This window comes from Alosa sapidissima, chromosome 23, assembly GCF_018492685.1.
Source record: "Alosa sapidissima isolate fAloSap1 chromosome 23, fAloSap1.pri, whole genome shotgun sequence".
Classification (NCBI taxonomy): Eukaryota; Metazoa; Chordata; class Actinopteri; order Clupeiformes; family Clupeidae; genus Alosa; species Alosa sapidissima.
The window spans coordinates 7,754,693-7,898,459 of record NC_055979.1 but is presented as its reverse complement, the minus strand read 5'-3'; the positions used below and the strand labels follow the sequence as shown (position 1 = coordinate 7,898,459).

At 41.8% G+C, this 143,767-nt stretch overlaps 8 protein-coding genes across 23 annotated transcripts in view; 3 read left to right on the top strand and 5 right to left on the bottom strand.

Moving 5' to 3' along the window:
- Positions 1–1,497: 1,497 nt before the first annotated feature.
- Positions 1,498–5,702, bottom strand: en1a (engrailed homeobox 1a). Of its 2 annotated transcripts, none has more exons than XM_042080766.1 (2): positions 4,916–5,702; positions 1,498–2,296 (listed from the first exon to the last, which is right to left on the bottom strand). In XM_042080766.1, exons 1-2 carry the CDS (start codon positions 5,424–5,426, stop codon positions 1,965–1,967), a joined length of 843 nt encoding a protein of 280 aa, XP_041936700.1. In that variant the 5' UTR covers positions 5,427–5,702; the 3' UTR covers positions 1,498–1,964. The 2 variants fall into 2 exon arrangements, with proteins under 2 accessions (XP_041936700.1, XP_041936701.1); XM_042080767.1 differs by having other exon boundaries at positions 1,498–2,284.
- A 30,640-nt stretch (positions 5,703–36,342) lies between these two features.
- On the bottom strand, positions 36,343–38,241 carry c1ql2 (complement component 1, q subcomponent-like 2). Its single transcript, XM_042080768.1, has 2 exons — positions 37,441–38,241; positions 36,343–36,931 (listed from the first exon to the last, which is right to left on the bottom strand). The coding sequence occupies exons 1-2, from the start codon at positions 38,020–38,022 to the stop codon at positions 36,752–36,754; spliced, it is 762 nt and encodes a 253-aa protein (XP_041936702.1). The 5' UTR covers positions 38,023–38,241; the 3' UTR covers positions 36,343–36,751.
- Positions 38,242–48,620: 10,379 nt separating this feature from the next.
- On the top strand, positions 48,621–63,024 carry steap3 (STEAP family member 3, metalloreductase). 5 transcript variants are annotated; one of them, XM_042079775.1, is made up of 5 exons: positions 48,621–48,796; positions 50,666–51,224; positions 51,487–52,014; positions 54,199–54,363; positions 60,544–63,024. In XM_042079775.1, exons 2-5 carry the CDS (start codon positions 50,739–50,741, stop codon positions 60,826–60,828), a joined length of 1,464 nt encoding a protein of 487 aa, XP_041935709.1. In that variant the 5' UTR covers positions 48,621–48,796; positions 50,666–50,738; the 3' UTR covers positions 60,829–63,024. The 5 variants fall into 5 exon arrangements, with proteins under 5 accessions (XP_041935709.1, XP_041935708.1, XP_041935707.1 ...); XM_042079774.1 differs by lacking the exon at positions 48,621–48,796 and adding an exon at positions 50,101–50,372 and having other exon boundaries at positions 50,693–51,224; XM_042079773.1 differs by lacking the exon at positions 48,621–48,796 and adding an exon at positions 50,102–50,372 and having other exon boundaries at positions 50,648–51,224.
- Positions 63,025–63,060: 36 nt separating this feature from the next.
- dbi (diazepam binding inhibitor (GABA receptor modulator, acyl-CoA binding protein)) lies at positions 63,061–66,597 on the top strand. The gene is made up of 4 exons (XM_042079780.1): positions 63,061–63,153; positions 63,547–63,664; positions 65,434–65,496; positions 65,597–66,597. Exons 1-4 carry the CDS (start codon positions 63,145–63,147, stop codon positions 65,674–65,676), a joined length of 270 nt encoding a protein of 89 aa, XP_041935714.1. The 5' UTR covers positions 63,061–63,144; the 3' UTR covers positions 65,677–66,597.
- Positions 66,392–76,542, bottom strand: LOC121698052 (secretin receptor). Of its 3 annotated transcripts, XM_042079778.1 has the most exons (14): positions 76,108–76,542; positions 75,915–76,011; positions 75,650–75,745; positions 74,994–75,100; positions 73,065–73,174; positions 72,813–72,945; positions 72,315–72,468; positions 72,086–72,146; positions 71,930–71,999; positions 71,709–71,800; positions 70,856–70,994; positions 70,725–70,766; positions 70,135–70,325; positions 66,392–67,249 (listed from the first exon to the last, which is right to left on the bottom strand). In XM_042079778.1, the coding sequence occupies exons 1-13, from the start codon at positions 76,153–76,155 to the stop codon at positions 70,161–70,163; spliced, it is 1,314 nt and encodes a 437-aa protein (XP_041935712.1). In that variant the 5' UTR covers positions 76,156–76,542; the 3' UTR covers positions 66,392–67,249; positions 70,135–70,160. The 3 variants fall into 3 exon arrangements, with proteins under 3 accessions (XP_041935712.1, XP_041935711.1, XP_041935713.1); XM_042079777.1 differs by lacking the exon at positions 66,392–67,249 and having other exon boundaries at positions 68,824–70,325; XM_042079779.1 differs by lacking the exon at positions 66,392–67,249 and having other exon boundaries at positions 70,192–70,590.
- Positions 76,543–76,623: 81 nt separating this feature from the next.
- On the top strand, positions 76,624–100,699 carry cfap221 (cilia and flagella associated protein 221). Of its 7 annotated transcripts, none has more exons than XM_042079770.1 (25): positions 76,624–76,667; positions 77,034–77,203; positions 77,340–77,440; positions 77,556–77,642; positions 77,767–77,862; positions 78,138–78,238; positions 79,251–79,354; positions 80,300–80,459; positions 82,397–82,508; positions 82,744–82,864; positions 83,109–83,217; positions 83,324–83,411; positions 84,105–84,194; positions 84,515–84,610; positions 84,978–85,074; positions 89,517–89,608; positions 89,767–89,825; positions 89,967–90,030; positions 95,124–95,414; positions 95,760–95,918; positions 96,702–96,802; positions 97,741–97,836; positions 98,182–98,283; positions 99,531–99,587; positions 100,318–100,699. In XM_042079770.1, the coding sequence occupies exons 2-25, from the start codon at positions 77,071–77,073 to the stop codon at positions 100,442–100,444; spliced, it is 2,643 nt and encodes an 880-aa protein (XP_041935704.1). In that variant the 5' UTR covers positions 76,624–76,667; positions 77,034–77,070; the 3' UTR covers positions 100,445–100,699. The 7 variants fall into 7 exon arrangements, with proteins under 7 accessions (XP_041935704.1, XP_041935702.1, XP_041935703.1 ...); XM_042079768.1 differs by having other exon boundaries at positions 89,967–90,069; XM_042079769.1 differs by having other exon boundaries at positions 89,767–89,847; positions 89,983–90,030.
- Positions 100,700–102,726: 2,027 nt separating this feature from the next.
- On the bottom strand, positions 102,727–106,480 carry LOC121698681 (GTPase IMAP family member 8-like). 2 transcript variants are annotated; one of them, XM_042080984.1, is made up of 5 exons: positions 106,322–106,480; positions 105,238–105,930; positions 104,553–104,872; positions 104,077–104,237; positions 102,727–103,291 (listed from the first exon to the last, which is right to left on the bottom strand). In XM_042080984.1, the coding sequence occupies exons 1-5, from the start codon at positions 106,350–106,352 to the stop codon at positions 103,027–103,029; spliced, it is 1,470 nt and encodes a 489-aa protein (XP_041936918.1). In that variant the 5' UTR covers positions 106,353–106,480; the 3' UTR covers positions 102,727–103,026. The 2 variants fall into 2 exon arrangements, with proteins under 2 accessions (XP_041936918.1, XP_041936919.1); XM_042080985.1 differs by having other exon boundaries at positions 105,238–105,927.
- An 18,462-nt stretch (positions 106,481–124,942) lies between these two features.
- LOC121698919 (gamma-aminobutyric acid receptor subunit gamma-3-like) overlaps positions 124,943–143,767 on the bottom strand; it is a 47,505-nt gene continuing 28,680 nt past the window's right edge. Inside the window, exons 5-9 of one of the 2 annotated variants that reach the window (XM_042081433.1) lie at positions 142,072–142,154; positions 135,612–135,749; positions 132,039–132,191; positions 127,697–127,938; positions 124,943–126,557 (exon numbers count right to left, since the gene is read on the bottom strand). In XM_042081433.1, the coding sequence (XP_041937367.1) occupies positions 126,267–126,557; positions 127,697–127,938; positions 132,039–132,191; positions 135,612–135,749; positions 142,072–142,154 (907 nt within the window). In that variant the 3' untranslated portion in view covers positions 124,943–126,266. The remainder of the gene's footprint in view (positions 126,558–127,696; positions 127,939–132,038; positions 132,192–135,611; positions 135,750–142,071; positions 142,155–143,767) is intronic. The other variant, XM_042081432.1, reaches the window with a different exon arrangement.

The following is a 143,767-nucleotide window of genomic DNA, read 5'->3' as shown; positions in this document are numbered from 1 at the left end:
TTCGACCGCATGCCTGGCCCTAGTCGAGTAGCGAGCACTTGTATATGACTAACAAATAAGGGACGGTTCATGCTCAATGCATAAGGTACCAGGAACCTGATTTTCAGAGACGATTAAGCACATGAAACATTGGCGGCAGATCACAGTGATATATAAAGTTCATACAATTGTCTTAGTTCCATCCATTTAGTTGCAATTTCTGCCAATAATGTCTGTACGATTTGTGGTGGTGTGTTCTGACCTGCCGTAGGCCCTGACAAAACCATGTGCAATTAAATCTCGCAAATGCCGAAAACAGCTTTAAAACATGTGTATGTGGGAAAATATCCTAAGTGATAGTTGTTGGATGCATGGCAGCAACATACAATACGAATTTTAATTCGTTCCATAAGAGACAGTTGACACAGGCCTTGTTCCTATTTGACACATTTGTTGAAACAAAAAACAAATAATTTCTTTTTAACTCCTGAGCAAGATAGAATCGTCTTTGTTTATTTTTAGCAATTGAAGTTGATAAAAAATATAAAAATTGCACGACGCCTGAGCGTGAACTTAAGTGAGCTTGTTAGAAAAAAATAAGTGTAAGATACATGAAGGTGTGTGTATGTGTATGTGTGTGTGTGTGTGTGTGTGTGTGTGTGTGTGTGTGTGTGTGTTGTCTATGATTGGTCAGCAGGTTACCAGGTTACCCACGTTTCCTGGACTAGAATAATTGGTTCAAACTCATATTAATTGCACACATTTCAGACTTGGCTAGAATTGACATCTACTTTGACAAGCGTCTACTTTCTCATTTCTCAAGTAATGTCTTTGCCGGTCTACTCTATTGCTCTTCAGTTGCAACTTCAGTGTAGGAATTATATTTTAAAGAAAAATCAAAATAGAGAAGTAGACAAAGTGGTTTCATCCCTTTCAAAATGTTTCCCTAAACAACAGACAACTAGTTATTACAGGTACACAATACTGCCTCTTACAGGTCAATAGCATTAACTTTCCATGGCTAATTATGTGGTTGCTATTCTCCCCAATGGCAAGCTTTAAAGTCATTTACGCAATGAAAAGATCAAAAGGGATAATAATAAGAAATAGCTATTTGACATTACCATTGCTTACGCATGCCGTGTAAGAGACTTAGCCTATGCTATAATTTAAACCCGAGACAAATTGACGATGATAGTGGATATTTTGACAACATTGCATAATATTTTTAATAGTCATTATTAAGTTTTTTCTGCTATTCAACTAATTGGCGTCCCAAGCCTAATTTGCGTTCTGGTTTTATGCAACGTCTATTAAATAAACAAGTAGAACTGTCTCGCAGCATGACTTTTGTTCATTTTAAAACACTGCTTTCTTATTTTTCGCACTACAGAATTAGGCCTACAACGTCCTGAATTTGGTAAGTGTTGCCCAGTCTTAAAAGCCAAACACGGAATGCCATAAACAATATCCCAGATATCTATAATAGTAATTAAATTGAAGAAAATGAATCCATGGCACATTCTACATTTTATTTCAGACTACATTTTCTCTGAACATATTAAAATCTTTGGCTTGAAGCGTTTCAGATTACGCAATCTGTGGAACTGTGAGATTGGGTGGGGACTTGGGTAGGAAAGATAGGCTATCACAAAAAAAAGTCTAGTGAGGAAGACATTTACTGAAACAATGAGCAACAACAAGGGGAAGGGGGAAACAAACAAAAAGATAAAAATCTCCAGCAAGAAGGGATCGAGACCCTTACCTGAAATTAAATATATACAACATCATATTGGTTGGTTATATATAAATCTTAGTAATGTTCGTATTTTATATACTTTTGTCCATATATTGTACGATAGACAAATCTTTTTTTTTCTTTTTTTTTCTTTAAATAGCATCTGTCCGACTCCGTTTGCATGTTTCCTCAATTCTTCATTTAAAAATCCAATCTTGTGGGTCTAGCGTACACAAAAGAGGCCTTATTACTCGCTATCATCCTTGTCCTCTTGGACCGTGGTCGTGGAATGGTTGTACAGTCCCTGCGCCATCAGTTGGAGGGCTAGGCCGTTCTTGTAGCCGGTGGCCTTTTTTATTTTCGCCCTCTTGTTTTGGAACCAGATTTTGATTTGCGACTCATTGAGATTCAGTTCTTGGGCCAGTGACTGTCTCCGTTGCTCAGTTATATAGCGATTAGCCTGAAACTCGGCTTTAAGTCTCTGCAGCTGTTCGGCAGTAAAGGCGGTTCTGGGTCGCTTGTCTTCCTTCTCGTTTTTCTTCTTTTTCAATTTTCGCGTCCTTGGGCCTAGTGTAGAAACAACAATAAGACGAAGACATAAATATCAGAGAGCCCTACACACCAGCATAATAAGTAAATAGCTAGACGACAGACTGTTGGACTATTGATGGCTGTCATTAGCCTGCGTCGCTTTTGAATCAAAGGTAGTGAGTGTATTACAATTATTGTATTATATGCTAGGCAGTTTGTGGACTAGAGAATATAGCCTAGTAATAGACCAACGCGGATGATATCTTAAAATGGAGTCGGCCATATTTCCTTTATTCGTATCCTCAACCTTGAGTCAATTTGCAGTTAAACTGTGAATTAATTTAACATTATCTCTTGTGCAACTGAATCAGTGTTGGTTTATGTTTCTTTCATAAAAGGCTAAGGCATATTACAAGATTGCTAACACTGACCTGCACATTTCATTTCTTGCCAAGATATTTTTCAAATATTCACATACAACTTTTCATGACTGCAACAAGCAAGTCTCAGTTCAAACATGTTTAGAAATAAACCAAAAAAAAAAAAACTAGCGCACTGTCATATAGACATAAGCATCTTAAACGTTCTCCAACAAGTTGAAATCAAAGCCCGATATCCACAAAGCGTTGTATCTAAACATTACGCTGCATATAGTGGTGTTCAACTTGTTATCACCTTAGTGTTGTTAAATTATATTATAAAATTGTTACAAGTGCACTAAACTACACTGCGGATTTATACACGTCTGGCTTACAACAAAGGATAACAACAACGCCATATCAAAACAGACGATGCGTAACATTCTACATTATGCGAGGCATTATCTCTTGCATTTTTTCAATGGCAGAATAAGGCCACAATTCGATAAAGATGCCGCTTCCTGCGTCAAAAGCTTACATGGCCTTTATATCTGTTTATTACTTGTGTCCTTTGAATATATCTTGCATGGTAAAAAAAATAGTCACTTTCTAACCTTGAACTCTTACGCTAGCATCTCCGACTTGGCTTATGTAGACGATTTGAACTGAGGCTTAATTGTATTTGTCACACAGAACCTTTAGGTCAAGTGCAGTAAAACTGAAAGCTATTTGGCTATTTGGTTACACAGGGGTATATTATAGCCATAACGACAGCAGACCTGTCTAGAGGCCAATTGCGTAAAATTGGTATTACACTGCCATTTTGTATAAAGCTATTAGATGTATGATATCTGTGCTCCTGGATAACCCTATAACCAATAGTGTAAGTGGCATCAAATAATTTATTTAGGCATGTAAAAATAATCTCAATTTAATATTGCTGACAGAGTCACTGACTGTTTTCATAAAGTATATGGGACATTTTAAAATCTGAATTAAAACATATCGTTTGAAATGAACTTTTCTTGACTTTTCTTTCAATGTGTAGACTAAACTAAATAAGATACTCTTGTAGTAATAGTGTATACAAGATGCTATAACGACAGATAGGCTACGACAATTTATATTCTGAACACACACTGCGAATTAATATGGCCGAATCGTGCGCACAGGACACAGGCAACTGATTATGGCCTTATTTCAGGCTCATCTCAAAACACCACAACGCTGCCCTATGAAAATCGAACAGCTGATGATTTGTCCAAGTTCAGGGGCTGATAGCTCAATCAGTCAGTCTATCAGTCTGATCAATCAATGCATCTTTTCTGACTGTTGTCAGACTCGCAACGTTCGCTTGCCATGAACAATAACAAAAACGGGCAAGATATTAATAGTGGGACCTACTACTTTTCTAACTAGGCCTATAGGCCCTAGACGATATTACAGTCATCTAAAGTTTTCAAAACACACTACTATAAATGTTTAAAATAGGAAATTCTTTTACATTATTTCAAAAAGCTTTCAAGGTTTCACTACAATGGATTTCTCTTGTAATTCAGCATAGCCTACCGTTAGAGGCCTACCATTACTAGTTTCTTATCAATCTTAACATTATAAGTTCCACAAGTTACCTACCTGTGTTTATAGTCCGTTTTAACGCTTTGATCATTTAATGTTTTAGGATTAGCCTATATATTAATACTATGTTTACAGAAACTACTTTTGTATTACACATCCTGAACATCACTCAAAGACTTTCTTTCTTTCTAGTGCTAGTTTTTTTTTATATACACAACTATATTTCCATGTCATATGGCAGATAACTTTTTGTGTGTAAGACGAAAAGCAATGTTTTCCCTAAAAAAGAACTGCATAATTGTGCCTAAAATGTGGTCTAAATTTGCGGCCTGTGGCAGTATTACTCTCGGAAAGGTTCATGGCTGGCATCCTTGTCTCACAATGCGTGTCAGTCAAACTGATCCTATAATTACTACTCTTATTTTTTTAATCTCTGAAGTGATGTTTATGGATTAATTGTTTTAATTGTGGTCGCAATGTATCACTCTCCTCCCTCTCTCTATACCTATCTGCCTGTGTGTGTGTGTGTGTGTGTGTGTGTGTGTGTGTGTGTGTGTGTGTGTGTGAGAGAGAGAGAGAAAGAGCGCGTGTAATTGCGTTGCGGTAACTAGTGCTTCTTTGACAGCAGGCACTGAGTAGGCTACTCGGCGCAAGCTTTTCTTTTAGCCTATTTCAACATTTGGTTCGAAAAGACCCAGCGTTTCATGAACAAGAACTTATAGTGCCTTACCAGATGACGGTCTGTCTGAATATCGTGTACAATACACCCATGCAGGCCACAGCAATGGCTGGCTTTCTTTGGTGGCCGCGGCGCCTCCATTACTCGCATTCACTGACGTTGGGTTTTCTCCGAATCTCTGCGTACTAGTTCCATTGGCCTCGACTGACTTTGATGACGACGTCTGCTTCGAAGTCGGCGACGAAGATGAAGAGGACGATGAAGAAGAAGTACTGTCGCTACTGCAGTTCGAATCCTGACAGAGGCTGCTGGCGTGCGATGGCCTTATGACCAACGGGTTGACGTTCTCTCTGCCCGAAGTCTGCGCCCGCTCACGGTTTCCAAGCTCCTTCTTGCAGCCGAAGTCCGGCCGCAGGATATTGTCAATAAAAAAGTTTGTGGTTCTGTGTACTTGCTGCGCAGCCTGGTGAGGCAAAATCGGTGGAGACGGTAGATTTGGCGAGAGAGAAACACTCTCACCCTCGGTCGAATCACGACTGTTTTGATCCTTTTGCTCTTCCATTGCTAGAATAAAAAGATTTCGGCAGGACCGTTGCCTACTCTCCACGCCAGATTCCACTTGTTGCTCGGTACCGTATCCAAATATCAACGACGATGTGATTATTGTCTATGTTATGTCAGTGGAAGGTATGTGAAATACCTTAACTGAATTAGACAATCACACCATCGGAATGCTTCCTGTGGCCGCAGCGTTCCAATTGTCAAAATAAGCCCGCTACACACTAGTGACAGTACATTGCGCGATGCTTCCTTGTCCCTGCCTTGCTCTCACGTATGTCAGCCCGAGCTTTCCAAACTCTCCCTAAAATCGCCTTGCCTTCCACAGACTTTTTTTTACATCTACCGGAAGCACGTGAGCTCACACACACGTGCAATGGGCCAATCCAACGAGGAGATCCTCACTGACACAAGTGACGGCATCCAATCGGCTTTTACGATCCTCCACAAATAAATAATAAACGGGCTTTAGAAACCAAACAAGCGATCACATCAGTGCCCTCTCCATCCATACAACAGCTTTTTGCAGGTTTTGCGCTAACTAAAAGGTGGCAAACCAACAGAGAAACCCTGCAAAGCATTTCCAGTAGCGCAATAGCCAATGTTCCATATTATTGACCATACAGGCCTAATTTATCGAGTTTAAAAGACAATAATGCAAAAGGTTAAAGCATTAGGATCAAGACTTTGAAGGGTAATGGTTGTATGGCTGACAGCGGTAAACAAATTGTGAAACAATGATTTGCGATTATTATTGGAGCTTACAATAAAGCGTAAAAGTCGGTCAACTCCACTTCCACTTGTGTAGCAATAATACTAATCATAATAATCATAATAATACGTAACATCTCACATCACATTATTATTATAATTATCAGCATCATATTGTTGTTATTGTTGAAGTAGCCTACCCTGTTATTCTGGAGATGTAATTAAGCTCATTACAAGCTAGACACAGCATTCATACACCAAGGGATACCCCTGCGAGAATAACTTCAAAGAAAGCAAGCAGATCCTTAGTAGTGAACATACATTATTCCGGTATCAGGTGGTATGGTGGGAAAGTAGGATACGTGGATTAAAAATCGAGAAATCCCATAAAACCTACAAAAAAAGTTATGAGCTGCATGTTGTGTGCTCTGTAGATAACATATTTGTTGTTATTACAGCTCTTCTGTTGAGAGGGAAGACATCGCCGTTTATTTGTTCATTGAAATGTCTAGCATGATATCGGATACCTCTGCTCTATATTAGCCTACAAAATGTATTCAAGTTATGCCCAGGTGACGAATAAATTAATGAATGATTTTATTTTACTCATGGATACAAGGATTAAATTGACATTAGTGAAAGTTACTTTTGTACATTTTTTTCTTCTGCAGGTTGAAAGTGGGTTGAATAAAACGATAATGGTTGCGTTATTGATTATTCATTAGTAATATAGCTGTACTGGACTAAGAAATGTAGCAGAAACCATAGTCATCTCAGACAGATAAATGCATACAGTTGCCTACATCGGCTACATACAGAGAATCGGTTTGTGATGGAGAGAGAGCGAGCGAGAGAGAGGGAGAGAGACGGAGAGAGAGAGAGGCAGAATCAATTACACTCCTCTCAGCCTAAGTCTAAGCAGTTTAAAATGACAGATGTGGCAAAACCAATATTACCTAGGCTACACATAACCACACAGTGTAGGTTCGGGCGCAGTCTCCTAGATCATGAAGTAACTTTGCCTTGCTCTTATCGCACGCAGCTTTGGAGGAATAGATCGGAGCAGACACATAAACAATCACAATTAGTTATGAAATAGGGCACTGTGCTCGAAACCGTGTAATATTTATTCTCATATAGCATGTTATAGGATTGAAATCTTTATTCCCCCAAAAGCTGGAGTGGGTACTTAATTAAATTCTAATTAGGACACTATCAATATGCTATTTAGCCAAGTAGCCATTGTGAAGTGCCGTCCTTTTAAGGCGGCAAATGAGGACTCCGGCTCTTATCTTGCCTCCAAGAGACGCCTTGAGAGGGGCTGCAAAAGATAATTTATAGCTTTTAATTACTCTTCATTCCGCCTGATCAGCTTGGCGTTCATCACAGGAGAGTGAATAAAACCCAGTCAAAAGCACTGTCACTATCCCCTGGCAAGACGCTTAATCAAAGCGAGCAGAGCTATATTACACGCAGCTCGAAGCGCCACGTAATTTCTAAGGTGCTGATAAAGGCCACTGAATAATGCGGGAGTCATCGGAGACACCATTTACAGAAATGACTTTATTGACGGCTTAACGTTGGTAATTCATTTTACCTTTCATGTATTGGACCTGGATTTGTTACAGTAATGGGATGATAAATGGGGCGACGGCCCGTGGCCCGTATTATTGAATATAACACTCACACCCTTCGCTAAATGTCCTCAGGATCACTTAGAAATCAATGTTGTAACTATTTTAATTCCATTATGGCCCCTGCTTGAAATATCGTCAATTTTCCCTCCGTGAAAACAGCTCTGCCAGATGGTGAGGAATCACAGTTTGTAAGAAATGTGTAATTGCAAAAGAGGCTAGTAGATGCTGTTTGCTTTGTGCTGCCGTTTCACTTGATCATGTCGGAAGAATCCGGGCTGTGAACGTATCGTCTAGTTTAGTGCTGAATAGGCCATTTGACTGGGAACACATGGGGCAAAATATACATGGTGAAACGAAGTCGCCTCTGTAGCAATTGCTTCAGAGGATGTTGGACGTTTTTGCAAAGGGCTTAAGGTGCCGTGTGTGTTCAAATGTAGCCTATGTTTGATTATGCTGAAGGTAGATAAGATCATGACCTTGTATAGGGACAGAAGTTGTTTCAACTCAATGCAGCAATTCCTCAAATAACCAATAGGCACATGTTTGTTCGAATTGAATGCGAATGGGATTTCTCAGAAAATACCCAGTTACAATTATGGGGCTGTAAGGTCATATTATATCCCCCCCACCCTGCCGCACACGCGTCCCTGAACAGTGAAGGAGAGCCTTGCGTAAAGCTCGTCGATGTACCTGCCCCTTGCCATTTCAATTACTGTAGAGGACATTTGGGTTTATTTGAATATCAGCGGTAGTGTCGGCTATAGTATTGTCAAATTGAAATTGCCTTGTGTTTTGATAGGCTGAAGAGATGGGGAGTAACGCAAGGGTAGACGAGCAGTCAAGAAAATATGTGACCTGGACGCTCTCTCTTTGTTTCTCAAGGTGTTTTTTGTGGACAGACCTATGAATTAATAACTGAGTTGATTAACTTATTTTCTTTTTTCTCTATTCAACTGGACAGAGAGTGCAGGTGGACCACGCTTAAGCGTAACGCTTAAGCTGGCCACAGGCGAAGACCCTGAGAATAAGTGTAGTATCAGGTGAAATGGCATACATCGCTCTTTGTCTAAAACATCAGCCTGCATAACAAAGTGCGCCGCGATGCTTCAACAAATACACAAAGTTACAATCGAATACATTTCACCTGGAGCAACTTTTATAGTTACCACCCCTCATTCGTAGTTTGTGAATACAGTATGCATGACAGAATACAACTTGCCATAGTTTTCACATATAGCATTTTTCATCTGCAAAACAAAGAAAAACATTTGGACTGTTTTTGTGTTTTCCGCCAGACGAATGTTAAACTTGGTGAATGATTAATTGATGTTAATTCCTATTATAAAGTAAGATAATTAAACTTTTACACAACATTGGACAATATTATATGATCATATATTTTACATTATATTTATATAAAAAAGTAGCATATAGTCTTTATAAACGAAAAATAATGCCAGAATCAAACATTTATTTATTTATTTATTTTAAATGCTGTTATGAACAATATATTCGCTGTAAAGAATAGTGAAAGTGTATAGTGTTTTCTACTCGTTCGGAAGGTAGGGTAGGATATACTATAGGCTATATCACTGGATACCTTACTTCATAGCCTACAGTGGCGAGATTATCTCTTATGGACATAGATGGCCATCGTATTCCATAGCATGAAATTTATTTAAGCTTTACTTCGTAAAGTATTTAATAACTAAAAGGCGAAATGCAATATTGGCTTCGCCACCATACTTACCATTTGGCATCCTATCCACTTGTTTGCAAACAAGTCGCGGGGAAGACCGATTTTAAAGATATAGTTGTCCGTTGAAGTCATATGGATTGGTAGAATGAAACGACATATAGAAGATTTGACATCGTCTTAATGTTTTGGAATTATGCTGCATCCCAGTGGCCGCGTTGGGAACTTGGCCGTCTAATGCAGAAATACATAAAATTCAAGTCACGTTCAAATCCATTTAAAGGGTTTCCTCCTCAAATTGTCATGCAAAAGACGCGTGGGGTCTTCCTGGAAAGAAGGAAAATGGAAAATACAGACGGAAACCGAAAAGTTCACTGAACGCTGAAAGTTCAACGGTGAAACACATTTTAAAGTTAAATGAATTTTCGTTAACATGTTTACATCTAAATATTTCTTAATCAACTCAGATGGAAAACAAAGGTGATTTTGCAAATATGCCATTATATTTTAGGCTTAGCCTACTCAACTGAGGTGTAGCCAATTAAATAGTTTGCTTTGGTGGACATAAACTAAAATGTCTCCTTTTATCCCATAAATTAATGATAAAAGAGTAGGTTGGAGGAAATTGATCTATACTACAACGACCTAGTAAAAACAGGCTGTGTCATCAGGTCCATTTACAGGTAGGCTGTGACTACAGTGACATCCTGCAACAATAACGAAAATTCCTATTCGAAATCACTTAATTAGAAATTAGTGGAGCCACCAAAAGGATGACCGCGTTGGCGTGACGTTTATCCTTCATCTGCAACACTTTGTGTATGGTTACCGAGAATAAAACACACAAGAAAATAAATCCTTAATCAAAATAAATCTTAAAACAAAAGTTATTATAATGCAAAATTAACACGACATATTAATATCCACTTGGGCCATCATCATCATCATTATAATTATTAATAATAGTATCAATAGTATTAGTAGTATTATATTGTTGTTGTTGTTGTTGTTGCTGTCGTGCTGTAGTGTTCCTAAAGGTTCAAATATTGTAAGTATCGTAAGGTTTTCGTCACGTTTCAAGGGCATTAAATAATAAGGATTATACTAGTCAAGAAAAAAACTACAGACTTATCTTTGTCATGACGACATGACCTAAATTGTGATAATGATGGTTTTTCGTAACTTTTTTTTATATGTAATATAGTCTTGTAATTTCTTTCCTTCTGTAAAGTCCCTCATACACTGATGCTAAGCAGAGGATGAAGCGTTTTGAGTAGGCAAGCATGGTCTTTGGACTATAGGTTTTATTTTTCCTTTCTGTTTTTTTTTAAGTCCCCGTAGAATGATGAAAGAGGTATTTGTTCGCCATCTTGTGGTGATAGCACAACGTTACTTTGAAAATAAATACCTAGTGGACAGTGCCCTCTAAAGGATAATAAAAATCACGACATTAGACCTACCACTGAGACCACAGGGACAGCCTAGCTCATGGTTTTCTTTTCTTTTGAGCCCTCACGCAGCCTAATACAATATCCGTAACAATAAAGTTGTTGTAGGAGCATAGGTCATGCACAAGATGATCTCACAAATAAGAGGTTATTATATGTTGGTTAAACAGGACGTTTGAAAATGGTAAGCAATGTTTAGCCAATGTGAAAATAAGATATTCAACCACAATTTGATGAGATCAGACCATGGATAAAATTCAGACATATGCAACAACAGGCATGGGATAACAATAATTAGACTGACACAAGTAAAAGTAATATGTTTCTGTGCAGTTATGAAGTAGATATTAGAAATGCAGGTCTTGCTTACCTAAGAACAGCAGTAAAGAAAACTGGTCGAAGAATAGCCTTACAACCTAACGATGTAACGATGAAAATGGCGTGCAAAACCTCGCAAACACCAATAGCAGCAGTGTTTGCATTAATAAAAGGTTTACCATAATGCTAATTCATTATTTGGCAAAATAGTTGTGAGATCTTGCAGTGAAAGCTTGTGTTGATTTATTTTGGAACACAGAACAGGCCTTGTGCGTAATGACAAGTCCACTGGTCTGCCACAATTGATTTGGAATACTATCATGACAAATGATTTGAAACTGGAAACAGTTAACGCATGCTTCGAAAACTGTTAGGTTGTTGCATTCTGTTTTTCTAAAATATCCTTTATCATACTACAAAGTGAGTACTACAAATAGTGTTTCTATTTTTCTGTCTGCCCAACCGTGTGCGTTGTTAACCTTGTGAGACCGCAACATAGAAATGGGGGCTGGCACAAATTTAGATTTTAAAAAGAATGTATTGCACAAACAAATAAAATATCGAAATCAAGTCAGGGGGTTTATTGACAGTGTAGGGAAAACAGGATAACCCGCCTAAATCGTGTTTGTGTGTGTGGAAAGATAGATAGATAGATACTTTATCGATCCCCAAGGGGAAATTCAAAAGAAAGAAAGGGTGTCAGAAGGTATGGGTAACTTCCTTTAGGAAACACTTACAGGTGTGACTAATTAACCAATTAGTGACCGATCCCTGCTACCACCACAGCCTCGGCAGTGCCACTGCAGTAGCCTACTAGTGGAAGCACGACGAGGTTGTTTCACTACCATGTAATTATGCCAATATAGGCCTACTTTAAATTTTAGGGTTTAGAGTAAAAATGTTTTACAATTTCAGTGTCAGACTCAATAAGAATTGAGATGGAATGCACATGTACACATAACAGTTTTACATGTTCACAACAGGCACATAGATGGTCTGAGTCAAATGCTTTAACTTCCTCCCACCACTAGGCGGAGCTGCAAGCAAACAGGAAGTAAAGTCACACCACACAGTCAGACTGCTGTGAATGTAAGTTTGTATGTGTATGCACAATCTTATGGCCATACCTGTATAGCTTTTCCTGCCTGCTTTGCCAGTAGATACTTCCTTGAATTCAAGATTTTGAACAGTGTAATGCATAATGCAATGATTATTGTGATCCCCTATGCATTGATTTGAAATGAAAAAACAGCCCCTTACTATGTGTGCAGATTTTCACTATGCACTTTTGAAAATGTAGGAGAAATCAATGTAAACATAGTAAGTGTAAGAAAAGATATAATCAATATTGATTTTGGAGCAGGTCTTGAAAGTGTTAACTGGGCTCCATACGCATACTGTACACACATGGATGCACACATACACAGACAAACACACACACACACAGTGACCCAAAGCACAGTGAGGGGTCATTAAGGAACCATGCAGGAGAGTTAAGAGTTCTTTTATTTTTCGCCTCTCTGTGGCCCAGCCTTCTACCTCATTGCACAGTCCATCAAAGAGGATGGCCCCTGTAGACCAAGAGCGGCCAATCAGATGACCCGAAAGCGAATGCCCTGCAGATACTCATCACAACCCTCCTCAACACAATTACCGCAACCAATTAGCTCACAGCATGAATGACATCACATCATGAATAAGTCAAAATCATTTTTATTTAAATGTTTTTTATTTTATCTGTAGTGTTCTTGCTATTTTGAATCTGAACAGTAGTGGGAAGGTATTCATTGTTCCATTCTTCTAGACGGACATTGGTGCCAGTGAGACTACAAGAAGACAGCCTAGGGATGAGGGAATGAACATCAGGACTCCTCAGGTACAGTGACAGGGGATCCTCACTGTTAAGTGGATTTATGTAAAGGCGGAGAAAGGTCCCATGATATAAGGTTGCCAGTGGAGAATTGGAATAAAATAATGCCCTTTAGTCATGCCCAGGGGAATGTGACATTCACACATGCACAGGATCACACACACACTCTCTCTCTCTATCTCTCTATCTCTCTCTCTCTCTCTCTCTCTCTCTCTCTCTCTCTCTCTCTCTCTCTCTCTCTCGCACACACACACAGTCATTTACTTATTCACACCAGCATGCACACACACACACACACACACACAAAGATAAACATACACACACACACTCATTTACTTATTCACACCAGCACGCAAAACGCTTACACACACACACACACACACACACACACACACACACACACAAAAACACACACACACACACACACACACACACACACACACACACACACACACACACAGACATCCCATTCTGCTATGGAAATGCATTTAAATGCATTATGTAGTCTCAACTTAACATCATTGTTAACATTCTCAGATGAGTACATTGCAGGAGTTTACATATTTTTGTATATTCAATATTCTGTCATGTTTGTCTACTGTAGGACAATAGAAACATTTTTAGATGCACACGTACAGAGAGAGAGAGAGAGAGAGAGAGAGAGAGAGAGAGAGAGAGAGAGAGAGAGAGCTATACAGTCAAATCTAAATGGTAGGTACAGAACCCTGGAGGGGTCGTTTTTGTAAAATGAGTGCACAATTTAGTAGCACAATTTTGTAAATTGAGCACAATCTAATAAAATAAAAGCACAATTTAGTAAAATGAGTGCACAATTTACTAAAATGTGCGCACATTCTCTCGAAATGCAATAATATCTTGCATTGACACTGCAATGGCTCCATAGAATGGAAATGAAGATACTAAAAAAATATATCTTATTCAGCATCTGATGTGGGGTGCATCTATTCTTAGTACAGCTTAGTATCAGTATGAGGCAATAGTATTTTCACACACTTGACATCACTTCAGTTTACATTTATGTTTCGTTGTGTGTGTGTGTACATGTCTGTGTACCATTTCAATGAATACATAGCTGACATCTGCATTTGCATGTGCACCAATCCTAACCCAATTTTGTTCCGTAGACACCCTGTAGTTGATAAATACCCACGGTCACCTCCTGTACAGTCTGACCGGTCATTTTTCTTCCTCAAACTTTCCGGTATTTCATCTGCACAATGGCAGGCAGCCAGAGCTGTCTTGTCTCCTGGCCCATCCTGTGTTATTGTTGTGGGCTGACCAGTGGAACTGATAAGAAAGAGCATTCGAAAGGCCACGGCCATAAAGGGGTCGTCAGAGAGAGATGGGCAGAGAGAGATAACTCATTTCTGGACATTTCGCTCCTTGCTGCCTGACATTACTCTCTTCTCTAGTGTTTTGTGTATCTGTTTCGTGACTCAAAATATGCTTTACTGATCTCTTCATAATGCAGTTAAGTGATTTCTCCACGGATCAATTATGAGACCATGGCTACAGATAATTTTGGTAGCGCAAGTAAATGCATCTGTCATGGTTTACCTTTCCAAAGTGGCACTCTTGTCAAGCACCTATTACCATGCCCACACCCTCTACAATCACAACCCTCCCTCTTTTATATGCATGGCTCATTGTGCAGTGTGTGTGTGTGTGTGTGTGTGTGTGTGTGTGTGTGTGTGTGTGTGTGTGTGTGTGTGTGACTGTGACTGTGAGTATGTGTGTGTGTGTGTGTGTGTGGGCGTGTGTGTGTGTGTGTGTGTGTGTGTGTGTGTGTGTGTGTGTGTGTGTGTGTGTGTGTGTGTGTGCATTTGCATACTAAACGGCAATTATCATTCATCAGCCGACTCCTCCCTTCCCTCTCCGGAGCGCCGGCTCTACCCCCACACCCCCTGGAAATAAAACATGAAGCAGGCCTCCTCGTGCCCCCCCACTTCATTTATTATTAGTCAGGGGGGGCAGGGGTCAGCACCAGACGATCCCTGGCCCCGTCCTTACCATGTATAATTGAGGAGTTAATGCCAATAAATAATTGAGGCATCGAGAGGTTCTTCGTTTGCGCAGAAGGAGCCATACAGAGTTGGCTTCTCCGCACTCATTAGATTCTGCAGGAGTCCTGCTCAGCGTATGCGGGCCAGTTCTGAGCCAGAACTGCTCCAGAGAGTGAACGCCTGGCTGGAGGGGGTTTGGCGTCTGTCAGACAGTGCCGTGTGAATTTGACTTTGTGTATTGTCTGATTAAGACACTTTTCTAAACAGGGCTATTCCATGGACACCAGGTGCCTTGAGGCTTGAGGATCTTCAACCTTGACTGCTTAAGATGAATTGAGTTTTGTAATTTTGATGAAACTGAAAACTTTGTCATATCATAAATTAAATAAAAGGGTAGCCATCAAAACAGTTAGTTTTGGTCAAAATATGGCCTTTTTTGCATTTGCATCTAAGTGTGTGTAGCCTGTGTATGTAGCTATACCTACCTACCTACCTACCCACCTACCTACGTGGTTTAGCCTTTGCCATGATTTAATTGAAAACTTTGCTTTCATTCTATCAGTAATATATGACCACTTAAATTCCTTACTTACAAAACGAGCTGAATGTGCTTTTTGACAGTATAAAATATAAATACCTCTGTGTGTCAAGAGATCAATGGTATTTAATCTCATTTTAGCTGACATTTAGCATATGATACCCTCGATAAAGCCTTGGCTTTACCTGCTGAATGTTGCAGTAGGCGGCGGATAATAACATTGAGTAGTCAAATGGACTGTTTAAAGTTTATGATGGCCTCAGTTGTACAACCAACATTGTGCTTTTATGTACATAAAAAGCAAAGGTCATGGTAGTGCGATTACAGTATGAATACATTTTACTTTGTAAGTGTACGAACAGTATAGTCTCAGTACGAAAGGAACTTAGAGCTGCTGAGAGGAAATGGCGTAAATCCAGAGATGGAAATGATCTTAGTAACTACCAGTCTTTGCTGTCATCCTTTTCATCCACTGTTACACTTGCAAAAAAGGCATTCTATCAAAGCAAGATTGAGAGCGCCACTGACAGTAGAAAACTTTTTTCTACTTTCAAATCTCTTCTCAATCCTCCACCACCACCATCAACTACTTCACTGTCAGCAAATGACTTTGCAACATTTTTCACTGAAAAAGTTGCTAAAATAAGTGCTCAGTTTGATGCTCCTATAAGGAGGGCTTTGCCTTGTGTTAGTATGACCGCATCATTTGACTCTTTCTCTCCTCTTGATGAGGAAGCAGTCTCTCAATTGCTTCAGCGATGTCGTCCAACAACATGCCCATTAGATCCTGTCCCGTCCACTCTTCTACAGTCTATCTCACCCGCTGTTCTACCAGCAGGCACACATGTATTTAATGCTTCACTCAGTTCTGGAATAGTTCCTTATTCTTTTAAACAGGCTAGGGTTACACCTCTGCTAAAGAAAAGTACACTTAATCCAACTGAGGTGAAGAACTACAGACCTGTCTCCCTTCTTCCTTTCTTGTCAAAGGTTTTGGAGAAAGTGGTCTTCAAGCAAGTTTGTGACGTTCTTCATCAGAATAATCTACTAGACCCTATGCAGTCTGGTTTCAAGAGTGGTCATTCTACTGAAACTGCTCTTCTGTCTGTGACTGAAGCATTGAGAGTAGCTAAGTCCTCTGTTCAGTCATCAGTATTAATTCTACTAGATTTATCTGCAGCCTTTGATACTGTTAACCATGACATTCTCCTATCTATACTATCTGAACTGGGAATTTCTCGAAAAGCTCTTGACTGGTTTGAATCTTACCTTAAAGGGCGTTCTTTCAACGTGTCTTGGCAGGGACAGGTATCTAAGTCTCATGACCTCACCACAGGTGTGCCTCAGGGATCAGTATTAGGACCCTTGCTTTTCTCTATTTACACCACTTCCTTAGGTGATACCATTCGCTCCCATGGATTTGACTATCACTGTTATGCAGACGACACTCAACTTTACCTGTCTTTCCCACCTGATGACTCTAGTGTTTCCCACCGGATTTCTGCATGCCTTAAGGATATTTCAGCCTGGATGAAAGATCGGCACCTTCAGCTTAATCTCTCAAAAACAGAGTTTTTGGTGTTTCCAGCTAAAACAGCTATTCCCCAACAGATTAACATCCAGCTTGACTCAACTTCACTGACCCCAACTAGATCGGCACGAAACTTGGGCGTTGTAATTGATGACCAACTTAACTTCTCTGAGCATATAGCTTCTATTGCAAAATCATGTCGGTTTATGCTTTACAACATTAGGAAGATCAGACCTTATCTGACACAAGATTCCACACAACTTCTTGTTCAGACCATGGTCATCTCTAAGCTGGACTATTGTAATTCACTATTAGCTGGTTTACCCGCTTGTGTAACAAGATCATTACAGCTGATTCAAAATGCTGGAGCACGCCTGGTCTTCAATCAGCCAAAGAGGACACATGTAACTCCTCTCCTAGTTACTCTCCATTGGCTCCCTATAGTAGCCAGAATTAAATTTAAATCTCTCACTTTGGCCTATAGGACACTAACTAGATCTGCTCCTAGTTATTTTAATTCAATAATCAAGCCTTACATCCCCAACCGCCCACTGCGGTCTTCTGGTGAGCGTATGTTGTGTCGACCAGTCATGAAAACTGGGTCTAATTCCAGACTCTTTTCTTCAGTGGTTCCATGTTGGTGGAATGAACTGCCCAGTGCTCTCCGTTCCTGTGGTAGTTTTGGGTCGTTTAAGAGGGGTCTAAAGACATTCCTATTCAACATATACTTAGTTGTTTAAGCGCTTATGTATTATGGTTTATATAATGTTGTTTTATTTTAATTGGGCTGTTAATTAATTTGACATTATTGTTTATTATTGATATTCTCCTTAATGTAGTCTTAGCATGTCATTGTTTTTATATTATTGATTGAATTGACATTATTGTTGTATTATTGCCTTTCCCCTTTTTTACATTGCTTTTTATTAGGCTATTGCTTGTATTGATATTATTGTGTACTACAACTATTCTCCTTACTATATTTGACCTACATTTTAATCTGTTCCCTGTTCAATTTTAAATATTATGTTGTTTTGTATTTATGTGTCGCTTTGGACAAAGGCGTCTGCTAAATCCATAACCATAACCATAACCATAACCATAAGTGGTTTATGTAAGTCAAATTGTATGTGATTGCAGTGGATATTGAAATTGATATATTTGGTTAATATTAATATTAATTTGACTTTGATTGATATTTAATTTGACATTTTAGAAAGGTCTGCACTGTGGCATAAACTCACAAGGCTCACAGATAAGATGATTATCAGATAAGATGCCAATGTGGAAATGAAGCAAAGCAGCACCTCACTGTCTCTAAGGTTACCTCTCTGTGTTTGGAGTGGGAATGACTAACCACCCCTTTGCTGCTCGCTATCAGATCCCATCCGTCACTCTCCCACCACGCCATGAGCTTGGGCACGTTTGTGGTGCCTCTCCCCTAACCTGGGGTGACAGCGTTTGACCTGGATTGAGCCGGGTCTTAGGCGCACCAATCATGGCATTGGCAGCGCTCCTCTCCGTCTCTCTCTCTCTCTCTCTCTCTTCTCTCTCTCTCTCTCTCTCTCTCTCTCTCTCTCTCTCTCTCTCTCTCTCTCTCTCTCTCTCTCTCTCTCTGTGTGTGGCAGGTTCGGGCTGGGCCACGCTTCTCTCTCCAGCTGCCTGCCCAGGGGCCCAGGTCTGTCAGGCCACTGTTATCTCCCTCTCGCCCCCATCACACCGAGCAAGCTGACCCTCTTCTGGACACTCCCCTGCCGGTGCTGTCTGCTTCCTCCCGAGAACCCTGACTGTTTTGCAAAAATCGGCACAGTAATGATCACCTATGGTGAGAGAAGCTATATGTTATCAACTGTTGTTGTATGCCCCTTTTTGACAGTGTTACAGTATATACGTATATTCAGTATAATGTTGTTTTAGATGAGGACATTGAATAGATAACACTTCAAACATGGTTCATAAAAATGTAGAATAGAATAGCCCTGAAAAATTAGTTCCTAAAGCACTATAAATATATTAAATATTAAAAGTGGCGGTCTCCACTGAGAGCTTATGCTGGTCAGTGGTCAGTGATTCCAGCGGAGAGGAGGAGAGGCTAAGTGGAGATTATTTAACTCTTTCCCTAAGCAGCTCTTTAGGAAAACAGGCACGGCTCTCTGTCAAGGTGCTGGCCAATATTAGTGTATTGCATTAGCGCTAATAAAAAGCAAAATCCTCTGTCCACAGATGCAGATGTCTGGCCTCAGCAAACAGTGGGAAAGGGAGGGTGGGGGGTGGCAAAGACAAAGGGACTGTTTGGACAGTGCAGTGGCCAAGCTTCTGTGGCTTAGCGGGGCCCAGTCTAGTATGCATTTGAGATGGTGGGGTGGATAAGCCGAAGGAGAGGGGAAGGGAAGAGAGGCTGGAACTGCATCATGTACCCTGGGGAGAGAGGATGAGAGGGACAGGGAAAGAGTGAGAGAGAGAGAGAGAGAAAAGAGAGAGATGGAGAGACAGAGACAGAGGGAGTTGTGATAGAGTGAAAGACAAAGCAGACCAGAGGAAAGGCGAAGAAAAGAAAGAAAAGACACAGAGAGAAAACCAGTGGGTGTGTGTGTGTGTGTGTGTGTGTGTGTGTGTGTGTGTGTGTGTGTGTGTGTGTGTGTGTGTGTGTGTCTGACAGGGAGAGAGAGAGAGATCGCGAGTAAGAGGGAGGGGGTGTCAGAAGGCACAGCTGGCAGATGAGAGGGTGAAGATATGAGCTCCCTCTTCTCTCTATTTCCTCTTTTTTCATTCTCTCCCTCTCACACAATTTAAAGCCATATTGCCAATATTGGATTATGCAGATACCCATATATAGGTCCACATATATACTGCAAAGCATAGATATCTCTCCTCTGTCCACTCTATCAGAGGGATGCTGCTTATCCATCCCCTTCTGAGCCTCTGGTGGGCTCAGTGGATGTCTGTCCCTGGAGGGTGGGCTGTCTAAAGTGCCAAAGGCCCCTGGAGGCTTGTCCACCCAGGGACTGCTCAGTGCAGTATGTGTGGACTGTCCACTCATTGTGTTTACAGAGTTTAGAGTGTTATTTACAGTTTGACCAGGCCTGCCGCCACAAGGCATTGTTTACTGCCATAGAGAGCATTTAAGTGTGTTGTTCATTATGAAGTACTGTAATACTGTCAGGGAGGAGCTCTTGTTTTCTGATAAACAACAAGAACAAAAACAGTGCAAATAAATAAACAGGGTTTGAGGTCAGGGTTTGTTTCTGTCCAGCAAATCTAAACTTGGTGATCAAATTAGTACATGGCTGCATATAACAGATAAGAGATTGCAAGATATTGAGAGGGATCAGAACAACCAAGAAATCAATGGAAGTTCTGCATGTCCTGGACATTATTACATAACGTGGCTGTTTGGAGAGGCCACTCAGAGGATTGAAGGTCATTTAGTGTCTGACTTTGTTAGCTCTGTGGCAAGAGCCAGAACATGATTTAGAGTGACAATTTGGCTGAATTCGCAACTCCATACGCCCATATTGAAAAAAAAAAAAAAACATGCTAGATTCATCTGTGTGCTAAAAGTAACTGGCGCCCTGAATTTTATCACGAACCTGGTCACATCTGTGGCTGTGGTAATTTGCACTGCCAGTGGGTTGGGGGAATTATTATTATTTATTTATTTTTTTAAGCTTGTGCTCAGTATGTTTATAAACAAAACATTAACAGCATTCCAGGCAGTGTCAATCAAATTGACCCAGTTGCTCTAGCCAGCAGTGAAGAAGCTGGGGTGTTTTGTTTGTGTGTTCTGTTGGGGCTTGATCATGCTGGTAGCCCCTTCAGCCCGCTTACATTCGTAACACTTACATGTTAAAATGTAGCAGATTGTTTACCACAAATGCCAGTGAAAGATTGTTTTTACACCCCTTTTTGTGCTTGGAAAATGTCATTTTCAGGTAGCTAATTATTAGAATTATAGAATATTCGATAAAGGCATGATCAGCATCAGGTTTTATCGGCTTTTTGAAGGACCTCTGACTTTCTGTCTCTCTCTCTCTCTCTCTTTCTCTCCCTCTCTCTCTCTTCCTCCTTCTCTCTCTCCCTCTCCTTTTCTCTCTCTCTCTCCCTCCCTCTCTCTTTCTCTCTCTGTCTCTCTCTCTGTCTCTCTCTCTCTCTCATTGCATCTCAGTGGTCATCTCCATTCAGGCGTGCAGCGTGAAAACTTGTGCTGCTGTAATTGGTTGCTTCTAATCAAACATATTTTGCTCTTTGCAGCTCTCCCCATTAGTGGCCGGGGGAGCAGGAAGGCTACTCATCTCCTATGCAGTGTGGAGTCACTAACCTTTTCCCTCTGCCCCCTCGGGATCAGGACCCTCATTTGTATACAAAGAGTGTCAATCGCAGTGTTAAAGGGCGGCTAAACACTATTTGTGTCGACGGGAGTTTTGGGCGAATAAAAAAAGAGGAGGGGTATTTCAAAACATACCTAGTGATTAAATTGATGTCAATCAAGTGATACATTACTGTGTATAGGATTCAAGTTGTGACTGAAGTCACTATGAATGTATCAACAATTTGAGTTGTGTCGGGAAAAGGCGTTTTGTAGTTTATGGTGGATGAGCTGGTTTTTGAGGATAGCTTCTAATCCAAATGTTTTTCACTTTTTTGTCTTTCATATGTCTCAAAAAGATGACAGATTGTCACATTTCCTGAAAATTAATTCTGTATTCTGTGATGTGCTCCATCTTCAGTATTTATGTATTGTGAAATGACACAGTTGTTGTGAAAAGAATGTTGTCATTGCTTATTTTAGACATCCCTCTCATTGTCTCTCTCTCTCTCTCTCTCTCTCTCTTTGTTTCCTCTCTCTCTCCCTCCCTCTCTCCCTCTCTTTCTCCATACCCTTCCCTCTGTCTGTCTATCTTGTTCTATTATAGTATAGCTGCCTTAAGGCATTGTCCTGCGCTATCCTCTGTGTCACACTTTTAGAAGCTTATTGTCCTGTGCTTTCATGTGTTAACCATCAGATCTTTCCTTTTTGGTAAATCATGTTCAAACATAGCCTGTGTAAAGATGCCTATATCTTCAAATACGCCTATACTGCCCTCCAGCATGCCCTGCTCTATTGTGACGACCTTCAAATGTCAATTTGTGTTTTCTTGTCTATGTCTGACAGCAGAGGCATAGTCCTAGATGTGGTGATTTGGCTGAATAGGTAATCAGTGTGACTAGAATGACTGCTTAGTCATAATCATCATTCTCCCATTGCATGGCAATCTAGGTTCACATTGCCCCTTGACTAATTATAGCAGCTTTCTTCTAGCAGGACCAGGCCAGACTCCTGACACTGGGTGAGAGACAAGGACCATCGTCATCATCTCCAGAAAAACTTGTGTTGGAGAGAGGCTTGAGTCAGAAGGGCCCGCAATGATTATGTGTCACAGGGAGTGTGAGAGATGCTAGAGAGAGAAATAGAGATGAAAAAGGTATTGCCACAATTTCATATATTTATTCTGTACAGTATATATATATATGTACTGTATATGTATATATACAGTACATATATATATATATTTATATATTTAGAGAGAGAGAGAGAGAGAGAGAGAGGGAGAAAAAAGCTAAGAGACAGATGGGAAGGAAGGACAGGTAAAGAGAGAGGGCATTCACACGAAAAATGCATACTGGACTGATAGCAGCTTCCTGATATCACCACAGGTGTGTGTGTGTGTGTGTGTGTGTGTGTGTGTTTGTGTGTGTGTGTGTGTGTGTGTGTGTGTGTGTGTGTGTGTGTGTGTGTGCATACTTTCTGGGAGGGGTGTTCGGCCTTCATGATGGATTAGTGCATCGCCTCTGAGTCGCTCATTATGCACGCCGCTCCCTGAATGGAGATGTAGCGCACTTCTGACAGGAGCGCTCGGGCCTCGGCCATTCCTGCGTCCGTGAATCACTTGATCACCATTCCAAATCGGGCCACGGCGCCCAGATATGAGGGCATAATTCAGCCGTGGGCGCACATCTCTGCCCCGCTGTCCGACTCGGGAAATGGAATTATTTCCCGGGCCGGAGTGTGACAGTAGGGTTTGATGAGTGTCCTGCATGTGAAGAGGTTCCCCTGGAATGCTAATGTACGGTGATGTGGAGGATAAGGGGGTGGGAATGGGGGCTTCTTCACTGGAAACAATGGGAACCCATGCCACGGTCCAGGGGCTTGGACATGGATGTGGTCAGGTTGAGAGGTCAGTGAGTCCAATGGCTCATCGCTGATTTAGTTTTTTTCCCTTTCTGTTTCTATATTCTTTCTTTTCTTTTTTGTGTTAGCGAGCAGCTGTCAGCATGTGGAATTACACACTGTCATGTTCCTGTACCATCTGAATACATTTTTCATTTGGTATTCAAATCAACAAGGATAGTCTTGTGTTCCCTCTTTCAGTTGAATTGTTTGTTTGTACAAATGCATAATAAATCACGCAGAAGTATTACTAGGAGAGCTTCTCCGCTTGTGTATTTATAGTTCATTGTTTTTAGGGTCAGATGCTTGATGTACATAGCTAAAAATGTTTCCAGGTCTAGATTAGTTGTGGAGTCAGCACTGGTACGACAGTCTACTCAGAACTCATTTCTCTTCACAGTCACATCCACGGTCATTTGTATTTCATTTAAGTGCATTGTCTTTGTTTAACAGCTACTGCAATTCTGTGTTCAATTTACAAGTGCCAACAAGTGAAATGGCTTTCTAAGTCTCGTCCTTTGAAGTCCTTCAAACAGTAACAGTATGGGTCTGCATGCTCAGATATGACAGGCAGACATCAGGCTGCATTTGAATGCCCGTCAGTGAGCCTGGGACTTGACTAGCATGACTTTTCAATCAGAGCACAAGCTTGCCTTGTGAAATGAGTGGAAAGGATGAAATGCTTTGTTACACTAAGAAAGGGTTGAACATGAAAATGAAAGAGACACTCATAGACTCAGAATGGATAGACACTGCAGCCCTAAAGAGGGATTCGATAATAGAGGTTTGAAACTGCCATTACCTGACTTTGAAAAGCATTAAATGTCAATAATGAATGAAGTTTTGCGACTCTGTGTGCCATTTATCAGGACACCGGGAGAGAAGGTAATAAAAAAGGTTGCCGATAAAGACCCTGCTCTACTTCGTTCAGTTCAGGTTGTTCAGGTGCGGAAATATTTATAGGAAAACCTGGGGCAAGATTTCATATTCTCCAAGATTGAGACCCCAGGCCCACAGGGTGCACTTTAGTTGAAAGTGAAATCTCCAACGTGTCCCCAGCATCTCCGTTTTGCCAAAAAGCATGTATTAAAAGTAAGTGGACAAGCATTTGAGGGGATTAAAACAGTCTAGAAAATGAATGTGGACTTACTGTCCATGGTTGGCATAATTCACACCCTACAAGCAAAGTCGCACACACCCCAAATGAAGGAAGTCTGTTTTAAGAATTTAGCAGTGGAATCCTCAGATGTAACCCCATTCGACACATCATCATGCATCAGTGCAGCAAAGCCTCTTGGTTGGCTGATGTCAAACTGTCATAGTGGACACAAGTCCTTCGGACATCAAAGACTATTTATCTTCAGAGCAAGTTGTTTGCAGCTCAGCAGGCAATTATCCATGACATGATTAGTGATGTTACTGTGAATGGTGCAATCCAATCAAGTCCAAGGCTAAACGAGGCTTACAGACTTCTGCCCATCATACAGACCAAGGAGTCATTTTTATATCAAGCCATCAAAATGTGATAAATCACATTCAACACAAGGCAACAGGTTACAAATTGACACTCTGATACAAAGCTTGTGAAGAGTACTCCTAAGAGCCCAAAAGATTCTGAAGGACTCTTCTCATCCTAACAATGGATTATTCCTACCGCTGAAATCAAGAAGACGCCTATGTAGTCACAAAGCCAGAACTGAGAGACTCAGGAGAAGTTTTTAACCCCAGGCCATCCGAACTCTGAACTCACACTATACTGACTTTGCACACATTCACTCTTCAGCACTCTCAAACATTTCCCAACTCTGAACTCACACTATACTGACTTTGTACTCATTCACTCCTCAGCACTCATGACCCCCCCCCCCCCCCCCCCCCACACACACACACACACACCTACAAGACTTTTAGCACTTTTACATCCCTCACCCTATGCTATAGACCTTTTATTATTTTCTTATTTCATCACACGTCAAAACACACACACACATACACACATATCTGACTTTCTCCAACTTTTGCACATCTCCATAGAACTTTTTATTTATTATTTTTGATTTCTCCTCCATCTACCCATGTCCTTGATTGCCTAGCCTTTCTGCCCCCCCCCCCCCCCCCCACACCCCAACACCCCCACAAAAAACACACACATTAACATCATCACTGTCATCACCTCACATACATACAGCACACTGCTTGCTACAGTAAGCCTCCTCTACTTGCTGCACACTGCCCCCCCCCCCCTCCCTACATACACAGCACATTGTCTTCAGGATCTTCTCCAACACACATCCTCTACATACTTACAGCACACTGCCCCCACCTACCCACACACACACTACACACACACACACACACACACAGTCACTGCTACACTCCCCTCCTGCCCACACACACATCTTCATCACTCACATACATCATACATACAGTACTCTGCTTGCAATAGTAAGTCCCTTCACCATACTTGCAGTACACTGCCCCCCCCTCTCCCCTACATACACAGCACATTATTTCATCAGGAAGCTTCTCCAACACACATCCCCAACATACTTACAGCACACTGTTGCCCCCCCCCCCCCCCCCCCCCCCCCCCCCCAATACACAGCACATTGTCTCATGAGGAAGCTTCTCCAACACACATATTGCACACTGCCCTCTCCCCACATACACAGCACACTATCACATCTCCCCTGTCATCCCCCCAACACACACACCAAGACCCCTGGCAGTTGGGTTAGCCCCTTGAGCCGTGGATCTGCCCAAGGTTTCTTCCTTGGTAAGGTAGTTTTTCCTTGCCCCTGTTGCTCTTGGGTGCTCCTTGTTGGTGCCCCCCCCCCCCCCCAATTCCAATCCTCCCTCACCTTTCTTATGCAGCCCTTGCCACTTAATCTACTAAACCCCTCTTCTACTGCACTTTTTACCCCCCCCCCCCCACTTTGCACAAATAGGCTGACACCAGACATAATTTCACTGCATTTCTTACTTCCAGTAACTATATGCATGTGACAATAAACTTCCTTGTATCCTTGTATCCTTGTATCCTTGTAAGTGTGATGAGTAAGATAATAGTTGAAAATCATCTTCATCTCTACATTTGCTCTTTGTTAAAACATGTATTTCCACTGAAACACACTCTGATGACAGCTGCATGGGATGGAGGAACATGTTATTTCTCTTTGTTGTTCACAAAGCTACTGTATTTGAAACACGCAAAGGCTTATGACGGGAAATTTGGAAATTCCGACTTCACTCTTCAGTTCTGAGCTCCTCAATTCTGGAGCCATTCTTAGGGTGAAATATACTGTGCTTAGTTAAGAACTGCTTTGCCATGAAGAGAGAGAGGTCAAGACTCTGACACACACACACACACACACACACACACACACCAACTCGTCTTGGGATGTGGTTGGATCTAATTGAGATCTAATTATTCAGTGGAGCTGTTCCTCTCTTACAATGCTGCAGGTCAACAGTGCTGGTTCACAGGGTCGCGCAGGGCAGAGCCTCTGGCACATGCTAATGCAGGTGGCTCCATTTCTATGGTGACACACATTACTGGGCACACAGCCGGTATGTGTGTGTGTGTGTGTGTGTGTGTGTGTGTGTGTGTGTGTGTGTGTGAGAGAGAGAGACAGAGAGAGACAAAGAGATAGTGCTTACTTTTGCTAATTATAATGTTTATGTTCTGTATGAAAATATTAATCATTTCTCCATCTCTCTTTCTCTTTTCCCACTCTTATTCACACGTTGTAGTCATTTTAATGAGATTCTGATTTAAGTATTCATAATGAAATGGCCTTTTGCTCGTGGACCAATGTACTGTTTGATGCAAAACTGTGGGCTATAAATGTGAAATTAAAACAGCAAGTCCAAAACAATTTGTGACTTTGCATATGAGATAAGGCACATCATCATGTTGTGTTTTCTGACAGCACCCATAAAGCAATTTAAAAAGCAATCTGATCATACTTGTGTATGCTCTTAGATGCTCAATTATGACTAACTAAATGATTTGCTGAATCTGCCCAAACAATGCTCTTCTTTGCTTGCTTAAAAGGCTTTGTTTCTCTTATCACAATGAACCTGCCTTTTGAACGAAGCTAAAAGATGACTAGTACTGCAAAGCTTCTCTTAATCATGAGAATGAACCTGAAATTAGACGTATGTGGCAAACTGTGGAATTTTCCCCTTCCATGGCTACCATATCTATTTAGACATCTTTTAATTTACTACATTACAGAGCAGCACACAGCATGTCAGCACCATGTCTAAGAGTAGATCTCTGCCTTTAGGCTGTGTCATCACTTCTCTAATTCCAATTTAAGCTGTCTTCATTGTAGTATAAATTAATCTATGCACACTGTGTGTCCTTAGGGTAATTTAAAGATATGTAAAGCTTTTCACATCACTCTACGCCAGTGGTTCTCAACCCGTGTACAGAGACTTACTGGTGTGCTGTGAAGCAAAGTGAGGCATGCCGTGGGATTTTTAGGGAACCCAATGTGTTTTTATGAAGCTCATGAAATAGACTAAAGGGGCATTTTAAAATGCATCAATGACAGCATCTTAATCATTAAAATGCTTTTAGGCAGGCAGAGTTTTTTTTATTCAAACAAGTCTTTAGTCGGCTACCATTCTCAGTTTGATTTCATTGTGTGAAGCTGAGATCCATCTCATAACTTCTTGTAGGCAAGCGCATCACAATAATTTATTAGCTACGGTTGTTAGGATATGTTGCAACTTACACGAGTCTCCCATATGACATTCAAATCTCATCTTTTCACTTTAAAAGACATTTCATTATACAGTTCCTGCAGAATGCTACAGTATCAGTAGCATAAGGAGAACTAGCGTGCTAGCATGGCTGGTCAGTGTTGTCGTGAGTCTGTATTTTCACCTGCAGCATCACCCAGAGATTATTGGCATACACACAGTAGCTGGAGTTGGATGCGGACTCCTTGGCTCCTAAACGGAGGGGTCAGGGGCCCAAGCAAGCGCTATGGCTCGCTTAATGAGTGCTGTCAGTGGACACTCCGTGTGTGGGCACTTCCCCATTCCATTTGGTGCTGCGCTGATTGAATTAATCATGAGCCGCTCACCCATTAACCCGACACCTCTGCTCTGTCCCACCCCACCCACACACAGACACACACACACACACACACACACACACACACACACACACACACACACACACACACACACACACACACACACACCCCTCCAGTCAGATGTCTCACCACCAGTCGCTAGACGGACCACAGACATTAGCTCCTAATGATCTCGATGGTGTGTGTGGGGTGTGTGTGTGTGTGTGTGTGTGTGTGTGTGTGTGTGTCTTTGCATCTTGCAAGTGTAGGTACGACTAGGAAAGTGAAAGAAAAAAAAGGAAATCAGTATATTCAAGGCATGTTTGTATGCATGTGTATGACTATTATGTATAATTAGATACACTATTATGTAGAATTAGTGTGTGTGAGAGTGTATGTGTGTGTGTGTGTGTGTGTGTGTGTGTTGTAGTAAGACATTTTGGCCTTAAAGGTGTCTCACCATATAAGTGTGTGTTATATTTAACCATTTACCCTTTTGGTATGGTCTGTGCAAATGTTAAAGAAAGAGACGCTGCTGTAAGCAGAAAGTGAAGGAGAGATTTATGAGGTAACAACTGTGGAATTTCATGTTCAAGGTGTTACGCAGCCATGCTGTGTGTGTGTGTGTGTGTGTGTTCAATGCTGAGTGTATGTGTGCTGTGTGTGTGTGTGCCATACAGTATGTGTGTCCTCCAAGGAGGCTGGGTAGGCCTAGTTCGACGAGCTGGCGCCCCTAAGACCTTATTTACTGTCTTGGGGTCAATCTTGACTGGATTCCATGGGCCTTGGTTGTTATGGGATACAGCCTTAAAGATATGGTTGACTCTGGGGTAACTATGTCGTAAACATGTCTGCGTACCATTAATGGAGATGTCATGTCTTGTCTGAACTGTCAGTAGGGTATAAAAAGTGTTTCCTTGTTTGTAACATCAGACTGCGTCTGTTAGCAACACAACGTAAGTCTCCGAATTCGTGAATAAAGCTCTCTGAGATTTCTGACTTCACTCCTGGCTGACTGAGACTTCATTTCTGAGACAATTTCTGTTCCTACAGTGTGTGTGTGTATACATGTCAGCTTAATCATTTTAACATGATTGTAGGTCCATGGATTCTGCTCTACCCTCCTCACACACACAGAGCCTCATCTGGAGGAAGTATAACCTACTTAATGTAAATGTCAAACATGTCTTTAACACTTGATCAAGGGGGGCCTTCACTCATCTCTCTCCCCTTTCCTCCTCAAGCAATAACACTGTCTGTCTCCTCTTCCTCTTACATGTTGCCCAAACACTCAATCTGTCTTCACATGAAATTGGTTGTTTTAATGAGGCTTCCATGACTTGGGGCTAACTGATAGCTTTAGTCGGAGTGTGTCTTCCTTTTGTTCGATTTTTATTAAATTTCCTAATTACTCAGGCCTATGCAGTCAAGGGAACGCCAGGCTTATTTGGTGAAGCAAGGCTCCCTGCTTTATTCACAGCTTGGGATCCAAGGTCTCTTATAAAAAAAAAACGATGAAGAAAATATTTATTAGTATTTGTCTGTGGGTATGGCATCAACAACAAGTGTATTGTTTGTCTTTGCATGGATATGTCTAATGGGTCCCTAATTAGTAGTCTTTGAGATACTTTCATAAAGGCCTCAAAATGGTTTATGTAATAATAGTCACTCTTTATATCAATTTACTGTGGGTCAGCCTATCAAACAGTAATTTATTAGCTGTACTCTCAACTTGTGGTCAGCTGTGGGCGGTGATAGCGTACTGGGTAAGGAACTGGGTTAGCATGTAGTAGCCTGAGAAGTTGTGGGTTCAATTCCCGGCTTCATCATTGTGCCCTTGAGCAAGGCACTTAACCCCAAGTTGCTCTGGGGACAATTGCCCTTGTAATGAAATAGACATATGTAAGTCACTTTGGATAACAGCGTCTGAAATGAATAAATGTAAATTATGTGACCTGACCACAACCCAGACATGTATCCCAGAGAACAAGACTTCCATTTTTGAATTCTACAGTAACATGAAGTTCAAAAAGATGTGTTTTGGACGCAGCATGGGGTATTAAATACACAGAGACCCAATGGTATGGCATTATGTAAATGATAAACAACCATAATGTGTGGGGTTAATGTGAATCACCTCTATTAAAAAGGAATGGAGGAATTATACATGTACTGACCTAAAAGAAGATGTCAATGTTTCTTGAACATGTTTACTGTATTTTTACCGGAGGGCTATGGTAAAGTTGTGCACAGCCATTAAGTAGCATACACTTATATCATACTACTTGTAATATCAATCCAAGAAAAAAACTGAGTTATTTTTGGTCCGAGACAAAGGTTTGTAAATCTGAAAAACAGCAGAATAGCTCACAGAAATCTCGGATTGGGATGTTGAGACACTCCATGTTTGTTGTGACATTGCTGCGGGTCACAGGTAAGCGAAGTGGTTGTGGGCAATGGGCAGGGCAGATTATTTATTCGGGAGACTGCAGCGACATGACTGAATGGGCCTCAATGTGAGTGGCAATCAGGGAAACAGACACTGACACCACTCCCAAAAATAAGTCAGAGTGACAAATGAGACATGGGGGCTTTTTTTGCTCTCTCTCTCTCTCTCATTCTCTCTCTCTCTCATTCCCTCTCTCTTTATCTCTCCATTTCAGCCCAAAGCCAGAGATTGGAGGCAGGAAACAAAGTACACAGTTGTTAAAAGTAAATAGACAAGGCATTGCTTTTCACTACATTTACGATTTTGAATGCGAGTAGATAGAAAACAAACAACTGTTTCCCGCTGACACTAATCAGCACTGACAACAAGGTATTACTTGATACTATAAGCATTGTTCTGCACACCACCTGCACAAGAAGAGGACAAAGTAAGGCAAATAGGAATTTGCATTCTTTGGAGTGACAATGTCCTGAGGTGGAAGGAGGATTTCCCTTGACAATTGCATTTATATAAATATGCATTGGAAAAACAGCATAGGGACATGCATCCATGTGTATGTGAGAGATTAATAAACAATTCTGAGTTTCTGCCTAATTATAGATCATAGATGCCATTATAATAACACACTTGACTTGACACTCACATACTCTTTAAGTTAAGTTGAGGAGAGTTACAGTATGTTAAAAACTGTTTTTGTAAAACTATTGCCACCATGTAATCAACTCTTTCTGTGGTGACAGGTCACCATCGCCATTCCTTGTCCACTATTTGTAGAAATCAGCAGTGAAGCAAGCCTGCATTGTGCTCACTTGGTGCAGCAGGTATTGCAGTAAAAGTCAAACAGTGGGCCTGAACTTCAGTCTAGGGCTACAGAGAGTCACAGAGAGAGAGAGAGCCGATGACGGCGGATTGTGAATACGAGCGACTCTAATTGCCGCTGCACACCGTCAGTAAGTCACCTGTCACCATGAATCTCGTCCCCGGCACGGAGCCAGCCTCCGACCCTCCCAACATCTATCCCGCAGTCTGCGGCGCGTCCTGTCAACCTTCCCATCTCTCACTCGTCTCCTTCGGCTCTCTCATATGGCTCAATCTGCACTCCCGACTCACCACGGCTGACACCTGGGATTGTTGATGGCGCAGCGTAAGTGCCAGGTATCCTTGTTCACCCATGCAGAGTTTGCTCTGGAATAAGCCATCATCCGCAACAGAACTTCTAAAAGATTTCTTCAATTGATAATATTATAAATGTGTCTTAAGTTTAAGGTCATAGCACAATCAGAAATACTTAGCATACAAATGACATATAATTTTATTTCAATACTGGCAAGTGATTTGTATGTAGATTCATGATTGTTTTTCTATTTCCACAAAGGAGGGACTGTCTCAGTGTTGCTCTTGATGTGAAAGATACTGCAAGGCATTAGCAACAAATACTGTGTGTGGATTGTTTGGAGATGAAGGGAGGCTAATATCAGCATTCGCCCAGTTGTGTGTCTCATTAGGCTGTCTGGAGCTTGGTGTTGTGGGCTGTCTCCCTGCCATCGCTTCCGGTCAGGTTCCAGAATCTGATCAATGCACCTTATGACCACTCATGCACATGGGATTCATCTCTCTCTGTCTCTCGCTATCTTCTTTCTCCCATACTTTTCTTGCACACCACCTCAATTTGCTTTAAAAGACCAAATCAAAACCTTCTCCAAAAATAATTAGCTGGGGAAATTAAAACTCACTGATATTCCCTTATCTGTATACTAGGAAAGGCTGATTGTACATTGAATAATAGTCTAATGATTAAATTAACCCTAATGTTCAGATCATAACTATTTCCATTGTCATTGTATTTAACTGAGCTGAACTGTAGCATACAGTGCTAGTAGAATTGCATTATTGCATTCTCCTTAACACAAAAAGACTAGGGTGAAGTCCAGATCACCTAAATATAGCACACCCTATTGTCCTTAGCACTCTTCTTTTCCACCTTCATTTCTCTCGCATCCCTTAGCTTTGGGTCAGAAGAAGCAGGAGTGGATTTGGGTGTCCTCGGGTTGGCCACATTGTTATGTAAGAGGATAGCCTGGGTGCCAGCCGAAGGCTAGTAAGATGAGGGGTGGAGGAACATTTTTTGCATTTGTAGAAATGTCCGAAATGTCAATTTCACACACCTCAACTTTATACTTTTTGTGTGTGTGTGCGTGTGTGTGTGTGTGTGTGTGTGTGTTTGTGTGTACTTGTATAAAATGTGTTCTTGTGTGCATTATGTAAAACAGGTTCCAGAACCAGACAGTTCTCCAGGCCTCCATACGGTTAGTTAGTTCAGTGTAATTTGTTGTCTATGCGCAATAGTTCTCTCACCAAACATTGCTATTTCATTTTTAGTGTATATTGTGAGATACAAGAGGCTATCACACATTTGCTTCATGAGGAGAGACTGTGTGACACACACACACACACACACACACACACACACACACAAACCCATAGAGAGAGAGAGAAAGATAAATTATAGCAATTATCTAAACTAGCTTGTGCAGTTGCCCATAACTTCTGTTTGTATTTCAGACTATTTGAAATGTGTAGCTCCATTACCAGTGGGGAGAGCCTGGGTGGCCACTCCCTAAATAGGTTCCTTGTATGTAATTGCAGCTTTAGTTTGAAATATCTGTTTGTTAGAAAAAAAAGAGAGAGGATATGATTATTGCTTACAGTCCAAAATCCTGAACCACCCCTTTAATATAAACCATCCTCCTGTGACATTAGTTAGCAAACCTCCTGTAATATAGTATCAACAAGGAGAACAAGGGAAGAGGGTGTGTTCTGAATTGGCAAATATATCTCATGATTTGTGTGGTGATAGCTGTACATATCCAAGAAAATGTGACCTTTCGGGAAATTATATTGACCACAATGGGAAGGTTTAGATAATGACCCACTTGTCTTGTTTATGTCCGTTTTCTTCTTAGAAATAAACAGATTTCGCAGAAGAGGAGATAGGTGGAGAGTATTCATTTCCACTGGAATTAAACCTCCGTACCTTGAACTGTCAGCCCATTTTGTATTAAACAGTCTGCATGACGAGAGAATAAAGTTGTGCTTATCTTTCTATGTCAGCAATTGATGGCCTCCTTATTCCCCTATCAGCCATCATTGTCATGCGGAGGTGGCGGGGTCAGTGGTATTTTTAAATAATAGCGGAAGACATGGCTGTCTGTGGGTCGCTATCCTGTTGCCTTTCCTGTCTCCCCTCCCAGCGACGCTGTCATGTCACCTGAACACCAGGTATCGCACTCCCTCTTGTGCAGCGTAATTCTCAGAGGAAACTGTGATGTCACATGAAAAATCAACTCTCTTTTCTTCCCCCCCATCACCATGTCATCTTTCTTTCTTTCTTTCTTTCTTTCTTTCTTTCTTTCTTTGTATCCCATCCTCTCTCTGTCTTTTCTTCTCCCCTTGTCTGTTCTTCGCCCGCCTGCTTCACCTGCTAAAGGATGACAGGGGGTTAGGGGAAGTGTTTGTGTTTGTGTGTGGGTGTGAGGATGGGTGTTGGAGCCGAGGAGGCGGTTGGTGGGGGTGGGGTGGGTGGGGGTTGCGGACTGTCATGTCTCTCCTTGTCGCTGGCTAAGCTGTTTCTCCCCAGCACATGTTGCCATTGTCTGTTTGTCTCCTGTCATTTGTGTGACCCCTGTTCATTTCCCCTAGGATGGCAGAAGACATTTCCCATTTTCCAGCAAAAATATATATAATGTAATAATAATATTCGCTTTGGACAAAGGCGTCTGCAAAGTCCCATAACCATAACCATAACCAATATATAGTCTTACAATCTTTATTTACAAATGCTTGTGACTCATCCATATAAGCATTGTAAAGTGCACTATTACAAGAGATTATTTTTAATAAAGCCAGAAAAAAACAGGGGTAATTGTGAGCAACAACTAGCACTTCGAAACGCCTTCCCAAGATGGAAATTACACTTTTGCATCCGGACGTGGGACCAAAGCAGAAACGGGGAACTTAGAAGTGTTTAACAGTTCAAGCTAATATTGGCTTTGCTTGATTGCTGTTTAGTTGATGTGTCTCAACAAACAGCTGGCCAATCACACAGCAGCTGGATCTTGAGAATGAAACAGACAATTTATTGGGCACTGGAAAAAAGAACGGCGTGCTGTGTTGACATTGCAATGCAACCTATCCGGGACCATCCACACATTATTTGCATTGCTTGTATTTGCTTTAGATTTTCACTGCCCGTCATAAATCAAAACATCTTCTCCTCATTCACCAACATGACCTCATATAATCCTCCAAGGGTAAGCACTATGCCCACATCTCATGGTAAGTTGGATGCAAACAGGCTTGCTATAGATCAGTGTGACCATGGTCAGGCTTTCCTGGAAAGGTGGAATAAATTATGATTTATGTAAACAAAGATCCAAATCTGTCAAGAACATCAGATTTACATCTCAGTAGATGTGGACCTGTCTCCATGGTTAGGCTTTCAATGACCGCCAAATGCTGTGGGAACTTTTTTGAAAGGTGGCAAAGCAGCAGGCTGCTCCCCCGTACAGAAACTAACAACGTGGGCACGCATAGATCACAGCCGGATGGGGCCTGCCATCCCTGGCCCCTTCCAGCCTTAAAATCCTCATCAATCCATCATCCGCTTTAGCCCCTGATGTCTCCTCTTGACAAGTGGAGCAGTGGAGGAATGAGGGCTGAGTGGTGCGGTGGGGTGGTGACAACGACAGGGAATACAGATGACACTGAGGGTGGGAGGGAGGCTCTCATTTGTACACTTTATGGTCAGAAGCTGTCTCGCCAGTGGGCGACAATTAGGGAAGTTTGGTGGGGTCTGGATATGGCTTTGTATGTGTGTGTGTGTGTGTGTGTGTGTGTGTGTGTGTGTGTGTGTGTGTGTGTGTGTGCGTGCGTGCGTGTGTGTGTGCGCATACGTGCACGAGTGTGTTTGTGCTGGTTTTGGTGAGACTGTGTGTTTTGTGTGCTTGGCCTTGTTTTTGGTATGTCTCTGCTTGTGCATGTGTGTGTGTGTGTGTGTGAGAGAGAGAGAGAGAGAGAGAGAGAGAGAGAGAGAGAGAGAGAGAGAGAGAGAGAGAGAGAGAGAGAGAATGTGCTGCTTTAAAAAATAAAAATCCAGGTGAAAAGTATAAAAACATGAAGGTTCTTGAATTAGCCCCGTGACAGACTACACAGGGCCTGAGCCCATTTGACAGCTGTAGCTGAGTCATGGAGCCTACTGTAGTTAAGGGCCAGTAGAAGTATGCTGTTTAGGAATACAGCATGAGTAATACACAGAATTCACCATTAATCAATTCAGCCATTGGTCAAATAACTCAACACAAGATACAAAAACAGTGTTTATTGATGTACATACTTGGTTAATATAGTTATAATTTCATATGAAAGCATTAAAAACATAATATATTCTCTGGGGGACATCACACATGGTTTTCTTTTCCTCACAAATATTGTAGCTTACATATAATTGTATATCACATATAACTATTCATAGAGACATATTTCTTCTGATTACAACACAGAGGTCACATTCAAACGAAATAAGCAGCTATGTCTCCTCATGAACTACAGTGAACAGTGGGGTAAATTTAGACTTGGCCTGTGAGCTCTCTGGTCTTCACAACGTAAAATCAATAACAATATCACAAAAATAAATAACAAGCAATAAAAAATAAATCCTAGGACGTTAACCGTAGGGTACTTTGGAGTTCTGAAGCATTTCTTTCCAAAGCAGGGAGAGTCACGGGTGTTTGGCGACGCTCTTTGCGGCGAGTTAATCGGGGTATAAAATGAATCCAGAGAAAGTGCTGTATTTGTTGTTGTTGCCCCCATGAGCTTTGCCGCCGTCCAACTTGACGTAAATTTCATCGCCCGAATCCAGATGCAGCACGACACTGTTACTTGCGTAATCGTAGTTTTGGTCTGCGTCTTGGGCTATTGCGCTTGCACGGACCTGTAGATTCAAACGGAAGCCGTTCAATAATTTTGTGTATCTGATGAGTTCATCATAATATTGTTTGTTTGCATTTTATCTATATTATATGCACTAAGGAGTAAGGTAGTTATAACATTAAACTCGTTTTTAAAAAACTATAAAATATAGTGCGCTCTACTCCACTTAGCCTATCCTGTGATCAACACAAAATATCCGATGTTGCATGGTATAATCTTCCAAAATGTCAAAGATCGCACAAATAAGCCTGTCTTTAACACTGGTAAATCCAGTAATCTCATTATTTAGCAGACTGAACGGGCAGACTTATTTTTAAGAACAGAGGAGCAGATGCTCTTACACTCTGCGCACCCGTACACTGAAGTTATGACTTGTGAATTTTTCTTTCAAACTTTTCCAGGCTGTGTTCGGATTAAAATGTCGGGAGGACGCCCCATTAAGTACCTAACAACACCACCTGCAATAACAAATCGTTCTGAATTAATCCAGATGAGGAATGAAGATATTACCTGTCCGTTTTTGCAAAGATCGGCCCACATACTTGTCCCGTCTCCTCCACGCATTAGTACATGGTAGGTGAAGAAATAGATTCCGGAAACCTGACAGGTGAACTTGCCCGTAGATGGATCGTAATGGTTCCCCAAGTTCGTGACCACATCGTCGAACTTTAGTACTTCATATCCTTCATGTGGGTTCTTCAGTCCAACATAGAATGCTATTTTAGAGCTCCCGATAGCCGCGCCGACCTCTCCCGTTTCGGTCTGCGCCGTGCCTGACGTTAAGGAAGGGAACCCGGGCCTCCCAGAAATGCCTTTGTCCCCGGGAGGTCCTTTGGGACCGGGTGGTCCCGGCTCCCCCGGTGGACCTCTCGGTCCTGGTTTCCCAGGCCTCCCCGGTTCCCCTCTAGTCCCTTGCACAAACGGCGGAGACGGAATCGCGCTTAAGTCCTGCATAACCTCCATGGCGGTGGCACTTGCTTTCGGACTGTACGGATCGCAAATCATCCGGCAAGTGCCCATCATCTCGTAGTGCGCAGAAGTCTTGGAACTTTGCACAAGCAGTGGTATGGCGATAATCAGTGCTAACACCATGACGATGCCGACAACAGCAGCAACTAGTCGCTTCCTCTGGAGAGCCCGAGAAGCCAGCGATAGAAAGTCGGGGGGGCTTTGAGAAGTAATCGTGAAAGGCTTTTTTTGTGGTGCGTTCCGAAAAGAAAAAAACTTGGTTCCGAAGCCGAGAGGGTGCACAGGAGGAATGGCAGTTTTTTCAACGCCACCGTTCTGTCGTGAGTGAAAAGCCTTAGGCGGTCATGCCAGTATCACAACGCTTCAGAGAGCAGACAGAGGGGACGCATGCTGGCATGGCTGGACGGGCAGTCGCTTCTCAGGACTGAGCGTGAAGCGCTCCAAGCAATCTCAGCCCCTCGCCCCTCTGCGCGCTGAAGAGAGAGAGAGAGAGAGAGAGAGAGAGAGAGAGAGAGAGAGAAAGGAGAACGCTTTTCTGACGTAACTCCTTGAGAGACAAAGCCTGTTGAAATTTGGATTATGGTCGAAAACAATAATCGTGCAATCTTTATGTATGATTTACAAATCCCATTTCACAATGGGAGGAATATTGAATTACAAAACAGACCTCTAATACTTGTCAGGTGTAGGACTGATGATCCGTGCATCGCCGCCACAATATTTTAGAAGGATTTTCAAGAGTGTTTTCTTCGTGACACAACTCCCGAATCACTGGAAAGCGACACTGGGTAGAGTTTTTTTTTGCCACCGCGCCACCTTGCTGCGCTTTCTGAACGGGCGCTGTCCTTTCAGCACCACCGTTTGGAGATGTTAGTCCACTCAGTTATGCGTTACCGACTTTAAGCGTTTCTATTTTCATAATGTCCTTGCTGTATGGAAATACAAAAGTATTTGCTATAAGAGTACGAGATGGGTCTGATCCATTCTTTCATTAGAAATGTGATGAAGAGTATTGAGTGGCCTAACCTGTTATTGATGTCTATTATTGTGCATCATGGACATTAGTCTAGGCTCTAGGCAAACATAAGGTCACTCTATCATTTACCAACTAACCAAGCAAAATCACCATTTCACACTGTGTACTCCCCTAATCTCTCATAAAGTGATGATTTCACATCTGAAACAAATCTGATAATCCTTGTCTTCTGGTGCAGAAGGTTTAACTTTTCACACCCCATCCTCTCAGTTAAGCTACCAGTTATAAAAAAAACCTTGCCATTCTTTCCCTGGGTTTGTGACATTGTAGGCCTATCTCAACAATTGTCATCCAAAAACACACATTTTGCGCAAATTATGGGGGGGGGGGGGGGGGGGGGGGATTGGGGGGACTGAAATGCCACAGACTGAACTGGAAATATGTCCATGACAAGCTACATCCATTTAAGAGGTGCAAATTAGAAGGAATATCCGTGCTCAATAACCTGAAATGTTTTTGGGTAGTGCGTAGTTTGAAGACTTGGCATTCTTGACATTTTTAAGCATATTTAATCTTCTGCATGGGGCCTCAACTGTAGACGAGTACTATCGAGTGTACATGGCTGATTTAATGTGTGTCTATTTTTTCCTAGCAGGAAAGCTTTTTCTATGGATCTTGCCATGATCTGATTCACCTGCACCAGGTGTGTTTTCCATCTATTCCACATATCCATCCATCTACATCAGTGTTTTTCAAAGTGTGGTCCGGGGACCACTGGTCCGCAAGCTATCCCAATTGGTCCGTGAGCAGACGTGGTAAAATATAATATAGATGAGTTGTTTGCAATATTGAACCAACTTGTATGTAAATCCAAACAGTACTGCAACACTGCCATGTAAGCGATGCCAGTTTGAATCCTCTGACACAATAAGCAAGGTGCAAAGACAATAAGCAAGGTGGTTCAGTGAGTAGGCCTATTGTGCTAAAGTACTTTTTTTTAGGTCTAAAGTTTGAGAAACACTGATCTACATGACATTCCCACAATAAATGTTCATGAGCGAGATCTCATATGAACAAACAAAATCAAAACATGAGGTGTATTGTTAAAAACACAGAGAGAAAAACAAAGTGTGATATTACACCCAATTTAAAGTCTCACTGCACTGTCAGTTTGCTATTAAAGGAGAATTCCGGTGTGATATTGACCTAAAGTGTATTGAAACATGATACCGAGTGTGAACATATGTCTCATAGCCCATCTCGGCTTGTCCCCTGCACTCCAAAATCTGGCGCTAGTTAGCCGATGCTACCAACAGCTTTTTCAATAGTGGTGCTTCGGCATCGGGCTAGCCATGCAAATAAATCACTGTTTTACACCCATTTACGAGGCTCAATGTATCTCCACACTTCATTGGTAGACTTCCGAGGGCCCTGACATTTAAAACGAGACATTGAGAACTTTGAAAAAGCACTGGTAGTTTACTTACAAGACGATTTATACAGACAGTATCTTCACGAAGTTTAGCGTTTGCAGCCATCTTGAATTTAGTCACGATAAGTCGAGCAACGAGTAAGAATGAACAGGTATGATAAGGGATCAGATTCCAAAAATAATTCAGTGGAAATGCATGGATTCCAGTTGCTGCTACTGGAAGAAACTGGAATCCATGCATTTCCACTGAATTATTTTTGGAATCTGATCCCTTATTGAAAAAGCTGTTGGTAGCATCGGCTAACTAGCGCCAGATTTTGGAGTGCAGGGGACAAGCCGAGATGGGCTATGAGACATACGTTCACACTCGGTATCATGTTTCAATACACTTTAGGTCAATATCACACCGGAATTCTCCTTTAAGTTGTGACAGATAATGGGATGGGTGAGATTCTTAGAGGTAGGTGTTGTGAATAATCACAGGTCTTGCATTACAGCACTACAATCTCACATCCTCACAGTTTATGTAATCTGTTGTCACATATATTCTGTGTGACATTTTGGAGTATAAGGAGATGGGGCCATTAATATGCATGTTTTGGGACTTTTCATTTATTGTTTCTGGATCCTGATGATCGTTACCAGAGTGATGAAGCATCTAGGCTGGTAACATCAGCCTTAACGTATCTGAAGAATGGAAGAGGTTGTCCGATACAGGCTACCATGGCTAGATGCATTCTTTTGTCACTGTATCAAACACTGGTTTCAACTGTTCGATTCTGGAAGATTGCTATGTGAGCAGGTAATGCTTAGAAGGGTCGTATAATGGAGGCTGCAACCCATTTGTCTTGGGATTCTGATGGTGTGACTGCCTGCCCAAGTTCCACTACCTCCAAATGACTCTGGCTGTTTGATTTATTGTTTAACAAAGTGTTAGACAAAAAATTGCATGACAATGTGCGCATTACTGTTTGCATATGTAGTCATTTCAACATCCCATAAATGTAGCCATGCAGATGCAATTGATTATTATATTAATAACCGTTTGCTTAAACTGACAGCCCAGTTGATAAATGAAATGAGGGGTACGCTTCATCCACACAGCTTATGTAATACATAAACACACATAACAACACACACACACATACACACACACAAATGCACTCACACAAAAGCGCACACACATGGGACACCACAGACTTAACGCTGCAGCCGATTGACAAACAAGTGGAAGATATGAGATCATGGCTGTGGTTGACACCCTGTCAGATCCAGGCTTATCCCCACGGGTGTGGGTGGGTGGACTGCAGCGGAGAGATGCCGCCTTTATCTGCAGCGTCGGCCAGCGCAGGCTGTGTGTCAGAGCCCCTGCGGAGCTGCATGTCCCATCATTAAACCACAGTAATCTGCAGTTGAACAGGTCACAGAAAACAGAGCGTCATATTCGCAAGGCATCTGAGTGGATTATACAGAATCTCTCTGTGGGCTTGCATGTTGCTCATGGCTTACAGTGAAATATGTCATTTTAAGGGTTTAACGTTCAGATTAGAAGAGCTATATTAATTTGCTTAGCAGTTTTAGTGTCCACACGCATACAGATCCTGTGTTACCTTAGACAGGTAAGTGTCTTGATGTGGGGGTAAAACATATTTGAAACATTACACTAGCTAAGTCTGTTTGAATATAGTAAGGAATGGTGGTTGTGGATCATGTATAATGTGATGTATATAAATTATGTATTGCTAGGCTTTGTAAGAAGAATGAACTCATATAGTTTAATGCTTCATAATCATTATTCCTGATCAAAAATGAGCTTTATATGTGGAATTGTGAATGTGCCAGATACTGTATGTGATAACCTCCTGCATACACGTTAATATATACCGTGTATACATTCTGATATTGGGATTCTGATATTGCTCCAAGTTATTGAATCTTATATCAAAGGTTCCTTATGACAAAACTACCTCAGTAGTCTGAGCATAAAAGGTCAATTTCATCTGAGAGTTCATGCATGGCTTCAGAGTGAAATGTACATTCACCGCAAGGTTACTTTACTTCAACGAAAGCACCTGTTATACGACGACACATAAAGAGTGGCCACAGGATTGGGGGCTTCTGTGACATTTCAGCCAGTTGTCACAATGAACAAGGGCGATAAACACACAGCATCCGTTTCCGCTGGAATTCAGGTCAAGGTGTCCTGTGCTTGCTGTCACATCGGCTGAAGTTTCAACTCTTACCTTGTGCCACCTGACCCGCAGCACACTGTAGCCAGGGCTTTTGTGTCGAGCGTCAGCATAAAACTAGTGCCGCCACCACCGCTTCTCAGTTCGCATGCATTCACTCACACGGATGGCAGAGGTGACCTTTTCTGTGGAATTTGCACACCTTGGGGCTGTGTCAAATGGGGAAGGTCACGCACCAGCCTCGCCTGTGTGTGTGTGTGTGTGTGCGTGTGTGTGTGTGTGCATGTGTGTGTGCGTGTGTGTGTGCGTGTGTGTGTGTGTGCGTGTGTGCGTGTGTGTGTGTGTGTGTGCGTGTTTGTGTGTGTGTGTGTGCGTGTGTGTGTGTGTGTTTGTGTGTGTGTGTGTGTGCGTGTGTGTGTGTGCGTGTGTGTGTGTGTTTGTGTGTGTGTGTGTGTGCGTGTGTGTGTGTGGACTTGGACGTGGACCGCAGCGCATCAGAGACACGCCAGTCAGGGGCTTATCCAATGACACAGCCCCAGAGGATGGGATGGAAGCCTGCAGGGCACACATGGTAAGACAAAAGCAGGAAGTCATGGCACGGAGAGAAAAAGCAATACCCATACTTGCATGCATGGCTTGATGTACAGTATGTCCCTACAGCCCTATAGTGATTTGTCACAGTCATGAATCACAAATTGAACTGAATTAGGACTAAAAAAAAGCAATGTCTAATCAGCTGTTGCCAATTAGCTGGACCATACCACAAAAATAAACAGATGATGTTATAATCATCCAGATGTCAAATCTCATGTCGTATCACACAGTCACGTCACAGCAGTCTTGTCAATGCATGACTGCAATGGTGTGAAACATTTCAGTCACAAAATGCAATGCAAAATGTGATGTGCTGTGGTAAACAAACAACTGTCCAATCCAGTGTGAAAAACAACCTTTGATGCCATTTAGGACACTCGTCCAGAGCCATCTGAGCCTCTCACCAGCGAGCGTAGTCTTCCTCGGGGGCGTCCGACCTACCGATGACCCCCACAGTTCCAGTCCCCTGGGAACCGAGCGTGGCCGTGCTGTACGTCGTGATTCGGTGACATAACAAACAATCAGCCGCATTTCCTCTATGATGTGTCAAGCTGTTTCCCACGTCAAGGACATTCTCACCCCCGAAGACACGCCCACGGGCTGTGGAAACACCTCCCCAACCCCACCCCTCTTGCCCCCATGCCCCCCACAAGCCCCCATCCCCACCCCAACAGCTGATTATCATCCTAAACAAGTGACCAAGGGAGGGGGGGTGGGGGTAGAGAGTTTGAGTCTGGGGGGTAGAGGAGCGTGAATGTTTGCGTCGCCATCCGTCAACAAGCCCCATGACTGACAGCTGAGAGCAGGGGAGAGAACGAGACTCCATTGTGATGGGGAGGAGTGAGAACAACACGGGAGCTTCGTCCTCGTGGACGATTCGGACTCGGCGGCACGCGGGCACGCACGTGAGCTGGCATATAAAAAGGTCAAATTAAAAGATTCTGACACCAGCAGCAGAGGCGGGCATGGCTGAGGACAGCTCTTTGGAAATAAATAAAGGCATCTTCGGGGCCTTTTATGACTCTGTTTGGGAGTGGGGGGTGGAGGGTGAGGGTGAGCTTGTCCTATCTTGTCTCTCTGCCTTTCGCTTGTCTTTGTGGATAAGATCAATAGAATTTGCAATGGTGTAATGTGACGGAGAATGGACTAATCATAAATTCCTCACTTATCTGACACATCATCATGGTGGTGCAGAAATGAAATGGTCTTGGTGGATTTTTTTTTGCTTTGGTGTTGTTCTGACAATAATATTTTACACAAATGTCAATGTCTGACAATGATAAAAAAAATGTGAATACAATCTTAGGACTTCAACAGCCTATAAATGTGTCCTGTGCTCTCGTAAATTAAAGTGTAAACAATACACTTGTAATAAACAACTATTTAGGAGAGCAGGATTCTCAAGACCATCCTCCAGACTGATTATAAGTGCTCTGCATGGTCTCCCTCCACACCAGAAACAGTGGTGGGTGAGATGTGTGGGGTTGGTGGCTAGCTGCTGCCCTTCATCATAAGCTTGTTGTCTATTCACTGTCTGGCTTGACCTATATGTTTGTTTATTTGTGTGTGTGTGTGTGTGTGTGTCTGGGAGTCTGTTAGCTCCATCAGCTGAGTCACAGGCCCTGGGCTGTGTGAGTGTGTGTGTGCCGTGCCTTTGTGTAGTGACACATCTTAACTTCGCCAGACAGATTTGGGCTCGCTACTGAAGGTTCCTTCACTATATGTTAGGGCAGTGCGCCGGGCCCACTTGCGTCAGTCCGTGAGGGGAGACCAGACAGAGGTGACCCACATCGCGGCTAGGCTATGTCTAACGCTGCGTTGAGGTGGTTTGGAGGTTAGAAAATGTATTTATGAAAGATATTTAAATACGATAAAAGCTTGCTTGATTGGTGAGAATGAGAACCGTGTTACTACTACCTCACTGTGTTAATAGTCATAATGACTTCATTTTTCCATCATTTATCTAAAATGCTGTGAAATAAATAAATAAGAGAAGAGAAGTGTAAGAAAATAAATACTGGTCTGCAGTGTGCTTTCCCAGTCGTTTACTTTATATTTGGCAGCAAAAGACTGAAGGTGAATCTTTAAATATGTGCTTTGTTTTCGGGCAGCTAATGGTCACCTTCTCACAGAGGGCATCCCGGATCACTTAGAGGATTGTCTGTGCCATAGATGAGTGACTAAATCAATGCACACAGTCCTGTTTCTAAAACAGAAAATATGTGACAATTTTGTTGATTAAGTAATGTCTGTGATGCATGCACTTTGATTTTCACTTCACACAATTAACATTGTGAGCTCATTCATAGCAAGAACACATTTGCTTGATGGCACACAGTATTTTCACAGCCACATTAGACATACTGAGACCACCACAACACTTGCCTCAGTTGACAGCATGCGACAGAAGCAGTGCACACAAGCAGCGGAGCTGCTCATTTACTCCCTGATGTAGTGTGGCTTGTCACTTCAGCTTACAGAAGTGTGAACAGTGGCTTGGGAGCAGAAGCCTCAGACTATGGAGTCTCACTACAGCCACCTTATCCGAACCAAGGATGTCATCAAGGTTATGCTAATGCGGACAAGCAACTTGTGGGAGTGAAGTGGACAGGGGGTACAAGTCGGGGGATTTTTGTTATTATTATTACTTATTTTTTGGATGGACACGTTTGGCATTCAGTGCAAGCTGAGGCAGAGCTGTTGGCTGGGATGAGGGTGGATGAGAGTTCAAGGGTGCAGCAAGCACATCCAAATCGTTGAGTACTGGGTGCTGGACAGGAAAGCACAAGCATGTAAAAGAACGTTGAGTCCGCACAGAATCTGCCTATTCTGCAGATTCTGGTGTGCGGACTCAACGTCCTTTTACATGGGATGAGGGTGGAGCCGCGATATGACACGAAACCCAAGGCAGACTCGCCAGTGAGAGGCCTCACGCAAATGAATGCAGCTTCAGTGAGCTTGTGGCAGTGACACATCCATATCCACATTCCAGTCCATCCAATTCTATTCTATTCTATTCTATTCTATTCTACTCCAATCAAGTCACTAATACGACAGGACTAATCTGTGGATGTAAAAAAAAATAGCGTGTGACCATGATACTTAGACCTTAATTTCGAGTTGGACCCATGAGCATCTTTCCAGCTCGTCCAATAAGATGCTGGTGGTACAGGCTAAATTCCGGCTATAGTGGCTGTTCAAATGAAGGATTTTGATATGATTAGCCCTTCTTCTCCCCACACTAACAACATGCAGTGCCAGCTCTGTGTCCAGTGCTGTGTCTGCCTTTTCAACATGCATTTGTCACTAGCTGACTGCTCTGTCTCAAGGGCAAAAGAGAAAATGACCCAACATGGTCACTGCACACTGCAAATTATGAAAACGAGTGGGAAAAGCCTGAGAACTGCCTAACAGCACATTCTGGAACATACTATGGTCTGTATCATCAGACAACACTTCATAAGACACCGAATGTCAACATGCTACTAGTGGGGGAATCCATTCTGACACTTGGTGGTTCGTTTATTGTCCAGCCAGCATGTTTTCTTTTGTTTCCTGGCCCATGCAAGTAGATGAGTGTCTATTGACATTTCATGTTCTCTTGTTCAGCTTCCAGCCATGCACATGTCCACCTTTGAGACACAACATCAATAGGCAAATAAACAAACAATGATATTTAGAAGCGACGAGAGCGCATCACAGATGGAGCGAGCCGCCTAAAGGGTTTAACCTTCGTCTCCCAGCAAAGGCAGCCTGATGTAGTGGTGATGACAGCCTGTAACCTGCGGTCAAAGTCCAACTTTGGCATGTTTTCCAGTCACTCTCTCAGCCTAGGATTTTGACTAACCTACATTAAAATGTGAATAAAATACATCATCCTTATTTTAATGGTGTGCTGAAAGAAAAATAAATAAATAAATACCATTACATTTGTCATTATTGGGTGATTCTCCAACTACAGGCACTTTTGTGTCCTTTTGGTTGTTTTTGTGGAAAAATATAATAATTTTGTTTCAGTCATGTCAATTTGCAAAGGCCAGATCACCAGCATCCTATAAAAAATTAATCATGCCTATATATTCTGATTTACTGCTCTTAGAGGGGCTTTTATCAGTGGATTTGGCTGTTTTGAGCTTGTCCCCAACCCAGACTTGTAATCTTTAACTGTTAAAATACTGTTAAAGACAAATTAAACCTAGATGATTTTGTACCATGTTTGTTGCAAGAAAGAGTTAAATAAACACATACCATTTCAATTTCTAATACAAATAATATATTTATACTGTTTTTTAGGGAAAACATCAGTGTCCCCAGGTTTTCCGTCATTTCCACCACACAAACTATTTCTAAGTAATTTCTTACTAAGTAATATATACTTTTTTACCTAAAAATGTTGATTTGTTTACCAGGGGAAAACATAGTGTTACTAAAGAAGAAAGGTTGATGGCAAATATCAGAGACATATGGTGATCAGAAACTGAAGAAAAATCATTGTAACCATCACTTGAGAATAGAGTATTTTTATTCGACGTCATTTCCACCACAGCTGTAACTTTGTCAAAATATGCAAAAGAAGTGAAAAAAAAAGCATAGTTGTGTGTATTTTGGATACATTGTGCCCTATCTCCAAAAGTATCTGGGTATGGCAATGGAATGTGATTAAATATGGCTGAAAACTGTGAGAATGTCATTTCCATCACAGTCATTTCCACCACAAATTGAGGTCATTTCCACCACAAAGTCACAAAGTCAGCTGTCTTAGTGATGCAATGTCATTTCCACCACAGCACCCACAGTCATTTCCACCACGAAATGACCATCGCAACATATGTTTTAAGGGAATAAAACATAATTCCAGGTGACATAGACTTATACTATTTTCAAAAACTATAATCCATACTTCATTATTAATAGAAAAACATATGAGTGACTTTAATAATTTATGTATACTTTAAATAAAGAGTATTTTTGATTATGAAAAACATAATTCATTGTACCGAGCAACTTCAAGCAATATACATTTAGTTCACAAAGTCTTAGGATTTGTTATGTGGTATGATTAGGTAGTCATAGACATGGTAACTGATATATAATGTAACATAATGAATTATATTGTATAATCTGCAAATAAAGGACATAATTTGAGGTGTGGTGGAAATGACATTTTTCCCTTATGATTTAGAAAACTGATAAAAAATAACAATATTCCATGTCATGCAATTGTGCCCAGTATCATACTTTGTTTCAAGACATATTGATGAGTGTATCAATGATTTTGAATGTGTGTTTGGAGATAATTATTTTTCTAAAAGTTGAAAGGCCAAAAGTGCCCGGAGTTGAAGAAACACCCTATTACGAAAATGTGCCATTCTATTATATGTACGAACACATGGGGTGATATGTTTATATGTTTTCTTTTAAACAATAATGTCTATTATTCCACTGCTTGGTTGAATTTCCCATTGTCCTACGTAATTTAGAACTACCATTAACCGTATGTTATTTGCACACCTATGAAGTAGGGGAGACCGGGTATGGTTGTAACATGGGGAGAGTTGTAACATCACCAATTCCACCAATCAGGGATAAGATATGAGCCATGTGACAGTTTCTGACTGCTCAGACTTCCTTAACGATCACACATGGACATTTTCAAGTTGTTAGTGCCATTTATCCCGGAGTAAGGAGAAAAATTCAACATCTGAGGTAAGAAAGTAACTTTTTTTTAAATTATTATTTTTTTCTAGTGCTTTTACCATTGTAGATACAGTTGTATGAGTTACATCAGGTCAAACTATAGTTTCTCTAGTAAAGAATGGTGTAGCTCTCTCTTGCTAATGTCAAAGCACCATGCTAATACAGCTAGCTAAACAATGGATGACAGTGGTGGGGTAGGTTGTAACACACTTTTTGAATATGTTACAACCTGTGGAATGGGGCTAGTAGACCCATTTAATGTCTGTTTAATTTCATCTTTGTGTGTGTGACTGTTCAGCCCTCTCTCTCTTTCCATGAGAGACACAAATACATACACACACAAAAGTATAAACGCAGTGGTTTTTATATTTAGTTTAAAACGTTAATATGATCTTCATTCTCTATGTGAAGAACGGATTGTATGGTATACAATATGTTGGTGAATCTATTTTCACACCCTGTGTACCCTGTTTATGCAATAAATCAGTATATCAAATGGAATTCCATTGTTTTTCTGCATTTTTTTGTACCTGTTACAATCTACCCCAATAGGTGTTACAATCTACCCCAGTAGTGGGGTAGGTTGTAACAAAGGTACACACTGTATTTGTCATAATCTCACAAATTCTGTAATATAGTTGAAGAGATTTAAATGGTTGCCACTTGTAGTAGACAAATGTGGTTACTTTGCCAAAAAGTTCCAGAACTGTAGCTTTAAAAGAAATGGTAGTTTTAGGTGCTGAAGAAAAATGTGTTACAACCATACCCGATCCATTTTGTTGGCCGTATCACACTTTTATATTAATTCGCCGAACTCATTGTGAAGTTTAAATGAACTGTCACGTTGCATCTCCGCTTCGCGTCGGGGCCGTTTTACAACCTCGACCGTGCATTAACTTCTGTGAACAGACCACTGTGTCGTCCATTATCCCTTACATAATACTGTTTTTCTCATTGGTATTTCATAATTCCATGGTATTCTGCAACTTTATCCTGGCAGGTTTCACTTCACTTACTGAGATCATCTCACCACTCCCTTTATCTGTCAGATATTTAACCATTTAGCATACAGTTTTCCAGTTTCTAACAAGTGATTATTTTGCACAACAGTGAGTGAAAGCCTACTACTGTAGCCTAAATTACATTCAATTTATCTCTTGTTCGTTTCTTTATTTATCAGTAGCCATCTGTCAGAGGACAACAACTGACTTGTGTATTGGACCAATATGCAGTGTAGATAGACCTGTAGAGAGAGAAGACTTGAAGGCTCAACCAGTCCCAAGTTCTCGGGGAACTTTTTATCTCCTGCACACAGAACGATGAAGGGCGGGGTTTGTTCGTGAAACGTCACGGTGTGAAAGTTACACAGAGCGGAGGAAGCGGAGCTGGCAGACAGGCAGGTTGAAAAGGAACCAAGGCGAAAAGTCAACTTAGTGTAAAAAGTTAAATAGGTAAATTATGTAGATGTAGTGGGTGTTTTCCCTCATTATATGTTAACTATACTGTACACATGTGTTAAGTCATATGGTGTCAGTTTCATAAGCGTAAATATTGTCCGACTCTGAGAGATCAATCAAGGACGTGGGTGAGTTGCTGCTAACTGAATTAGCTGAACGTTGATCATGCTGACATACAGTTAGCCTAGTTGCTGACATTAACACTACAGTACAGCTGTAACGTCAAATACTATGTCGACGGGCCTATTTGACTTTTGGGTTACAAAATCATTAACAGTTACCATGATGAAGACCTGTTTTATGAATATGTTCATACAGCACCATATTTAGTAGCCGATCTGAAATTGGCATGTGTCTAATGTTTGGGTCCGTAAGCGAAGCATTCCACTTACTTTTAAGACAGACCTGCTTTGTTGAATAGGCTACATTTGGGGCATTTACGCTACAGGACGAAGAAGGGAAACAGTACAGCATACCCAGACTCTTCCACAGTCATGCCTCAGGGAGATATGAAACAACCTCTTCTGAGATCTTCACGGCGCCCGCAAGGCCCCCTATCTGACGTTGGTACTGACGCTCCTCTGGTGGGTATACTTGGCACGGGGGATTTCTCTCGTTCTTTGGCACAGCGGTTGGTGGCATCCGGCTACCGGGTGGTGGTCGGAAGCCGCACTCCCAAACGTTCCTCTGGGCTCTTCCCTGAAGAGGCGGATGTGACAACCCAACAGGAGGCCGCTTCACAGGCCGACCTGGTGTTCGTTGGGCTGTTTGTGGAACACTATTCGACGCTAAGTGAACTTAAAGAGGCTCTAGCAGGGAAAACATTGGTGGATGTTAGCAATGGTATGCGCATTAATCACGACGGGCCCTCCAACGCGGAGCAGCTCGCAACACTCTTCCCTGACAGTGTGGTGGTGAAGGGCTTCAACGTCATCTCCGCCTGGACTTTGCAGACTGGGCCAAGAGACGGCAGTAGACAGGTGTGTGCCAAAAGATGTTAATATCATGTTCTGCTATTAGATTCAAGATATTCTGTTTATTTGTACACGTACATACAGACAGTACAGTGCATAGTAATTGTTGTGCAAAGCTCCGAGAGTCAGCATTTAGAAAAGAGATAAGAGTAAATAATGAATGGAGAATACATAGACTCATTTCTAAAAACATAAAAGCCCATATATCTGGACTAGTTATTATGTTTTGTACATAATGTTATTATTATGTTATTATTACATTCTGCAGGTGCTACTGTGTGGTGACAACGTGGCAGCCAAGACCTCTGTGGCCCAGCTGTGCCGGGACATGGGTTTCATACCTGTGGACCTGGGCCGCCTCAGTTCGGCGCGAGATATCGAGAACGCACCTCTGCGCCTCTTCCCCACATGGACGACACCCGTGGTCTGCGCCCTCTCCCTCTTCTTCTTCTTCTACTTCTTCAACTTCCTGCATGATGTCCTCCACCCTTACGTCGTCAACGGCAAGAACGTCTTCTACAAGCTGCCCATCGACACTGTCAACGTCACGCTCCCCGCCGTCGCCATGGTGATGCTGGCGCTGGTGTACCTGCCGGGTCTGCTGGCGGCGTTCCTCCAGCTGAGGCTCGGCACCAAATACCGGCGCTTCCCCGACTGGCTGGACCGCTGGCTGCAGGCCCGCAAGCAGATGGGCCTGCTGGCGTTCCTGTGCGCCGCACTGCACGCCATCTACAGCCTGTGTCTGCCCATGCGCAGGTCGGCCCGCTATAAGATGCTCAACACCGCATACAAGCAGGTGAGTGAGAAATAAATAGTGTCCTTAAATAGTGTGGGCCTCAGAGGTATTTATTTACTGAAATGATGATGTGTGTTGAATTGATCTGCTTGATTATACTGTATGAACCAAAATAACACTCAAAAACGCAAGGCTGGTCTATCCAGCTGTGCATGAAATCCAGTGAAATCATATTGAAGACAACTGTTGTACTATCATACACAGTACTGTCATCAAGTGTCATTGTTGATGGGCTAACACAGGTACAGGTAATAAAATGGTAATGGTAAGAAACTGACCCAATCAATTGAATGAATTTGAATTTGAATTGAATGTATAAACCTAACTAGGCTCAAGCATGCCAGATCTACACGGCCTATTTGTTTTCTATCCTCTATACACCATTTGACCTTTGGATTCTTCTAGAATATTCATTTCTGAAGGTCGAGAATCCGCTCAGACATTCAGCTTGTCTCCTGACGTGATGGCGTCAGGCTTTTTCCCTCTCTCTCTGCTCAGCTCCTGTTCCTGCCACATCCTCTTTCCCTCGTGTCGTCTTTGTCATACATCTGTGCCCCCACCCTTTGGCGCCAAAAAAGGGCCTGGGGCCTGGCACTGGTGTTCAGCTGCTGTCTGCTGTCCCCCCCGCCGTCCTCCAACACCCTCCCCCCCCCGCCCCCCACCCTGTCCCACTCTCCAAACCCCCTCCAACCCCCGACCCCACCCGCCTCCATCTCTCCCTGTGATAATGCTGAACTCTACCGCACTGCCAGTGGTTCCCTGCTGCCCCCCCCGACTAATGACACCCAATGCACGCGGGTGGTGTGAGGTTGCGCTAATCAACACCCCAATGGAGGCTGCTGCGTTAGTCTGAGTGATAAGCTACCCACTGTTGTGATGAATGTTAAGGAGTGTTGCCTGATTGGAGATTACACAGATGTTATTACAGCAATTAGCTTTGTGCATCCCATGCTGTATTGGTGGGCTATTTGTGACCTATGACGCAATACTATATCGCGCACACACACACACACACACACACACGCGCACACACTGCACACACTTGGAGATTTATTCTCTTTTATGAGAATTATTACTGTCAACATTTGTCGTCACACACACTTGTTCACTCTTTCTCTCTCACATACACACACATACATGGACACACAGCAGCCTTTTCTTGTTTGATGCAGACCCCAGATAAGTTATCTACCCCTCACTCCTGCATTCCCTGTCTCTCTAAAGCTCTCTCTCACACACACACAAACACACACACCATGTCACTCTGGATGTGGGAGAGACGGCAGGGTAAACATAGGATCCTCACCCCCATCTCTCCCCGGTCTCCTTGGGAACTGAGAAGAGGCGCTGCATGGCAATCACATCCTTGCTAATTAGCAGCACACACCGCTTAGAGCCCCTGTCACACACACACACGCACACACACACACACACACACACACACACACACACACACACACACACACACACACCCTGCCCCAAATCTGTGCCTCACTCACCCCCTCTAGGTGTCAGTAATACTGCCTGTGCTTCTCCTGAGGCCTATAGGTGGACAGACACAGTGAATGATAAGTGAACACATGTTGTGCAGCAGCTGAAATGTGTCACCCCAGCTACTCCTCCATGAAGGAGGCTTTCTCCAGTGTGGTAGTTTCCACTTATCTAACCGATTAGACAAGGAATGGAAAAAAGTTTTGTACTTTATTTTGTATTTCATTCAATTACTAAGCCCAGCCTGTTCATTAGGTATTACAGTATTTGCACTTGTAAGGTATGAAAGGTCATGGAAATTTCATTTAAGGTTAGAAAAGTCGTGGAAAAGTTTTTTGAAAGGTTGACAATAAAATGGGTGGGGAGCCTATGGTATACATTTGTAGAGTGTCTGTATGAAACTGCATTAGTCATTTGTCATTTATTTTCCCAGTTCTAACAGTTTGTTTTCCCTTTGCCACTAATTTCTTCTTCTTCTTAGCATTCTTTGCTCTGAACTCTCTATGAACTCAACATGGTATGTACTGTAGGCCTGTGGTGGCTGTACTGAACAACGTCACATGTATAGTGTTGGTGTCAATGTATGTTTTTCCTCATCATGCTAATGTATATGAGTGTGTGTGTGTGTGTGTGTGTGTGTGTGTGTGTGTGTGTGTGTGTTGTGTGTGTGTGTGTGTGTGTGTGTGTGTGTAGGTGAAGGATGGTCCGGCTGAAGTGTGGGATGATGAGCAGGTGTGGAGGATGGAGTTGTACATCTCGGTGGGCATCCTGGCCCTGGGGCTGCTCTCGCTGCTGGCTGTGGCCTCTCTGCCCTCTGTGGGCAACTCCCTCAACTGGAGAGAGTTCACCTTTATACAGGTGAGCCTGCCAATACTGTAGAGCCTGCAATGTGTGTGTGTGTGTGTGTGTGTGTGTGTGTGTGTGTGTGTGTGTGTGTGTGTTTGTAAAATGCAGTGTCATACAAAGTCTGTGAGCAGCTCATGCTTTGTGTACGTGTGTGTGTACATACAGTGGTGGCCAAAATATTGAAATTCACTGTTTAAATTATGAAATAATATAAATCAGTATAATAAGACTATTACTCCACTACTAGCCTCCCAGTGGTTTGGTTGCAGCTGCAATGCAGTTCAGTTCTTCATTTTACAATGCTGAGAATTGTGTGAATGGTCATGTGATTTGTGTGAATGGTCATGTGATATGTGCTTCAGGGGTTCAGTGTTCTGAATGGCAAACATGCATCTGGACATAGATATTAGAAAGCTAGATACCGCATTGGGCTCGAGTTCTATTAGGAGGCATTAGGGGTGTGAATCTGTCATGTAAAAGACGATCCGATTCACATCCAGATACATGGGCACGATTCGATATAAGAAAAGATACATGTTCATAAAAAACGATTCAGTACGATTCGATGCGATGCGATTCGATGCAGTTCAAGAATGGAAAGCATTCTGAAAGATTTATCATTTGCTCAAGGTGAACATTAATTTTATGTTATTAATTATCATGGTCATGGTTGTCAGTTAGACAAAAAATTGATTATCTAAACTGAGGAACTCATATACTGTATTGAAATGAAAAAAACAATAGTCATTTCAGTCAAACACAGCAGCCAAATACAACATAAAAATACATTTTTATAGATATTATAGATTGTATAGAGTTATATCTAATTGTTTTCAAGGAGCTGTAGCCTATTGTTAAGGTAAGACAATACCAAAATAAAATAAAACAGTGCTTAAGACACTGTGGGCATTTTCTCATAGCTACAAGAATAAAATAGGCCTACATATCAATGAACTCTCTGGGCTTATTTTGTTCCAACGGTAGACCTAATATGCAGAAACCAGAAACTCAGTGCCACAAGTCAAGAGTGAATATGAACAAAATTATAATAATTTGTGCATCATTTTAGCAGAAAGGGCCAAATTATTCTTTAACATTAAGGAAATCCCTTCAACAAAAAACGTAAGGCTACTCAGACTATCGTTTTCGTGCTGGATTTTGAAAAACAGTGCGAGTTGTCACGTGCTTAAGTTGCAGTAGATGTATGGGTAATGAGGTCCTTTGACAACTTTGGGCAATGAATGTAGCCCAAAACAAACTGCATTACCCACAAATTCGTGCCACGTGTAGTTTCAAAACCGGAAGTGGGATGAACGTGCTGCCTGCAACGTAAATGAGAGTCTGAGCGAGGAGAAAAGGTTATGAACCGATTCGTAACAAGTAAATTGATATAACGACCGGTTCATTTCAGTTTTATTCCGATGCATCTGCAGTGAGAGAGTGTGGATGTAGCCTCAGTATTTTGTAGAATTCACAGTTTGTGGACAGGGAGGGAACACATGGCATGTTGTCTTAATACTTTTGGCCACCACTGTGCATACTGCATGCATGTACTTCATACACATCATTTAAAGTACGTCAACGTTTAGTGTTGAATGCTGGTCAGACCAACTCAGCTCGTTGACCTTCTCTGTTCGTTTATGAATCCAACGGAGTGTTGACGGACAGAGTGTATGCTAGGGTGGAGTTTAGAGATAACACGCGCAGCTTTGTGAGGTCTCTGTGTTCCAGTGAAGTATGTAGTTGTTTTATCTCCTCAGCCTGGGTGAACAGTTGTGTTCAGTTGAGGTCACCATCCTCTCTGCGTCTGTCTTTCTGTCTCGCGTGCCTGGTCTCTCACTCTGTTGCTCTCTCTCTCTCTCTCTCTCTCTCTCTCTCTCTCTCTCTCTCTCTCTCTCTCTCTCTTCTTTCTCTATCTCTCTCCCCCTCTCTCTTTTTTCTCACCCTGTCTCTGTCCCTCACTTCCGCTGTCTTCCTCGCTCTTTTCCTCTCTTGTGGCCCCCACACGAACAGCCGCTCTCCTCGCTCTTGTGTCTCCGCCTCGTGTGTCCCTGGAAACGCACAGAGGTGAAACCCGCCATAATGCTTTCATTTAGCGGGGATTTGTCATTCTCTGCCTCAGATGTTGACGCCGTTGCGCTGTTTGAACTCTCTCTCTCTTCCTTTCCCTCTCTCTCTCTCTCTCTTTCTCTTTCTCTTTCTCTCTCTTTCGCTCCTTCATGTTTATGTTAAGCTGATCCAGACGGCATGAGATTAGTCACATGCAGCTAGATCCTGGGATAAAACTCGGGCTCTCTCTCTCTCTCTCTCTCTCTCTCTCTCTCTCTCTCTCTCTCTGTCCCCTTTCGGTTTTCTGTTTCTCTTTCTCTTTGTCTCACACTCTCTCTCTTTCTCTTGCCCCCCCCCCCCCCCTTCTTCCTCCCTCTGTCTTCTGCCTTGTCAGACCTCCTAAGGCGTTAGGAAATATCTTGACACAATTCCTCGGGTCACATTGGGTCCGTCAGGTCCTCATAAGCCTGTGCTGAGGATTGCGTGACAGCTGTCCGGTCTAAGGCTACTGGACGTAACATTGAAGAAATCATGGTTGTTGCCATGGAAGTAGTTTCAAAACAGATATAAGAATACACTGGCAACGTAGTAATGTAACACAGTGTATTCTGTGTTGTCATGCATGCATTGTGAATACTATTGTGATGATGTTTGGATCCGTACTTACAGGTTCCATGATGAAAGATGAGAGTGAGGTTTTTGCATACCAGTTTCTTATTACAAGGATAGCCCCACACATATGTTGCATATCTCTCTTTCATTTATTCATGTCACAGGGCGAAAAGAAGCACCGATATCTCAGCACCAGACATTGTCAAGATTTTTTTTTTTTGCCCAGCATATTTGGACCATACTGCTCACACAGCTAAAGTCCTCCCTCCTCCTCCTCCGTCTCTGTCTCTAAAAAGCCACGTCATGTGATCTGGTGCCTGGAGCCCACAGACTCACCAGGAGTTGTAATGGAAGGAACAAGCCACTCCCCTCTCCACCCTCCCCCTCGTTAAGCATTAGGCTGGTGGGTTGGGGGCACAAATAATTACCTGCTCCTGTGCAGTCTGAGCGTGCTCGGTGTCGTCACGAGTGTGAAGCTGGAGGGGTCTCATTAGAGGAGAGAGTTCGGCCCCAGCGAGGTCACTGCAGCCGCCTCCCCCGGGCCCCGATTGTGTGGTCCTGCACGTAGGTGACCTGAGGTCAGTACAGTACACGCCACAGCCAGGGAAACCCGCATCAAAGAGTGTGTGCTTGCTTGAGTTTGTTTTTCAGTGTGTGTGTGTGTGTGTGTGTATGTGTGTGTGAGTGTGTGAGAGAGTAGTAGTTCAGTAGTTGTGACAGTGAGAAGTCACAGTATTCTGTGTTAAGGAGTTTAAAGCCTACAGGTGGTTGAATTCCAAAATTCAAGGGTATGTCAGGGTTACTGTATGCTGGGCTTACATAAGGTAATGTACAGTACATCATGGACGATATATAATATATATCATTTAAATCATATAAATATATCCTATATATATATATATATATATATATATATATATATGAGTGGAATAATTGCGTTTGTGGGGCAGTTAAGCACAAAAATGGATAACTCTGTGATAAAAGCATCACATTTGGTATAAAACCTCACAAAGGGGGTCTGATCAGATTTAGAATCGTAGGTGCCTCGGATTTGGCCCCTGGGGGCTATAGATATACTGACTAGATGTGGCCTTGGGCTCTCAGCATACGTGAACACTGTCGCCATCTTAGATCGGGGATCTGAAGCTCTAAACTAGTTCTCCCGTGTACTCCAGTATTACCAGTTTAGCAACTCTTGGCCATCCCCAGCGACAGAAAATCTTATCTAGCGACAAATTTGGTGACTTCTCGCAATGATGGCAAACTCTGTTTCGTTGTTGAAATGTCAGAACTACTTTTCATTTGTGAATTAAGCTACATTACATTCACCCAAAGCGTTGCCCCATGATTATGAAAATAATGACTTGCCTATGTATCAGACCATGTTATTGCATGGAAGTAGATTCTCTATAGATCTAACAGCTCAGCTGCAGCAACTTCTGGTGAGATTACAACCAGATCAACGAGACGAGAGGTAGCCTCCATCAGAGCCTGTCTACAGGGAGCCTGTTCACTCCCATTTTATCGAAACGGGTTGCAGTTCACCCATAGTTCCCATAGGGGCAGTCACGAGTGAGTGCAGAATGAATGAGTGAAAATATGGAGTATATAGAGTTTATGGGGATAGACGGCCACATTTGTTTTTCTTCACTTGCTTATCGCATTCTCTGCCTCAGTGTTGTTAGTGCAGGACAAACAGACTGAGGAAGCCGGCTGAGGAAAACAAATAGATATATTCTGTCACTGTGTCTGAGTGGAATAGATCTATATTGCGCTGGGTAGCCCTTGCATCGCATTGTATTGCATGTATTAAGAATCAGTCCAAAATTAACATTTACATTTAGTCATTTAGCTGATGCTTGTATCCAAAGCCACTGACAGAGCTTTCAATTAATTACAATTTAATCAATAGGCCAAAATCATATATGTGTTTTTTACAATATCTTTGCCTGAGGTTCCTAATTCAAGTCCAGTGCAGAACTGAACAAGAGAATAATTAAGGCTATGTTATCATGAGGTTCCAGTATGTGAGAAACTAGATGTGCCCAAATATCTTCAACCTCAAGTATGCAGCTAATCAGGATAGAATTTACCATCTATTGATGTCATTGTGGTTCATTGAGATATCTGTAATTATGTTTCCATTAAAGACTGGCATAGAGGCAGTAGTACTGGTTGCCTTTGTCGGTGCCCTTTTTTCTTTGAACACAGATAAACTTGCTCGTCTTTACTAGGAGGGCTTCACACCAGGGCTGAAGCAACAGCAGTAACTAAAATATTGTGAGCTTCATTGAGCATGGCACTTCTCACAACAACTGTTGCCTAATTACCAATTATACTACACTTGTGTGTAGTATTTACTATTTTACCAGTGTGCCCACACTCACATCTACATCTTACAGTCTGTATTGTGTATATATTTGTATATACTGTATGTATTTGGGCTCTTATGTTTATGTTATGTTATGTTTTTTTGCATTTAATTTGATAAGATAGTGGAGAAAGTGACAAGAAGCAAGTGGGAGAGAGAGATAGGGTGGAATCGGAAAAATGACCACAGGTCAGATTTAAACCTGGGTCCCCTAAGTGTGTTATGAGCACTATAGCCAGCTGCGCCACAACGCCCCCCATAAATATACAATTCAACATCAATATCAAAATAACCTGTTTCTTTTGACTTCTTTTTAAAACATGAATTTGATTGATTTATGGTAAAATATGAAACTGTATTAGTTGTTAGTTTCTGTTTTCTATTATTTTCCACCAAATAGAATCCATATTTGTCGGCCCAGGGGCCAAATCCGAGATGCGTACGATCCGAAGTCTGATCAAATCCCCTCTCTTTCTCTTCCAAATTTGATGCATTTATCATAAAATGATAAATTGTTATGAAAATTTGAGTTGAACCACTCCACTATGTTTGGGAAAAAAAGAGAATACCAGTAAGTGTGTGTGTGTAAAAAGAAAAATGTAGTCTCCATCCCTGTGGGGCAACAACAGTCTGGGCCATTTTGAGTCTCGAGTCTGCTGCATCTCATGCCCTCTGGTTGTGCATTCGGCCTCTACTCTTCTCTTCAGGAATGTTCCGGATTATGTGTCTGAGCTCCACCGAGTTCAAGAAGTCATAAAACCATACTTGTCTTCATAAGTGTGTGTGCAGCTCCAGATCATGCATAAAACATCTCTCTCTCTCCCACCCTCTCCATTTCCTTTTGCCCTCTTTTTCTCCTCCATAGTCATCCCCTTCTCCTTCCTTCTCCCTTTACCTCTACTCTCATTCCTTTTTTTACCTCTTCTGTTCTGCCTCTCTCTGTCCCACCCCTTCCTTTCTTCTGCCTCTCCAATTATGATATCATAACCCCAGCCCCCCCCCCCCCACCACACACACACACACACACACTCCCTAAACTTACCTCTCTCTCTTTTCTGATCCCTCCTTCCCTCTCTCCTTCCATCTTATTCCTCCCCTCGTCTCTGACCCCTCTGGAGCTCCACCCTAACCCCCGTCCTCTTTGTCTCTCTCCTCTCCAGTCGCGGTTGGGTTACGCTGCCTTGGTGATGGCCACGCTCCACACGCTGCTGTTTGGCTGGGACCGGGCCTTCACGGCGTCCCAGTACCACTTCTACCTGCCGCCCACCTTCGTGCTGGCGCTGGCGCTGCCATGCGCGGTGCTGCTGGGCCGCCTGGCGCTGTCCGTGCCCTGCGTGGCGCTCCGCCTGGCCCGCATCCGCCGCGGCTGGGAGCAGGAACGCTGCATCCGCTTCCAGCTGCCCGAGGAGGCGGGGAATGGAGTCGAGCACATCAGTGACGTCTGAGACCTGTGTGTGTGCGTGTGTGTGAGGGAGTGTGTGTGTGTGTATCTGTCTGTGTAAGAGACATAAGAAGAGAGCAAAGTAAAACTGGACATTGGTGTATGTTGAGATGTTACATAGCGATATACATAATGTAGTATTTTTGAGACAGAGGTACTGGTATTTTCATATCCTTCACCGCACTGGCACAATTCCTGTAGGAGTTTGGTCAGTTACTTCCTTTTTTGTCCAAGCCCCAAATAGCCCTCTTGTGGCATCTACTGGTGTTATTTTAGCTGCTGTAGGAGGATTTTTCTGAATGATAAAAAAAACCTGTTGTGGGACAATGAATCACTTGTTGTCGGAAAGAACACAGTGTTTAAAAACAATTATGATTTTTTTTGTGTAAACGTTCAATCATTCAAGACCCATACTGCACACAGTGCCTTGTCTAAACCTGCAGCACAGCCAGTGAACGCATTGGACAAATGCGTGCCAAATTCCATAACCATAACCATGACCATTTAATTGGGCACTTTTGACACTTTTGCTCATATTAATGAGTTTCAGTATGTCAGAGACTAGAGACTTCTGTGATCATCAAAGGTAGCTTGGCAAAAACTTCACTACAAGCAAACGACAGTCATCCAAAGAAATGAGGAAATGACACACCTGCTATAATAACTATTATAAGTGCCTATCTAAAAATAGCAAGGATGAAGTTGTTTTTTCAGATTGTTATTTATTACTGATGCCAAAAGCTCACCGTGTTGGGTTGTGTAAGAACAAATGATTGTATTTTAGGCCTTATATCCTAATCACCAGAATATCTGAGATTCATTAAGAACAACTTGCTGTGCTGCTGTTAGTGTAGCTATATGATGTTGTACACGGCCAGGTCTCACTGTCCAACTGCTGCACGTGGCTTCTGCTCCACATCAGGAGACTAGCAAGTGCCGGCCCTCCAGCCGTGCCCGTAGCCGGACTAGGCCGTGGTCAGTCGTGCGGTCCTGGGGTTATTTGAGGACTGAAGCGTGGCGTGAGAGCGATAGCCATCCTCACCAGAGCCTCGGACTATCTGCATTGTGAGAGGGGGTTCGTTTCGAAGCACCAGCTCTGCATCGGTGGCCTCGGCGCAGTCGCCCGCCGCGGTCACATCTGTCGGTTCCCATCGCTCCAAGTGAGAGGTCAACGCAGAGCACTGACTTTGCTGAGGGGCTGGAAACTATACCAAGGAGGCGTGTTGTGATGTCACATGGGACACATACAATCCAGTGTAGAATTTGATTGACTAGCTCCCCTTCTCCACATTTTGATTCACCTGGGTCACCTATCTAATGCTGTCATATGTCACATGCAGGTCACAGGTTCTAGGCTAACCATGTCTAGGCTAACCATATCAGGGATGTAGTGGAGGCTAAACGCAAGTAAACAGTTTATCCACCTCTGAAATTTCAGAAATAGAGTTTATCCAGCTCTCAAAAGAGTTTATTCACCAATTGCAACTTTTAACATTCAAAAATTACACTGCATTATCTGCATTCACAATATGTACACTCTAGGAACCATTTAATACCACTGGTATTGTTATAAACATTGGACTATAACCTCCACCATCAACAAATATGTTCTGAATGCCTTTTTAAAAAATCTGATACCGCATGCCATGGTCTCACCTCACTGTGATCACAGAAATCATAGTTTACCCACCTCTTATTTTACCACTACATCCCTAGTTGGCATGGTGATTTATCTGGGACAGTTGTTGGGGAAACTCCAGTAGGCCAGTCTACTAGTCAGTTACATTTAGTTTTGAAATATGTCCTTGTATTTAAATGATGAATAGTTTACTGTTAAACTGTTAGCCTAATGCAATGCCAAACCTGTTCCTGCACTATCTGTTCCAATCAAAGTGAAGCTTTTGTAAACTTGCCTACTTCTAGGGCTTGCCTGCTGTTATATTTCTTACGTCTTTGGTACAGACATGAAATGCTTTGATTACATATGATTTACTATTGTATACTATTGAATTGAATGTTTCTGCTATTAATGTATATGATTTGTAAAAAAAAAAAATCTACATAACAATGATATGCTTTCCTAGTCTTTGCACTTTACCATTCAAACAATGCTTGTGAAGTTTCTGATTTATGCTTGCCTAATTCAGATCATAGTATTCGTTCGTGTCAATCGTGAAAAATAAAGTTAGTATCTCCTGCCCTCGTGTGGTTGGTCTGCGGTACTTCACCCATTGCACTTCCTTCTCCCCTCCCATTTGCATTTATTGTCACTTCCTGATTCCTTGCATGTGGTTTTGAAAGAAACGTTGGACACGGCAACATGTCTCAAGTGAGTCACATCTGCAAATAACCTGATTTGTTTGACGTTAGGTCTCATTTAGGACAGTGTAGCTACTAATTTGGCGTATAATTTATTGTAGATCTAAGTTCAACACAATATTATAAAGCTTTATGTAGTCGAATAACGTAAACGTTACCGGTCTGAGAATGAGATAACGTTAGTTAGGCCTAGCATGCATGATCTCAGCTAGATAACGTTTCGTCCACTCTCATTTACAGTATCTAACAGATTATTAGACCGCCAATTATGTAAAAATTATGCAAAACAATATGAATAGCTTTAATAAATCGCCAATGTAGCTTACGTTAACTTATTCGACTAACACATTTGTATACGCAGAATGCTATTATTACATTTTTTTTTTGTTGTATGATCTACTAGGAAGATTTCAATCAGGCCGCGGAGCTGGTGAAGAAGCTGAAAACACAGCCTGACAATACCGAACTTCTGCAGATCTATTCATTGTACAAGCAAGCCACAGTGGGGGATGTGAACACAAGTAAGTTTGCATGACATGAGAGAGAATTTTGCATGAGCCCGTACATGATCGTTGTTGGATTCTTCTGTCAGCGGGGGTCGTGGTAAACGTGTCGAGTGAGATTGTTATTATCAACTTTAATGGGAAATATGAACATTTAACCTTTAAAATATACAAAGTCATTATCAGAATAAGGCCAATTCGATTTCAGTCTAATGACCCTCTTTCGCAATGCAAAAACTAGGGCATAGGTTGCCTATTCTTACCAAGGGGAGTAGCGACGCGATTGGATGCATTCCAGTATTGGGTCACTGCAAAGTTATAGGATACTAAATACGATCAGAAGTTGGTTGGTGTGATACATTTCAAGACGCGGTTACAGTGTTGATTTAAACGACCACAGTTTATATTATAGCGAATATTGTCTTAAGAGATTCTGTGTTTTCTAGGCTGGTTGTATTTCTTAGATTGTATTGAAATCCAGTGGTGGAATGTAACGAAGTACAAATACTTCGTTACTGTACTTAAGTAAATTTTCCACGTATTTGTACTTTACTTAAGTAAAATTTATAGTGCATACTTTTGACTTTTACTTCGTTACATTTTACAGCAATTATCTGTACTTTTACTCCGCTACATTTCTACAACACCATCGTTCCTTTTTACGATACATTTTATGATCAGTTTTTTTTTTCTCTTGACAAACACGTTTGTTTTACCGGGGGGTTGCTACCAAAGATTCTGGAGCGCTACGTGCATTCTTAGAAACATAAGCTTCTAGTCTAGACCAGGCAAAGCGTGAGCTTGTAGCCATCTGCATTCGGTAGGCTATATTCACCAGACCCATGGCTACACTGTACATGCAACTGTGTTCTGTGCCTTTCTCTGTCTGTTATCTGCAGCGTTAGGGCCTCCTCTCCGATGAGATTGCTATCCGCGGATCAGCGAAGTTACAGGCTATGCCCATGCTTCTGTCACACGTCTGATCATTTGCGGCACAAATGAATGGTAGACTATTAATGAACCGGTGGCCGGAAAAAACGTAACATTTTCCAGATTAGGAAATATTCCTTAATTGTGTGTGATTAAATAAAGATGCATAGCCTACAATTGGGGGGTAGTAACGTGAGCGCTCATTCAATGTCTATGCGTCTGCGCAAGTGAAACTGAACTTAATCATAAAGACACCTTTCTCAGCAACTTTTCTGTTCAATCAGCATAATTGGCATTATGATCCACCCGACGTTTCCCTCGTCTACCCCGTTAAACTTCAGGCTCTCGTGTTTTGCTGAATGATATTACTCAGCAGATCACCCTAGTAGATAACCAGAATTACAGTCTCTAGAATTGTAGGTCAGAATGTAAACTGGGCCACAGATGGTAAGGACAATTGCATTAACTTAAAACTATCTAGTCGAGTATAACCTAAAACTAGGTTAATTAAAATGCCACAGCCCATACTGATTTTTCCTTTTAGAATATAGATATTAAGAGAATAAATCATTATGCAAATACTTTTACTTTTAATACTTAAAGTACATTTAAAAGCAGGTACTTTTACTTAAGTAGGGTTGTCATTGTGGTACTTTTACTTTTACTAAAGTAAATATTTCTCTGTGTATTTGTACTTTTACTTAAGTACTGAGGTTCAGTACTTCCTCCACCACTGTTGAAATCTTACACAATGATGCACTGATCTGGCGTCATAGTCTGTTCTTACCACTAGAATGCCAGAAATGCCTTATCTGATTGACTTTATGTGGACATAACCTGTTTGATCATTATTACAGGCCGTCCAGGAATGTTAGACTTCGCAGGGAAGTCTAAATGGGATGCCTGGGAAACCAAGAAAGGTTAATACTTACTTTGGAGTAATGCGTTGGTATTAATTGCATTATGTTAATGAATTAGAGTGATTTCCTGTATTGGCTATGCTGCTCCTTTGATTTACAGGGATGAGCAAAGAAGATGCTATGAAGGCCTACATTGCCTTGGTAGAGGAGATGAAGACCAAGTATGGGTTGGCCGAATGAATGAAAGCTGTCCGCCTACGCCACCATGGTCCCTCCGGTGCGCCACATCAAGGGCTAGATTTTATTGAAGAAGTCTTGCATTTCAAAAACACAAGACTCCTCAGGTAGCCATGTAGATTCTGATAATTCAGACTAAAATAGCAATTGCAATTTACCGGTATCTATCAGTTTATTTGTAATCATGAAGTTATCACAATGCCAGTCTAAAATCGGATACATTGGTGCTTTACTTTGCTTTGTGCATCAATGTGTGTATTGTGCATCTGTATGTTTTTAATGCTGGCTTACTTTGACATTGCGAAAGAACTTAACTTGGTTAGTCAAGAGGGCTCTAACGGTAGTCTAAAAGAGAAGCCACATTGTTCCATCACAACATCAGTTTATTCTGGTCACAGAACGGTCACAAAACCCCATTGTTTAACAGCATGCACATTTTTCTGAATGACTTGCGCTATCAACAACGTAGGTTTCGTATAGTGCCTAAACTGAGGAATGAAAAAATGGGGCAAAAAAACAGGCAAATTGTGAGTGTCCCCATGTGATTTCTCTTTTGTATTACATCAGTGAGATGACACTAAGTAAGAGCTCTGCTTTGACATTTTTATACATTCCAACATGTCAACATTCAGTGCCTGAGAGTCTCACCTTTTAGAATATAATAATCAAAAGTGTAAGCAATAGGCCTATACAATCACAAACATGCTAAATTTTTTTCTTTTATTGTTGCTAATACTTAAGCTGTACTTAAAAACAATTAACAAAATGCCATCGAACAAAATGTGATGCCTAGAAAATGTGATTTATGTAATATTGAAATAGTTCGAATAAAATGCATGGCTCTGTCTCTTGACAAAATTTCACTTTGTGAAAGTGGGTGTGGAGATGTCTGAATTTGTAGGCAATAAAAGACTGGTTCTCCAATAATTTCTTCAGTGCACTTTCTAAGCAGTATCTTGCATCTATTTGAAAGCAGCAATGCATGATATATCATCATTATCAATCAAGAGCTAGTGTCTGGATTATTTTTTGTTTTTAATGAAGCGGTTTGACCTGGAGGACTCTAGCCATTTTGCTGTTTAGTTTCTTAATTCACAAAGGTCTTTCATGAACACTCCAAAGTTGCATTTGCTGGTACTTCATGTAGGTTGTTTTTTGCCACTGCTTAATCTTCCCAAAGTGTGTCTGGTGGCACATACTCAAACCAGTGACTGACTATTATATATACCAAAGGGTAATCCAAGTGATGACACTGGAGATGACTGTCATAAGGCCTAGCGTACCTAGCGTTAATGGGCTTCGGAAAAACCTTTTTCCGAGTGAAAACATCATCATTCCGCGTCATTCACGTCACGTAATGTGTGAGTCAGAGGTCGGGAACTGGGGCTAGATTTTGCCAGAGAATGTCTAATAAGGGGAGAACTGCCACTCAAGGAAAACTTCTGGTTTCTGAACTGGATGCAGTTCCTTCTGTAGTTCCACATGAGGGCGCTCGTCCACGAGTGCAGAATGCATGGAGGTCTATGGAGCTGTACCCCTCAAAATCCACTCAGGGTTCCTACGCAGTATGGAAAACCTGGAAAAGTATGGAATTTGATTTTAGTTATTTCCAGGTCTGGATAAGTATGGAAAAAAGAAACAAGGGTATGGAGAAATATTTGTTTTTCCAGACTATTGCATTTGCAGTACTAATCACTTAACTCGGGTCATAATGAACCATTACTACTGTTGTGTAGTGTAACTGTCAGTCCCCATCATCAAGATACAACTAAAAATGACCCAGCTAAATGGACGAATATTAAGTGTCATTTTTAATTCACTTCAGTTGTCCATACCTTTGTTTTCACCGAGTTATCCCAAACCAGAAGTGGCCGCAATGTCGAATATGGTCAGAATTTTTTTTGAAAGTTTTGAAATTTGAGTATGGAAAAAGTATGGAATTTTGAAATGGAAAATGTGTAGGAGCCCTATTTTTTTTTCAAGTCATTTGAATATTGTATTCGAATGGGGAGGCAAAGAAAATACACTTGGTCGAGTATTATATTTTTTAAAAAGCCGTTCAAACGTGTCAATGACGTCACTCATTAACACAATGCTAGCGTGTTATGGGCAACAACGACCCAACCTGTAAGAAAACAAAAGGACATAAGTACTCGTTCGTTCAACTTTTGACCTATAACCCATATTGAAGTTATACAAACTACAATCAAATCTGAGATTTGTCAACGACAATCAGGTGAAAGAGACAAATTTAGCCGTCTAGCTCCATTGACTCCCATTCATTCTGCACTCATGGCGATCGCCCCCAGTGGAAATCTGGTGGAACTGCAACCAAAATTCGGTACAATGGGCTCTCCGTAGACGGGCTCTGATTTTGCTAACAGAGTTGCCCAGTTGCCAGTTAGGGGCTCGTCATCACTTTTGTCGTCACGTTGTAGTTCGTTTGTAGTCCATGTGGCCTTTCATGTCCAGCAGTTTTAATGTGAACTTGGGAATTTGTCGTTTTTGTCACTTGAAAGCTGCATATCTTTCTTTCACAAGCGTCTTACACTACATTTTAAGCAAATACAGTTGTTTGTTTAGGAGTGTAGCCTATGTTTTAACCTTTGTTGTGGCATCCGTGTTTGTCACACATTCCGACGGCAAAGCACATTAACACTTGCTGTCGGAAAAACAAAGTAGCCACGGGGGCGGTCCTTGTCATTCCGAAGTGCCCTGAATGCACCATTAGCCATGGTATCTTATAGGCCTACTTTGATCAATGGTATTCTGCTAGGTGATTGGTCGTGGTCCTGTAGGTGGCACTAGTGTTGAGATCTTGGTGGTTATTGCACCCAAGTGACGTGATCTGAATGTCACTTTTGTAAAGTCACTGGTTGCATTCGGTTGTATTTTTGGCTTAGAGTAAGCAGTGCAAACCCTAGAACAATCCGATAAGGGTCACTACCAACTTCCCTCAGTTGATGCTAGTACTTTTTCAAAGACATGCATTTATAATTCGGCTGTGTCCACAAAATATTCAAATTTGATAATATTGATCCCACAGATACTTGTTGCAAACTTGATTTTTGTTACTTTTCAGCATCCAAATACACTACTTCACCAAAAAAGTTACCAACTACCAACCATCTTTTATCCAGTATTGTTTTCCAGCCCTGTCCCTTGCATACAGAGATTTGTCTAGATTCTCGGAATGTAATTGTAATGATATTCTTTACAATACATGACAACCCCAATTTTTTTGTAATTTTACGTTGAGGACCTTTTTCCTAAATTGTTCCATTTTTGCCACACAGTACAATACCTGCTCATCTTTACTTATGAGCTTTGAAGATCATTTGAGACAGCATCCAAACTTTTTTGGAAAAAGGATTATAATACAAAAATAACGATAAACCAAATAATGTAGTGTTTCTTTTTTTTGTAACAGAATGGCGAGCTAGCGGATTGTGAGGAGATATTTGTTGAATATGCCAAAAAAGTGTCACTGATTACAAATTGCTTAGAATGACAGATGGTACCTTTGAATAAGTGTAATTGGCATGCATAAAAAAAAAAAAAATTGATGAATAGTCATGGATAGCATGGAATGCCATGGATAACACTGGCAGTCTGGATTATTTCAGGATGTTTCATGATGTTTCAAATTCCAGGTTGACAATGCCAGGAACCATTTGCCTCAGACTGTGAAGAATGGATCAGGGAGAATGAAGAATCATCTCCACGCAAATTATCTCATTAACTATGCGCAATACAAAAATGTCCCAAGCAGAACTTAATTCTACATGAAAAAGTACTTTAGAAACAACTTCTTTTCTTTAGAAAAGAAAAGTTTGGTAGTGCCCATTATCGGACTGTTATAGGTTTTGCCCTTTCTAGAAAGGTTCCTACAGAGCATGAATGACACACACTATTAAGCAATCTTAAAAACTGTTCAGATTCTCTAAATGTTTGTAGGTGCTTTAATGCTTCATTTCACATCTCCTTTTGTATAGGGTACGTTGAAGCATCCTTTAAGAAAGGAAAGGTACCAGGTAACAAAAAAACGATCAAGGTGGAATACGTCAATAAGACTCACCTTATGTACTGTAAGTAGAGTCAGATTCTTTTAAAGCAAAACTCTCACCAAAATGCAACCTAGGGTCTCTTTTTGTACTGTAGACTCAAAGTTTACTAAAAAGAAAGGTTTTGAACAACTCACTACTTGACTGGCAAGATGGCGGCGAGCGGAAAAAACAACAGATTTGACGAAAATATGGTCAATCTTAAAGGTGGCGCTTACGTCGTAATTATGCTTTTAGACACTAGGTTGCATTTTGGCGAGTGTTTTGCTTTGAGACAGTAGTTGTTTTTTCCTAAATCCTCTTGATTCATCCTCATATCCTTTCTTTGACCTCATGAACATCTCATTGAAATCAAAGGAAAATGAGTGGAAAAAAATGCTAGGATAGAAAATCCGACCGTGCTGGCATGTTCTGGGCGGGGGGTCACACCAGGCTGAGCTGCTGGCTGGCTGAACTCCTGGGCAGCAGGGCCACCTGTGTGAGTGGACACCCGCTCTGGCTTATGGAGCCGTGGTGCAGGGCAGGAGTGCCGTTGAACTTCTGCTTCAGTCTCCACCGGCGCCACTTCCTCTGGATCTCATACTGTACCTGTGGAGTCATAGGAAATGAACAGAGTATGCACCACTTTTTCACATTCTCAATTACTAAGCCATTACGTAATGCAACCTTATGCTTTACTGCTTTTTCACATTCAGAAAAGTGTTTGCCATTTTGTTAATCTTACTATAACACAATTGTTATTGACTTTAGTGCTTTGGAGCTGTTTCGGAGGCTGAACAGTCCAGTGATGTATGGTTTCCGGTGATGTAATTGACTGTTCAGAGGAGTCTTACACTGTATGCCAGTATAACTACTGCATAAAATTAAAACAAACAACCGTCATTGTCATGTCAAGAGCAAACTACAAACAAGAAAAATGGAAAATACTTAACTTATATTTAAGTTATAAATAGTTTTGAACACATTTCAGACATCATTTCAACATACCTCTCCATTCAGGAAACAGTAGAGAACTGCCACTACAAAGCCCTTGAAGAGAAAAGTGGAAAAATATTGAGGTGTGTAAGCATTTGAAGTGTTAGAAAGGTTGGAAGGAAGGAACTGTTAGCTGTCATTACCTGTGTTGAGGCGAGTGCCAATTCTGTGAAGTTCCATATTATGTAAATTAAACCGTCTACTTTGTGTGGTAGGAATGCAAAGAGAATATAATACAGTCCAAAGAGGGCCACCAGGAGAAATGTGGACTTGGCAAGCCTCCTAGAAAACACATAAACACGAAGGTCCATAAACATTACATTCAATACATTCATAAACAACAGATGTCGGAAAGACATAGATAAAAGGAGAAGAACTTACTGCAATTTTGCAATTCACCAAGAGATGCATTTTTATAGCAGCATCTTATATAGCATTTTGACATTCCAAGTATTAAAATCCCCTGTTATACAATTCAATTATTACTTATTTTCAGTTATTAAGATTAGTTGTATTTTGTTATAACATTTTATATGTTGGTTAAGATTGTGGCATAAAATGCAGCACAAAAGAATGGCATAAAATAATACTCTTGTGTTCTGTTCTATTTATTAATTTCTGATTGGACGAGAGGCATTCCATGAGTCATCATGATACGAGTGGCGATGTGACAGGACATCCCCACTTAAGACTTTTTACCGCTAGTAATCACTCCACATATTGCATTGAATTATCCAACATGAACATTCCATTCATTCAAAGTGAGAGAACAGCGATTTCATGTCACCCTTGAGTGAGAAAAATGCAAAGTAGGTGGCTAGCAGATAGGTCGTACATGAGCTTTTTTGGTTACAAAACCTGATCTTGGAATGTAATTGCCTCGTACCTACAGCCGAAATACAGCTGTGGCGATGTCCTTCACCAACCCCACTCCCACCCGTGTCGTATTGCTTAAATATATCACAACGATGTGGTGAACAGACTTAATGAACTTACTTGTACTGACTGAATTCATTTCCGTGAACATCAGACATCCTCAATTTGCCAACCAGTATTCTTATGATGTTCAGGAAAAAGAACAGGTTTGCCTGTAGATTGAACAGGTTATACTAATTTATGGGGACACAACAGATTTATCAACACAAGCGTGGATACAAATCCAATGCTTATGTAATTGAGGCAGTATATGCCCATAATACCATTGCAACATTACTTACTACAATAAATAGGAGGACGGGAACTCTGAGAATCCACCATATCCAGTCACTATCCCTGGTCTCCCAACACCTTTCATATACAGATAGAGTTTTGTAAATTACCAGTACTACATTTAGATTAGTAATATGTGGTTGGTGTTCTTTATTTCAACTTACCCTTCGTTCTCATAAAAATACTTTGCCAAGCCCCAGGTTCCTACTATAACTACTGGTATACCTATCAAAACAAGAACAGATCAATTTCAAGGTATGTGTCTATATAGCTTTCTACATTCCCATCAAGTGGTCATAATCAAACTCTGAACTTGATTCAAAGGGTTTCGATGGAGAAAGAGGATAAGCATTTAACTTAAATAGTACACAGGGCCACCATTTTGGTACTCACCCCACCCAAGGAAAACATAACACCAGAAGTACTTCCTCCCGGAGAAGAAGGACACGCTGACCAGGGTGTGGAGGTAGTGTCCCTCCACGAGTAGCCAGCTGTAGTTAGCCATGATGCAGTAGTGTGAAACCAACAGCACCAGCTTGCACGGTAACTGAGAGGAGAGAGGTATTAGATAAGGCTGCTTTTGTGGTGGTTAGTAAATGTAGCTAGCTGTTATTTAACACCCATTGATGTCCAGACAATATTGGAAATATTTTGGTACACATGTCAAACAATTTGATGGTGCAAAGTGGACAAAATATGTTGGAGATGGTGAATTGGATGGTGTTATGTGTAACAGATGACCAAGAGATTGGCATAAAAATAGTACTTTTTAAGAAGAATTCCATCAGATTTTGGCAAGATAGTTTGCTTACTGTAGGCTTGCCAATGTCTGTTTTAAAAAGACAATGTGTCAATGCATTTTGTAAATTGTATGTAGTAGACACAGCGTACTGAATAGGAGCCACATTGGTAGATGGCTTCACTGGAGAAGAGCACAGAATCTTTGATGAAAATAAAGGCTGCTCGGAAGATGAAGGAGAAAAAGAGTTGGATGTGGATGTAGTTCCTGGTGCAGTGCAGTTTCCTGAGAGAGAGAGAGAGAGGAAATTATGATGAGAGAAGGTATCTGCGTGTGTGTGTGTGAGTGAGTTTAGAGTATAGAAAGTAACAATGACGTCATACATATGAAAAATGCAAACTCACGGGAACAGACAGAGGATGGCAATGGCGATGACTAAACAGATGAGAGAGACCGCATAGCCAGCGGTGTACATGGCCTTCACATAGGGCAGATATGAATGGAACTGTGGAGTCTACGGAGGAGGAGGAGGCAATTAATATCAGGTCAGCAGCTGCAGCTATGATGCAGTGTTATTCACATGTACAACTGCATGTGTCTTCATGCGTATGCAAAGACAAAGAGACAGAGAGCGTCTATCAAACCAATTTTTAATCACAAGGGCGTGTGTAAGTGTAAGTCAGAACATAATTGACTATATAAATGAGAACATAATTGATAAGTGACCTTTTGCATTACACTTTTCTCCAGGTCATTTCTTCAGGTCTCACTATACAGGCCATTACTCTATCCAAAAACATTCCTGTTGATGCAGTAGTTGTGCAATACTGTTGCATTTCGAAACAGGGAAAGAGCAGTGAGTATAAAAATCCCCACAATCAGAAGAACCATTGGAGACATTCAAAACAGCGATCAATTATTATTATTATTATTATTTTGTTTCTTTTGTTTCCTTCTTTATTGTGACAAGCCACATCTGCAATCAGTTTGTACAACTACCTGTTCAACTTGCCATTGTCCTTCAAATCTTCAGTTAACTACAGTAACTCCACTCCTGTTTGGGGTTCATGTCTGACACACAGTCTATCACAACCATCTGATTAGTGCAAGATCCACAAGCTCCCAACTGTTTTTTTTCCAGTTTTTCAGTTCTATTTGAAATGTAACAACTGTATAAATGAGCTCATAATACATTTTTAGGATCCTTGAGAACCATGAAACAGTTTAACGAGTTCACTTAAATGCTGCAGGTTAAAGGAGAATTCCGGTGTGATATTGACCTAAAGTGTATCGAAACATGATACCGAGTGTGAACGTATGTCTCATAGCCCATCTCGGCTTGTCCCCTGCACTCCAAAATCTGGCGCTAGTTAGCCGATGCTACCAACATTTTTTTCAATAGTGGTGCTTCGGCATCGGGCTAGCCATGCAAATAAATCACTGTTTTACACCCATTTACGAGGCTCAATGTATCTCCACACTTCATTGGTAGACTTCCGAGGGCCCTGACATTTAAAACGAGACATTGAGAACTTTGAAAAAGCACTGGTAGTTTACTTACAAGACGATTTATACAGACAGTATCTTCACGATGTTTAGCGTTTGCAGCCATCTTGAATTTAGTCACGATAAGTCGAGCAACGAGTAAGAATGAACAGCTATGATAAGGGATCAGATTCCAAAAATAATTCAGTGGAAATGCATGGATTCCAGTTGCTGCTACTGGAAGAAACTGGAATCCATGCATTTCCACTGAATTATTTTGCCCCCCCCCCCCCCCCCCCCCCCCTCCCCTACCTACACAACACATTATTTCATCAGGAAGCTTCTTCAACACACATATTGCACACTGCCCTCTCCCCACATACACAGCTCACTATCCCATCTCCCCTGTCATCCCCCCAACACACACACCAAGACCCCTGGCAGTTGGGTTAGCCCCTTGAGCCGTGGATCTGCCCAAGGTTTCTTCCTTGGTAAGGGAGTTTTTCCTTGCCCCTGTTGCTCTTGGGTGCTCCTTGTTGGTGCCCCCCCCAATCCCAATCCTCCCCCACCTTTCTTATGCAGCCCTTGCCACTTAATCTACTAAACCCCTCTTCTACTGCACTTTTTACCCCACCCCCATAAATGCACAAATAGGCTGACACCAGACATAATTTCACTGCATTTCTTACTTCCAGTAACTATATGCATGTGACAATAAACTTCCTGTATCCTTGTATCCTTGTATGTTAATGAATTGCATAGAGAAATTATTTGTTATCATTTATTTGTCCTTTATGAAAGATTGTTACCACACACATATACATGCCAAACTCTCAGTAAAGATTTACCTCACTGAAGAAGGTAAAGGACTCATTCATGGATATGTCACAAGCAAGTTCGTGCGGAGGAAAGGCCTCGGACCATCCCTGCTCGGTGCAGTTCCTGTAGATAATCCCTAGAGCAACAAGTCAGCAACGATACAAGACCGTTCCAGTGTGTGATCAATTACGGCATGAACAAAAATAAACAAAGATTTGTATAATAAGTTATCAATCCAAATACTCCAGGGTCCCATGAGACCACTTCACCACATAATATACCCAAATAAGGAAGATTCTGCATCTAAATTAGATTACCCTTATTTTCCCATTTAAGAAGCCTATGAGACTGCTAACCACACCATCAATCTCTTTAAGAGTGTTTTGAAAGCAGTAGGCCTGCACAGAACATGAACAACTCAAATATGTCCTTAGCGTGTCTTCTTCAAAGTCCTTGTCTGAGATGCTGACATCAACTGAACTCTTATTTTCAATGAGACTTGCTGCCACCAATATGTTTGTGCAAAATGTGCATGTCGAGCCCAGAGTGGGAACCAGTCTTGTAGCTCCCATGTCTAAATAGGCATGAATACTGTGCTGCACATGTCAAACAATTCTTGGTGAAGTGGTGTGAGACTCTGGCAGTCAACCAGACAGTGATATTTGTTTTGAGGAGAATTTCTTACCCTGTGTTTTGAGGAATGCTGGACAAGGTTGTGATATAGTCTGACCAATCTGAGATGGTGGCCAACAGTTCAGGTCATCCCACCAAACTGGGCAATCTAGTGGACACCAAAATAATAGATAAAGAAGAGATAAAAAGATGCCATCCTGATTTCTATTTTATATGTACTGATGAGTTTATCAGCTCACAAATGGCAATATTTGTCATGGTAAAAAATAGAGAAAGTTTTTTTTTGTGCAAATTAATTATATTTCTATCTAAGCTACCTGGTTGAATTCCTGTCAGGTTAAATGCAAGCAAGTCATTGCAGGTTTCCTCTTCTTTTATATGGACGTCCGGAGGCTCACATTCAAACGTATGGATCTTGATACCAAACAAAACATTACTTTTCACATAGTTAATAGGCCTACAAAATACCCTTAATATTTTGATTACATTTAATAAAACATCATTGCTTACCTTAATTGTGAAAAGGGCAAATACAATTCCAAGTAATATGACTCTCATTTTTTATTTCAAATCAGACTATGCATGCATGAATGCTATATGGCTCACATCTTTGGTGTTTTAACAGTAGATCCATGGTAAATTTCAAAAGGAAGATTTTTGGAAATGCCTTGAAATGCAAATGTATTTTCTTAACCTACATCGTTGCAATAAATCCGGATAAGAGGCTAAGAAAATGCATGCTTTCAATTTTTAAAGCCTACTCCAAAACGAATAATTCGGATGCAAGGACCACGCTTGTTTTCTTCAGATGCTTTCAGAATGTAGATAAATGACAATATTCCAAGATGCAAAAAAAATCCTGAAATGGTATTTTCAGATATGAGTGGCAGAATGCGTAACAGTTTCACATTTTGCCAGTTAGTTTTTCTGACTTGTGCCGCACTTCAGAAGACCTGTCATTACATGATCGCTCCTCCTACATGTTGATCGGACTGCCCTCTTTTACCCACCCTCTAGCAACGCGGTCACCATGGAGACGAGAGTGTTTGCGGGATAAGTGCAGGGAAGAGGTAGGTGTAGAAATCTGCAGTGTCTAAAGTCACAATTTGGACGGTTATTACTGATAGCAAAATCGAAACATCAACGAATTCTTATCATTCGCTTCTTATGCTTACAAACGTTAGTTAAACATTACTTTTTTAAATTAATTTTAAGGCAAATTTAATAGAGAGGTTAACGCTAAGCTGGCCTTATGTTAGCCATCAGTTCTCTTGACATCAACCTTGCATAGGTCAGTGTTCCATCGCCCATCCATTTAACGTTAAGGTACCGAGCTACTGTGACATTCCTCTGCCTGTCAAAGTATGGTCAGTAGCCTATCATCACGACATTAACCAATAACCATACATTCATATCTAACTTGTTTCATTTGGTAGACATGAAGGACACTTTCAATGGATCACAGTGGCTCTGATGATGGAGGTGGTACAGTCTGCCCCTGAGAGTTTCACCAACACGTTTAGGAAGAAGACTCCCCTTCCTCTGGTCCAGCTGGTCGAGGAAGTCAGGAGGAATACAAATGTTCCACATCATCTTTTGGAGACCAGTAGGCTAAACAAACCCATTTACCTGTACAAAAACACTTAAAGCATGATCTGTTATCTAAGCTAGCTAGATTGTTATGATGGAATATCATAGCCTAACGTTACTCAGGTAATGTTCCTATTGTGTCTGTTTTACAGAGATCTTTAACAAACTCAAAAACAACAGTTTAATTCAAGCAGAGCCCTCAGAAGTACATTTTAGTGGGTTTGAATTGGGGAAGGATTACAAGCAGGTGTTGGTAAGTGACCTTTAAATTAAATAGATGCACATAATTCAGCCTATTGTTATATAGGAAAGTTCCAATGCTATTTCTAAGCATTTTTCACTGCAGTAAGACAATTCTCTCTTGGCAGAAAGTTATCAACATTTCCTCTGAAGTCATAGATATTCACATCATTCCAACTCAAACAAAATATTTTCAGACAGCGTACACAAAACAGGTACTGTGATATCCATACTGCTCCAGTAGTCATTGTGTTCATGTATCTGTGGCACAGTCATTGTTACTTTTCAGAAATATTGTTTAGCATGTCTTTTCTTTACTTAATGTATATTTTTTTCCAGTATCGCTTGGTTCCGGGGCTTTCCTATACAATAAAGCTTAACTTCTTCCCCGATGAGTGGCGGTACTTCTACGACTGCATTCGCATTCACTGCAAGGTCAGAATTGAATTCTTAGTTGAGGCTTTGTCGAACATCTGTCTTTGTGTTACTGTAAGTTACAAGGCTAATTTCCAGGCTGATTGTGGTGTTGATTTTGTTGAAATGTGCTGATTGTATTGTTGATCCTCACAGATTTTGTTATCTTGTTTAAACATCTGTAACCCATATTATACACTTGTGTCGTTAGTAGTTGGTTTCAATTCCAGTAGGCTATGCTTCTCTGTTTTCATGATATAGATTCAGACCCTTATGCAGATAGGTATTTTTTCCAGAATGAAGAAAATGTACTGGTACCTGTCCATGCCTATCCTGTGATTGATGACCTGGACATCCCATCATATATCAGCCTGCCAGCTGTACCCCTGGGCCAAAGGTGAGGACATTCTCATGTGTGTGTGTGTGTTAGATGGGAGAGAGAGATATGCATAGATAGACAGATAGAGAGAAAGAAAAGGTTGAGAGAGAGGTTGAATAGTGACTGTGTATGTATACAATTTGCAGATTATGTTTCATGTTCTTCAAACAGGTTATTGTATTTTGTATGATTTAGTTAAGCGAAGGATTCATCCAATTTATTGTGCTGGTTTGGAAAGTCAAGGTGTCTAGCATGTCTAGCATGATTGCGTTATGGTCAGGCTCAATCTGATTTATCATGTAGTTTGTGGGGATAAACACGCCAGTGTGCTGTGCCTGCAGACAGATATTTTGTATTACTAGATCTACACAGTCACCTCCATTGCACTTGTGTAATTTCACTGGCCAGCTTCTGGCATCAACCACTCAGACCTGTTTCTGCACTGTGTGTGCTTTGCACATTGTGTTTATATAACACATTATGAAGGCCATTAGGTGAATTGTTGCCATCCTGTGCCAAGCATAATTTAAGATACAGCAAAGCTTGGAGATGATGTTTTATTTTTATTATGCTGAATGATCATAAATATACCGTTATTTCCTGTGGAGCTTTATTCTCCGAGCTTGACGTTTCACAATGTAAACTTGATATACGGAAAGTCACACAAGCAACAATGTTTTTTCCAGGTAACAGGCTGTGAATATCTCTTGCTAATAATCTTTGATAATGCTAGCGGTTCCGTTGTTGAGTACTGTCATGTCTATTCAGGCAACATTTAATTGTAAAATACTATCTCACATGTTATGTGTTATTGTTATGTACTTCATGTAAAACCATATATTGTATACACGTTGTAACCCAACTGCAGCTTTAGGCAACTGCATTTGAAAGTTTAACCTAAGTGTTGATAATGTTGTGTTTTTGTTTTGACTTTTGGGGTTGTCTTGTGACATACGGTATTTATCTCATGTTGTCTTGACTTTGTCTCGTGTCCTAAAGCTGTGTTTTTGTCTTTTGTCTGTTTCTCCAGTGTAGACCATGTGATCCCACTTAGCTGCAGCTGCCCAGTTGACTTTGAGTTCCAGGTCTACTGTCTCCAGCCCAGTGGGGCTTTCTCCATACAGCCTCTCTCAGGTAGCCTAGCGAGCCAGACCCACATTAAAATGTAGGGTCTGGGCACTCACCGTTCGCAGTGCTCAGTCCGAGGGGCGGGATAATCAGTTGTCTTTCAAATTCCCTCTGCACGCAATAGGACACAATAGGATATTTGTTTTCAAGTACCAGGGAATTCAAGCCAAACCATTGCAACTCTGCCATCAATCATTATGTTAAGCCCACCAAACGGCTCTATACACGATTTCAATGTCCTGATTAAGTTTCGATTTCTGGAGCTCACAAGCCAACGGAGAGTTGCTAGACTAGCCCTGGCAGCAAATGTAATTTGCTGCCGCTAGGGGCGCGTCTAGATTTCTAGGCTATCTCTCAGGTGCACAACAGCACGATCATAGTTTTGTAATGTTAGGTACATATTTTACACCAAACAGTCTAAACAGATTAATTCTTTAATTCCATCAGACAGTTGCTTATTGGTAGGACTAATGTGTCTGCTGTCTGCTGTGTGGCTGTCAGAATTTCATATCCATACTGGTTCTAAATATCTGTGCAACATGTGGCCCTCCAAAAAAAAAAACATTTGTAACAGTTGTCACCTCTGTACTCTTGAAGCAGTTATTTAGAGAAGTGAAAGAATTTTCCAAATGCTCAACTGACATGCTGATACAAAGCAGTTCTTTGCTTTTAGAGCTTCCTGGAAAAAGGATGCTCTCTGCCACAGATTTTTCTCAGGCTGAATTTCTTTTCCATGTGGATAAATGCTAATTTAAGCCTGTGTTTATGGTAGTCCCCTGTCTTTCAGTATTTCACATTGAGTATCTGTGACAGCCTGCCCTGCAGTGGTGTAGTGTTTGCCTGCATTGCTACAGCTGAAATAGAAGTGTAGTGTAAATATGATTATATCTGTGTGTGTGTGTGTGTGTGTGTGTGTGTGTGTGTATGTGTGCCTGTATGTGTTCACTGAAGGAGTCATCCCAGCCAGAGGCGTAGCCGATGTAACCGTGACATTCACACCTTTCCAGTATGGCACAGCCCAGGTCACTGTTCAGGTGGTCATCTCCCAGTTCAACTCCAGGCCTTACGTGTGCACCCTCAGTGGCCGCTGTCTGCCCAACTTGGCTCTCAGGTGAGCGTCTGTTAGCTCAAGGAGATGTTTTTACAAAATGGAGCCTCCATACTTTCATGTCATAACAACTCCGCTCCATTAAAAAAGTTACGGGCAGCCTGTAGTCTGTAAACTGTTTTGATGAGGGAGTCTTCCTATGTGACTTTGACATCCTGTCCCCATGATAACATGACAGCACAGCTTTACATTACAGACGGCTGAGGCTTAGGGTTTAAAATTGGCACCTGCCGCTCGCCAAATGTGAGTAAAAATCAGCATTGGCAAGTGAAATAGATTAGATCATTCTTTAGGCAGTTTGCTGACTGACTGTCAGCACCGCCACAGAGTTCATACAGACTTTGTCTATATGACATAAGTTGGTAAACTACGTTTTGCAGTGAGACTGAAGTGTAAAAGGGAAAGCCAAGTCAAAATCTGCCGAGAGTTATTGGGTGTAGATCTGCACTATGGGAGATTATTGGACCACATGTGACCTCGCAAGTATGTTTCTCTTATCTGATCAACCACTAACCACTAACCACATGCTGTCAGTGTTTGCTGTAAACTCGGGACGAACAGGGCAAAGCTGTGGTTGGCGTCCGACGTGAAACAAAGGCGAAACGATTTTTGAGTGCTTGAAATCCCGCTGTTCCCCTGGAAAGCAAACACAGGCAGCGATAAAGTGGATTGCAAACAATGTCAGAGATTGTAAGACAATCAATCTCTCGAAAGCACATCCGTGTATGTCTGTATGTCTTGAAATGACACAAGGAATAAGAATGTACAATTAATATGTCTAGGAGGTTGGTTTCAAAACAGGATGTGTTCAAAGCTTGATGTGTTCAAAAAGGATTGTTGGCTGTCTTATTTACACTTTGTGCTTACTAGAAATGACTAGCAAAATATGACAGACTCCAGGCTCCAGTCCTCTCGTTTCTTTACATGCCATCAAAAGTCGCAGTTGAGTGTAGACACAATGAAATCAATATTATCTGCATTACTTCAAAACCGTCATGTAATATCTGTGGAGACCATTTTTGGAATCCGTTTATCCTTAGATAAGGTGATACGTGTACGACAACACAATGTGAGACATGCCACGTAAGGATATATCAACATCACTGTTAGGACATGAAATCAAAGCAGCCAAACAAGAGAAAAAATCATTTGTTTATTGTGGCCTCTATCTTGAGTTACATTCTCTAGTAAAAGCCCATTAACATGTCAAGTTGTCCCAATGTTTTCTCACTTACATAAATTCACAAGCATAAATAAAATTGCCAATTAAGCAATGTTGGCAGCATAGCATTCTTCCCATGAGAACATTTCAAACCACGGTGATGGATGATCCATTATAATGAGGAAAGTCCCAGTCTGCTTCCTCCCTGCAGCCTAACAAGGAAGTTAATGTGTTACCCATGATTTGACTATCAACTGATATCAAAGTGATACCCATGCATGGAAACCTAAAAATCCCGGAATCTTTTTTTTTTTCTTTTTTTAAATGCTCATAAATGCTTTAGATGTGCAGGGTACAACTGGCAAGTAAATGGGGGTATGATTTATTGATAATTCAAGCCAGATACACAGCATCAATCTAGGGTGCTTTACCTTGGCAGCCTGACCTGCGAAATGGCCAATAAAAGTTGATAAGCAATAAACTGCTGCTGTTGGAAGTATGTTATACAGTGATGAGGGACTATTAATGTCTATGCATGAATCAATTCATGGCATTGTTAGAGAGTACAGTATATCACTGTGTTCATAGTACTACCAGTTTAGATGTCATTTTTGTTTTCAAAATTCAAAACTGTAGCGCAGATGTGTCTTGCACATAACAGTACTGATTTCCACACCTTGTGATTTTGTAAAGAAAACATAGAACAGTTCATTTGAGAGAATGTGTTGAATCATAATTGAGGTTAAAATTAAGATCTCGTCTTTCCGTGTTGCCCCAGTCAACAGAACAGCCATGGTGATGAGCCGCCGTATGATCCGAAAGGCCCTACTTGTTTATCAATGGCCACCAGGCCTAAACTCAGAGCAACCCGTCCCCAGGTGAAAATTAAGGTACACGTATATATTGTATAATACTTTATTCATATTTTCTTTTGTATCCACGTTATCTGTATAGTGGCTTGGGTACAGTGTTTTGGATTCAATATCTGTATTCACTCAGTTATAGTATTATAAAGCATTCTGGAGAGTAATTTTTATTATTTGTATTATTAATGTATGGCTTTGTATAAAAACATTGTATTTATTATTTGCTTGTTAATTTGCTTGTGTATTTGCATTTTTTTAGGAACAGAAGAAAGCTGAGGCTCCATATCAGAAGAGTCCGATAGATGTCCGGACACCTGCAGGAGTAGCCAAGCTGCTCATGAAACCGCAAGATAAACTGACCGCCAAAGAGCTCCGAGAAGGTCTGGTTTGTTAACAATTTTTTAGTAGAAGATAAATCAGTGAATGCTATAGACTAGAGTTCATATTGTATTGCATTGAAATACTTTATTACCTCAAGTTGTACAGTATGTGACATTTAGTTTGAAGTGTTTAATGTGAGGAGTATATTGTAAATGGGGCTTCAGAAAATGTTTTGTTTATTTAACATGTCACAGTTTTCTTATATGCAGTGGTGAGTTACAGTTTGCTTTGCTTTTTTTCCAGCCATGTCTTACACAAGAGTGGAACACAAGAGCCGACAGGTGAAAGAGGCTCTCTTTGAGAACCAAATCAAACAGGATGTGCAGGAGGAAAGAGCCAATCGTCTGAGATGGTTTGTGAATAGTAACACATTCATAAAACATACTGATGCTTGCATATCTGCTTTCTGATTTATTGCTGTTGGTTTGTTGGTAATGCTAATGGCATTACTTACACAGGCAAGTTCATCTCGGGAAGGATCCACTTTCAACAGAGGCCAGGGTTAAGATTCTGGAAGAGAGGAAGTGTGCAGCAAGCGAATACAAGGTAAAAAAAAAGGTTACTTCTGTCTCCAAAGATAACCCACTTTTGTATGGTGATTCAGATCTTAATGGGAAGATGCACTGTATCTATCGCAGAGTTGTTTATCTAAACATAAAAGGCATATTTTCCCGCACAAACCAAATCAGTGGGTTATTCTTGTAGGCCTACTTAAAAACCATTAGTGATAACCAGTTACGTTCACATCAGTGCCACCATCTGCTCTAGATTGTACTCTCCGATAAGTCTCAGCTCGGCCTGAAGTTTTTCATGAGTGATTTATTCCCACTGAATCCTGTTGCTTCCCTTTTTGTTTATTACCTTCTGAAAAGTCTGTCAGCGAACTAGGAATGGTGCATTGTTTTTTGTGTGGTCGTTGCGCAAGCCGGTAGACGTTTGACAGGCTGTTCACGGGAACACTCGCCAGCACTTCCTCTCCTGAGTCCTGTTCTCTGTCTGTTTATCTTGTACATTTACTCACTTCATATTTTATGAGAAGCCATTCTGTTTAGTTTTTTTCAGTTTTTTTTTTTGGTGAGATGCTCAGCCAGACGTTGCGCCATTGAACAAACTTATCCTGAGGAGATTTGCTTTCTGCGGAATCGGAATCCTGGGGTGCAGCTAAACCCCCGCCCCCCCCCCCCCCCCCCCCAACCCGCAGCACACGCTTACAACTGTTTCTCTGTCCCCGTTGTGTAGATCAAGAAGGGAGAGCTGAATGACCCGGACGACTTCGCCAGGACTCAGACGAAAGTCTCCACGAGGCGGGCGGTTCGCAACGTTGGCCAGGTAGAGGAAGTGTGGTATTGTTCCTGTCCCCATGTCACCTCCATCCCCTGGTCAGTGACAGTCTGACCATGAGAGTGTCTGATGATCAAATAAATGGCGAGCTCTACCACTGCTGGGACTCTTGGGCCTTTTTTAGTGAACCCCAAGCTAACCTCTACCTCTCTGATGGCATTTTGAGATCATAGTTCACATCATAAGGGAATTTGTATGAACTTTTGTACCAGAGATAATATCTGTTCCTAAGTGAGTTTAGTGTGTATGTATGGCTGTCATACCTGGATACCACATATCACTAAAAATCTATATGTACTTCATTCCAGCTGCCAGACTGTGTTCCCAAATTCCACACATTCTTTGGGAGCCATCTTGAGATCAGGCAGAGAGCTCTCAGAACCTTCCAGCAGGCAGCCCGCAAGGTATGTTCACACTAGGCTGCACCATTTCATCACCAGGCCAAGGTATGTCCACACTAGGCTGCACCATTTCATCAACAGGCCAGACATCTCAGTTCTGCATCGTTTGATGATGTGTATGTATTGAGGAGATTACATTGGAAGAAAATGAATGAATACATTGAATTAGATTAATTAATTAATAGAATACCAGATAATGTCTAGAAATGACCTCCAAATAATCTTGATTCATCGTCAAACTTATCCGTAGTAGTTGTGGGCCTATATATTTGGTTAGCTACTGTAGATAGCAATTTGCATAGGCATGAATGTGTGAATGTGAATGTTGAATGAATGTTATTTGTTATATCATTGCTTCCCATGCTTTTAGATTACATTACGTTGCAGAATGGACAGAAGGCTTGCATGTATAAGGCAACCGATGGAGAGCATGGATAACCCATCTAAAGGATCAATCAATCTGAACGGTAAGACTAAATTAGAGCCAGTGACTGGGAAGGCCTCAGTAGCTACAGTAGGGGAAATAAGTATTGACCTCATCAACATCTTCTTCAGTAAATATGCTATTCACATGAAATTGTCACCAGACATTATAAACTCACAAGTGGAGCATAGCGGAGCATAGTTCAGGCAGGCCACGGAGTCACGCCCAGCAACTTGATCAGCTGATCACTCGCTCTTATATTACATTACATTACATTACATTACATTTGGCTGACGCTTTTTTAACCAAAGCGACTAACAACATGGTAAACAGTAAGTTTTAGAACAATTCTCACAATTTTAGGACAGTTTAAAAAACATTTGAGTACAGTAAGAATAAGTGCGTCGGTGAGTGCTGTTTTTAACAGTTACTTGTCAGTTTAAAACGGCTGGTGAGTGCTAGGATCAGTAAGACTTGTTGTAAGTGTTGCTATGAGAGTAGATGTTCTCTAAAGAGCTGGGTCTTCAGGAGTTTTTTGAAAGTGGAGAAGGATGTCCCTGCCCTTGTAGGAACAATATATTGGTGGACATCATTCAGGATGCCCTTATTAATCTGCTGTAGCCTGCCTACTCTGCTGCTTTCTCTGCAAGATAGATAGATAGATAGATAGATAGATAGATACTTTATTGATCCCCAGGGGAAATTCAAGGTCACAGTAGCATACAGACAACATACACACACACATTCACTAACAGCAGAAAAAGTAATTAAAAGTATATAATATAAAAAAACACAAATAAGCAATAAGGACTGTAGAAGATAAGGAATATACTAAATATGCTAAAATACAAATTATACTAAATAAAACTTAATTTAAATCAATTCTAAAAAACAGTATCCACATAGTGGGTGATTGATCAATCAGGTGCGCTTGTAATGACTAAAGCAGGGACTGAGCCTGTGGTCCTCTGTGCATAAGGTAAGGTAAGGTGCTCTTTGTGAATGAGTGCCATGGTGATGGTGCAAATGAGTAAGTCAAACAGGGCAACAGTGCAAGAATAAAGTCTATATATCTATGTATAAATAACTATATTAAGAAAGGTATAAGTGTGGTCACAGTTCGGCTGTGGCATGGAGGGAGGGGTTGTGCATATGTGCTAATAAAGCACGCAAACAGTGAGACAGAAGACAATGGTAAAGTGGCTAGTGGACAGACAGTTCAAGACATGGAGGTGGTGAAGAGGCAGACAGACTATGCGGAGAAGTCTATTTCTCCTCTTCCCTTAAGTGATGCATTGAACAGTTCAATGGCCCTGGGGATGAATGACTTCCTCAGTCTATCTGTTGTGCAAGGCAGTGAGCGAAGTCTCCAGCAGGCTCTTCTGCTTAACAATAGTGCTGTGGAGTGGATGACACTCATTATCCAAGATGTTGATCAGTTTGTTCAGGGTCCTTTTGTCAGATATTGAAGTGATGCACTCCAGTTCAGCTCCCACTACAGAGCCAACTTTCCTTACCAGCCTGTCAAGTCGTCCCGCATCCTTCTTCTTTGTGCTTCCTCCCCAGCATACCACTGCATAGAAGAGGACGCTGGCAACAGACTGGTAGCAGAGTGGGCTTAGACCTTCGGAAATCCACCACCATCTCCTTGGTCTTTGAAGTGTTGAGTTGGAGATGATTGAGTTTGCACCATTGCACAAAGTCCTCCACCAGGCTTCTATACCCCTCCTCCTGCCCGTTCCTGATACACCCCACAATTGCAGTATCATCAGAAAACTTCTGCATGTGGCATGACTCGGTGTTGTAGCAGAAGTCAGATGTGTACAGGGTGAACAGGACTGGAGAGAGCACAGTTCCCTGTGGCGCTCCGGTGCTGCTAATCACAGTGTCAGAGAGACAGTTCTTCAGTCTGACGAACTGTGGTCGCTCCGCCAGGTAATCTGTGATCCAGGTTACCAGGTGAACGTCCACACCCATCTGCAAGAGCTTGTCTCCCAGTCTGAGGGGTTGGATGGTGTTAAAAGCACTTGAGAAATCAAAGAACATGATTCTCACAGCACTTTTCCTCTTGTCCAGGTGAGAATGTGTCCTGTGTAGAAGATAAGTGATGGCATCGTCCACGCCCACTTTCTCCTGGTATGCAAACTGTAACGGGTCTAGTGCATGGCTTACCTGGGGTCTAAGCATACCTAAGACGAGTCGCTCCATTGTCTTCATCACATGTGATGTTAGAGCGACAGGTCTGTAGTCATTAAGCTCACTAGGATGTGGCTTTTTAGGGACAGGGGTGAGACATGATGTCTTCCACTTAGATTGAAGATGTCCTTCAGTGGCTCCCCCAGCTCAGCAGCACAGGCCTTGAGTAGCCTTGGACACAGTCTGTCAGGCCCCGCTGCCTTTCTCGTGTTCAGTTTCTTTAATTTAGCGCTCTTGTTTTCCTGTGATGATGGGGGGTGTAAGGGGAGGGGAGCATCTGGGATCTGTGTGTCTGATGGCTGTTGACTGAGGTCGTTGTCGCCTCATTGTTCGTGATCGCTGTGTGGGGGAGGGGTGCAATATCTAGTGATGGTGGGGGTACGATAGCCTGTGATGGTGGAGGTGAGTGTTGCACTGGTATTGAGGGGGTGTGGGGGTGGGGGCTTGGTGATGACCACCTCCTTGATGTCCCTGTCAAGGCTGCCAGTCGTGGACGCCTCAGCAGGCACAGGCAAGGAGGCGTCAGGCGGGGGCAGGTTTAGGTCGTTGAGTGTCACCAGGATGCAGAGCTGGAGAGACTGGGAGGCTGGGAGGTGGGGATAGGGCAGGCACGCAAACAAGAGCAGTGTCTGAGTCAGCAGGGGGTGGTGGACAGACCACTCCTATTGGAGCTGGAGCAGGGCAGTCAAACCTGTTGTAGAAGTGGTTCAACTGGTTCGCCCTGTCCAGGTCCCCCTCCACAGAGCTGCTGCTCTTCTTCAGGTCAGTTATAATTTTCATGCCGTCCCATGACTCCTTCCTGTTGTTTTCCTGCAACTTGTGTTCCTCCTTCCTTCTGTAGTCCTTCAAGCCTTTTTGCAACCCACCTCCACCCCATCTCCTCCTCATACATCTGACTTATCAATGTCTAGTTGTTGACATTGATGTCTGGTCTATTCTGTACCCTATGGGTGGGGTTTATCTTGCTGCTCTCTCTGCCCAATGCTTTCCATGTTTGCTCAGGGGGCTCCCAGAACAGAACCATACCACCAAATGAAACATTATGCATTACGAATATCAATCAACCTTCTTGACAAAGTGGTCCTGACTGAAATATAAAGAATTCACAACATTAAAGTCCACAAGTTCAGTTATGTGCAATAAAGTGAAATGAGACAGGAAAAAAGTGTTAAACACACTAAGAAAAAGCAGTACACCAAGGCGAGAAAGGGCAGAAATCTTCCAGTTAGCACCATTGGGGCCATTATCCACGAGTGGAAAGAAACATCACTCCATCATCAACTGGCCACATGCAGGAGGTCTTCGCAAGATTTCTGACCAGTGAGTCAGAAGGATAGTCAGAAGAGTAGCCCAAGAGCCAAGGACCACACACTCCAGAAAAGCTCCAGAAAGACTTGGAGACAGCAGGTACAATTGTTACATATAAAAAAAATAGGCAATGCACAACACTGCCATGGCCTGCACGCTCACCCCACCAGACTCCATTACTGAAGAAAAGGCATGTCGAAGCTCATTTAAAGTTTGCTACACAACATTTGGACATTTGGACATCAGAAATGGCACTGCACTGACCTTTTTGAAGAAGAAATGGCACTGCACATCACCCTAAAAATACTATATCATTAGTGAGGTTTGGAGATGGAAGCATCGTGGTGTGGGGCTGTTTTTCATCTCATGGTACTGGCAGACTTCATACAGTTGTAGGAACAGACATTTTTTTGCGGGAGATTCTTGCCATCCACCAGGATGATTAGAATGAGACATACTGTAGGTGGACCTTCCAGCAGGACAACAATCCAAAGCATACAGCTAAGGACACTCTCAATTGGTTTCAGAGAAAGAAAGGCCCTGACTTAAATCCAATGGAACATTTGTGGAAGGAACTAAAGATCAGGATTCCACAAGAGGGTACCCCGGAATCTTCAAGATTTAAAGACAATTTGTTTAGAAAAATGGGCCAAATTCGCACCTGAATACTGCCACTGATTAGTTTATTCATACATGAAATGTCTTGAAGCTGTCATTACAAACAAAGTCTTTTCCACAAAATATTTAAGAAATGTCAGTTGGTGTGTTCAATACTTTTCTCCTGTGTCATTCCACTTTATTACACATAACTTTATTTATGGACTTTAATGTTTGGATTACTTTATATGTGTGAAATATATTTACTGAAAGAAATGTTGACACTTACATATTTCCCCCACTGTAATTCTGCAACTGATTAAATAATTATTCTAACAGCAACCCCAAGCTCACAGTGACTTGTCTGGTGTTTATTTGTCTCAGAGATGGAGGATGTGTCCAGTCCTGAGAAGATGACCTCAGACATGGACCTGGCAGCCCCCTCACCCGGAGACCAGGAGACCACAGATGACCTTGTAAGTGCTTACACAGATCACAGAGATACTCAAAAGATGAGGACAGATGATATTAATATTAATGTTTGTTTAATTGGCCTTGATCAGCTTAATGTGCGCTTGATATGATCTGTTCCAAAACCATTCTGTGGTAATGTGTTTCCCCTCATCTGCCACAGAATGTGAGTACAAATGGACCAGTTCCTGTAAAGGTGTCAGAGGTCAAGATTACGACACAGGCCCCCACTGTTGAGCTGAAGGTAGACCCCCCCCCCCCACCATTACCACAGCTGCTAGTGATCTGAATGCAGTGTTGTGCAACTGAGATTCTGTCCTGATAAGGTCATAATGTTAATGGTATTTGTGTTTGTGTTTATCTGTTTCGGTTTACAAAGGCAGAGGTTTCTAAGCAGAATGAGCATGTCCCACGCTTGGAGACTGCGGTCAGTGACATTCCCCTAGCGCTTACCAAACCTGCCAAGGTGACTTTCTCTCTCTCTCTCTTTCTATCCCTCTCTCTCTCTCTCCTTTCCTCTCTGTCCTCCATAAACACGCAGACAAACACACACACACACACACACACACACACACACACACGCACACATGGACGCAGGCATGGACGCACGCATAGTGCACACATATCAGATAAACTAAAGGGTAAACTTGCAGTGAACAAACTGATACAAACTGAGTACAAATACTCTGTGTACTTTATTTTTTCTTCTTCAGTTACACAGATGAGGGATGAATGTAGATAATGTACTTGTAATGTAATTACAGAATTACTGTATCAGGATATTACAGTTTATCACAATTGCTAAAACTAAACCTCATTCTTTGAAGTACAGCACTACATGTAGCACATGCTACAAAAAAATCAGTCTGTGCCATTGATGATTTATCAACTGAGCGTAGAGTGTGGCCTAAAGATGAGATGTTTGTAACTACATACCGATGCTAGAGATTTTGTAGATTGTGCTACAAAACTATCAACCTCTGTAGCACTAATGTTATGAGCAAAAAACGTTAGCGTACAACCCTGCCTGAACCAAATGCTGTATTGATTTATTGATCACTGTTTTGGCAGAACCATAAACCAGTTTTCACACTTGCTGATCTCATTTAGTCTGTTTGCAAAACTCTAAACACATTGTCATGCAATAAAACACATTTTGCACTGTGATGCACTTGTGATGCATAATAGTAACCACATGTGGCAAAAGTAAACACGAAGAAAGCACAGATGGCATAAGTTAAACATGACTCGAAATGATCACACTTGTTTAAATGATGTGACACGACCAACCAACAGTTCAGAGTGCAAACAAGTTGCTGAACACTCCAAGTGAGAAACATTCGGTGGGGCGTTTAGAGCACATTGTAGACTGTAGACTGTAATTTTCCTCTCATTTCAATTAGATTTGATTAGATTAGATTAGATTCAACGTTATTGTCATTGTGCAGAGTACAAGTACAGAGACAACGAAATGCAGTTTGTGTCTAACCAGAAGTGCAAAAAAGCAGAAAAAGTGCAATGTGATATACAAAGTAGGTGGAGCATAGACAGGACTGAAAATACTGAAAATTGTATTTTCCTTTTACAATACTTTATTTTTTGTGAATATGCAGTAAATTCTGAATCCACTGAGTTATGATGATTTGGAGATGCAACATGTATTTACTGTGTTGTGCATTTCTCCAGGAGATATAGGCTCTGAACACTGGGTTGTTGCGTTTTTTTGATGTAGTGTGTAATGACTGCTCAGTAGTGTTTTCATTTTGACTGCTGTGTGAATATGGAGTGAGAATTGTCTCAAAATGATTTAAATATATATAAAAGGATATATATACATCTACATACATTTATAAATATCCAAATACAAAATACAAATATAAAAATGTGACATACATACAAATAAATAAACAAATTTATATAAATAAACGTGTCTTTGTAAATATATTTTCGAGATTTGAAAATAAATATGCTTGACTTTGTATGTGGAATCTGCATTTGGGAATCTCCTTTTTGCTTTTATGTCGATGACGTAATTTTGAGACATTCCTACTGCACACCAAGATCCACAAATAAATACCACTAGATTTGAATGCGAAGACACCCTCCACTGAACAACCAGCAGATGGCAGTGTTGTACAACATGTCTGTTATCAACTGATAGCAACTGAATCTTTCCGACGCTGTTTTCCCTAGTTTAGTTCAGTCAAGTGGTCTATAGAGCTGGTAAGTCCCGCCCTTTCCGCTGGACCTCTAGATTGAAAAATCGTCAATGCGAGTGAGTGTGAGAAAATAATTATTTTCTGGTCCCGTTTGATTTGTGCCATGAATGTGAACATATGTCGTCTGTGATTTTTTAATATAATTTTTCATGTTACGAGTTTGACAGTATATTATATGATTCTTCGGCTATCAGTTGTGGAAAAGACATAACGAGATAGACTACATGTCGCCTGTGACGTGAGCTAGCTCTAATCGCTAACATTAACTGAGATGCTAGTTTTTGTAACGGCAGGAATAAACACACATGGTAACAAAAATATTTGAAACATGTCTAGCTTCATTCAACACATTAACCCTGCGATACAGTGTGATTGTAAAGTTGTATGGTTCACTGTGTTCAAAGTCGATCTTAATAACCCTCTACATCTCGACCAACTGATGGTTGTTATGGGAAACTAGTGTCGTCTAGCGGAAAGTTGTAGTCCACAAAGTGCTCTCACACAAAGTTTAACTGCATCAAACTTCTACCCGCTCAATTGTAGCATTCTTTTCACAAAAATTTATATTAAAAATTCACAGACAACATATGTTCACATTCATGGCACAAATCAAACGGGACCAGAAAATAATTATTTTCTCACATTCACTTGCATTGACGATTTTTCAATCTAGAGGTCCAGCGGAAAGGGCGGGACTTACCAGGTCTATGACTAGCAGGATTAACGACATTGAAGACACTGGATTAAATAGATAGGTAAGTAATAACAACTAGCCAGAACGATTTATTATCGGTTTTGATGTGTAGTGCCATTTTTAATTTCATAGACTGTATAAATAAGTCCATTTAGCAATATTGACATTAGGCTAATGGCAGTCTGTCAGATAGCGATCTCAGCTGAGCTGGCTCTCACGTTATGTTAACCTAGAAGCTATGTTAACATCTGTAACATAAGATCTGCAACATCTGTAAAACAGCGAACACGAACACAGCCTGTCACTTGAGTTGCAAGACACAATAACTTTAGGGAAAACTACATTTTATTTTAAGGGGGCCCTAAATCGGATTTTAAGGGAAATCTTAACTTAATGTGTTTTGTGCAGGCACCAACATAGCTGAACAGGCACCAGCTGTTTAGCTAGCTGTTAACGTTAGCAGCTGTACGCTGACTAAATTGACTTATTTATACAGTCTATGAAATTAAAAACGGCACTACACATCAAAACCGATAATAAATCGTTCTGGCTAGTTGTTATTACTTACCTATCCATTTAATCCAGTGTCTTCCATGTCGTTAATCCTGCTAGTCATAGACCACTTGACTGAACTGAACTAGGGAAAACAGCGTCGGAAAGATTCAGTTGCTATCAGTTGATAACAGACATGTTGTACAACACTGCCATCTGCTGGTTGTTCAGTGGAGGGTGTCTTCGCATTCAAATCTAGTGGTATTTATTTGTGGATCTTGGTGTGCAGTAGGAATGTCTCAAAATTACGTCATCGACATAAAAGCAAAAAGGAGATTCACAAATGCAGATTCCACATACAAAGTCAAGCATATTTATTTTCAAATCTCGAAAATATATTTACAAAGACACGTTTATTTATGTAAATTTGTTTATTTATTTGTATGTCACATTTTTATATTTGTATTTTGTATTTGGATATTTATAAATGTATGTATATGTATATATATATCCTTTTATATATATTTAAATCATTTTGAGACAATTCTCACTCCATATGTGAAGACATTGTTTGGTTTTGAGCACAGGTAAAACTTGAGGTTTTGAGGTGATTGTTTGATTTTTGTGTCAGGTTTTGTGAGTGTAGTTTGAGAATGAGGGTTTGTGTTGGAAAATATTGGAAGGTTCCAAAAAAAGTGTATTATCGTGGTCCAATCGTGACACGGGATGTTAACAGCTCTGCATTGCTCAGGCAGTCAGCCTCCAGTATGGATCTGACCTGGATGAGCTACTGTAGAATAACAGCTAGCAGTCGATAGGTGAAAGCAAATGGTGAGGAGGCTCCAAAAAATGTGTTCCAAAATGTTTAGTGTGAACGTAACGTTCAAGTTAGAACTGCTGCATAGAGAAGATTGAGAGGACCCAAAACATATCCTACTTGTTTGATCAATATCGCATTATTATCTAGGGTTTTCATGAATGATCAAAATAAAAACTATAAATCGATTCTGCGTTATTTGTTCTTTTTTATAATGGCGTACGCCTAGTATCATGTGAGATCTAGGGCTGACAAAAAAACATCCGGGGCTATAGCTCTGAACGCCCAGGCCTAACGGTGCTATTGCGAATCCTCACAACTCTACTCAGACCAGACTCAGACATGCCATGAGTTACAGAATTGTTACAGGTCAAATCAAAACATTTGAATCCAGTCTGCATCGCTCTGTGGAAACAGAAGCCTGGCTTGGTGTAACTGTTTAGCATTTCACAATATGGGATTTCTAAGCAGCTGGCGCTCACATTGTTCCCTGGTGACCCCATTACCCCTTGAGCTTCTGCGATCGGCCTTTGAACGGCACAGTCCAGTCCCAGAGCGGTCTGTCGTCTGTGTGGGATCCAGCAAAGCGTGCTCAGACAGTTAAGTCAGCTATCTTTAGCTCAATGTGTTTATGCAATTCCTCTTTTATTCACTTTCCCATCGGTGACAGCCATAAATATTCCATCTCTGCCGAGTTCAAGGTCCCCACTTTAATGACCGTTGCATAAACACAACTCATTTTAAAGAGCTGTCTTCCGTCTGTCTCCTACGGCCGCGGTCATTGTCTCCTAGCTACCAGGGAGATGAGCGTGTTGCCGCCTTGCCTCAATCACCCGTAGGCCTACTCAGTAGCAGGAATGTGGAGAAGAGATTGAAGTTTTATTGTCATCCTTAGCCATATGGCCTCCCGAAACGCAGTGTAAACATGAGTAAATGTGTAAAGTAAATGTGCATCGTGAAAGTTGATGTCCACTCACGGTTCACCACTTTCCCCAGCAAAGTGCTAGGATGGTCTGACCGCAGTTGTACTTAACTTTGCGGAGATGGCCATTGAGTGCTCCGTGTCACTTGTTGAGTTGACAGATTGTTGTCGTTAAAAGTTCCTAACAGTTAAGTGGCCGATTATTTATTTATTTATTTTGAGTGTTGCAGAGTTGTCTAATGTCGGACATGTAATTGGAGATGTGTAGTGCGTAATGTTGAAGGCCCTGAGCCAAGAAGATAGCCAGGCTTTCAAAGGGACATTTGTTTGGTTGTTTAGCTTCCATTACGTCCAAACGTGCTTCACCTTCCCATAGGAGGACAAGTGGCCTCCAGTGGACCCCAGACGCCCCCCCTCCTGCCCCGAGCCCGACTCGGAGGAGGAGAGGGAGAAGGAGCGGAGGAGGCGAGAGGAGAAGAGGAAGAGGCGCAAGGAGAGGAAGAGGCGGCAGAGGAGGAGAGAGGAGAAGAAGAGAGAGGAGGAGAACAGAGAAGAGAAGAGGAATGAGGAAGAGAAAGGCGAAGCGATGGCTGACATCATCCATCTGTCCTTCGCAGCCCCGGGTGGCCTGATGAAACCCCCTCCTGCTCACCCCCTCCGCATCTTTGTAAGGCACATGAGCACCATAGGACATCTTTATTACATTTAATGTAAATACATACATTCCACAGTAGTAGTAACAGTACACATTGTTGGTGTATTATATAGTGTTTGGCATTAGCGTGACTTTTGTTCATTGCCTCACACATATTTGAAATATGTTTTGAAATACGTTTTTTATGTCACTTTTTTTTTTTCATTATGTTTTTTGGGAAGTGAACCATTGTCTATGTAATATTGTCTGATTTTCATGTATCTGAAAATAATTTTAAAGCGTCATTCACTGCATCATGGGATAGGATGGACATTGTGTTAACGTCCAGCCCCTGTGCCGTCCCCTCCCTCTGTGTAGAACCCCTGCCCTGGTCTGCATGCCTACCGGCCGAGCCTGAACTATATGGAGAATGACCTGGAGTTCCACCTCTGCCCGCTGCCCAGGTACACCGTCTCCAAAGGCAACGTCCCAGGCGTCCACACGGTGGGAACTCAGAAGGAGTTTCTGGATCGGACGGTGAGCTGCCCTCACAGCATACATCTGCTCCAGCGAGAGGCCATAAAATACTAACAGCAACTGTCACTGTAGTAACAACAACTGTGGCTATGACTGTGTTGATATGATAGAGTTAGTTTAACTCGTAAATTTCAGTGACCCAAATACAATAAACAATAAGACAATAAATTTCAATGTTTTTGGTCACCAGAAGTTTAGTTCTAAACAAGTAATTTCATATCCATCCAGATGTATTTCACTATAAAGTCAGTGAAACTAATTTCACTCAATTGTATTAATTTATGTTCAGTTTTTATAGCATTGTGCTATCCGGTTGTTACTGTAAGTGCGACATCACAGGCCCAGAAGCTTTTTCGTCAAAAAAATGTTTACTGGCGCAGCCAGCCGGTTTTCACAACCTGTAAACCTTGTCACCATCACCTCCATTTTGGTGAGGGTAAAACAGAATTGCTTGGCTCTAACAGAGCAGTTACTGTAGCTGTGCAGCCAGATGATATAATCAAGTGAAACACCCAAGCCTCCGTAAAGTAATAGGATTTTATTAGGTGGAGCGGCTCTGAGAGCAGTTGGACACAGACAAACAATTATCAGCACATTATTGCATCATGACTGAACAACAGGATTGCAAATGACTTAGTGTCTCTAATGCTCTCCAAGAAAGCCCTCCAACTTTTGATGACAACACACAATGCATTAAATTACAATACAGACAACACATTTGTACTTGACAGTACTCAACTCACATTTTTACAATAACTGAGATTTGTTTTTTTTTAATTGCAGAATGTTATCCGCGGGGTCATGACCTGGAAGAAGTTCTCTGGAACAGCCTTGTCTATCCTGTCCAGCAGCTCAACCCTCACCAGCAACTGGGCTCCTCACATGTAAGGCTAGCTAACTGAGAATAACATAGCCAATCTGAAGCCCTGGGGGGGGGTATTCCAAGTATGTGGTTTAGTGACAAATCTGGGGAAGTTAATTCAGAGTAAGTGGTAAACCTCCTAATAGCAGAGCTGTATGGCTTCATGCACCTAACAAAACAATGCCATAGGGCTATTGTTGTAGGAAGTTTGCAACTTACTCAGAGTTAACTTACCCAGGTTTGTCACTAAACCACGTACGTTGTATGTGCACTACCAAAGCTGTCCAATACTTCAGGGTGTCGTGTCTTTACTTACGCCACTGTTACCATGCTGTGGCCATGCCCAGTGTCACTTCACACAGTAAATCCTCTGGGGGTGGGAGGGAATGTTTCTGTAGCTGAGCTGAGCTGAGCTGAGGAAGGCACTAGCAGTGGCCAGAACGCCCACTACCCCCCACCCCCCCAATGGCATGGTGTCCCAGGTGACACAGATGTGTATGTTTAATGTTCCACTTGTAAAGTGCTATGAATGTAAGCAATTGATGAAAGGTCATGGTAAAAGTGCTTCTGTTATCCCTAAGAGGTTGTCACGAATCAAACACTTAACTTTCTGAAGGTCACCTTTACGTCATTCCTAGTTATGGGCCAGAACGTTGAGTCAAGAGGCTAATGGTGGACTAATGGTTTTAGTGCTGCATATTGAACTGGTCACTTTAGTTCTTCACTTGGCCAAAGAAGTGAGGGTTTAGATTCAGTCAGCCCACACACCACTCCCTCAGTGGAAAATTGTCTTTCATATCTGTGTGTGCCTATAAGCACCTCCATGCTATACATCAATTTGATCATGACACAGGTTGCGTACAATGTCAGTATATGGTGGAGGTTGCATTGTATATTGCCTGCTAGAGACTGGCAACTGCTGAGGGAGTTGTTGAGAGCATGTTTGTTTTCCACTTAAAGGTCAGACCCCTTGAACGATGCCCTTTTGCCACCCCAAGCTCCATCATCTCTTAACGACCTCCCTGAGGAGATAAGGGCAGAAGTCCAGGATGGACAGTAAGCACACATCCATGTGTCATATTCAGTGTATGATTGTTGACCCTTGACCCTTGACCATTGATTAAGTTCTTAAGACAGATAAGTGTGTGAGGTGTGTGTGTTTGTGTTGTGTGTTTGTACACCCTATAGATAGCATGCACATTAATACATTAATACATTAATACATTAATACGGCCTTGAAATGGTCTTTGAGATGAGACTCCTCAGTGCCTCTTCATCCTCTTATCTATTGTGTATGGATATGTGTGTAAGAGTGTGTGTGTGTGTGTGTGTGTGTGTGTGTGTGTGTGTGTATAAGTGTGTGAACGTGTTATCTATAACTGTCCATGATGTGTTTCTCAGAACCGAAGGTGAGGAGGTGACCCTCACCCCCGACATGGTGCGTGCCCAGTTTCCCTTCCTGGAGAGCCAGGACGCTGCTAAAGAGGGTGCCAGAGCGGACAGGTACAGTAGGCCCCCCGTCAAGCGGTACTGGGTGGGGTGACCACTGATTCTGCAGAGACCATGGAGGCCCATGGAGGTCCACTACATCACTCCCACTTAAGAAAAGGGAATTCTCCTGTGCGAAGCTTGGGATGAATTTTGAGATGCAAAACTGGGCTGGCAAGTGTTCCTGATAGATAACCATTTGCTTATGGTCAAGGAGTAATGGAATGGAAGGCTTTGGTTTTGAACAAGATCAAGTGAGTTCAGTTAAGCTTTTGTTACCCTTTCTAGCGTTCAAAACACATAAAATGTTTGAGGTTGAGGGTAGAGATGCACCGATTAATCGGCTGGTGACCGGAATTGGCCGATTTTCATGTGACGGCCATGACCGGTGACTGGACAGTCAGTCTGATATATGCCGATATTTATGCCGGTCAAATGCACTCGTGCGCCACACTTGAAACAGTATCACCCAGCTGAGTTTGCAGAGTTTGAAGAACACTCAGGGCTGGATGTACAAAGAGGCAAGTTTTTCAATGCGCAGAAAGCAAATGCTGTGCTTTACCATATTGTGTGGAATTTACTAAGATGTCACTTCATTATGTAAACAACGCTCATTACTGCCCTCCCCTACCCCCTCTGCAACGCTAATTGTGTGCCCACAGCTGAACCACAGCGCAGTTGAATGGAGTTAACCAATTGCGACATTAAAGAGAATCAAAGTGTAGTGATCATACATGATAATAAAATGTCAGCAAGCAGCTACATACAGAGTAGGCCTAGTAGTTCTATTAAAAAAAAACTATTTACTGCACGTAGACTAGGGCTATGACTTAATACCCTAGTGTAGCAGATTGGGAACATGACAGATGTGAAAGTGAACATATGATATTATAAAGACAAACAAAAGTTAAAGTTGCTTTTGACGTAACCTGCCCTACAATGAAGAAAACTGATGCTCTGAATACTGATTCAGCTGTCTCTGAAAGTTTCTCTAATTGACGCATTTAACTGGAATTTGGATTACACCTGCTTTTAACAGGTGTACGTTTTTCACCGCGAAATAGACATGCACTGTTTTCATACATATAAGTAACTAATCAATTGCTAGTAGCACTTCTCCCCTGTGTTTGTGTGATACTCCCACTCCCCTTGCCCTCCCATTAATGAATATGAAAATATGGCAAAATATGTTCCATTTTTTTTTAGTTGGATATTGGGGTGGTTTTTACTTTTACAACTGGGCTGTCTCTCTGTTCTCTCAGCTGTCAGAGTGAAAACAGGACTCAGAGCATGCCGTCGTCCATGGTCCCAATATCCAGGTAAGTCGTGCCGTGCGCTCCCTCTAATACATGCAGGTTGCAGCTGTTATACACTGCACCAAACTTTTACCAACCCAAGGTTTCTATCAATGTTATCAGTCCAGTTCATGGTCTCCTGCAAATCCACCAGCCTCAAGCTACTGTATTCACTAAGAACAGCATGTCTTTTTTCATGTACACAAAAGTATATAAGTATAAATACTCTTTTGATCCCGTTAGGGAAATTTGGTCTCTGCATTTATCCCAATCTGTGAATTAGTGAAACACACTCAGAGTGAAGCACACACTAATCCCGGCGCAGTGAGCTGCCTGCAACAACAGCGGCGCTCGGGGAGCAGTGAGGGGTTAGGCACTTCAGCCGCTTCCTACTGGTCGGGGTTCGAACCAGCAACTCTCCGGTTCCAAGTCCGAAGTGCTAACCAGTAGGCCATGGCTGCCCGAATTTTTTCTTCTCTGTCATTTCTGACAGAGGTGACTCCAGAGGTCTCTTATGCTGCTGCGCGTTGAAAAATGCTGTCTTTCCATACAACTCTGAGAACATATCTGCGTGAGATGGCTTGGCAAGGCTTTGTTCTGAGAGGCTGCTTATTTATCAGTCAATTAGCTTAAAAGCATCAACTGGACTAGTTATCTTTGATCTATAGAGGAAGGTTAGAGAAAAGTCATCTTTCGTTTTTTTTTTTGTTTTGTTTTGAGAGAATGTTGCTCAGTGTTGCTTGTGTGTTGACAGACAACTGTGGGAGCAGCTGCTGTGTTGTTCTGCGCGGTCTCAGTCCAATCAGCTGGGCCGTAAGGTGAGGTCCCGCCTCAGCCACCTCCAGACCAAGAACTCCTCCAGCGCCCCGGAGGACAAATAGCCCCGCTTTGTGCCCTTAATGTACCTCCATGAGTGGAGCAGATGCCCCAAGCACTGCACTAGATTAAATTACATTTGCTTTTGTAAAGACGCTCACTTAGATTATTCATGATTCAAATGGTTAGAGCATCATTCACAGTGGGAATATCATTCAACAGAGGAGGGGTGGGTGAGTTAGGTTGGATTAACAACAGTTTTAGGACGTCCAAACACTCTCATATGCACATAATATCAACCAATAAATGTTTGAAAGATATGGTGTTTTTGCATGTTATTATTGAGTATGTCCAACTGAAGACTTAGCATGTCTGGACCACTCGGTGGTTCAGTAGAGACTATGGAGTACAACACTTGTTCTGCCCCGACAGTGTGCTCACTGTTTCTCCAATTGCAGATTCATTTCAAAGAAATTCTTATTGATAGACCCACCAGACTGACAAATCTGATCGATTATTTCCACCTTTGTTTGCCAGTAGTCATGATGTATGTGAGGTACACAACAAAACAACATGGTTAAAAGAATACATTAATTAGAGTGCATGAAAATCTTATTATTCTTCTTCTAACGCTTTTTCCGCGTTTAATGCGGCTTCAACCGTTTAACGTAGAAACTTCATTCAAACTGCGTTACGTAGGTCTTACTTAGGACAGGTGTGGAATGTTTTTTTCATATTTGTAACTTTTATACTTTTTGAACTATTAATTAAAAACTATTAAAATTTTCCCCATAGACTTAACATTGGCGATTATGGCATCACAATAGGGAACTTGAAATCCTATGCCAAGTGTTCCAGCCAGAGCCATATGATTCCGGCCACCTCCAGCAACTGTCTGTCTCAGGCTTTAAGCATACAATCTGGCTCTCTTAAGACTACAGATCCTGTTCAACTGTTTCCTCTGCCCACAACTGTTTCAAAATAAAAGTCTCCACTACAATAATTCCATATTAAATAATTTAACCATTTAAACTATCCAACTATTTAACTGTTCAACTATTCCAACTGTCAGTTATCATCATCTATGCCTCTAGCCTACTATATTAAACCACCACCTACCTAGCAACCAATTTAGCAACCATTGAAATTAAGCATCTATGTCAGTTTCCATAGCAACCAAGATGATTATACTTGCAAACCACTGTAGTAACTCCTTTATTTCTGATAGTAGCCACCATGGACACCCTAGCAACAACCTAGCAACCACATTCACAGTTAAAACCTAGCAACCAACATCATTAACCTAGCAACCAGCATAGCAACCACCATAACTACTGTAGCAACAGTCAGTTGTCATTAACTTTGACTCCCGTCAACTGTTTCCTCTACCCACAACTGTTTCGAAATAAAACTCCTCACTACAATAATTCCTTTTTAAATAATTTAACCATTTTAACTATCCAACTATTTAACTGTTCAGCCATTCCAACTGTCAGTCGTCATCAACTATGACTCCCGCCAACTGTTTCCTCTGCCCACAACTGTTTCAAAATAAAAGTACTCAGTACAATAATTCGCTATAAAATAATTTAACTATTTAAACTACTCAACTATTTAACTGTTGGGCCATTCCAACTGTCAGTTGTCATCAACTATGACTCCCCGCCAGCTTTTTTCTCTATCTGACCTCCATCTTTTTACCTAGATTATATTTTAGACAATATTCAACAATATTTCATTCAACAGCCATTTTTAAATTTTTATGCACTCATAACTCCCTGGAATTACATTCTCTAGTTAAATGATCAAATTTAGTCATTTATCATTCAAAAAACTCAATGTCTGTATCATGTCCATGAGTAGTTCCCACATTCCAGTTTAAAATGTACTTCTTTATTGTCTCCAGAGTCGTTAATCAAAGAAGACTTATAGGTAAACCAACCAGCCTTTGCTTTAGTGGATTCTAAAAATACACCACACTCTCTCCCTCCCTCATACACACTATTCCCCATCCACACACTCCACCCAGCCCCACCCACATACACCTCCATGACACCATGTACTAGTGACTGCAGCACATGAATGTAGATAAGTGTCCAGGGCCCTAGGGCATGCACATGAGTCCGTGCAGCTGCATTGGCACAGTCACACACACTACTGCAGGCATGTACTGTACTCGCACTCCCTGTCCTGGGATTACGCAAGAGCTCCACCTTCTGGTGATCGTTGGTATTTTGTTTATTCTATCAAGTTGTCAGACCCAGACTGTACCAGACTTTGCCATAAAAACTATAGATTTTACAGATTTAGTTTTGTTATTTTATATTTGGAACATGCTACTGTTTGCTCAAAAAAAAATACCATAAATCCACTCACACTGAGAAAAGGGGGCTTTTGTTTAATTTGCTTTTGGAAAAAAGGTTGGAAAAGGCTTTTCATCCTTTCCACCAAGACTAACCGAAACGTTACCTAGGAAGCATATTAATATGTCGGTTTCTTACAAGATACATACAGTCACTTAAAACTGCACAGATACACAATGCTCATAACTGACTTGGGAAAATGGTGACCATTTTCCCTTTTAACCCCACGCTATTCATCACAGTAACTCTCAGCCCTTTGCCAGTGCTTGCCAGTCGAGTCCCCTCTAGTTAACGGCCTCCTCACTGTCCTGGCTGAGCAGCTCCATCTCCTGCGCGTGGCCCTCGATCATCTCCTCCATCTGCAGGAGGGCTCTCTGCTGCGAGGCGCACAGCGCCCTGAGCTGCGCATTGCTCTCCTCACTCCGCTCCAACGCCTCCAGCAGCAGCTCACGGTCCCAGCCCACCACCATCTCCTCCACCTTCTCCAGCAGCTCCACCACCTGAGCCTGGTCCTGCCCCACAGGCTGATCCACGTCCAGCACATGGTACCTGGGCAAGAGACATGCACTTTGTTTTTCTGTTTTAAGGGTCCGTATTTATGAAACTTGAGATTTTTGTGAATTTCGATATCATTGGAAATTTGAAAGCAGAATTGTAAGACAATAAGATATTCTTTGCATTTTAGCTGCTATGCGGCTCAGCTGTGGAACCAACTTTCGGATGACATTAAAAAGGCCCCAACTGTAGCCAGTTTTAAATCTAGACTTAAGACCAAACTGTTCTCAGACGCTTTCTGCTAACTGTGCCAAGTTACAAATTCTGAATCTGCCTCGATAATTATTCTACTTTGTCTTTTATTACTTTTTTTACTACTTTTGCCTTTGTTTTTGCTTACTAATTATTCTTTATTTTTAAATGATTTTACCTTGTGTTTTATGTTTTCTTTTTATTATGATCTTTACCTTTTAACTATTCTTTGACTATATTGCCCTTCTATGCTTTTATTTGTTATTATCGTTTGGTTTTGTTTATGTAAAGCACATTGAATGACCTCTGTGTATGAAATGTGCTATATAAATAAACTTGACTTGACTTGAATATTCCTGTGAACTGCCAAATCTTGTTGGTATTCTTAAAGGGTTTCAATCAGCTATTGTATGTACTACACTTGTATTATCAAATCATGTAAATCACAAGAACAAGGGCAAATGTCTTTTCTTCATTCTTTCAAAAAAGCGTTTATTGGTTTAAAACTATTTTTATTTTCAAGGTCCAACAATTGCCCAGTTTTACATCATCCATTCCTTGGACACTTGGCCACTGCCCAAACGCACCTGTTCCCACACATGTCCACTACCCAGCGCAGCGCCCTCCAGCTCTCTGTGTGTTCCTCCACGCTGACCTCGTTGAATTCGTAGCCCTCTCCCATCACAAACAGCACCAGCGCTCTCTGCCACGGCTCCTTACCCAGAAGCTCCAGGTTCTGCACCAGGGCCTGTGAGACAGATGACAAGTGGGAGGAAAAACGGTCCCCTTACAGAACACAGAGATGGACAAAGTCTGGATTCAGAAAGTGAAAGTCCTGCCCCGTCTTCCTTCTACCTGTGCCTTTAATTAACATAGATGAGATAACTAATTAGCTAATCTACCTGGCTGAAGAGTTGTAGTGTGGATCAGCTGGATTGAATAGTTTGAACAAATACTGCATGTGGTAGGACTTTTACTTTCTGAAGCGACAGTGTCCACCTCAGTATGGAAGTAATAATGATTGGTTGATGTCGGTCAGATAACGTAACTCTTGGTCCTTTACCTGTCTGTCGTTCTCCGTCATGCCCAAGGGGCTGGGGATGACAAGGAGGAAGGCCACTGGGCCCGGGCCGCGAAGGCTCAGACTGCGGAGTAGCTCCTGCCGCACGGACTCTGACGTGTCCTCCAGGGAGCGCCAGTCCCAACCCACTGTGTCGATGACGGTGAGGCGACGGCCGGCGACTGTCACGCACGCCCGCTGGCACGCACGTGTCTCCTGGCCGAACTCCTCACGGCCCAGGAGGGTGTTAGCAGCTGAACTCTTTCCCGCATATTTGCCCGCCAGGAGGAAGAGATTTAAGTCGGATGGTCTCTGGGCTACTCCTGGGTGGGGCAAAGAAATATAATATAATATAATATAATATAATATAATACATGTGTTTTGTTCAAACAGATCGTCAAATACAGTGAGGGTTGAAGATTTTTGTCGCACCGGAACCTTCTACCTTGAGGCAACGTCGACTTACAAATGAGGAATCCCGTTTTTGTTAGAGAACATTGCCACATCCGTAGCCACTGTTATCCTGTCAAGATGCTTCTACTGTGACATGATGTGGACTTTTGAGTGTACATATGTGTGTGTGTGTGTGTGTGTGTGTGTGTGTGTGTATGTGTGTGTGTGTGTGTGTGTGTGTGTGTGTGTGTGTGTGTGTGTGTGTGTGTGTGTGTGTGTGTGTGTGTGTTCTCACCTGCGAGAAGCCCTTGGAGTGTTTTCCTCCTTTTTCCTGCTCTTTGCAGCCGTCTCCTCGCTCTCTCCCCCACCTCTCTACTCCTCCTCTCCAAGTCTCGTGAGATCTCCTCGCTCACCTCAAAGCACCTCCCGTCCTGAGCAGCAACCATCTCCTCTATCTTCTCCAGCAGATCCTCCACCTGGTGGCCGCGGCCCCAGCTCTTGTTGTCCATCACATGGTACCTGTTCCCACACCGTCTGATGATCTCCCGGACCTCCTTGTCGATAAGGGTCTCGATATTGGTGTCTTCCAATGCGTCTCCCCCCGTGATGAGCACGATGGTGTGGCCCCAGATGCTCTCGATGGGGTACTCTAGAAGCTCCTCGACCAGCCACTCTTTGCCCCGGATAGTCTCGAGCGGGATGACCATAAGCAGTGCATGGGGCCCGGGCAGGCACAGGGACAGGTTGGCCTCCAGACGCCTCCGAGTGGTCTCCAGGGACTCCAGGGCAAAATAGCGCCCCCTCCAGGCAGGGACCTCCACCACGGTGACCTTCCGGCCGAAGACGACGCCCTCCTGGCTCACGCACTCCTCGGTTGTGTCTCTGAACGCCTCGCAGCCCAAGATGGTGTTTCCTGTAGAGCTCTTGCCAGAGTATCGGCTGCCCAGGAGGACGATCCTGACCTCTGACAGGACACTACTGCGCCCTGCTGGCAAACCAGAACAGCATCAGAATAATGTGAGCTTCCATGAATGCATTCCGAATGTTGTCAGTCAGAACAATAGAATGGTAGAGTATAGTGGGGTATAGGTGATGACAACAACTATTACGTCACACTTACATTCAGACATTACATTTAAAAAAAGAATATACATATATTTTTTTAAATGCATTTTTTTTTAAAGTTACTAGTATGTGTATTGCAGAAACCCTTTTTACTAATTTGCTATCCTTGGCTGGTGTTTTACAAATGCAATGGCCAAACCAAATGGTAATATTACTTAGTTGAAATATGACCTTTACATCTTACAGTAACATTCTAATTAATCATTGCCTCTGTCAACTTACCTCAAAGGTGAGTTAAACATCAGTGGACTTACCATGAGTTGCATGATTTGCAGTGTCGGTCATTGCAGGACCGCTTCCTTTGACCGCAATGAGGAAAACTCACTTCCTATTCAAGTCCCCACAAGTGGCATACATACCTTGACATGCATACCTTGATCATGCATGTTTTGGGACATGGCGTTGCCACCATGTTTGGCCTCCAATGGCGTACTGACCTTGGCTTTCATGCTGGCGTGTTGGGTGGGAGAGGCATTTATGCGTTTATGGCTGCTGGAGTTTGCTCCTGCACGTCGTGGCACTGGGCCAACTCCATTCAATTCCTTCTCCTGAGCAAACACCCAGGCGAGCTTTTTAATCAAGCCTGGTATCAAGAGCCCCCCGCCTTTGTGCTCCACAGTAAATGCCACAAACACGCCTGGCTCTCATTGATTTAAAAAAAATGAGTCAATCAGATGCCACCAGATGAGCTACAAGCATAGTCCACACTCCTCTTGTGTGTCCTCTGTTTTCAATGCATCATTTGTAGTGTGAATATGACCCAACATTACAGTGGTAACTGAACTCACACATTGAGCTCTAATTGGTACGACCTGCAATGCAGTAGGTAATGCGCATGATCTAATGAACTAATTAAATGATACGCCAAAATCGTGCTGATTTAATATTATGTGTGTGTGTGTGTGTGTGTAACCCTTATCCTGCTTTCTACACATTCAAAGGTGGGTCAGCACTCGCATGCGTCCGTACACAAACAATCAAGATCCTTTTAAATTAATTCCTGAAAAGCCACATCACTTTCCTGAAACTTTTTTTTTTTTTTAAATAACAATGAGATTCAACATCCATTATGTTCTGGAAGCTCTCGCCTCATTAAGGCTTGATTGCACCATGCGCTGTGTCAATAAATGAGCAAATACATTACCACCTGTTCCCAGTGAGTGGTTTCCACAGCACCAAAGCCTGTTCACATTGTGTTGTGGTTTCCAATTAGTCCTTAGAAGTTCCATGTCATTTACAACATAATTAGTGCTGATACACTGAATCACTCTGAAACTCTCTCTCTCTGTCTGTCTCTCTCTCTCACACACACACACACACACACACATGTATATGCACTTACAAATAGAAAGAGAGAAATGTATATACACACACAAAGGATGTACACAGTCACAGAATAATACCCTTGATATCTGAATTGAATTTGCCATAAATGACCCAATCCTTAAAACAATGACAACATAGACGATAAGCTCCTCAAATCGATTACCGATTACCTCCAAGGTTTATGCAAAAGAAAGAAAAGTCCCACAACCGTCGTCACAATTTTTTTGTTTGTTATCAATGCTACGGATCGTCGTCATGTAGTAATATTCAGCCAGATTAATGCAGTGTAATTACAGAACCACAACTGAAATAGCAAAGCAATATAGAGAAACCACTGTATCGTGTGATGAGTTAGATATACTATCAGTCTTTTATTTGGAGTCAATGAATAAAACTGAGTCAATGAGTCTGAGACTTTGACACAGTGACTGGGCAGTATAAGATGGACGATGGCTGGTGTTGTAGTGAGAGTGAGAGCCCCTGGTGTTCAGTCGTGTGGTACTCGCTGGCCCATCGCCTGGACAGGAGGGCACTGCTCCTCGTGGTTGTGTAACGGCGCTTGGTCGGGATTAATGCAGCTCAAACACCCGGTCTAATCTAGCAGCTGTGAAGGGCTGGGGGGTTCCAGGAAGACACAGACGTTTTTTTCTTCCGTGTGTATGTCACTCTCTCTCACTCTCTCTCTTTCTTTCTCTCTCTCTGTATCTTTTTGCCCTCACACCCTTTTCTTTAAATCTTGCCATGTGGTTGTGCAGGGGAACAGGAAGGAGATCCCTGGAGTGTCCAGTTGGCAGATTGCTGTGAGATGCTGTGAGATGTGGAGCCCTGTGATGTTGATTTAATAAACTGGAGGAATGAAGACCCACATCACTGAAACCCTCAAATAGCTCTCCAGGACCCTCTCTCTGGCACCCGCCATAAAATCACTATTCACCTTTTGACACATTTTGATTGTATCAATCATAGGTTGTGTTTGACTTTAGAGTATACTACTAAAATAGTATGTGGCAACAACAATATTCAGTCACCATCATGTTGTAGGACCCCTGCAGATAGTACAGGCCTCCCATTCATTTGGATTTGACAGCATATCGAAGGGAGAAACTCGGTCAAAAAAGACTGAGATTTTCTGTGACTTAGATGACCCCAACTGTGACACTGACTGGAATATAGTCTTAGATCCATGTGTCATCATCCTCATCGTAAACATCATCATCATCATATCAACCACAGTAACAGGGTGATGTCACCGAGGCCCACTGAATTGTTTGGAATGAGCGGCATTCCCTCCAAAACAAAATGTGGATTAGGCTTTTGGATAATCCTCCAGCTCCACATTGTAAGCCCTTTGTCTGATATTAACATGCTCTGGAATTGCTTTAGGATTGGACAAGGGCCTAAAAGCATCAGCAAGATAGCTATGTTGACCAATTCAATTAGATTTGGATGTTTGCCACACCCACCCACACACACATAGAGAAAAAAAAAGAACTTAAAACAATGAATGCCATGGGGATAATACAGTGCTACTTTCTTAGTGTAAGATGGCAGTGGAATACATTAGGAGGGCTGTCACTGCACAATGTGACATTGTTTGAGTTTTAGTGACATGTGTGGTCCTGTTGTAATATCTTTACTTTAGTAAACCTAAAAGACTCACCAATTATCCAATGGCTGAAAAAGAAGGACACTGAGAACAATGCTGAATATAATGAAAAGAAATAAGGAACAAGTGGGAATCTACTTTAGAAAATGACTCCAAAGTACAAAAACGTTGACAGTAGAGAGGACATAGGCATTATGTGGGTCTTTTTAGACCCAACAGCCACAGGCCAGTCCATCTGTGGTCAGAACAAGAACATGATGTCATCTCTGCTGATGCTGTTTGTATCCTCCGCCTGCTGGCCAGTTCTCGTGTGGCGTCAGGGTGAGCTGGACGGAACAGTTTTCAATTAAAAAAACACGTCCCCTTCAGACGTCAGGGATTGGAGTTCCGGCACTAGCCTTGCTGTGGGCTTCGCCTGCAGCCACTGTGTGTGTGTGTGTGTGTGTGTGTGTGTGTGTGCCGAGAGGGGATTAAGCGCGCAGACCTGCTTAATCTTGGCCTCAGATTAAACGCATTCTCTGCGAGCATACAGGCACACCCAGGGCCAGCCAGTGCCAACAAGTAGCTGGGCGCTGGATTAAAAAAAAAAAAAAAAAAAAAAAAAGCAAAACGTAGAAAAGAATGCTGGTTGGTTATTTGTGATTTGGCCTGTGATTACACTGCTATTTGAAGAGGTAAGCATGTATTTGTAAGGATGTATTTTTTGACAAAGTACAAATTTATAAATAGAATCTCTTTACATCTTCCCTTCTGCCACCCTTTCTGGATGGTTTATTTTTAGTTCAATATCCATGGTGCTATTTTTCCCCTATGAACATCACAAATCTGTAAATTAACTTTTTATATGGCATCACTATACTTCCTGATATGTTGTATTATTTTCATACGTCCAAACTGTGTCATTTTGACAGTAAGAAGGGACTGATCGCTGTTAGTCCACCATTTTCTGGCGAGGGCACTTATCCTGCTCCGGGGGGAGTGCACTGATACTGGATCAGATAGCTTAGCCGCATGTTAATCTCCATCATTTTGACCTCGTAGAGCAGAACTGATCTCAGATACACTCACATCAGAGAAACTTCAGCTGCGTCCTGTGGGATTCCCCCTTTTGCTCTCAAAGCTTGCAGTATTTACAGCACCGGAGGACCATAAACAAAGTCACGTTTTCAAACAGTCTTAGCCACAGGGTCAGGGGAGTGTGTGTGTGTGTGTGTGTGTGTGTGTGTGTGTGTGTGTGTGCGTGTGCGTGTGTGTGTGTGTGCGCGCATATGCGTGTGGGAGGAGTGACTTTCATGTCTTTCTGCCCTTTTACAGGGCATTTTTATCTGAACATAAAAAGGCACCATCTGATATTAAGTGCACAAAAGACACGCTGACACACTGCTCAGTCATAGTCATAGACTACCTGAGAGCCTGTAATCTACGACCTCTCTCAGAGCATAAGGTCCCCGTCAGGGACCACAGGCCTCTCATTCAGTGTGGTTCATGCACCGAGTGACAGAAGCCTTTATTATGGTACAGGAGTGAGCCGTAAATTACCCTGCTACACCTTGACCTGCCCAGCACTAGGCAGAGAGGCCCTGCTTTAAAACACTGGCTGCCCTTACCACTGTCCTAAAGGTGTGGGCAGTAAGGACACTTTTTCTATCAATGTGCATCAGAGAGACATGGATCTCTGCTCATGTCGCTTTTCTTTGCATCTGTGATGCAGTCTTTATTGGCCCTGAAATGGACTTCTTTTTTCTTTTTACTGAAGATGTGACCCACCCAAACACAATTCCACTTCCACCCCACCTTCTGGAACATTCTCCAGACCAGATTTTCTGTAGAATATCCCAACACATCCATTCTAGAAGCTTGTAATGCCTGTAGTGTGTGTGTGTGTGTGTGTGTGTGTGTGTGTGTGTGTGTGCCTGTAACCTGAGTCCCTGCTTCCCTGCTCCATATTCTCAATGATTCACTGTTTTTTTTTTAAAGGCTGTGATCTCAGACTTCTCTTTTCTATATCCATGTATTACATAAAGTATATGAATGTATTGTAATATTTTGATGCTTTACAAATGTTGCTTGTGGTATATGTAAGATTCACTGAGCAGATGTAGGTCAGCTTGGCCAATATGTTTCAGTATGTTTGCATTCGCCTTCATCTCTTCAGGGGCAGGAACTTGAAGCGGAGGTTGAGCACACGCAAACACACACACGCGCGCACACACACACGTGGGGACGCATGGGACTCGGACGCAGCAGGACTGGGATGGGAAGCGTGTTTGTGTATGCGGTGTGTTGTTTACCTGAGTCAAGATGCTTCTGGCTCGGCATAGGCCCATGTGTAGAGGAGGGAACCCCCTGGAGAGTGTGTGTGTGTGTGGGGGGGGGGCACATGAGCTCATGTTCAAATTAACACACCTACACACACACCCTCCTACATGCCTTCAGAGTTCTGCTCTTCTCACTACATCTGTCTGGAATGTGTTTTCTCTATGCATGCATTCTCTCTCTCTCCCTCTCTCTTTTTCTGTCTCCCCCTTTCTCTCCCTCTCTCTTTCTCTCTAATATTGCAATATGTTGATGCAAAGCCATGCAATGTAGAACTTTCCAGATCTTTCCATAGGGAAACTATTGGTAGAGCCATGTTGCTCGTCGTGGTATATTCCACACGTACGAAACCGATCTTTTTTTCCTCCGTCTTCCCTGAAACCGCATCAAGAATATTTGCGTCCAAACGGATCCATCTCAACACGACTCAACACGTTACTTCATACCCCAGGCCTATAGGTGGCACTGTTTCTTTACAGAAATTGACCAAAGTTTGTGCTTTACAAACAGACAGAATAAGCTATGACAAAATGGCTAGTGCAAGGAAACCAGAATTGTTTGTGTGGACTGATGGTGAACTGTCAACTGTAGTCAACTGTAAAACTAATAAACTTTATTTTACGGTTTGTGAAGGGTGCAGTCCCGTCCTTTATTTGGCTAAAGCAGGTAGGCCTACTAATCACCTTTACTTTCTTTGGTTGTAGGATAGTCCGTGATTCACATTAGTTTTGGCTATCACCGCAATTAGGCTACTAAACGCAAGGCTTACCCAAGTTCTAGGCTATTCTGTCGCCACATTTATAATATTGCTATAAAACCTTCGTTAGTAACAATACGTTTGCCTGCATCAAATCAAATCGCGCATTTGCATTCAGTGTGCTACCATCGGCTTAATGTGAGTTAAAAGCGTCTTTGTATGCTTATATCTGATTTCACTCGACTGTGAATGCATGTATATATGTTGTAAGACATGTAAAATAAATGAATGACACTGGCACTACGCACAAATTAATGTAGCCTAAACTTACAGCGCACTTTCCTAATAACTTAAGTTCTCTCGCGTCATTGACAGTAGCTAGAATGCATTAAAAAACACCGGGAAAAAACAGTGTTTAGTCCACCAAGTCATAAGCTATCGGCGCTGCACAGCACCAGTTGTGATATTTATCTTACGGAGTGTAATCCTAGGTAATGTCATGTATGAAAACTAGTATTGTTAGGCAATACTATAAGTGCAAGTCCAGGGCAGCTGAGGTGTGGCGATGACATCATCGATACGCAAGCAGGATGTGCGGTTTCGCTGTCTAAACGAATTCAAACGGGCTACGGTTTCAGATTTCTCCACTCTGGGACCAGGTTTCAGAAAAGTGCGGTTTCGGGCAGTGCGTTTACAGGATTCGTTTGGACGCTCGGCCAAGACGAAGCAAAACCTCTGCGTTTAACCTAAAAAGCGTCTCCGTGTGGACGGGTGTGGATAGTTAAGACTCACTGAGGAGATGTAGGTCACACACACACACACCCACCCATGGATTTAAGGTAAAACATACTGTGTACCACAGTATACTGTGAAGGTATACATTTGACTTTGTTCCTTGGGATAACCCCCACACATGCACATAGACTCACTTAACGTAAATCTCATCCAGGACTGTGTTTATGTGAAATAATGGAGCGGCCAGGCATGAAGCTCACACATATATTACAATGACTTAAAGGGGTGGTTCAGGATTTTGGACATAGGACCTCATTTCCAAGTAAGCAAGTGTGATATTTATCAGTGGAGACCGTTTTCAACACGTTTCATCCAGTCCTTCTAATTGCAGAGTTCGCAGGTGCTAGGCTAGCGCAAGTCAACGGTATGTGCTAGCCTGCCACTAAAAACAGTCTTACCTACTCCAAAGAACACTCGAGGCAAATTCCAGACAATCGATGTAAATGTCTGTGTTGATAGAATAGTGTAAGAAATACAACTACCCTCGCATCGCGTTGCAATAGTTATACTTTGTTCCCTGAAGTTGGTAGTAGTCATTTTGCATCTCAGCGGCGGACTGATATTACCAAGGCTACTACTAGGTATCCCCATTGGAGTGCGCTTTACTGTTTACTTTTTGGCGCAGTACTACTAACTGGAGCAAGTATAATTCCGCCGCTGCTAAGACACTAGTCCCTCAAAATGTAATGCGATCGTTGAAATGCAAGGATAGAATAATGTTAGAAATAAAACTATCGATACAGACATTTACATCGATAGTCTGGCGTTATAATTTATTTGCCTTGGGTGTACTTTGGAGTGGGTACTTGCTTACTTGGAAATGAGGTCCTATGTCCAAAATCCTGAACCACCCTTTAAGAGATCTGCTAATCTGGATCACTTGTCCAATCCCCTGTGGAAATGGAGCCCTAATGAAGCCTCATTCCCTGCCCAGAGCCAGCCACTATAGCTGCCTCAGGGTCAGGGTCAGGGCCTATTTCAGATGGCCACTACTTGGCAGAGTGACCGTTATGTCACCTATCACTATGCTGACACTATTCCCCAATATAATGCTCACAGTTGAAACTGTGTTTCTCTATTGTGTCTATTTTCTCCCCAACTGAAGTCTTATTTAGTCACATTATTTGCTTCAATAATTACTTTTGACTTCTGGATAAAGACCAAGCAAGTGGCTTAACTCTTCCATAGCCTATGTGGAACATGGACTCACCCAAATTGTCTGCTTAAAAAATGGTCCATGTGCAGTGACACATACTTGCATTTACACTAGACGAGGCCCGTAAACCTCTTGAACCGAATTCAAATGATATGAAACAGCTTTATTCTTGTGTATATAGTTGCCCAACTTGCCTTCGTGCTCTATCTCCCTCTTACATTACGCAACTCCGTGTAGGCTATCATCTTTCCCTCTCCATTCCATTATCTCCCCTCTAGAGGGCGCTCTGTACCCTACGGTCGCCTTTGCTTCGCCTGGTTCCACCACCTTGCAGTCACGACTGAGTTGTTGTATGGGCCTCTGGGCGTCTAGGAAATTGCCTCTGTACCTCGGCACTCAGCGTGTGGAATGAACTGTGCTCACATGCCAATGCCATTGTGTCAGAGAAAGCGGATTTTGTGGCTTTATGTGCCGTACAAGAGTAAGCAGCGAGCAAGGGCTTCCTCCTCTGAAGAAAGCCTGACCTGGATCGCTGCCAGAGGGCCTGTGATTTGCAGCTCCGCCGAGTCGAGTCGTAACAAAAGCAGGCAATTAACACCATCTCAGTCGCTCTTTAATTAATTTTATGCTTTCTTTATTCTGTTTGCCTGAAATAGATCTAAATATGCTGCTAACTGCACACCCGCTCATTACCACAATGAGCATTTTGCAACTTCTATTCCGACGAGATTTAGCCCCCTGAAAGGGTCATTATGTGGATTACACTTGGTTTATGCACCCGCCTGGCTCGTCCAGTATGTCACATGCGTTTGTTTAGTGTGTGTGTGTGTGAGAGAGAGGGGGGGGGGGGGGGGGGGAGAAAGAGAGAATGTTTGTATGTGTAGGCTACATGTGTTTTATAGACAGAGATGTGTGTGTGAACCGGGAGAGAGTGAGCGAGAGTGTGCCTTCAGTGCTAAATTATTGACTGTTTTATTTCCATGGCAGCCACAGACAAACCCCCTTTAGTGACATGCATCCACTTCATTCAAATTGATCCAGATCTGTTCAGATGGCCTAAACTCTATTTAATTCATTCCAATCCAGACAAAAATCTATTCAATTTCATTTGTCGGCTATTTTAGGGAGAAACTAATTTGGGATTATTCAAGGTCCTTTAAAACACACCAGCCCTTTCAAGTCCTCTCTGTCCATTGACACAATTGTAGCAGCACAGGCCTCAAAGCAAAGCCATTTATTGACGTGTGGCTGATTCGCATGCTTGAATGTTACTGGGTCTTAAACCGTCGGCTCCATCCATGCATAAATATCATTAACATGAAATGTTAACCCAAAAAGAGCACGACAGAGGCAACCCTCAGGACACCCAGCAGCCCCTTTTCACTGAATATCTGCAGTTTACAGAAAATAGAGTATTTACAGTATACTGGACCTCCATTATTCATAAGACTATATGTGTGTAAGACAAGATATTTAGGCTACAGGTCTTTGCTGCATATACGGCACATGCTTGAATAGACATTTTTTTCATGACTGTTGCTGACTGACAGTCTTACTAACATGTGCACACTTGCCTGGATGTGAATGAAATGCTACAAAATGCCAACAGCAATGTGTTTTATATCCACTTCATAATGCGGTGTATAGGCTCACAAATGCCACATGCAGCTGGATCACCATCTCTGGATCTCCGTCATGCTTGTGAAGCCACTGGCAATGCCTGATGCAAGTTCACTATAACGCTCATCAACCACAAAATAATGGTTCTAAAGAGACATGCTGGACAGCTTTGTGGCGCTGTGTTTCACTGCCATTACCGTCTTTTGTTTGGGTTCTGTCTTCCGTTCCCAGCAATACCTGCTATGCCATCATCTGAGGTTTTTCATACTCTTTTGATGCTTTCTCTCAGGGCCATCCCATTCTTCTGTTTGGGTTCCATCTTCAGTTCCCATGGCGCAATAATATTACATTACATTACATTACATTACATTACATTTGGCTGACGCTTTTTTAACCAAAGCGACTAACAACATGGTAAACAGTAAGTTTTAGAACAATTCTCACAATTTTAGGACAGTTTAAAAAAACATTAGAGTACAGTAAGAATAAGTGCGTCGGTGAGTGCTGTTTTTAACAGTTACTTGTCAGTTTAAAACGGCTGGTGAGTGCTAGGATCAGTAAGACTTGTTGTAAGTGTTGCTATGAGAGTAGATGTTCTCTAAAGAGCTGGGTCTTCAGGAGTTTTTTGAAAATGGAAAAGGATGTCCCTGCCCTTGTAGGAACTGGCAGTGTGTTCCACCAACGAGGAACAACAGATGAGAAAAGTTTGGATTGGCTTGAGCGTACCGGTGGTAGAGCTAGACGTCGTTCGTCAGAGGAGCGCAGCGGTCTGGAGGTAGTGTAAGTCTGTATGAGGGCATATAATACTATACTGTGCCTTCACACAGAGGTAAGAACCGACAGGCTGTCATTTGCATTATTTTCCACCCATGAGACTTTCATATATCACATCAAGACTATGGAGCTCAGCTGTCAGTCTCTGCTGCAGCCTGCTCTAATTCACCTCATGGCTATATGGACCTTTGCCCACAGGAGCAGATATATAGAGCTGATGAAGATATGAAGAGTTTGGTTCCAAAACGCTATATCTCCCTTTTTTAAAAATGTTCAAAGCTTATGTTATTTAATTGTGTATTTCAGGTAATATCAATCAAATTGAAGTCATGTTGTTTTGATTGACCAGAGATAAATCAAATAACAATACCCAATTACACGTCTACTGAAATTACATGGAAAACAAAATGTAAAAAAAAAAAGATTTATGAAAATTCATTAAAATGGAGGATATACTGTAGCGTTTTGGAACCAAACTCTTCATATGTAATGTAATATAAACGTAACATTGACATGTTGTTCAATCAAAGAATCATGGGTTGTGATTTCATGTTATATTATGACTCCATTATAACATTCAAAGGTTGAAAACTAGCAGAGTGTATTCCAAGAGCAGAGAGCCATCCAGTGTGAGAGGTTCTAGATAGAGTGTGTACCCTGCTCCTGTCCAGTACTTCCTGGCTTCTAGATGCTTCTATAAATGGGCCTTTTGCTCTTGGTTTGCTGTGCCATTTATGAATGGGGCGCAGTTGCTGCTCTGGCGCATGGGATCTATCAGGGCTGGAAAATGGAGTAGCCTAGAGTACACTCTTACACACACACACACACACACACACACACACACACCACCCCACCGACACACACACACACACACACACACACACACCGCCCCAAACGTACAAGCTGTGCATTAGCTCAAAGGAGTGTGCCATCTTGGAACTAAATTGCGGTGGGAGCCTCCTCCACCTAGAGCCTGAAAAACCTTTCAAAACAGGCCACATTTATTATTTAAACCCTTACGGCCAAAGAGATTGCACAGAGCCAAGAACTTTGCCATATTTTGTCATACCTCAAAGGGATAGTGACAGTGATAACCTATGGTTTTGGGCCATCCACTATATCAAAAAGGGTTTTTACAGGCCGCATATGGGTTGAAGATTGTTGGGATATACATTTATAGGCCGATACTCTCCATAATCCAGTTAACATGCAACCTGGAGGTAAATCTCTGCACACATAAAATTGATAGAACATAGAGCATGCCTCCATCCATCCCAAGCGTTTTGTTCAGTATCATAGACTGGTGGTACCCCATTCTCTCAGTAAAGATATTCATGGAAATATTTCCAGAGGCAAAGATATATACAGTCTATGTTCAGTATACATCCCATAACCAAGGGATGTGCATTTAGGTGAATGCTGCTCCCATTATGTAACAAAGCCAAACAAAAAATAAGCACCTCAGTAACATCTCCAAATCGGGTACTACAAGACCCACAACTATTATCTCAACAACTCCACTAATAGCTATTTCACCACAAACCTATTTGTTTGATGGATTTTCAGGACACCAGCAAAACAAAAAGACACATTGATGTTTTGTACAGCCTGCACCTCAGGAAGCCTTACGGCCCAAATTAACCAGGCAGCTTTCCCTGGGAGACCTCCTAACAAGTTTAAACCAATTAACTGGAGATGGGCCCCTTTGGCTTCTCAGTGCGTCCTCTGATGCAGCAGCTCTGCTGGAGCAGCCTCTGATTTGAATGTGTCAATCTGATAACCTAGCAAAGCCTTCTGCAGTAATTGTTAATAACATTTTTTTTCTCTTTTCTCTCTATGTGTGTGTGTGTGTGTGTTATTCATTTTTATCTCCACTGTTGAGATCACCGCTTGTCTCGGTTCTATGTCCCCTGGGGTGAAGTGTGTGTGTGTGTTGTGTATGTTTGTGTGTGTATGTGCGTGTGTGTGTGTTTGTTATGTCTGATGATGACTGCAATAATAGAATTATTCATTTTTAAAGCACATTTGCAAAGTAGCTTTGTGATAAGCAAAGGGTTGTGTTTTCTATGCTTTCCTGAAATATACAAATTGTGGCCATAGAAGAAAGTTAGTTTGCGCTGAGGAACTGTCTTATTTGATAAAGAAGTGTGTGGTAGAATTTGGAAATGCTATGATTCATTTCTTTTTCAGGTTGATGAAATGCTTGTCACCTAACCCAACTGACAGGATAATGATCGTTTAGAGGTCTAACACTGTGATTCTTGGCAATGTTTTGTTTGAAACTTGGAACAGTCTCTCTGACAAACACCCTTTTACTAATTGCTCTTGTTTGCTCTCAGTCAGATAGAAATAATAGAAGCTACAGCATGTAGCTTCTAGTGGTGAGGTTGCTGAATCACAAACAACTGAACAACACCCAATTTCAACACCCAAGGAGAAATAGGCCTACTTTATGATCGTCATCAAATTGTATACAAATGGGAAAGGTGCTCCCCAGAGCTAGGGTTTTGATCTGTTCTTTCTTTCTTGGTTACTGTAGCCAGATGGTGCAACATCGCAGGCAACATTATCAAGACTCATTCTAAACATAAAAAGCTATTTGTATTTACAGGACAATAAACACTACTGAAAACATAATTTTGAATACTATATTCAATTTCTGCGAATAGATGGTCTTAAATTCTAGGCTATTCTAGGTTTAATGAATATATAAAACAAATGCAAAAGAAAGAGAGAAAGGAAAGATAGCAAAAGAAGGAAGAAATCAACTTCATCAGTCTCAGATGGATGATCCATCAGATGTAAAATAGACATTAGGTCCATCAGACTGCCAGTGGTGATTTTGAATGATAGATACACCAGAGGAAGGCGTGGACCCCATTGATCCCGTCACTGAGCAGACAGCACTGTTACTACAATTAAGGCCAATCTGTTTTTTTTATTCATTACTCATCACATAATGAATTCATTATTCAGCATTGCAGATTAATACAGGCTGTTTAAAGGACACCAGGAGACATAGTGCATCCTCTGATATTGCACTTGTATGTGTGCTAGTTTGTCTTTTAATGATTAGTTATTGTTCCTCTGTGTTATTTTCTTCCAGACCATTCACATCTTAATGAGCAAATGGAGTTTGGTCTAGACACGTATGATTGAATAAAGTTCAGGGCGAGTTCATATCTAACACATTTTAGAGACAGGAACAGATGGATGAGAATGTATTTAGTTTATTACTCATAATCTGCCATTGCAGACTTCAACAGCCATCGTTATGGGGAACACCAGAATAGTGTGTGCAACAGTTGCTTAGGAACAGTTGAAATTAGATTTACATATCAGCTAATGTCTAATAATGCAATTTGGTGGTGAATTTGATGAACTACCATGTATCTGAGCTATATGTTTTGATCTTGGGTCTAAAATCAGATAGAGACTTCACAATAAGATAAGACTGTCTAGGTGCTGACAATATCTGGAACTGTTTGAATGACTTGGTTATTGCCAGTCGTAAGTCATGTTTCTTAATTCTTTATACACTCCTCATTGTTGCCCCATTGAAGTATTTAGTGTTTACGCTTGAAGCTTGCCAGAGAGATAAATGCAACGCATATTGTTTTGATATATTTTACTGTGGAACAATCTGTCCTGTGCTTTTGTTTGCCCCACTAACGAATGTTTCGTGTTGTGTGAGCAGTCACAGCAAGGCAATGCAAACGTCCTAATTTGACGTGCCTGGCTCCAAGCGAAGCAATGAATGCTTTATAGCGTTCTCTGTGTAAAAGATGTCCCAGAGGGCAACTCCTCTCACAGTGTTCTCCGGTCCCTTCATGACGAGCCAGGCACTGGAGAAGGCTCCAGAGAGGAGTCGCCTCACTCTCCCCACTCACGGAGGCTTCCGGAACTCAGCTGGAGAGAGAACAAGGGACAAAAATATTTGGGAAAAAAAGCATGACGCCACAGACGAATGTATCATGATGGTGATATTCATATTTTATGAGGCATGAATATATTCAGAGTGAACTCTGGTAAAAGACTGGTTAACTCATTGTTCAAGGGTGTGAAGTAAGCACTGCCCAGGTTGTCATAGCTATATAAGTAACCCATAATGTTGGAGTAAGTTATGGTGGAACTATACTGTATTCTGTTGTCCTCTTGCCTGCTCCAAACTAAGGGAAGATTATACGTATTGGTGTATCCTTTATAATAGTCCTGTTTCACACATAGGATTCTCTCTTCCCTGTTTCTTTTGTAACCAAGCTGCCATCTTGTCTGAAAGAGACTCTGCTGTGTGTATCATCATCTCTTTGGCTTCCCTGGCTGCCCCTCCCCTGTCTTCTCTGGGTTGTGTTGCCTGACATATAATTGATTGAACGCCAGCGGAATTCATAGGGAGATAGTAAACATTTGGAACAATTTCCTCAATGTCACCCTTCCTTTTCAATTTAATTTCCAGCCACCTACTGATTCATCCTGTTTTGTCTGTGACTACAAATCGCCCCAAGTCCACAGTTTTATTGCTTTCTCTGTGCCGTAGACCACCACCATGGTTTATGATGTCGTATTTTACCAGGAGGTCAGTTATTTCCTCTTTTCAACAGCATGACAGGTGAGCTCTGTCATATGGTCTAATATTGAATATGCTGCTCATTTTAGTGACCCTATGAATGGCTGTGTCAAGTGCCATGGACAATCAAGGGAGGAGGGCCAAAAACATCCATCATTACTTTTGACTCACTGGACAGAGCTACAAAGAGTTATCGTCTGTAGGCATTGACCTTGAATGCACGGAGCATCTTTTTGTCAGACACTTTAAATCACTCCATAGACATACATTGCGAGGTCCCAGGCTTAGAGCTTGAGTGATACCATTAGAACAATAAAACAATAAGGGTAAGATGGCTGTCTCAACCTCAAGACATATTTATCAAAGGCTAATCTCAATTTCAACCTCAAGCCTGATCTATTAATGCTTTGTTTGGTCACACTATGCCACACTTAAATTCAAAAGACAAATTCCAAAGCACGATTGATTGGCTTTGATGATGACTCAGTGACTACTTTTCAAATTTGGCTGTTTTTACTTCAAAGTATTTTTTTGTCTGATTGCTTATACTGCATCCACTTAACATGATATTACATTCCACAGCTTAATAGTTGTTGTGAAGTCAATGCCAAAATTAGGATTATTTTTATTTAATCGACATGAGTTTGATTAACATTTTAGATTATTTCAGTGCATGAATTTTGCATCAGTTGCTTCCCTAAAAATCGCATGTTGATGAATTATTACATTTCCCAACAAGTCAAATGGGGACAGAGTGCATCCCTTAAAAGGCACCATCAGATCAAGCGTTTTGCCCATTTCCTCCAGTCCTGTCAACAGCCTGACCACAAACATGTAGGAATAGCCCTTTAACAACCAATGAGTTTGGAAATATTTGGAGTACTCTGGAGACCATCAACTGATGATATGGCTCCATAAGCTTCTTTTGCAGAGCCAAACCTTATTCAAAGACGTCTCTTTGGTATTTCCGTTTATGACTGCAGCAGATTGTATATTATTATCAAAGTTACATTTCTCCCATTTCAATTGTCTGTAACTTGACAACTGTACAACTTGACAGCATAACCCCACAATGTCAAGTCTGAGAAATGGCGCTAACCTAGCCATTAGAAAGAAACCCTGATATATGAAGGCCCATCATGGGTCCACTCACATAGCACACCTGCTTCAGTGGGGACTCTGACTCAGAGCTCGTTTGAGTCCGATCCTGGATCAATGAAGCGGAGGTCCCAGTGGAGCTCTCACGCTGGCAACCCGCCACGGCCAATCACAACATTTTGGGCCCGAGAAAAAAACAACTGTGCCGCGGTCCCTGCTGCCGACTCCCGCTGGAGCCGTACCAACAAATTGCTCCTATCGTGGCACCGGTGCCCCCTGGATTTGTACTGATAAGATGCTGGGCATCTCAGGCTCCTTCCCCAGCTCATCCTGCAGATCACCAGGCAATTGACCCCGGTGTGACGGAACCGACTGGCCCGCTTGCACATGTGATGAGTTTTCCTCCACCAGTGCCGCTCAGGGCTTTAAGAGAACTTCTATTTCGAGAACTGAACTTCACACTGAACCCTGCAATTTGTGCTGTAATGCAACACTATAGGCTCAATAATATATATATATATATATATATATATATATATATATATATATATATATATATATATATATATAGCAGGCTATAGACTAATGTCCTGGTAAGTATACATTTCCATTTGTTGTTGTGATTGTTTTGATGTCTTGAGCAGGAATAAAACTAATGTATGTGTTCCAGTGTTGCATCTATGTATAATGCATTTCCGTGGGCTGTTTGAATCCATCTGGTTTCCTTTCTTCAATATGTTTGTTTGTCTTTCAGGTGTTCTTGTGGACAGCTGTAAAACATTCAGGTATGAAACACCTGACATAACATTTCACACCTCAACATTCTGAAGAGGGTTTATAGACTACAGCACATTTGTTCTCATATCCTCCTTTGAAACGTTCCTGTTGCTTTTTGTTTCACCTGCTGTTTCGTCTCTCTTTTTTAATTTCATTTCATCTTACCTCAACAACCGTTAACAGCTCCAAGCGCCTCTCCTCTCTGAAACAGGTGACGGTTGTTGTGCCTGCGCCGTCGTTTGAGCTCCCGATTCACCAGCATCATAGGCTCATATGTGGGCCAGCGCCAGGTAAACAAACCTCTCCGGTGAGTAATTGAATACATATTTTAGCATTTGTCCCCCTTCCACTGAAGCTGACGCTGTTTACAGAGTTGTTTTTCATTGCCACCAAATCTCCTGTGATTTCCGAGTTCGATCTGCGTTAGTCTGCATCTCCCAGAGTAAGAAAGAAGGAAGCATGAATACACGTCTGATTGGTTATAAATAGTCTCAGCGGGGGTCTTTGCCTCTTAAAATATATCTGGAATAAGAGTGGGGTGGAAAAACAGTGTTGCAGAGAATGTCAGAGTTATCTCTGTTGTGTGTTTTTTTTCAGGGCATATTTCCCTAAGAAGGCATTGTTTCGACAGTAGAGGAGCAGCTTAGGTTTGAGGGCTTTCACAACATGACAGCACCAATGTCCATCCAGACACAGGCCGCAAGGGTTGTCAAGGCTGGGGAATTGTCCAAGTTTGGGTCCTGCATCACAGCCCCTGGAGACAGTAACCTAACAGATATTGGATAACGGATGGCCTTTCCATAATTTGATACATGTTCAACATTTGATGCTAAACCAGACTATCTCTTCTTTCTGCAGGATATACATTGCAAAAAATACTGTATAGCTACAGCTGTTTGAACAGGCACATTATACACCTTAACAGCTTAATGAAATATGTCAGTGAGCTTTGTAATTAACTCATAATGACAAAGGTGATAATTACTTTTAGACATTTGACATGTTTGTACGCCATGCCTCCTCTACTAATTACAATCGAGCGTCCTTTTAACCTTGCCTCGGATTCTTTTTGCCCACATCAGGAGAGATGGAGCAGACATCAGGATTCCAATTCCTCTGGGAAACTTCCGGAAGGTGAGCTCAGCAGCTGGGCAACGTGCTGGGATCACCTTTAATATGGAGTCCGGAGCTTCAGAGGCAAAGACAGCAGATGGTTGGCTAATTGATCATTTTTCATTCTTTCTATGTCCGGTATTGACATATGGGATTGGGTCATTGGGAGATAATGTGATAGGAGAGTGCGCTCAGCGGAGCTCAGGGAGATTGAATCAGAGTGGACATTGCTTGTGTCGAGACGTCTCAACAGCCAAGCGTCAGCCGCTGCTCGTGCGGTCATCAGTCAACACAAGGCTCACCCCAACATGACCCTTTGCTGTCGGGTTGCCGTCAGAATGCTTGTAAACAGGTCTGACCACCACGGTCCAGTTGTGCTTTTGTGTTTGGGTGGACATTTTGGATTCATCCCTGCCGGCAGTTAAATGGCATTTTGAAGTTCGTATTACGTCCACTGATTTTGTTTGTCTCGAAGCAGCAAGGCAGAAGATCCAGTAAGTGTCAGTCGTGCAGAATTGGCTTCATGGAACACCCTCTTCAGTCCAAATGGATTGGCCTTCACTCAGACAAGAGCTGCTGCTAAGAATGTACACATCGTCTGTGTGGAATTTGTATGTATTGATTGGAATGAGTCTAACATTTGTTTGCCAAGTAACTCAAATGTTAGGCCATGTTACTCTTTCTAAACATTGAAGTGTGTGTGTGTGTGTTTCTCTCTCTCTCTCTGTAGCCACACATGAATACATCCTAATTTGTTTCAACCAGACTCATATGTCAAACATCCAAGCCTCTTTTCTCTGACCCTAACCCAAAACACAAGGAATATAAGGAACTATTCAGGATACAGCAGAAACCGGTGTTGTACTTTCAGTCTGAAATAAGCCCATTACAAATGCATATTGTCAATAACGAACACATTATAACACATTACTATAGTCACATAATAAAGCACTTGTTTACTGGAACAAGACTACAGTTTATTTACATGTGAATAGAAATTCAACAGCTCTTGCACATCAATCTCTAAAAACATACACCTCATACAGTTATATCCTCTTGTCTTCTGTAACAAAACAAGATAAGCATTGTCTACTTATAAAACACTGGATTTATTATAAACACACTAAAATCTGACACTTATAAAGTGTAACATCATTTACTGATACTGTAAAAAGGTGAAAAAAATACCTCTGTTATAAACCTACAGTAAGTATATCTGTCATGATTGTTGTCATGTAGCATTATTGTAAATAGACTACTGTAGGAAACTGTCTTATCGTATTTCTTATTTTTTCTCTCTCAGTTTAAGAATAAAATATTTAAACTCTTTTTACTACAACTTTAAACATAGCAATATATTATTTTTCTGACCAGGACATCAGAAAGAAAAAGACACAAAAAACATGTTGACTAGTCACAAAGTCACTTAGAACCATGTTTCCTTGAATTGGTCGACTTATTCAGTGAGAAAAAGAGTGAAGTGCCAAGTAAATGCTATGAAAACTGGATGTCTGTAGAAAGCAGTGTTCTTACACTAGATTGCACTGGGTGATCTGGATCATACTGTTGTGGAAATGATGAAGATCTCCAACTAATACAAGATTTCTAAGGACCTTTTACTTTTGCATATTACAATGAACACAACCCATCATTACCATTGAAAGTTACATAATTGCTCATTAGTGCAGGTAATCAAAGAACAAACAATTATCTTTCTGGACGTAGTAACTACACCGTGGGAGACAGAGAAGGATATGATTGCTAAAAGAGCGGTCTATGATCAGAGTGGCAGACACGCTCGGTGTGTACCTTTAAGCATTGACATGTCACTCTCAGTTCACATCGGACTCTGGCGTCCTTCTGAGACCGTTACCAACCTGTTACACTAATATTCAGAGTCCAGTTCCATCTCCTGATACGTAAGTCAGCTCCTTGAAGAAGGCACTATGCATTTTGCAGAGATAAATGTGTGTTGAGTGAAGCAGATGTTTGAGAGACAAGTGGGTGAGAACCTTGCCCCAGACTAGGTGTTGACAGAGACGACAGATGTGGGGGGTGGAGGGGTGGGCTTCTTACTAAGAGATAATTTTCTCAACAGTCACAGGAATGGTGTAGGGGTAAGGTCTACACCAATAGGTAATCCGGGTACCCAGGATCTCATATCAAGGTCTGGTTTGAGAAATCAAGTTACAAATAAATAAATAACACTTTGAATAAATAAAGAGTACGCTCAGGTTTCATGGGTCCTCAGTGGGATCACAGTTTCTTCCTTTTTGAAATCCAAATCAATACGGGTGTGTGTGTGTGTGTGTGGGGGGGGGGGGGGGGGGGTTGTTGAAATCATTATCTAGTCTCTAAAGATAGAGGTAACCCACCCAGTAGACAATATTGAACAGTATAAATGAGGTGGGGAAGAAGACGCGGGAGTAGGAGTCAAGCTCGTTGATGTCGATGTGGATGCGTCCCTTGCGCCAGTCCCCGTCCTTGCACTCCTCATAGCAGCAGAAGAAGCTCTTGCAGTCCTTACCGTCCAGGCACTCGTAAAGGCAGGTGTCATCATACTCCTGCCAGTACATGGAGTTGTTAAGGGTGATGACCGTCGGCGAACAACTCAGGGATGGGTTGAGGCTGAGCGAAGAGTAGGCCTGGGAACAGTAAATGTGAAGTTTATTTAGTCTTATCTGTTATGGAGAAGCCATTATGTTATGGGGGAAGTTGTCTTTGCTTTATGAGCAGAAAATTCAGTAGGCTTGTTGACTGGAAATGTAATAATGAGCCTTATCTGTTATAGAGAAGCCATTATGTTATGGAGAAGTTGTCTTTGCCTTAAGAGCAGAAAATATAAAAGACGAAGGGGGGAAAAAATGTTATTACATCTTCTATATCCGTGTCATTATATTGTCATTACCAGATAATTTCACAGCTATTTAAGAATGCACTTCTCTGTTTTATCAGCATTCATCCTCTCTGAACCATTTGTGAGTTCTTGTATTTGTCTTTACAGGCCCCTCTCTCTATAAATATGTATAATGCTGGTCAGAGTTGCTTCTCATTTGCGAAGAAAGATCCTATATGGATTGAACCTTTACAGTGAAAACGTTCTTTCTATGACTGCAGCCTCTGGGGATTACACCTGTGACCTCTGAACCCTTTCAACACCAGGAGCCTCCTGGAGGTGCGAGCGGACGAGATCAAGCACCGAGACGGGAGGCGAGGAACGCTGTCATGCATTAAATCTTTGCGGCATGCAAAATCCCATCCGTAGCCCAGCGGGGAGCTGTCTACCACACATCCCGCGAACGATACCATCTGCCATGTGTTCTCTCATCCACTCAAAGTGATCCGAGAAGAAATGTGTGCATGAATGTGTGTGTGTGTGTGTGTCTGGGGGGGGGGTGTATAAAATTTCACTTTCTGCTTTTCTACAGCTGAGTAAAGTGAGGAGGGTTCCTTTTTGCCGTTAGAGCCATCACTCTTCCAAACCAAGTGAGCCACCCAGCCAGCTTACCCCGATGTATCTTTCCACACATGCCCCGAAAAAAACCCCTGGTGGTGTCACATGTCCCCAAATTTACGATGAGGCTAATCTGAGATGAGCTAAACATCTCCTACTATCTGGTGTTCTTCTCTCTTTTTGAAAAAAAGAGAGTGTACATGCATGTGTGTGTGTGTGTGTGTACAGTATGTGGAGTGGAAAATATTTAGCATATCCTTTTTTTAAATGAATGCATCCTTGAAGATTTCAGATTCAGTGTGTGTGATGACTGCATGTGTGAAGACTAACATCTAGGCTTCTTTTGGAGCTCAGTGCTTCCTCGCTCACCGGCCTCTCAGACTTGGTTCCTAACTTTGGCTTCTGGGCGCGGTAGCAGTAGTAGTTGAGGAAGGCGTACTCCATCAGCGAGGCGAACACGAACAGGAAGCAGACGGTCACAAAGAGGTCCATGGCCGTGACGTAGGAGACACGGGGAAGGGACGTCCTCGCCACTGTGCTCAATGTCGTCATGGTCAGTACAGTAGTGATTCCTGTCAAAATGTAATAGAAAAAATGTTAGCGCTACCGCAGATTTCGGCAACACTTTATGTTAGCGAACACATGTTAGCCATTAATACATAACTAATATGTGTATGTATTATTGCCCAATAAGGTCTGTATTAAGCACCTAATTAATGTGTAGGCTACCAACGCTGAATACAGACCTTATTGAGCACTAATACATGCATGCACATATTAGTTATGTATTAATGGATAACGTGTTCGTGTTAACCCAGATGTCATTATATTGGTGATTGTACTGTTTGTCAGTTTCAACATATGGGTATATGTGTCAGACACATATCATATATCAGACACATTCTGTTTTTATTTACATTTTACACAACATCCCAACTTTTATGGAAATGGGGGTGTAACAGTTATGGTATTCCTTTGCAGAAATTATTGTCATGACCCTTCCCAATGCATCACACAGACATCTTCTCATAATATGCTGTTGTCTGAGTTGCAACCTGATGATTTGTAGAACACACACACACACACACACACACACACACACACACACACACACACACACACATACTGGGTAAGGGTTTGAAAGCAAACACTGGGATCTAACTGTGAATGTTACAAGTGTGTTATTATGCAGATGCTGCTGAAGAACATTTAATCGGCATGGCTTTTTCGGATGTCTTAGACTCTCTCAAACACTCTCTTAGAAAACCCCACACATTCAATCGGTGGGGTTATGTCACTGTCAGATTGCATGTTTACAACAAGATCCGGCTTTGATTGACAATGTAGTTTACTTGAAACGTCTTTCTTCCTTCATTTTCACAACATTTTTTTCCTTCATGGCTTCCTACTGGGTGACTGGAAGGCTATGATTTAAATAAGTCTACCCATCACCACAGTCCCATCTTACAGCATTTTTTGTCAATCATGAAATATGCGACAGCACACACACTTGGAAACAATTTGAGGCTCCAAAAGCTTTCAAAAAAGTCTTGAGATTCAGTTTACAGATCACTAACCATGTAGTAGAAGTTGAAACATATCTAGGGAGGTAATAACATTAGTCATTATTTCAGAGCTCTGTATTGTGACAAATCTCATGTAAGCTGTTTGGCTCTTTGAAGATTTCTCATCAAAGAGTTGTGTTCTGTGAACCCTTCTCATGTTTGTGTACTGTATTGATCTATTCCTTCCAAAATAGATTAATTGTAACTTTTTGCTCCAATTGCCCAACCATTTAAGAAAATGAGATTTGTGCACTTAGAAGTGAGTTTTTTGATACCTCACTAAGATATGCTAGATGCAGGGAAACACTTTGATCTCATCCTGTGCACTATAGTTGGATATTGAGTGACCCACTTTGACTCATAATCATATACTGCTACTAGGTCAGGGTGTGCCAAGTATAAACTCTCACAGTTATTCTTCACCATTGGTCACTTCCTAAGTCTCAAAACAAAAGACTGATTTGGCTTAACTGATCTTCCCTGATCTCTTCCTTCCTTCCTTCCTTTCTTCCCTCCTTCCTTCATCCCCCTTTCCTTCCTCTTTCACTTGTGTTTATTTCTCCAAGGCTGATTTTAACTTTCTCTTTATATCTCAATAGCTGAACAACATACACTAGTACATACATGAATGTCCTTAAATGTTCTCTTGTATCATTGCTGTATAGCTGAAGTTTAAACTATGTAGTCACAAACTCACAGTTTTGCCTAAAATAGGTGCACTGCAATATGAGAACACAACAGTTATGTGGTCAATAGTGTCAATGTGAAAAATAAAGTAATAACTTATATCACAGCTCCTGGTAAGTAACTAGTGGGCCTTGAAATCTACCAGTGGCTATGTGAATATTTTTCTCAAATCCCTTGCTGCTTTCTTTTTTTCCCTCAACCTCTGACAGTGGTTTCTGTCACAAAGATACATCATGTTGTGGAATGAAGAGGAAGGGAGAAAAAGACTCCTGGTGGCAGGAAGGAGGGCTTGGATGAACGATTATTAAACAAAAGTTGCCAGGGCAGCAGATATAGCCGGTCAGTGATCAACGGGGTGTCAGTACGGGTGAGGCGGAGGTGGGCCGGCCCTGCGACATTTCTTAACTCTCGCTGAACAGCAGCCCCCAAACCCCCTACACATGATTTAGGGGTGGGGTAGGATGGGGTAGGATGGGGTAGGATAGGAGGGGGGCTGCTTGTGAATAGAGAAATGTGCAAATCCTGACGTCCGCCCACATGAGCACAATTTATTGAACATCTCATAGATGCCTCTCAGGAGACGGTCGAAACGAGAAGATGTTTTCCAGTGGGTTGCCATGGAGACTAGCGGGACAAGTCTATTTCGAGCCAGGGCGTTTCACACTCAATTCCCCCCTCTCTCTATCCCTCTCTCCCTCTCTCTCTCTCTTTTTTTTCCCCTCAGACTGCTGGACCGAAGTCATTACTCTCACCTGTTTGCCTGCTTTGGTCTGATACTTTTGACAGGACTCACTCAGACGGAGTTTCTGACGTAAACAGTAAACTCTGGACGGCAAGGCCAAAGCGGACACGTCGGCTAGCCTGCACAGCACGAGCTGAACATAACGTCCAGTGACTTTGATGGGATATGAAAGATGGACAGTAATGGATGGACAGTAATGTCAAACACCATGACATTGCACAGGAGACCATCTGGGTACCCCCCCCCCCCCCCACACACACACACACACACACAGTTGTCTCCTGAGGTATTTCAGGTGTAGGTGGTACAGGTGTGTTTATACAGAGTTTTGGTCAGTTTTCACAAAAGTGTCTTTTGAACTCTATCACATAAATGTATCCTTTGTGACAGTTATAGTCAGCAAAATGGACCAGTTTATGACCTTTCCCTTTTAGTCCATTATTTGCAAAATAACGTTGCAAAAGACGTTTCCCTTTTAGTCCATTATTTGCAAAATGGCTCTCATCTTAAACAAATTCTGTGATATCATTTGATAGAAAGAGCACCAAGACGTTTTCCTGTGAAAAACAGAGCACTGTGATTTCCTTCACTATCTAGAATGCCTCTTATCTCGAGGTTTGCACTCGTTTGGTGACCACAGAGGTCTGCACAGCAAAGCTCTTTATTTGAGACCATAACACTTTTCTCAGAGAATAATGGTTTATCTTTGCCCCCCCCCCCCCCCCCACTTCAGACAGCGGGAGTTTGTTGACTGTTTTCAGGGGTGTCAAGTGTGTTAAAGGCAAGCTCTATTTGCATACATAAATACTGTTAAATATATCTCTCTAAAATAATAATAATAAAAAAAACAAAATAGAAAAATAGACCCACACTCCTTAAAATGTATAACTATATAAATATGACAGAGGAGGGGTGGGGGGGGGGGTTGTATGTGTTGTTGGTGTCGAGTAGCACCTTGGTATGACACATCTTCATTGATGTGGCACTTTGCTGTAGAGCAGTGTTACACTTGCTCAAATTCTGTATTTATTTATTAGCATTTATCTCAAGTCAATGCCACTCCTGTTAAGGGAAAAGACAATTGGATGAATTGTGTATGCAGAGATTTGACATTTACTTACCCCTGCTGTCGATGATTGTGCTGGTTTACATGGACAAAAATGAATTTGCATGCAATGTAGTGGAGAAAGTAGCATGGAAATAAATAATACAAAAAAAGAATAATTTAATGAAAATTTCTGGCATTCTTAAAATCATTGAATAAATGCACACATACATCATGACATCAAATCATAATGCCTTGAGCATAAACAAGACAATTATGAGTGTGAGTGTTGGAGTCCTCAATAAACAGACCCCAAACCACTTCCATCCTATCTTGGTGAAATCATCATTAATACTCTAACATGGAACAAATCAAGGACAGCAGTTGTTCTGCTTTTAAAACCCGTGGAACAGTCATCATAGAAGATCGCCTTAATCCATTTTCTCAAACTGATATCTTTGATATTTTCAACTGTCATAATGAGTTGAACTAAATCCCACTCCTGCTGCAAGCCCACCTAATTGAACACTGGAGAAAACAGTCTTTGAACATGCAACGCGTGTGTGCATGTTTTTTTTATTTTTTATTCCTCGTCAGACTCGGGAGGAGATGGTAAAATTAGCTGTTCCTTACCCAGGGCTGTTCTTGCGGGAGCGGCGTCCTTATTGATCCAGAAGGACACCCAGGAGAGGACGACCGTTAGGATGCAGGGAATGTAGGTCTGGATGGTAAAGTAGCCCATGCGTCGACTTAGCTCAAAGTAGACTGTCATCACCACATAATCGCCTGGACACAGTGCAGAGACAGAAATGGGGAACGCTGAATCCTTAAATGACTCAAAAACAGGCACAAGGCCTGATTTATTAAGACAACACACTTGGGATAATTTAAGGTATTTTAAAAGGCAATATGTTATGTGGTTTTGACATGCCAGCTGGTGGAATTACAAAATAAGGCTACCTAATGTAATCCTATATTTCCTTGAAGGACACTGGTTTATATTTCACTGTTGGTACTAGCATTGTGTACATATTTTCCCAAGATGAATGATAAGTAACTCCACCAAAAAACATGCCATTAATAATAGATAATAAAGAATTAATATGTCCTTTATTGAACCAACTATCGTATCGCTGTAAATATAAAAAAAATGATACATTAAAGATCTTTTAGTGTGCAACTGAAATCATAGTAATATTCAAATGAAAATAAGTGCACAGTAGAATTTGCAGGAACTTCATGTTTACATAAAAAAGTCATCTCAGGCATGTCAACTGACAGATGAAGGCTTGTCTACATGGGTGACCAGTGGTCTAGATCCACGTCCTCAGTGTTCTACTTTCCTTGGAAACCAAATGTCACTTTCCCCCACTAGTGTGCAGTACCAAGGCACACGAGGATGTTTTTAAATGGTTATAAACACTAAACTAGAGCTACAACATTGAAACTAGAGCATCAACTAGACCATTCTAAATAATAATCCCCATACTTTATATCACCAATGTTGACAGAGTGTGATTCCTCTTCCACTTCCACAGTGCTGTCACACACTGCTTAATTCTATGCATGTATAAAACTGGGTAGGATGGCCTAACACGAAGCAAGCAACTTGAAAGGGAAGTGAGAGAGCATTCTATTGCAACAAATTGTGCATACTGTACAAAGAGATTCACTTAGCACACAAAACTGTCATGATTACTGTATACTAGTATGTGCAGAAACTAGATGAAACAATGCAAATCTACAGAATCTGTCTCGTCAGAAGTCAAAGAAATGCAAATTAATTACAGATATTTTTAGATCAAGACATAATCATCATGCAGAAGAGCTTGCTGAAACTCTCCTTCCCTTCCACCCCCCCCTCCATCCCTCCCTCCTTTCCTCTCTCTCCCCTCTCTCCTCCCTCCCAAACAGTTTGCCTTGCACACAAATCTGGGTCTAGCTCTTCAACGTGCACTCAACATTAACAATACAGTCTATCGCTGCTTTTGAACTTCAAGGTTTAGATCTGGACTGGGTAGAAGAGAGCAAGTGAGCATGAGAGTTCAAAAAGTGAACCCTAATAAAGCTCTGTCAATGTCACATAGAGTATGCTTCTTGAAAATAAGGTTAACTGAGGCTAATTACACCTCTAGGTAGATTAATATATAATGCAATCGTGAGCACTTTTCAAAACTTCATTAATTTTGAAAGGTGGTGGCAAACACATTAAAATGTATTACAGAAGTCATTTGAAGACTAGTTACTGGAGGAGCAATAGAAAGATTTGTCAAGAGACAAATAACCATGTGATTTCTTACATTGGTGTACAACCTTGACCAATTTTAGATGATAATGTCCATGCATTAATCTCAGTTTATTTTTCTATTTTCTATTTGTATATGCACAAATGGGTAGTTGGGATCAAGAGAAATTGAATATGTAATTTATCATACATTAATCTCTTGTCAGACCCCCCCCAAATGCAGTCACTGCACATTATTAAGCAAATTGCTCTGAAATGACCTTCACTGACACTGACATGAATATACATAAGCTATGACTAAAGCTAAAACATGCCAAAGTATCACACTTTACGCTGCAACAAACAGCGGTGTACAACCCCAAATCAGAAAAAGTTGGGACGTTGTGTAAAATGCGAATAAAAACAGAATGTAATAATCTGCAAATCTCTTATTGCAAAACTCATATTCAGTTGCAAAAAGGACACAGACAACATATTAGATGTTGAAAATGACAAATTTGACTATTTCATGGAAAATAATTGATACCAGCAACATGTATCAAAAAACGTTGGGACGGGGTAACAAAATGCTGGAAAAAGTTATGATTAAGTAAGTAAATTAAGTAAAAAAAGGAGGAATGTTTCACAACTAATGAGGGCAACTGGCAACATGATTGGATATGAAAATGAGCATTCCAGAGAGGCAGGGTCTCTTAGAAGTAAAGATGTAGGGGTATTCATCACTCTGTGTAAACCTGTGCACAAATGTAATTTGAATGCTTCTTAACATGAAATTGTGAAGTATTTGGGAGTTCATCATCTACAGGACATAATATAATTAAAACATTCAGAGAATCCAGATAAATCTTTGCAAACAAGGGATAGAGCTGAAAAACAATATTAGATGGCTGTGGTCTTTTGGACCTCAGGTGGCACTGCATCAAAACCAGACCTCTTTCTGTAAAGAAAAGGAGAGGAGAGGGCCCATCCAAGTATCCAACCTATCCAACTTGTTTGACAGTAGTGCTCAGTTCGAAACCCAACATCTATGACGGTGTGGAGTTAAATGAACTAATTAGTTAAATGAGGTGAAGCAGCACAGTGGTAAATATTCCCTCTCCCAACTTTTTTGAAACATGTTGCTGGCATCAAAATGAAAATGAAAATATATCTCAACTTTTTCTGATGTGGGGTTGTATGTAGGCCATTCTTAAACGACATCATTGGCATTTCAAACTGAATCCAGATCAGTTTGTATGCTCGGCTGGTGCAATTATTCAAATTTCATCCACTGGAGTGAAGTGGACATGACCAACTTTGAGAAGTGGATTCCTTTTGCCTGTGGTTGGCCACAGCTGATTCGCTTAGCAATTAGCTTGGTTGAGGCTCGACTTCCTGTCCAGACAGCAGATGTACAACCTGCTGTCGCTTGGCTACAGTGGTGAGGAGCCTGTCACGAGGCGATTCATTCACATCAAACTGAGAAAAGTGGCTTTCTCCAGATTCAGAGTGCCTCTGGCAGTTGTTATCATTCTCACAGTTGTGTCCAATCATTTTGTTTTTGGTCACTGCATCAAATTTAGCAAACTGTCTTTCAGACCAAAGAGGTTCTGACTGAGATAGAGAGATGTAAGGTAATAGAAAAAATAATCATAAATGCTAATTTAAGACATGGTAAGAATTTGCTTTTACCTGTAATTGTAAGGCACTTTTTGGAAAATGCAAATAACGCAGAAGATTCATTCATTGCAGTTACTAACCGGAAATCATGAGAGCACATCTTTTAACAAGTCAGGCAAACTATCATTGTATGATTTTGTGTATGATGAAGTGTAAATAAATCAATGCAATAAAATAAGAAATTGTGACATTCATGCCATTTTTATATTGACTGCAAACTACTTTCAACTTACATTACAGTACACTGATAATTCTAAAGGAGGAGATTTACATAAACAAACATTCAACAGAAGTAGGCCTACCTGCTGTTGTTGTCATGATGTCTGATGTGTTCCTGAGGCCTGTGAAATCAAACTGGTAGAGGCGCCAGGACTTCTGGTCAGAGAGCTCAATTGAGTTCCTCTTCCATTTGTAAATCACCTCCTCTCGAGGGTAACCGTCTGTAATTACAGAGACGGGTGAGCCAGTAACCCCCCCTAGCACCCAACTAATGAAATATGACCCAGCCTCTGATGTTCATGAGTTTAAAGAGAGCACCATTTATCATGTGCTGCAGGGATATTAATAAAGGGGGCCAAGGAAAATATTGAAGGTTTAATTATAATAATGATGAGAAAATATTAGAAATACATGGGGAAAATAAATAAATAATGATTGAAAAAATGACAAGCACTTACACAGATGTTTTGTAATTGTCATCTTAAATCATCTCTGATGAAACTGGCCCTAAGGGCCTAACATGTTGAATTGGTATAATCTAATACGTCAACATCTAAATCAGAATCAGCAATGCAATAGGGCAGGGCAGAGCAAAATGCTAACTGTTAGCTATGTGGCTAACTAGCATGCTGTTGACTTCTTCATAGTAAAAAACGCTGCACTGTTATGTGTAATGTTTAATGTGGGAGTGGAGTGGCCTGACATGTCATGTTGAGAGGTTCATTACTCAGTCAAACTTATCTCTTGGGCCATTACTGCTAATAGGCTCAAGTGAAGTGTAACAAATTAGCCTGCGGTGCTCACACTGTACTATGTTGTTAGCAACGCACAGCCAAAAAAAATAAAATAAAGGACAGCACACTCATTCAACCACATTCGTAGGCATACACACCCCTCCCCAACACACACACAGCTGATGATTTGGCAAATCACTTTGACAGAGCAGGCTGAGATAACAACCCTAAAGAACAAATGCTTAGGCTATGTCTTCACACCGGCTTACATGGGAGTCACTCAGTTCATCACTCTCTGTGAGAACAAACTAAGCAGAGGGCTTTTTTCTCCTCACACATTGCCACAGTAAAGACAGACACATACAGAATCTCTTGATAACTGTACTACAAAATGCTAACATTTTCTCTTACTCATACTGGACTGTGATGCAAAGCTTCAAGTCTGCCTCCAGTTTGGTTTTAAACACAGTTATGCAATCGTCATTTGAATTTACTAATAGTTTTATATCCACTGGCTGTCACGACTGGTGATTTAGGTTGCACTGTGTGCGGTGGTTCCAGTTTAGTGTTTGAGCCCGACAGACACATGGCATATCTTTGATACTGTAGACACAGCACAGGGCAATTACATCTCTCTAACCTCCCACACACTTGCCATTATATCCACATATAAAGACTTGCGTCTCTCTCTCTCTCTCTCTTTCGCTCGCTCTCTCTGAGGTTCTTACTAATGGGTTAGATGTTATCCTCACCTTGAAGTGTTCTGTGTCCTGTATAGGGCTATTTCATCTACTTACGTGACAGACATTACTGTATATGAGGCACTGGAGGTCGTTCTGCTATTCTTTACTGCACGCTCGGACAGTAAAGGATGAAGAAAGTACACAATTTATGTTTTTGTTTGTACTTTTTGGCCTCTTCCTCTGAGAGAATTCATCTAAAACATGCTGCTTTGATCGATCACAATGAAAAGATTAAAAAAAAATACCCTCACCATTATTGACCACAATTACTGTAGTGGACTGGATTGATTTATTAAGTTGCTTGTTTGTTGTTCAGGTAGCTTGTACAGTATATTGACTCCATTCTGCAGTGTGCAGATACAGTAGATGTCTGTACTCCATCACAGCAGCTCTGGCTTCCCTGGTGCGGTCTGGCTGAGGCTGGGGATAGCCCAGGGCTTCGCCTTACAGTAATTATGCACCTTTAGCCCCCATTTCTCTGCACTGATGCTGGAGCCACGCTGAGCTGGGATTTCTCTATAACACACTGGCAACCTCCATCACCTTCAACACAGCCTCCCCTCTGCCTGCATGTCTCAAACTAATGAACAACTTTCTCTCTCTCTTTCCTCTACTATCTATCTGTCTCTGTGCACCTTCCACTCCTCTATCTTCCACTCCTCCACTCTCCTTTTCTACCTGTCTGTCTGTTTTTTTTCTCTCTCATCTGGCTCTGATGTCTGTTATGCTCTCCCCCTCTTCTCTCTCCCTCCCTCCCTCCTGCTCCTCCCTCCATTTCTCCTGTCACTGCACTATATAGTGGACGGAGTTGATTTTCACTCTGCTGTGGCACTGAGGCTCATTAGGTACTAAATGTGTGTTGTGCATTTCTGATTAACTATGTGCCATGTTTTCTATGCTGACTCGCAGCACACGCACACACACACACACACACACACACACACACACACACACACACACACACACACACACAGAGAGAGAGAGAGAGAGAGAGAGAGAGAGAGAGAGAGAAGAGAGAAAGACACCACATACAGTAACTGACATTGCATTGTACTCCATGGGTGACCACTGGTTTCCTGTGTGTGTGTGTGTGTGTGTGTGTGTGTGTGTGTGTGTGTGTGTGTGTGTGTGTGTGTGTGTGTGTGTGCATCCATCCATAGGAGAGCTCCTCGTTCTCTGCAAAGGTGTAGGTGTGTGTGCGCGTGTGAGGGAGAGACAGAGCAAGCAGGGACATGTAGAGAGAGAGAGAGAGAGAGAGAGAGAACCACTGTGCATACAGCTTATGTGTGGGTGGTTTTGTTTGTGTTCTCACCACTACCTCTGGACTCACACCCTATCTGTTAAACAGCTGAACGCTAATTCTCAATGTACTCATGAAACAGTTATGAGCAGGTACTAATGCCAATACATATGTTTTGTTACATGTTTACCTGTCACTATTATGGTATTAACCCTGGAAAGTAAGGTTTCTGAGTGAGGTTTGAGTTTTTGATGCATAAAATACTAACAGAGTATCTATAATCCAGTATCACAGTATGGCTCGGAGTTCATTTTAATTCAAAACTCTACAGGGCTTTGACCTATGCTTCTTGTTCTGCTCTGTCATGAGAAGATAAACTATTTATAATGTTAGATAATTAATGTCAAGTGTGGGCAGAAGCCAAACTGTTGTCAGCAGACTGCACATAATATGCCATATGCTGTTGGACAAAGGTCATTATTATTTTATTAAATTATTCATGAAAAAGGAATCAGATTTGTCATCGTTCAGTTGTATTACTTAATAATAATTCCATATTTACATTACAGTGTGTCCTACATTATGCGTTTTAAATCAGACTTGATTAATTATAAAATCTTGTATTGTTTTATGGCCTTTCTCTAACAGATTGCATCTACTTAGCTTTGCTAAACAGTCCTCGTTGAGCTGATGCATGGCCATCTGTTATTAAGATAAATAATGAAATATTTAATTAGGGAATTTGTGCATACTGTATGTCAATACTCTTACCAATGGACATAATTCTGGGGCAAAGGATTTTTCTTATTCACTTATTCACTTAATTTAACAAAACACAAACAAATGTGTGCACATTTGTCAACAGTACCTCTGGAGAAGGCATACACGTTCAGTAAATGTTGGCATTTAGTGAAAATGAATTAAATATATGCTCAGAAAGGTTGCAGGCAGGGATGAAACCTGGTACAGCTATTTCTGGAGTCCAGTTCTGAAGCATGTTGTTTTGATATTCTGTGTCTGTTTTCTCTCTCTATTTTATTATTTTCTCAATCTTCTTTTGTTGACCGACATTGCATCTCACCCACTCCATAAATGAGTTAAATCACTACTGTACAGAACATTTGAAGGATTCTGGCATGCTGCTCATTGTCAGCCATAATCAAATTTTATAGATTTTATCCCATGAACAAAGAGAGGAGAAAATACAGGGGGTAAATAAATAAATAAGTAAACATCTATCTCCATGGGAACGCAGGAGTGGCCCAATGCTACATCACAGCGTGAATCAGTCATCTTTTGACAGATACACAGTCTTACTGCAAGCCTGGAACTATAACTGAGCGAATTAATCCTTTAATTTGGAAAAAAAACTAAGTAATTAGTTTAGTGACATATAAGCACAAAAGCATAGAAAGATGCAGAAAAATACAGAGGAGGCAGAAAACCAGACTAAGTAAGTGCCACATATTTCTATATGTTCAATATTTCTCTCTGTGTCCTTCCACCAGACTCAGAGGCCTTTAACATTCCATGTTAGGGTTGTATGTTGCAGGCGTCATCACTTTTCTTGATAAGAGGTCAGAGCGACCTCTTTTCTAAAAAGCAGAGACTCTGTGCCATAAATTGATTAAAAGTTTGGTCAGCACCAGAAGGAGAGTTTACTATTTACGAGTTCACATCATCATTTCTCCTTTCCATATCAAAAGGGGAAGAGCTGAATCAAGCTTATTTCACCTTCAACATTTGGATATCAGACAGTTGAATAAATACATTCCTTTTCTCTCACCTGGACTGGCTCGGCGTATGGCTGAAGCCGCAGAGCTTTGCTGGATTTTATTAATGAGGAGACCTCGTTTTTTGGAAGGGGTGCATTAGTGCATATCAGCACTGAGTATGCAGATTATTTGGAAGGCTGCTTATTTGAAAATGCACTTGAGATTATGATTAGCATTTCAAGACCAGAGCCAAAAAAGCAAAGAAAACCACTCGTTTTCCACCTCACTGCAGCCCTCTCAGGCTGCTGATTAACAATGCATTAGTAAAATGTCTGTGTGATGGCTGGTGAGTGATCCCCTGGCATAGACACACACATACACATACCCGTGACATACTGTACGGCTCAAAGGTTTTCCTTTTCATTGCAACAGGTAAATAAACCCTGCAACTAGGAGAAAAGATAGCAATTTAGAGTTGCGTTTTGGCAGTCTTGTCTGTATAGCCACCTACATTTCAAAGCAGGCCAAAGGTGAGGGGAAGTAAGCTGTTGTTGAAAACACTGGTCTCTACTTTCAGGGAATAACCTTTAGGAGAGACATTGGAGCTGAGAAAACAGACGAACAGAAAACAGACCAAGTGCAAACCACCCGTGTCTGATGGGAACATCAACACCCACAACCTTAAATTAGACAGAGCCGAGACGTGTGAAAGTTGCATATCTGCTGTGCTCCACAATTGTAATATTAGTGAAAAATAGCAGAGTAAAAATGAGAACCATTCAAACACGATTCCACTTTAGCCACCCACCTACCCGCAAGCAGGCTTAAGAGTACTCAGTCAAAATGATACTTTGTTACATCAGGGGGGGAAATCAGAGAAACAACACAAGGTGGAAATCAGCCAAACATATTCACTTGGGGTCCTCTACACCAGCTGTAACCTTAAGCTGTCTTTCAAGTCTTTCAAGAGCAACAGAAACGGCTGGTCCCAGAACAGCCTTGGAGGCTACAAAACCAGTCAGCCTTACTGCTTTGATATCAGGTATACCACCCACAATCCTAGTTTACAGAATGAGTCTTTAAAAGGAAACAGTGACTGCTGGCACTGGTACAGTGGGCATAGCATGGGCATAGCATGGGCAGGACGGACAGCTATGCAGTTGAGCCAAACCGAAGAAGGTTAAGTGCTTTGAGAATGCAGGCAATGAAACACATTACGGTTCTCATGGTGATACCGTAACAGCAGTCAGACAGAATGTTAGCAGTTTTAGTTCAAACATAACTGAACATAACTGTAGCCTAAGCAATTTTTATCATCACAATAAGTAAATTACACTGTTTTGAGAACATATTATCATTTAAAGCTGCAGTTGACAAGATTTGTTTGATCATATTCACTGAAACCGACACTACGCTCCGACAGAACAACATAAATCAGCCGGTTTTAGAAAAAAACCCACACTTCTACCTCCACCTAGAGCCGGTTAATTGTTTTGCAAAAATCCACAGCTCCCGGTTCTTCTGGTCCAATCAGAGCAGGGCTGTGTGAGATCTGACTGTCAATCACAGTCTGGTGCAGCCTGGTGCGCTCTGACAAGCACAAATTCGATGAGAGGGCCTCGGTGGTAGTGGGGGAGGGGCATGAGAGTTGTAAGTAAACATTCAAAGTTTTGACTCCCCTCAATCTGTCAGCCAACTGCAGCTTTAAACCCATCTAAAATAATGATTCCTGGTTGTCTTTAGTGATGGGGGTATTAGTAGTTTCATAACTGTCCAAAACTACACCACTGGTATGGTAATACTGGTTAATGCCTGATCTATTGTGTCAAATATAGCCAATAGCCATGACAAATAGCATGACTGAGACAGATTTGAAACCAAATCAGACATGTGGAAGACTATCACAGACCCACATCTTTAAACATAAAGCAGAATACAATATATTTATTTTGTTGCTGTTGCTATACTGAAAAGTGAAAGCCAAAAGTGCATTCCAGGCAAGCACACTGATACACTTTCAGGTTCACCACCTGCAATCCCCCACATTAAGACCCCACTGTTAGGGGAAAAAAAGACCACTGCTCTTGGATCTGTTTCACTTGGCTACTCACAGCTGGAGAAGCTGAGGGGGCAGGAGTGCTCGTCCATGGGGAAGTTGTGCAGCTGCAGCTGGCATTCCGCATTGATGGTCATCCTGCAGAACAGCGAGAGTCAAAGAGTCGGGAGTTAGAGTTGGCGAGGCACAGCACCGTGCTGCGCTGTGCTGCTGTGAGCTCTGCCTCGGGCCTGGGGTATATCCAGATTAAACCCCCCTGGCTCAAGGGGCCTTGCCTCGCCTCAACGCAGCTAATTAGCAGCAAAGCGAAGTGCATCAGCCAAAAATACATCCACGTCGAACAGGAGGGGTGCTGTTGACCAGCATAGCGACGGTTGCTAATCCCTAGCAACAGAGCTTACCTTTTTTGTTGCAAGCACGACAGGTGAGTCTATTCTAGCAGCACTGCTGTGATGTTGTAGCCAGAGTTGTCTTCATGTTTAAAGTCCGTTTTGCTTACAGTGACCACATAAATGAGTTTATTTTCACTTTAGGAGTAACCAGGTTAAATAATCTATTTATGTTCTGGGTATTCACCTTATTCTGCCACGCCCATTTTATAACATTATTTTCATTCTCTTTGTGTGCAAACTTCCGGTCGGTTATGGCTAAGCTTCATTGGATAACACGGCAGTAGAAGATGGAGAGTCTAACTTGAGAGGAAACAAAAAATGGCATCAGGAGGTCCGATGGCAAAATTGTACTTCGCCACACAAGGCTATTCACCTCTATGGAGTGAGTAGATGATATGCAGCAGTAGCCTCCCGTATCGTATGGAGCTATATTTTAGAGAAGGACTGGCCATTTTCAGCACAGTATGTCAATACATAATTGTCATAATTCTTATATTCTTGTAAAGTGCTTTCTTTCTTTTTACCCAAAACCCAATGCATTATGTACTGTCTAAAATGCTAAAAACCAAAACACTTAATGCGGAGCCGTTGGCTATTACAGAAACTTCCTGATTCGCAAATCCTATCTTATCTGTTTGGTAACTATGTTTAGGCTCTGATTTAAGGAAAAAAGTCAGTGTTCTTATCCTAACTTCAGGTGTATTACAGAAATGTCTTTAGTCACCAAAAATAAACATTCCTAACTTTAGGATGACCCATACATATGATGCCAGTCATCTCGATAGAACTCTGCTATCTCAATGTATCGCAATGGATACTGCTCAATGGGAAGTTCAAACACAAAGTGGACAAAGATGGCGGACCCCCCCTTCCTCCTCTGTTTGTGCACGGAATAAGGTAAATACAAGAGCCAAATTACACTCTAACTTGAGATTTAGTTTGTGAAATCACTTTGCCACAATGTAAATGGACTCAGTACTGAGTACTAAAAAGGACTCTGAGTGGTCAAATGGAGCTGGCCAGCTACAGCACAGCTGTACAGCTCAGGTCAGTCAGTTCCATGTCAGAGAGTGTCCTGCAAATTGATTAAAACCCCTCAGCTACTGGGAGTGGCTTGGGGACTGGCTCTCTCAGTCCCTAAAAGTATATAGGTCAGCCTGTGCTCCCTATGTCCCAGAATCAGTCACAAATTTGCTCCAGTTCCACTTCACCACCAGCTCCTCCTCCCCTTCCTCCTCCTCCTCCTCCTCCTCCTCCTCCTCTTCCTCCACTTCGCTCCATCATCTCCTCCCTCAGTCCTGAGAGAATGTCAGTGGTGTTTGCGGTGGCTCTGTGCGGTTACGGGGGGATGAATGGAGA

Excerpts from the sequence above, each read along its gene's own strand:
- LOC121698681 (XM_042080984.1), bottom strand. The coding sequence starts at position 106,352 with ATGACCGACACTGCAAATCATGCAACTCATG. Across the intron at positions 105,931-106,321 it reads TGCAAATCATGCAACTCATG|CAGGGCGCAGTAGTGTCCTG; the intron begins GTAAGTCCACTG and ends CTGGTTTGCCAG. Across the intron at positions 104,873-105,237 it reads ACTCCAAGGGCTTCTCGCAG|GAGTAGCCCAGAGACCATCC; the intron begins GTGAGAACACAC and ends TGCCCCACCCAG.
- steap3 (XM_042079775.1), top strand. The coding sequence starts at position 50,739 with ATGCCTCAGGGAGATATGAAACAACCTCTTCTGAGATCTTCACGGCGC. Across the intron at positions 51,225-51,486 it reads CAAGAGACGGCAGTAGACAG|GTGCTACTGTGTGGTGACAA; the intron begins GTGTGTGCCAAA and ends TACATTCTGCAG. Across the intron at positions 54,364-60,543 it reads GAGAGTTCACCTTTATACAG|TCGCGGTTGGGTTACGCTGC; the intron begins GTGAGCCTGCCA and ends TCTCCTCTCCAG.
- cfap221 (XM_042079765.1), top strand. The coding sequence starts at position 77,071 with ATGATGGAGGTGGTACAGTCTGCCCCTGAGAGTTTCACCAACACGTTT. Across the intron at positions 77,643-77,766 it reads AGACAGCGTACACAAAACAG|TATCGCTTGGTTCCGGGGCT; the intron begins GTACTGTGATAT and ends ATTTTTTTCCAG. Across the intron at positions 89,609-89,766 it reads AGGAGACCACAGATGACCTT|AATGTGAGTACAAATGGACC; the intron begins GTAAGTGCTTAC and ends CATCTGCCACAG.
- dbi (XM_042079780.1), top strand. Across the intron at positions 63,665-65,433 it reads AGTGGGGGATGTGAACACAA|GCCGTCCAGGAATGTTAGAC; the intron begins GTAAGTTTGCAT and ends TCATTATTACAG. Across the intron at positions 65,497-65,596 it reads TGCCTGGGAAACCAAGAAAG|GGATGAGCAAAGAAGATGCT; the intron begins GTTAATACTTAC and ends TTTGATTTACAG.
- LOC121698052 (XM_042079778.1), bottom strand. The coding sequence starts at position 76,155 with ATGAGAGTCATATTACTTGGAATTGTATTTGCCCTTTTCACAATTAAG. Across the intron at positions 72,469-72,812 it reads ACCAATGTGGCTCCTATTCA|TTACCGTGCAAGCTGGTGCT; the intron begins GTACGCTGTGTC and ends CTCTCCTCTCAG. Across the intron at positions 72,147-72,314 it reads TTATGTTTTCCTTGGGTGGG|GTATACCAGTAGTTATAGTA; the intron begins GTGAGTACCAAA and ends TTGTTTTGATAG.
- c1ql2 (XM_042080768.1), bottom strand. The coding sequence starts at position 38,022 with ATGGTGTTAGCACTGATTATCGCCATACCACTGCTTGTGCAAAGTTCC. Across the intron at positions 36,932-37,440 it reads ATCTTTGCAAAAACGGACAG|GTCCGTGCAAGCGCAATAGC; the intron begins GTAATATCTTCA and ends TTGAATCTACAG.
- en1a (XM_042080766.1), bottom strand. The coding sequence starts at position 5,426 with ATGGAAGAGCAAAAGGATCAAAACAGTCGTGATTCGACCGAGGGTGAG. Across the intron at positions 2,297-4,915 it reads TTCAGACAGACCGTCATCTG|TTTCTACACTAGGCCCAAGG; the intron begins GTAAGGCACTAT and ends GTCTTATTGTTG.